Raw genomic sequence first — 144179 nt, 5'->3', positions numbered from 1 at the left:
TCTCCATAGTGGTTGTACCAGTTTACATTCCCACCAACAGTGTAGGAGGTTCCCCTTTTATCCACACCCCCTCCAGCATTTGTTATTTGTGGACTTACTAATGATGGCCATTCTGACTGGTGTGAGCTCGTACCTCATAGTAGTTTTGATTTGCATTTTTCTAATAATCAGTGATGTTGAGCATTTTTCTTATGCTTGTTGGCCATCTGTATATCTTCCTTGGAGAAATGTCTATTCAGGACTTTTGCCCATTTTCAATTGGATTGTTGGCTTTTTTGCTGTTGAGTTGTATAAGTTGTTTGTATATTTTAGAGATTAAGCCTTTAGAAGTTGCATCATATGACATTATTTTTTCCCATGCTCTAAGTTGTCTTTTTGTTTTTTGTATGGTTTCCTTTGCTGTGCAAAAGCTTACCAGTTTGAGTTTGATTAGATCCCATTGGTTTATTTTTGCTCTTATTTCTGTTGCTTTGGAGACTGACCTGAGAAAACATTTGTAAGGTTGATGTCAGAGAATGTTTTGCCTATGTTCTCTTCCTAGAGTTTGATGGTGCCTTGTCTTATATTTAAGTCTTCAAGCCATTTTGAGTTTATTTTCATGCATGTTGTGAGCCTGTGTTCCAGTTTCATTGATTTACGTGCAGCTGTCCAGTTTTCCCAGCACCATTTGCTGAAAAGACTGTCTTTTTCTCATTTTATGTTCTTGCCTCCTTTATCAAAGATGAATTGACCATAGGTGTCTGGGTTTATTTCTGGGTTCTCTATTCTGTTCCATTGATCTGTATGTCTGTTTTTGTGCCAGTACCACACGGTCTTGAGCATTGTGGCTTTGTAATTATTGCCTGAAGTCTGGGAGAGTTATGCCTCCTGTTTAGTTTTTGTTCCTCAGGATTTCTTTGGCAATTCTGGGTCTTTTATGGTTCCATATAAATTTCTGGGTTGTTTGTTCTAGTTCTGTGAAAAATATCATGAGTACTTTGATAAGGATTGCATTGAATCTGTCAATTGCTTTGGGGAATGTGGCCATTTTTACAATATTAATTCTTCCAATCCAGGAGCATGGAATATCTTTCCATTTCATTGAATGCTCTTTAATTTCCTTAATTAATGTTTTATATTTCTCATCAATATAAGTCCTTCACGTCCTTGGTCAGGTGTATTCCCAGGTATTTGATTTTTGGGGGTGCAGTTTTAAAAGGTAAGATATTATATTTTTGTATTCCTTTTCTAATATTTCATTGTTAGTATACAGAAATGAGACTGATTTCGGAATGTTAATCTTGTATCCTGCTACTTTGCTGAATTTGTTGATCAGTTCAAGTAGTTTTTGGGTTGAGTCCTTAGGGTTTTCTATATATAGTATCATGTCATCTGCATACAGTGGCAGTTTTACCTCTTCTTTTCCAAGTTGTATACCTTTTATTTCTTTTTCTTTTTCTTTTTTTTTTTTGGTCCTTTGTCATTTTAGAGCCGTACCCATGGCATATGGAGGTTCCCAGGCTAGGGGTCTAATTGGACCTATGGTTGTGGCCTACTCCAGAGTCACAGCAATGCAGGATCTGACTGGCATGTGCAACCTACACCATAGCGCCCAGAAATGCTGGATCCTTAACCCACTGAGCAGGCCAGGGACCAAACCCTCAACCTCATGGTTCCTAGTCAGATTTGTTCTGCTGTACCATGATGGAAACTCCCATATACCTTTTATTTCTTTTGTTTGTCTGATTGCTATGGTTTGGACTTCCAATACTATGTTGAATAAGAGTGGTGAGAGTGGGCATCCTTGTCTTGTTCCAGATTTTAGTAGGAAGGCTTTCACCTTTTCTCCATTGAGTATTGTATTTGCTGTGGGTTTGTCATAAATGGCTTTTATTATGTTAATGTATGTTCCCTCTGTAAGAAGCTTTAAATGTGCCTTACTGGTTTGGCACTATGTCTGTCTCATTCTTACCCTTTGCCATGAGAGAGGAACATTTTCAGCTAGTGGATGCCTCTGGGTTCCAGAATGAAAAGAAATAAGGAAACCCATTATTCTCGTTACAGAGCAAGGCATTGTGATGATGATGATGATGATTTAAGCCTCTGAGATATAGGAGTTGTTAATTATTACAAAGGTTGACCAATAAAGTAAATGCCAAAGTGACATGAGGCCAGGAAGAGCCCAGATCTAAAACTAGGAAGTATATAGCAAGTACATTGATATAGGAGGCAGGAAAAATAACAATCTATATTATGCATTGGTAAATTTAATGTGCTGAAATAATTTCCTGCAGTAAGGGGGAAGCACAAAATGCATCTAATAAACTTGTGACTTTGGGCAAAGAGATATTGAGCAGAATTTTCATAGCATGATTTGGTTGTTATTAGCTAAATTTGATTAAGTATTATAAGAATGATCTAGATGAATAATTGGCATGTTTCTGAGAATGAAGAAAGAGAAGAAAGATAATTTCAACATTCTAGGACTAGAGGATTGAAAGATACCATCTCTTACTGGTAAAATATTCTCAAATTAAGACAATCTCAAGGCAAAAACTAATCCTTTGTTTTGGCCATCACATCCTTTGTTAAACCTATCATTGGATTAAGATGGATCCTGAAAATCCTTTCAGTTGAATGAAAGATCTCAGAGGAAAGACCTAAATGTGTTGATATCCCAAAGCATAACATTAATCTCAAAAGAAACCAAAATTAATGATAGTCTAGCACTGTCCCATAGAAACATACTGCAAACCACATATATATTTAAAAAATTTTAGTAACCACATTTTAAAAAGTAAAAAGAAATATATGAAAATTAATAGTTTTATTACTCTAAGTATATTCTTACTGAATCTAATATATACAGAACAATGCAATTTCTATATGTAGTAAGTATAAAAATATTGAGACATTTTCCATTTTTTTTGTACTTAGTGTGAAAAGCAAGTGTATGCTTCATATTGTGGCATGTCTCAGTTCAGACTAGTTTCATTGCAGATGTTCAATGGCCATAATTGACTGATGGTTACTGTATTGGACAGTAAAGTTCTGAGTGAGGAATGAAAGAAAAAGGTTTATTGGTGTGGCTCATCGCAAAGATGAAAATAATGAAATGTATCTTTTAAATGCCAACAGAGTTTTTGAGAACTGTATTGCCAGAATAAATTACATGACTCCTCGAGATATAAATTGACCCTTTAGATCTTCTATGGCTTTCTGAGAACAATCTGAGAACTGTAATAACTACTCTGCTGAGAGATTGGAGGTGTTTGTTGCCATCGCAAAAGCTAACTAATGTAAGGAATATTAAAAATATTTTTTAAATCAGATGTTTAATAAGATAGGCTCTTACTACAGCCAAACCATGAATAGCTATTCCTCACAACTTTGGTCTCTGCAACGTTTATTGAAAACATGAAAACCTAATCTCACTACACACTGGCAAAAACTAAGAATGTAGGACATTGGAAGGATCATTATCAGAAAGACCTGGATTTGAATCTTAATTTTACCACTCTTTAAATAGGCGATTCTTACCCTAGATCCTGTTGCAATAAAATATAACAGAGTCTTGAAAAGCCTTTGTGTATTAGAGTTTTCTTTCTTTAATGTGGCCACCATATAAAGAAATTTAAGATAACCTACTGGAGTCATGTGAACTCGCCAGCAGCCCTTCCCAGTGGTCAAATATGAGAGTGAGCTATCTTAGACCATTCAGCCCAGGCAAGCCATCTGATGACTGCAGCCATATGAGTGACCCCGGTCAAGACTAACAGATGACCTGCCCGGCTAAGGGCATCTCAGATGACTAATCAGAGCCCAGGAGCAAGTAAGCCACTAGATTTCGGGGTAAAGTACCCAGTGACTAGGTATCATATATATGACTTAAGGGAAGTTATTTAATCCCCTTGATCTATAAAACCAGGATAATAATATTTACTTCAGTGTTATTATGTGGCAGGGCCAAGCATTATAGCAGGTTCTTAAAAAAAGTAATATAGGACGTTCCCGCCATGGCTCAGCGGTAACAAGCCTGACTAGGATCCATGAGGATGTGGGTTTGATCCCTGACCTCGCTCAGTAGGTTAAGGATCCAGCATTACTATGAGCTGTGGTGTGGGTCACAGATGTGGCTCAGATTCCGAGTTGCTGTGGCTGAGGCATAGGCCAGCAGCTGTAGCTCTGATTCAGCCCCTAGCCTGGGAACTTCCATATGCCACAGGTGCAGTCCTAAAAAGCAAAGAAAATAATTTTTTAAAAAATAAAAAAGAAGTATATTTTCCCCCTTTTCATTTTTCTTCTCTCTTCTTTTTCTGTTTTTCCTTCTTTTATTGCTTCTTCTCTTCTCCCAGTGGTACTGTAAGAACAGTATTGTTGGAATTGATGTGTAGTCTACCAAGATGATTACTTCACAGAGTCCAAATGACTTATTAACTTGGCTGAGTCAGTACTAACATGTTGGTATAAAATTAGTTGCATTACATTATAGACATATTTGATAAACATCTCATTAAATGCAGGGGAAAAGTGTACATCCCTTTTCAAGTACAACTTTTCTCTTGACTATTCCTCTAAATTTTCCTATAAGATCTTCTCCTAAGTGATAATATTTCTCAATTAGTCATGATGTTTCTTATCAGTAGAGTGAAATCTGTATGTTTTTGTATCTAGTCTTATTTCTATGCCAAAAAAAAAAGTTCCTTGGCAAAGCTAGTAGACCAACGAGACATTCTTTATTCATCCAATTTAATCAAAACTTATAATCAGTGAATAAGAATTATTTGCCTAAAAGAAAAAAAAGCTGAGTCTAAGATTGAATGACTCATGCAGGAGCTTTGATTTTGCCCTGTGCCTTATGAAGTAATTTCATAATCATATGTAATTATTTTAAATATTTTATAACCTACAGTGACTTTTTAATAAGAGTTTCTAATTATCCAATACAGTTTCTAGAAAGATTTGCCGAATATGTAGTATACGTGTGATGAGTCATTTGTCATCCAAAAGCTTGTGAAGAAACCCTCATTCCTAAAAATAGGGTTCCCATAGATTTGATACCGGCTGTAATTTTTCACTTGAGACATTTCCTTTTATATCTCTGACTCCGCTTTTGGTAAATCATGATACATAACTATATAAAACATCACATAATCTAAAAAAAGGTGCCAACCATACCACATCACACACACAGTACACAGTGTACCAAAAAAATTAAACTAGCGAGTGAATTCCAGGATAGGGAAGATTAAATTTTTAGTTTTCCTTACTCTTTGACCCACTGTTTCCCACCCTACTCCTGTACACACACTTCTTGGAAATTTATGAGATTTGACATATATGAAAACACAGTCATTAACATAATGAGAACATTTCTTAATTTCTTGGGATAAAGCTTTCACATTAGTACAAGAACTCACCCATTCTTGTGTGTTCAAAGGATAAGAACCTAAAAATATATCTTAACTCTTAAATTTTCCTATAGGAAACAGAATCAGATTAGGAGGACCAGAAAAATCTCTTAGACTAGATGGATGTCTTCTGAATACTTGGTTCCCCAGTAACATGACAAAATGTGGAACATCAATTGATATAAGACTATAACATAAAATCCAAGTAAAAAGCTGCATGGGTTGCAAAATTGTTGTGCCATTCCTGCAAATCTAAAGAATAGCATTGCAAGATAATGAGATTCTTTCATTTTTGGTGTACCCTTGTGAGCATCTGGAAAATTCATGGGTCCATCTTAAATTTTGATTGTTTCCTCATTATGGCATCCATCAAAAATGTTGTGGTCCAATCTGATCAAATCAATATTTAATTTTTTTTTTTTTTTTTTGTCTTTTAGGGCCACACCCATGACATATGGAAGTTCCCAGGCTAAGGGTCACATTGGCGCTGTAGCTGCTGGCCTATACCACAGCCACAGCAACGCAGGATCCGAGCCATACCTGAAACCTACACCATAGCTCATGACAGTGCCAAATCTTTATCTCACTGAGCAAGGCCAGGAATCAAACTCTCATCCTCATGGGTACTAGTCAGGTTTATTACTGCTGAGCCACAACAGGAACTCCTAAAATACTTATTATTTTTTTAAACTTTGTTTTTGTCTTCTTTGAACCAGTTCTTTCAAATAATTATCTTTTTGCAAAACTTGCTGGATAGCAGAACACATGCTTCAGGTTTATTAAGTTTATCTTAACTACTTGTTCCTGCCCAGAAAGTGTTTTTATGTCCCAAGTCAGTCCACAGTCTGACTGTTAGACTATATACATAGATAGCTGTGGTTAGAATGCTTTCAAAATGATCCAAATCCCTCTGGTCCAAATCTCTCATTTACTAAATGGGAAGCTAGTTCCTGAGAGGTTAGTATACTTTTCCAAGATCACACAGCTTTGAGAAAAACAAAAGATAACAAAACACTCAAAGATTCTCTCTTACTGTAGTGATTCATTCGAGGATAGGCACTTGACCAAAACTGGGCCAGTTAAAATAATTTTGCTAGCTGCAGTGATTATTTCAGGAATGTTTCACCGAAACAAGATGATATAGCCCAACTAAATTCCCAAACCCAAAAATTCACAAGAGGTCTCTTTATTTCTTGTGCTGAACTTTAAAGACTGATAGTTCTAGTGCTAAGGGCAGCCATGTGGATACTTCACGGGAGCACGCCTCTTGAGGGAAGCTGGATAGATTGTTTTTGCTCCTCAGTACTTACATGTCTTCTAATGTATCACTAATGATTTCAACTATGTAAACTGTTGACGTGAAACAAATAGACTGGCACGTATATCTTCAACAAAGATGAGTTTATTTGGAATCGGCAGAGAATCATTTTGAGGTCTGCAGCCATTGGTTAGCCACATGCAAGTCCCCACACAGCAGGGGATGGAGAATGCTTTTTTAGAGGGGAAAGGAAGTTGGGAGGGCAAGGTAAGCAGAGAGTCCATGGGTTACTATTGGCTGCGTCCTTGCCAGCAAAGAAGAGAACCTTTCTTCTTCCTGTTGAGCTCTGCTATTGTCTCAGGGTGTGAGAGCTCCCCCTTCTGGTCTAATAACTATTTAATTAAGGTTTCTGTTTATCAGTGTTTTACAAAACCAGTATATTTCATCTCTCTCTCTCTCTCTCTTTTTTTTTTTTTGCTTTTTAGGGCCACATCTGAGGTAAATGGAGGTTCCCAGGATAGGGGTCAAATCAGACCTTCAGCTGCTGGCCTACACCACAGCCACAGCAATGCCAGATCCTTTAACCCAGTGAGCGAGGCCAGAGATTGACCTGCATCCTCATGGATACTAGTCGGGTTCTTTACCCCTGAGCCACAACGGAACTCCTCATTTCTTTTTGATATATACATTTTTTATTAGCTTAAGTAAATTTGAGTTTTGTTTTCTGTCATATTGAAAGTGTCCTGATAGATGAACGTGACATAATTTACTCAATTATTAAAATAATGTGACTTTCAGATCTTTCTAATGCATTGATAATATTAAAAAGAAGTCTTTCTTTGTATTTTAGGATTATTTCCCCAAGAGAGACATAAGACATATTCTTAATAATGGAATTCTTAAATATGAGGGAGATTCTGGAATTAGTGGGCCAAGAAAAATGCATATTTTTAAGACTCTTTATACCTATTTTCCAATATCATTCTAAAAATGATGAAGCTTCATTTCTGTTGAAACTACATAGGCTGATTTTTCTTATACAAATTTTGTTACGCTTGAATGCTATCATTTAAAAAAATGTTGTTTCTAGTTTTAAGGAAAAATGGTATCTTATTTTCCAAAAGTTAGTTTTTTAACTAGTCCTTTAGGTTTGTTTAGGATGAATGGTGTGATAGTCATAGCAAAACCATTCAATTCTAAGGAGTTGCAGGTTGGCAAAATCTCTTAAGTTTGCAATTGAAGTATCCCTAACTGTAAGGAGAGGCAGAATGAGTCCATTTGAGATAGCATTTGGTAGGGTAGAGAGCAGTGAAACCCACCAGAAAATAGGACCTTTCTTGGAAATCAGATTTTATTTTTAAAAGTTATTTGCTTTCTACTTTGTATCATAACTACATGTTTGTAATATGAAAGTAACAACTCCAGTTTTTCTTCCTATACTTTTGCTTCAGATTATTTATATTCAGAAAGTGTAAATAATTCAGTTTGAGAAACTCACAAGGGAATGTGACTAGATCACCCAATATTTTGAAATACAGAAATAATACAAACCACTCCAGATAAAGCAGAAATGATGTCTTTTGGAAATGTTAAGCTCTTCAAAAGAAAATATTACAATTCAATATTATTTTTGTTTTGACCCAAACAAATGAATAACAAATCTCAGTGGGACAGTTAGTAACCAAATTATAGGGCTGTACAGTTGTTTCTATGTGCGTGTTTCCTTTTGTAAATGTAAGTGGATGTTCTGTGTAACTAGGCATGGTTGCCTTGCTAGTTGATAAGAGATTGAGTTAGGGCAGAGATATGTGAGAGATGTGACCACTCATGATTTTAAGTATACATTGTGAGTAGTGCACACATCTGTGGAATGGGTTAAGGCTATTTTCCCCTCAATTTAGAGGAAAGAAGTCTCAAGTTAGGCCTTTATATAACATGCTCAAAATTGCAAAGAAGTATATCAATCAGAACAAGGCTTAGAATGCCCTGGTTTTTATTGGTATTGTTTTAAATTCTGTAGCATATTATATATTTCATTCTGTAAAATTAAATTATTTAACTCTGGAAATCCTATAATCATAATTATAGGAGTGAATTTTTCTTGGTGATGTTGTTTCTATTGAATGTTCTTTTTGTGACACTGTCATAGCAGGTAATTATCATGAACAGAAGACATTGTCCTTCTATGGGGAACAGAGCCTGTGCATCACCTGATCTAAGCTGGTGTTTTGTGACATTTGAATAAATTAGTAATACTTGGCTTTTTGGAAGAAAAAAAATCCATCTTTACTAAAATGTAATTTTTAGAAAAATCACATTTAAGAAAAGCTCAGAATGGTTATATTCTTTTTTTTTCAGATGTACTGACTTATTGAGTAGGATCATTCTCTGACAATTCTGCAATGAATAATCCTCATACTAATATCCTGATCATCCTCAAACAATAACCATTGTCATGGTAACTACATATCATGGGAAAACAAACTGTGCAAATGAGCTTCTTCCATAGCTTTAATTATGCAAATAGAAAATTGAAAGAGTACATTTTAAGGAATCAGTTTCCTATTTAAATATTGACTAAAAGTAAATGACTCAAGCAGTTCTCCACATCTGACTGTTGATATGTTGAAGATGTTAACATGATTACATCTGTCTGGATTTGTGTTGATGTTGAGTACAGGAAACAATTTAAACTTCTGCTTAATACTTTGCTTTAAAGCTCAGTAATGGGGTCCAACTCAGTTCTAATCAGTTATTCTGGTTGCTATTTTCTGGTCTCAGTGAATGTTATTTAGTAAGTGACTGCTAGGAAGCAAACAACTGCTTTTTCAGTTCTAATACAATCGGTTTGATAGTTGGACAGGAAAAGTTAGGGCTGCTATTACAGATTTATATATTCATTTAGTTTATATTTATAAAATACTTGCAATATGCACTGGGTGCTGTTAAGGGTACTCAAGTGAAAATGAGATGCCTAATCCCCTTATAACTTAGACTCAGTAGGAGACATAAAACTACTGAAATGCAAGGTGATATGGGCTATGTGGCTATCACTGGTATGAGTGTTTGTGGTGAATGGAACACATTCAAGGACATGCTATCAACGTGAGACCAGGCAGACTTGATAAAAGGTTCAAAGTGGAGAGAAGTGGGAAATTAAGAAAGAAAAGACAGATTAAGGAAGCTGGTGATAGAGAGGCTCATTAGAAGGCATTGTAAGTCCATATGAATGACTTGGATAATTACGGACAATTACAAATCAATGCAAGGGAGGCTTTTTATTTTTTTTCTTTTCTTCTTCAAATGGAGATTTTCTAGTGTAGTACAGAAAATCAGAAAACCATAAAAAACCCAGAATATTCCTAGCGAAATAAAATGAGGGATAAATCATGGCCAGCAAATTCACATACTGATGTCATAACCCTCTTTGAAAATCAGAGCACTGAAGGGAGTAATATGGGAGATCACACATGCGTGCATGCCACACACACACACACACACACACACACACAAATAAATCAGGATAAAAAGGACACAGAGTTAGCATTGTTAAGAAATTGATTTTTAGCCTGCCTGATCTGATGGGTGCTATGTCCAGGGGTTTTTGAATGAGGATTGCACAGAAGTAAGGGATAGTAAGAATGAAGGATTTAAGTGTATGCCATGTGAATTCCTACTAAAAACAGAGGATTTGATAAATACTTAATTTCTCTTGAAAAAATAACAGAAACATTGAGAAAACAGCTGCTTTGGGGGGTTATTCTGATAACCATGGGGAAAATGTTTATTAATGTAGATGTGAGGTACCTCTTAGTACAAGAGTCATACTGTTGGATAGACATATATATATAGCAAAGAAGAAACTATAGAACATTTTTAGAAAATATTCCCATCTTCCTGAAGATACACTATGAAAATAGAAAGCATAAAGGAATAACTACATTCTGTTAATAGTCTTCCAACCAGGCACCAGAAACATAATATAGAAAACTGAGTTTAAATTTAGCAAATTGTTAAGCAGATGTTGTTAGCTAACTCGGAAGAAAACCCTATATATTAGGTTTTTTTTTTTTTTTTTTTTTTTTTTTTAATGCTTTTTATGGCCACACCTGCAGCATATGGAGGTTCCCTAGGGGTAGGAGTTGAACTGTCCATAGCCACAGCCACAGCAATGTGGGATCCAAGCCATGTCTGCAACCTACACCACAGCTTATGGCAATGCCAGATCCTTAACCCACTGAGCAAAGCCAGGAGTCAAATCTCTGTCCTCATTGATACTAGTCAGGTTCATTCCTGCTGAGCCATGATGGGAACTCCACAGTAGGAATTTTACACTGATACAGCTTTAGCATCAGGTGCTTCCAGAGATAGTAGACTTGTTGGTAAATTTCATATTGACCATAGAAGATTTTTTTCTTCCAAAATATCAATTTTATCTGATAAATCTTAAGGGGAAAATATACTTAAAGTAAAATTAAAGTAAAAATAAAGTAAGAAAAGCAACTATAAAAGCAAACAAGTAGCAAGATCAAGCATTTTCACAGTTGCTAGCCCAGTCTCTGCTGTCAATATTATGTAAGTATTTCATCAAATTATCAACATTCCAAAGAAACAGCATAGGAAGTTAGGTTTTAATAGGAATAAGCCCTGAGATAAGAAATGTTCATTCTGAAGTTACTTATGGAATAAAGAAATCAGGAGCTTTCATTTAGTCTTGTATTTTTGTAGGAGTTTAAACACTTAAGTTTATTTTTCCAACAAAATATTAATTTCAGAATTGGATAATGAATAGCTAAGTTTTACATTATAAATCTCGTAAAAGTCATTTATGCTGCCCAAGCACCAGGAGAGATTCTAGTACCTTTCTACTCAAAGTATGATCTGTGGATTGGCAGCAATAACATTTCCTGGGAACTTGTTAAAAATGGAAACTCTTAGAAGGGACTCCAGATACACTGTATCAAAATGAGCATTTGCCAAGATCCCAGGTTAGTTGAGACCATTGGAGCCTGAAGGGCATTCTTCTGGAATGTCTCCCTTAGTTATGACATCTATTTTCCTTTCTTTCTGCCTGGAAGTTTCTGTATTATATAGGTTTTCTCCACCATTAGCAAGTTTCTCCCCATAGTTTCTAAGTGAGTTCTTTGGCAAAACGGTGTGATTTTGAGTTATACTTAAATTTGGTGGCCTCTAAGGAAGCTCCATTAATGGAACACAGATCTCTTAGCCCTCAGCAGTTCACTGATACACTCTTTCAGATGTCTATTTTGAGATCAGATCTGGGGCTCTGTGCACATGACGCCAACATAAATTGAAAAGTGAAAAAAAATTTTTTTCTTTGGTGTAGTGAATGGTGTTAGGCAATATTATAGATTCCTTTTGTTTTCAGACCGCCAGAGTTAGAATACGACTCAGTGCCATGAGGAGTCAGGTCACTGCTCTGGCAAGAAATATGATCTGTGATATGACTCAGAACTCAGCAGAAAATGTTCCTTCTCACTTTAATTCCTTTGCAGCTCTGAGCTGGCCATGCCATCTGTATCAGTCAAGTGTTACTGTGTAACAAACACAGCAAACTTAATTTATTAGCTCCTGACTCAGTGAGTAAACAGTTTGGACTGGACTCAGTTGAGCTATTCTTTTTATCTTGCCTGGGTTCAGTCAAACCAGTACAATTAGCTTGTGGAATCACCTGAGAGTTGATTGATCCTGGATGGCCTTTTCCATGTCTGACTTTTGGCTAGGGTGGATAAACAATACGTCTTCAGCAGGCTAACCCAAGTTTTTTCACGTGGCACCTGGGTTCAAAAACAGAAAGTCCCAATGTACAAGCACTTTGTATGTTTCTGTTTGAATCATTCTTGCTAAAATTCCATTATAGCTCAAGCAAACCATCCAGCCAAGTCCAGATTTAAGGGGGAAAGATATACATAGATTCTGTCACTTGGAAAAGAGATGCTGTAAAAATGCTGTGGCCGCTATTTTTTTTTTTTCTTTTCTTGTTTACCACCTCTCTACTTCCCAGTAATAGATAGGTGTTATAGACTTATACCTCTTTCTATGTAAGCATTTTTCTGTTATTAGAAGAAAACCCCACACCAGTGGAACTACTATGGGGGCAGAGATGTAAGAGCTTTGAACTTGATCTGGAAAGGGCACATTGTTATTTACAATGAAAGTCCGCTTCTCTACTTTTACTCTGGAAAAATCTGTATTTGTGAGTGGAATTCTATTTTGTCTTATTTATTTCACTTCTCTTGCATCAATAAAATCTGCACCTGTTTATTCTGGCATTGAGAGCAGCTGTCTGCTCTATAGCAGTATTTCCCACCTGGGTAGATGAGCTGTACTCAGTGGCAGACACCTTTTGTCAGTATTGGTGGGGAATGAGCATCTTGGCTAATTTGGGTGCTTCCCTTTGGACTTGGTTAAACAGGACAGAACTGACTCTCAAATCTATACTGTGAGAAGTTTCCTAAGACACACACAGTGGGTAAGAAAAGTGTCAAAAAGGAGGTGGGTGGTACATGATATGAAGAAGCATTAATAATTTATGTGAATTGTGAAGTAGACAGAAGAATATATACCAAAGGACTGTGATTGTGTCATGGTAAACATGAACGCAAAGCTTTCGAGTTTTTTTTTAGTTGAGATATAGTTGATTTACAATATTACATTAGTTTCAGATATATACATATTGATTTAACATTTTTATATATTATGCTCCATTTAAAGTTGTTATAAATATTGTCTATATTTCCTGTCCTGTACAATATATCCTTGAAGCTTATTTATTTTATACATAGTAGTTTGTATCTCTTAATCCCCTACCCTTATCTTGCTCCTACCCTCTTTGCTCTCCCCAGTGGTAACTACTAGACTGTTCTCGGTGTCTGTGGGTCCATTTCTCTTTTGTTATATTCATTTCTTTGTTTTAGTTTTTAGATTCCACATGTAAGTGATAACATGTAATATTTGTCCTCTTTCTGACTTATTTCACTAGGCATAATATGCTTTAAGTCCATTCATGTTGTTTAAATCCTTCATAGTTAATTTTGTGTGAAGGAAAAATACCTGATAAGTGTGAATAAATTAGAATATCATTTTCCTGTGTTAGACTCTGAATACCTGATATATATGTGTGTGTGTATGTGTATAGTGCCAATAATATAAATATATAGTATAGATACATACTATATATCTCGCTGGAGTTTCAGTTTTTTTTAGTTTTATTCATGTTGTTGCATGTATCAGTAGTTTGTTCCTTGTTATTGCTGAGTATATTCTCTTGTATGAATATATCGCAGTTTGTTTTCCATTTACTTATTGATATTTGAACTGTTTCTGGTTCCTGACTATTATCAATAAAATTTCTGTGAATAATTTTGTATGAATCTTAGTGTGGATATGTTTTAATTTCTCATGAGTGAATACCTAGGAGTATGAGTGCTGGGTTATGTGGTAAATGTATAATTAACTTCACAAGAAACTGCTATATTGTATTCCAGTGTGATTGTACCATTTTTCACCTTTCCAGGTAAAAATGAGAGTCTTGTTTCCTCAGTATCATTACTAACATTTGGTATTGCTAACCTTCTTAATTCTAGTCATTCTAGTAAGTAAGATTTAGTATTTCATTTTTAAATTTGCATTTTCCTGGTCACTATGTTGAGGCTCTTTCATTGTAATTAATGGTTATTTTCTATCTTCTTTCAAATATTTTGTGAATTTTTGTTGTCTGTCTTCATATTAAGTTGTAAGGGCTCTTTATATATTTGAATACAAATGCTTTACCACTTGTGTCTAAGTATATGTATATATGTCTTATATATTTGCATATTTGTGGCAAATCCCTTTTTCCAGCCTATGGCTTGCCTTTTTTTCCCCTAGAAGACGTCATTTAAAAGCAGAAAATTTTAACTTTAGTGGAATTTAATGCATTCTTTTTAATACTTATTTTATACCTTCTCTAAGAAGCCATTGTGTAACATTAGGTTGAAAAGATAGTCTATGTTCTTTTCTAAATTTATAAGATTTATAAATTTAACTTTTATGTCTAAGTCTGTATTTCAAATTAATTTCTGTGAGAGTGTGAGGGAAGAGTAAAAGTTCTTTTGTCTTTTCATACAGATATTCAGTTTTGACAGCACTATTTATTGAAAAGTGTACTTTTACCATTGACCATTTCTATGATATATATATATATATATATATATATATATAGTATGTGTGTGTATATATATATTTATTTATGATTTATGCCTAGATTCTCTATTTTTTTCCACTCATCTAGCTTTATATCTATGGAACATTATTTTGAAGTCTTGAAATCAAACAGCTTAAGAACTTCTTACTTTTCCTTTTCTTGTCTTTTTCATAATTGTGTTGGCTATTGTGAAGTCATGAATGACCTTCCTAAATTTGCATATACAGTCTAGAAGTTTTTTTCAGATTCCTCAGAATATTTTACACATTCATTTCATCTGTGAATAGATTATCATGTCTTTCTGTCCTAACTTTATGTCTTCACTGTTTTTTCTTACTTTATTATTATATCTTCAGTGTAATATGTAATAAAAGTGGTGAGAGTGGGCATTTTTGTCTTGTTCTTAGTCGTGTTCTTTGTCTTTGTCTTGTTTTGGGGGAAAGCATTCGGTCCTTAATGATTAAATATGCTATTACCTGTAGTATTTTTCTCTTTTAATGTATTTATCAAATTGAATAAGTTTCTATTCTGAGTTTGCTTCAATTTATTTTTTTTTCCATGAGAGGGTGTTGAATTTGAGATGATCATTTGAATATTCTCTTTAGATATGTTATGGTAATAAATATTACATTGATTGATTTAAAAATGTTGAACCAAGCTTGTATTTCTAAGATTAATTGCTAGGTAATGGTATAATCCTTTTATACATTTTGGATTTAATATTTTAATATTTTATTGGATTCAGTTTGCTAAAATTTTACTGAGAAATCAATTTGCCAACATTATTTTGAGGGTTTTTTTTTTACTTTTATGTCTTATGACTTTTTCTTGTAATATCTTTTTTTTTTTGTCTTTTTGCCTTTTCTGGGGCCACTCCCGCGGAATATGGAGGTTCCCAGGCTAGGGGTTGAATCGGAGCTGTAGCCACCGGCCTACACCAGAGCCACAGCAACTCAGGATCCGAGCCACGTCTGCAACCTACACCACAGGTCACGGCAACGCAGGATCCCCAACCCATTGAGCAAGGCCAGGGATTGAACCTGCAACCTCATGGTTCCTAGTTGGATTCGTTAACCACTGCACCACGACAGGAACTCCCCCTCCTGTACTTTGTAATATTACTGTCACTCAGTTCACTTATACATAAGCATATATATACAGACATATATACATACATATTTGCATACATGTTGTTTAAAGTATTCTTATTTTGAATAAACTGTTATCTCTTAATTAAGAATAAGAAAAAGGGTTCTTTTCACTGTTTTCTGATGCTCTTCTTTATGTATATCTGAATTTCTGACCTATATTCATTTCATTTCTCTCTAAAGAATTTCTTTTAACGTTTATTGCAAGGCAGGTTTACTGGCAACAAATCCCCTCAATTTTTGTTTCTCTGAGAAAGTCTTTATTTCTTCAGTCTTGAAGGATAATTTCAAAGGATACAAAGTTGTTGATTGGTAGTTTTTTCTTTCAACTTTTAAGTATTTCACTTCCCGGTCTTCTTGCTTGCGTCGTTTCTGAGGAGAAGTTGGATTTAATTCTTATCTTTGTCCATCTATAGGTAAGGTAGATTTTCTGTCTGGCTTCTCTGAGGAATTTTTTTTATCTTTGATTTTAGGAATTTAAATATTATATGCCATGGTAAAATTTCTCTGGCATTTCGATGCTTGGCATTTCCTGAGCTTCCTGGATCTGAAATTTTCTATTTGGCTTTAACTTAGAGAAATGTTCAGTCATTATTGTTTCAAATGTTTCTTCTGTTCCTTTTTCTCTTTCTTCTGCGTACAGTATTCCCATTATATGTATGGTATACCTTTTTTATGATTGTCCCGTATTTCTTGGATATTCTCATTTTTCCCCAGTCTTTTTTTTTTTCTTTGCTTTTCAGCTTGGACAGTTTCTATTGAAATATCCTCAAGCTAAGAGAGTCTGTATTTAGCCATGTCCAATCTATTAAGAAGCCCATCAAGGCATTCTTCATTTCTGCTACAGTGTTTTTGATCTCTAAAATTTACTATTGATTCTTTTAGGAATTTTCATTTCTCTGTTTATATTGCCCATCTGTTGTTACTTGCTATCTACTTTATCCATTAATGTAAGTGTCCTTAGTATATTAATCATAGTTATTTTAAATTTCTGGTCCAATAATTTTAACATTTGTGCCATATCTGAGTCTGGTTCTGATGCTTGCTTTTCAGACTGTGTTTTTTGCCTTTCAGTTAACCTTGTAAATTTTTCTTAATGTACTGGGTAAAAGGAACTGCTGGAGATAGGGCTTTGGTAATGTGATGGCAAGGTGTGTGGAGGGGATGCATTCTATAATCCTATGATTAGGTCTCAGTCTTTTGATAAGTCTGTGCATCTAGACTGTGCAGTTCATGAGTTTTGTTTTGTTTTGTTTTTTTCCCCCCTTAGATGGAATAGGAAGGGAAGAGCAGGTTGGAGGTGGTTATTTCCCTTCTCCTATGTTGAAATCTAGTGAGGGCTGGAGTTGGTTATTCTCCTTTCTGCTAGTTAGTCTCTATAATACCCCAGCAGGTTAAGCTCTGGTTAACTAATTTTCCCTTAGGACAGGCCTTGTTAAGAACAGAGTGCTTTGTTTCAAAACAGTTCCTTTTCTCCTTCTCCTACCAGAATCAGAAGGGGATTGTTCTCAGGTATTCACTATGGTAAACCAGTCAAGCCCTGTAAGTAAAATTTACAAGAGTATGGGGCTCCTCTATGAACGGAGCTCCCTGGACTTGTAATCTCTCAGCTTTGTCTATGCTTTTCCTCTAGCAGTTTTTAAAATTACTGTTGAGGTTTTCCTAACCTAGCACTACTTCCTGAAGAGGTTTCTGCTTGTGGATTTCGGCTTTGTCCCAATGAAAATGTAGAATGCTTCATTCATTGTGGTTGAGGTCATTCATCTTGCTCAGAAGTCACAAACCTTCAAAAAGTTCTTATTGTTCAATTCAGTTCTTCTAGGTAAATTACTTTGGCTACTTTGAGAGCAAAGAGTTAGAATATAACCATAATTGTATCTAAGTCTTATCTTAAAATGGAATTTATTAATGTTGTTTTCCTGCCGTGTTTTTTCTGGAGGTTTCATTACACCAACTGAAATTCAGATAAATGTGGATTAATCTACAGATTATAGATTTTGCCACTATTAGACCATATGTGTCATATGTCTGAAAGGGTGAATATATATGTGTGTGTGTATTTTATAAAAGTATTATAATTCAAATGAAGTTTGTTGGTAAAGATACCCAGAGTTTTATCTTTATAAAAGGCTAGTACTTTCTCTCAAAGATGTAGGAATTTATTTTTCCTTTCAAACCTTTCATGGTCATTATAGGATCTGCCTATAAATATATATCATGTACACATGCTTCATATCAGAAATCAGTATTGTAGGTCTTCAGAAGAGTAATCCGTTGTGTAATTAATATAGACAGATAGATGACTAATAAGTAATATATTAAGAAATAGAGGGAGTTCCCGTCGCGGCGCAGTGGTTAACAAATCCGACTAGGAACCATGAGGTTGTGGGTTCGGTCCCTGCCCTTGCTCAGTGGGTTAATGTTCCGGCGTTGCCATGAGCTGTGGTGTAGGTTGCAGATGCGGCTCGGATCCTGCGTTGCTGTGGCTCTGGCATAGGCCGGGGCTACAGCTCCGATTGGACCCCTAGCCTGGGAACCGCCATATGCCGCGAGAGCGGCCCAAAGAAATAGCAAAAAAGATAAAAAAAAAAAAAAAAAAGAAAAGAAATAGAGACAGTTTATTCTATCCCACTCTTGAGAAATAGAAATAGCAGTAAGTTTATAGAATTTAGCATATGAAAGGTTTTTTAAGAGGTTTTTTTAAATTAAGTAATCTTATTTTCATCAAAATCCTATGAGATTGGGAGTTTCCATTGTGGCACAGTGAAAACAAATCCAACTAGTATCCATAAGGATGTGGGTTTGATCCTGGCCCCACTTAGTGGGTTAAGGATCCAGCGTTGCCATGAGCTATGGTGTAGGTCTCAGACTTGGCTTGGATCTGGCATTGCTGTGGCTGTGGCATAGGCCAGCAGCTGCAACTCCAGTTCTGTCCCTAGCCTGGGAACTTCCATATGCTGTGGGTATGGCCCTAAAAAGCAAAAAACATAAAAACAAAAAAAACCTACGAGGCTGATATTAAACTGGATGAGGAAACTGAAGAGTGTCTTTTATAAGGTTACACACATCCTAAATAATCAAGAAAGGATTTATGTTTAGGTCTATTAAGGCTCCACAGCTCCATGTTTCGTAAGTTAAAGCCAATTAGAAGCCATAAAAGATTATAACCTCACGTCTCCACAAACATCTTCCCAATTATCTGCTATAAATATAAAAAAGAATGCACTGGGTGATATCACAGCACTAAGCCAAAATGACTCCTTCCTTTAGACATAACATACACAATTTAGGGAGAGAAGTATGAACCTCATAGTTTAGAAACTTGTAATGGAACTAATTATATGTGGAAGAATCACAACACACTTCCAACCCATATTAATTCTAATAATATTTGGGGTAAAAAATGCATCAGAAAGTAATTTCAAAGATTAGAATTATGTAGTTAATTCAGTGACAAACAGTTTGAGGTGTTGGTTGCCCATCTTTCAGCTTCATCTTCAACAGGTCAAGTGTTATCCTTCACTGAACTTAACTAGGGAATGAAGCAGGCATTTACCTAAGAATCAGCCTCAAGAAAGAAAGATTTACCTATTTGCACTGTCAGTATTATATTTATCTATCTGTCCTGTTTCACCATGGAAAGTAACTAAAATTATACGAGATTGGTAAGGTCCTCAACGAAGAAATTGAAAAGAATGTAGTTGCTGTGTGTTTTTTTCCCCTTTTGGCAAGATATCAGAATATCTTATTTTAGCTTTCAGGATGGCGATTAAATTACTCAAAGTTAATAGTTTGATACACTCACTTTTTTCCATAGTACCTGGAATAAGAGTGAACAAAACAGCCCTTCTTTCCATAATTGCCTTGTAATTATTTTGTAAGCTTTAAGCATTTACGTTTCATCAGCTACAGAAGTAATTACACAATCCTGCATGTCCTTTAAATTCCACTTGTTTTCCTTCTTTTGTTACAATTTAATCTCAAGCCATTGCTCAAGAAAAGATGGGTCAAGACAGTTTTTTACTGTATGGATAATTTTCTCTCTTCATCATTAATAGTAATTTGAATGATTTTCTTTTTCATCAGTTTGTCAGTAAGGTTAGTAATGACAGAATTGGGAGAATATTATCTTTTTGAATTTTTTTGGGGGGGGAGCATTGTGGTATAGTCCAGACATTTATTTTAGCACTTGTTTTAGTATAGTGCTCTTGTTTAGTTTGGTATAGATTACCTTTGTTGCACTGGTCACGATCATCATCATCTCACCCTAAGGCCAGATTCTTGGGCATGATACCTGTGCAGTCTCACAGGGCACCATGCTTGGTTTAATGGTCCGCTGTTGCTGGCTTGAAACTTTTGAACAAGGAGTCTACATTTTCATTTTGCACTGGGTGTCGAAAATTAAGTAGCCAGTCCTCTCTCTTCTCTCTCTCTTTCTTCCCCTCCCCCTCTCTCCCTCCCCACCCCACCCCCAGTCTTACTCAGCATGAACTGCTATAACAAATTACCACAGACCAGGTGGCTTGAACAACAGACATTTGTTTCCCATAGTTCTGGAGATGGGCAAGTCCAAGATAAGTTGCCAGATAATGTGATGTCTTGTGAAAGCCTTCTTTCTAGTTTATACATGACTGCCTTCTTGCTGTATCCTCATGTGGTAGAGAGAGATCATCTCTTTAGTGTTTCTTTTTTATAAGGTCAATAATCTCATTCATGAGATTACCTCCCAATTACTTTCAAATTATCATCACACTGGGGACTAGGGCCTCAACATGTGAATTTTCCCAGAACACAAACATTTTTTTCCATAGTACATAGACACATGGTTAAGTGTTGTATGCTGTTATGTTTATGGCGTGAAGCTCAGCATGTAACTAATAGGCTTTTACACATGGCTTTAACATCCATAATAAGGTACTGGCCTGAGATATCTTTGATTTTTTTTTTTCTTTAAGTCATCCTATAAAAAGCAATCCCATATTAAGAGCCTTCCTTCTATATTCTTATGATAATTCAGTGAATTCCAAAGCTTTATGTATTTTTAATGAGAGTTCCTTGTGCTCTTACAGAGGAACACACACAAGAAATTTATTTACTTTGCATTCCTGTACTCTATTGAGTTACACTGATACTGTTGCATTGTGCTGAGACTGAGGTACTGCACAAGGAAGTTTCTTTCCTTTTGTTTTTATTTTTGTTTTTTTGCTTTTCCCTTGTCTCTTCCACCGTTTTTGACACTTACTCTGCATCTAAAATATTTGACCCAAACTCCTAGGAAATAAACTTCAAAGCATCTGCATAATCATGCTAAATCGTGTATGATGTAAATACTCTGCAGGAAAAATAGGGTGGGATCTGTACAAATACAATAGTACTTGTGCACCATCTTTCCTGCCGAATTTGCAAGTCTCTAATATCTTATGGGTGTGGAATAAGAAGAAAGCTAAGGCTTGTTGTGCTCATAGAATTTTAAGGCATTCTATTGGCCTGATGGTAAGAATAAAAAAAATTATTCTGCTGTATCTTAAGACTGACTCAGAGAATATAAAATTTCCCTGAAGCTTACCTAGGCCAGGCTCTTTTCTCTGCATTGTATTATCTTCTGCAGTGTCTTGCCATTTTTAATCCCATTGTCATAGCAAATAATAATATCTTTTGGGGGAACTTCTAGCATGTAATGCCCTATTTCACTGAAAAAAAAAAAAAAAAAGACTACAGTAATCCCCATGACCACCCCCCCATAACTTTATCATTACATTTTTTCATAAGTTCTGCTTCCATGCAGATAGAGTAATAGGATTTGTATGCCTTTCAAAAGAAAATATACAAAATGTTGATTTATAAGACACTGGAGGTTAGTCAACAAAGAAGAATTTAGGAAGATATAGAAAGGAAATTAGGTAATTGCCCCAGCTTGATCCCAGAGATTGTTTTTAAGCCACAGCATGATGAAGGGTAACTTGAAGAGAATCTTTAAGATTCTTAAGGTGGGAAATGACCTGAGTATCTTTGGAGACAAAGAAAATTAAAATTCTCAGGTCATAGTACTATGAAAAGAAGTGCATGGCGAGGGAACTCCAGAAATACAAAAGGCTTTGCTTGAGTGCACAGCAGAGTACTTATCAGTACATACCTTTAAGGAATCTACCCAAGTCCAGGGACAGAACTGGCTGAACAGATCAGGGAAAAGAGTTCTTAGCATTCACATAGGGCTGGAAATAGTGCCTGTCACCCCCAGCCAGCCTACAAGGCCTCATGATTTATGAAGTATTGGAGAAATTCCTAGAGGGGTCTTGCCTTAGTAGTGGAGAATGTTTTATTTTAGACTAAATGCTGCTCAGATCCAATCTAAAAAATTTTTAAAAGCAAGACCCTTAGGGATCAAAGAGTTTCCAAGAAACTTAATTGCTTATCAAAAGAAAGATGAAAATTGTTATGTAGGAATATAATAATATATAACATCTAACAAGATAAAACTTGTAATATCTAGCATCCAATCAATAATTGGTATGCAAGAAAATATAAATAATAATGTAAATTGAAACAATTCTATATCTGAGTTAGATGTTCTTATTAGCTTATTAAGGACATTAAACAGTTATTATAACTATATTCCACATGTTTAAAAATTAAGCAGAGACAGATACAAAAAAGACCCAATCACACTTTTAGAAATGAAAAATCCAGTGTGTGAGATGAACAATGTGCTAGATGGGATTAACAACATTTTAGACATTACAGAATAAAAGATTAGTGAATTTGAAGACATAGGAGTGGAAATTATCCAAAATTAAACACATGGAGAAGAATTTTAAAAAATGAAAAGGGTATCAGTAAGCTGTGAGACAACTTCACATGATCTAATATACCTGTGACTGGAGTCTCTGAAGGAGTAGGCACAAAAAATATTTGAAGATAAATGCCCAAAGTAGTCCAAATGTCATGAAAGCTATAAACCCAGAGATCGAAGATGCTTAATGAACTGCAAGCACAAGAAACGTGAATATAACTATGCCAGTGTATGTTGTGGTGGTTATTTTAATGTATCACTTGACTAGGCCATTGGGTGCCCAGATATTTGGTTAAACATTATTCTGGATATTTCTGTGAAGGTATTTTTGGGTGATATTAATATTTAAATTGTAGACAATATAAAGCAGATTGCCCTCCTACTGTAGGTGGGTCTCATACCATCAGTTGAAGGCCTGAATAGACCAAAAAGGTTCTCCCTCAAATAAGAGAATTCCTCCTGCTGGACTGCCTTCCAACTGCAATGTTGGCTTTTTCCTGCCTTTGGACATAAACTGAAACACTGGCTCTTCCTGGGACTGTAGCTTGCTGAATCATTCTGCAGGTCTTGGGATTTGTAAGTCTCTGTAATCACACGAGTCAATTCCTTATAATAACTCGCTTTTTACATATATTCCATTGGTTCTGTTTCTTTGGAGAACCCGTGTGTGTGTGTGTCTGTGTGTAATGATCAAATTATTCAAAGCCAGTTACAAAGATAAAAATCATAAAATTACCCAGAGATATAAGACATGTAACATACAGAGGAACAAAAGAAATAAAAAAAGGCAATAATTTAAAGTATTTTTTTGCAGAAATTATAAGCAAGAAGACATATCTTTTACATATTTAAACTCAGAGTTCTATACCTATCGAAAATATGTTTCAAAAGTGAAGGCAAAATAAAGATTGCCTTTATTTCAGCCATATAAAAGTTGAAAAAATTAATCTCCAGAAGATATGTATTACAAGAAATACTAACGGTGGTAATTCAGGCAGAAGGAAAATCATGCCATATGGAAACACAGTCCAGAACAAAGCAATTAAGAGGCCCAGAAATGGTTAAATACATGGGTCAGAAGTATCAAGCTAGAGTCAAGAAAAATGAAAATTAATCTTAGATGTCTGACTATATTCTCCTGGGAGTCTTACCCAGAATGGAAAGTATCTTTCTCATCTTTTAAGTCTCCCTATATAAAAATTGTGGCCTTCACAGTGACATTTATCCTAAATGTCTTGATTTGAAGAGATTCTTGACTTCACAAATCTGTGTATGTCTTGTTTAGCCCTCATTGATTTAGCTCTGATAGACACTTCTGTTTCCAAAATAGGTAATAGCTTCTTCTCTGGAAGGAGAAACTTGGAACATATGGAGTGTGGAACTCAGATCTTTTTTTTTTTTTGCGGCCCTTGAGATGTCCAGGTGTGTCCTTACTCATGTGGCTTACAACCCCAAGGTGATTATCTGCTTTAGGGAACCCAGCCTTCAGGAGTCATCAGATCTTCTGACAACTGGCAGTAGGGTCCGTAAGGTCTTGGATTAGAGGATAACTGTCTTCCTTGGACCATACCATCCACATTTTGCAAAAACGCATCTAATGCCAAGGAAATTCACCACTTAACTCTGTGAGTTCTAAGTTCTTCTAAACCTCTCCTATGAAAATCCCTTTACATATGAGGTGGTCTTGTTGATCACCAATATTATATTCCTGCTCATCCTGCTTGTCCTGATCCTGACCTCTTCCACATGCTTACCTACTTCACTGTCCTGCACACGAGGTCACACAAAGAGAGAAACAAGGCTTAGTCACATACTTCTCTCACCTGAGAGTGAGGCCAGGACACTTCATCTCTGTGACTCCCAACATCCTCTGAACCCAAGAATGCAGAAGTAGTGGAGATTCTGTGTAAGCTCTTGTACAAGTAACCTCTAAAAGTTAAACACTGTAGCTTTCAAGACAAATGTGCTCCAGAACAGAGTGTTTTTCCTACCACTGCAATACAAAAATGATACTTTTGGACATAGCACTGGCAAACTGAGAATTAAGGAAAGTAAGTAGCTATTCATTGATATTGTAATTGTTACAAATATGTGGCCTGAACAAGCCCCTCTTTTTGTATAAGAGAAATGGAGTTAAGCATGTTTTAAAATTCCATGAAGGAGGATATTTGAGAAATATTAGCATATTCCGAGTACGACTTTTTTGTCACCAGGTTTGATTAGGGATAAGAAGACCATATCTAATACTCAGGGACTGAATTGTTTCATAGTCAATAAATCAATTTATTTTGTCTTTAGGCTACAGTTTATCTTGTTAACATAAAGATTAACATTAATCATCCTGTGGTGGATTAAAGATGGATGCAAATTCTTTATCACTCATTCCATAAAGAGATAAGTCTGTTTTTCTCTCCCTTTGAATTGCGCTGGCCTGTAACTGCTTTGACCAATAGGATATGGCACACACATGGTGCTATGTCAGTTTTAGGCTTAGAGGACAGTCAGTTTCCATCTTGGTCTCTGGAAGAATTGCCATAGAACAAATTTGACCCCCATACCCCCTGCAAGAGAAACCACGTGGAAAGGAAACATAGAAAAAGAAAGGAAAGTCCAGCTAATCCAGACTATCCTATGAATAAAGTCACCTTGGACCCTCCAGACATCACAGCTACCAGCTGAATACCCAGTTGGTACCATATGAAATTGAAAAAATCACTAGCCAAACTTTTCTGAGATTATTGGTCCACTATATAATATGTTTTTTTCTATTTTAAGGCAAACATTTTTTAAAAAGGAAGTGAGGGAGAATAGGAAAAAAAAGGGGGGGCCTATCTTCAGCTGAATATTATTTCATCATATCTGGCCTAGACCATTCACTTACTCTGTCCAAATTGAAAAATGTTATCGGGCAGAATTATTCAAAAATGCTATTGCCTGTGATACAATTGTCTAACAAGTTTGTCTTAGAAACATTTGTCTAGAGAGAGGTAGCTTTGACTTTACCTGGTAACCAGGACCCAATCTCTATAAAATTACAGGTTCATTTATAGAAGGCTAATAAATTGCAAACTTATTTTTGCTAATAGAGATTCAAGTGAATTCTGTTCAATAGAAAAAATAATTTCAAAAATTATGACCTTAATGGACCATAGAGCATCAGTTTTGAATTTAATTTAGCGATCTTCTTTCAGCATTCTGTCCTATATTGATTAAATGTGTTGTTTTCCCTCTTCCTCCTTGGAAATAGATTTTCTATTCTCTTTAATATGTTAAACGAATCTTTAAAAAGTAAAAATATTGCAATTTAAAAAATAAATGCTCTTGTCAGTGTTCTAAGACCTGCTCCTGTTCCCCCAACCTACATACACTTCCTTGACTTTCATGCAGAGTATGGATGCCATTATTGGGTTTATTTTATTATTTTCCAAAATAAAAACAGATTTTTTTGTTTATGCATGAATAAATTCAAAGTATAGTAAGTTTCAAAATGTCTCAAATTCTACCGCTCAGTGTAAAATGTAAAGCATTTTAAAAATAGATCTTTCTAGATATCTGTCTACAAAGGCAATATTATAAATGTTGCTGTGAAGTATATTTTATTCACGTAACATTTTGCTGACTTTTTTCTATGTAAGTGAGCATGGATATGCATCATTCATTGTTTTAAAAATCTTCATAGGATGTTATTTGACATTATTACTGTATTAAACTCTTCTTTTGTGGATCAACATTTAGCTTGTGTCCAAGTTTTCGTTTTATAAATATGAAACACACTTGTGATGCATTTTTGTATGTTATATCAATTATCTTCTAGGGATAATTCTTTAGAAGTAGAAATTCTGGATCAAAATTTTGATACATATTGGAAAACTATTATCCAGGCATATTGTACCCCTTGACACATTCTCACCAGTAGAATATGAAAATGCCTCTTTTTTCATGTACTTGCCAACACTGTAGTTACTATAATTGATTTAGTTATTACCAGTCTCGTAGATTTAATGTTTTTTATTTGAGTGTTTCTGAATATCATTGCCTCTATACTTACTTAAAAATATTTATTGGACATTTATTCATATTTCTTCAAAGATTCTATTTAAAATCTTGTATGTGTTTCTCTTTGGATATATGGATATTAAGGGCGCTTCTATATTATGAATATTTACTATGTGTCTGATATATATGTGTACATATACATCTGTATGTCTCTATCTACAACTGTATTAACCTGTGTTAAACTTATCTCTGCTCTCCTCTCCAATTTATAATGTGAATTTTAGCACTGATTCTGCTATTTTTGGCTAAATAGAGTCATCTTATTTGATTTAGTTTGGTTTTTAATATTCATGCTGTCAAATCTGTCACCTTTTCCTTTATGATTTTGAGCATTTATAGCATGTTTAGAAAGGTCACCACAGCTTGAAATTTTTTAAAATACCATTTTATTTTACTATTTGTATATATAATTTTTAATGAGATAAAGTAAAAAATGAAGCATAACTCAGCTTTATATTTTCCAGATATTCATCATGAGTTCATTTTGTGCTCATTTATTTATAATGCCATCATTGTCATATTTTAAATTCCCATATATACTTAACTATACCATGATTTTCCTTTATACTTTTAAAATGAGAGTTATTTATAGATTAATCTAAAATTTTTGTGTAATTTATATATTTTATAGCAAACTATTTTACTAAATTTTAATTTATTTCTAATAGGGAAGCAACTGAAAATTGTAATAAATAATTTGCTTCCTTATTTTCACTATTTACATTAGTTATTTATATTAGTTATTTATCTTTGATTGAGACCAGCATTTAAAGATAAATATTCAGAAATAGTCATGTTAAAGGGCAAACTGTCTTCCTCTTAAAAATAGTAATTTTTTTTAATGTCTTGTTTAGTTCAGCTGTTGGCATTTTCTGTTTTATTCATGGGTGATTGAATGAAATCAATCTTAGAGACCATCTTAAGTAATGAAGTTGTTATTGTTAATCAGTAATATTATTTCAGTAGCCAAATGTAATGTCACCAATATCATATGCTCATGGATTAATGCATTGATGAGCATGGCCTTGTATTATGAACTGCAGTCAGATTGTTAGATAAGAATATGTAGATGAGTATATTTCCTATGTCTAATGTTGTGGGCACTTATGTGTAATACTCAGAGATTTTCTGGAGTTTCAGTAATTTAGAGTTGTTGACAATCTCTGTTGTATACTGAGTCTAGATTTGGTAGGAGTGAAAATTTGTAATAACAAATTAATTTATTCATCTGTTCATTTGCAGAGTGTAATGATACTATATTCCCAACTTGGACACTGTATTGTGGCCAAGAATATATTCTGTTCTGTTCTGAGTTTAATACCTCCAGGATACTGTACTGGTTTCTTGCTCAAATGCATTTGTGCATTCCAACTGGATCAGTGTCACAGCATGGATTGAGGAAGCCTCCAGCTGCATAATAAAATAGCCTTTTGAAAGTCTTTTTTATTTTTGAAAAAGCCCATGTTCTAGTAAAGCAAAAGAAATTTCTTGTATATCTCTGGGATTCATACAGAATCAAATTCAGGCTATGTTAATGCTTTATATATATCTTGGTAATTTGTAAATATAATAGTACTTTAAAACTTGTGTACACAATCAATTGGATCAATCAGGATGAAGTTTTTAAATAACAAAGAATGTGAGTAGTAGCACTGGGGAAATAGTGAAGAAGGCAGTTGTGAACAAAAACTTGGGGCACACAATTCTGTGGATCCATTTGTCTTGTATTCCAATGAAAATATTTATGATCCAGAATACATAGTTTTCCTAAGATGGACTAAGAGACAGATCATATAGATTTGCAAGTGGAATGCCTTTTCTTTATGGAAAAAGGAGCCTACGAATTTTTCTTACAGTCCTACTGTTTTAAATCACAAGACTGGCTTGCCACCATTATAATTACCTAGTTTTAGTGTTATCCCACTTGACTTTCAAATCCCCAAGACTTCGCTCCACATCTGAACATAATAACTCAGACCAAGGCTTTGGAAACTTCCCACAGGAACAGTTCCCTCGATTCCCGTCTTCATCGGATAATATGACAGCTTTATCCCTCACTACATCCACTATTATTTTTCAGTTCTCATTATTATACCTTTAATTCTATCTTACCCATTTATTTCTAGTCCTTTACAATTTCTCTTCCCAGTTACAAACTATTATCTCTCCTTTATTATGATTTTCCCCCTAATCATCTTCTATTATCTCTTATTTTAGTACTTGGCTTTCCCTCTTTGATGTCTTTTAGTTTGAACTTCAGGTAATTTGACCCTTTTTGTTAATTCTTTGACTTATCGTAGATCCATTATCTATTATTTTTTTCCATCTTTCATCTTTTTCTATATATTGAAATTCACACAATTGTATGGTTTAGCTGCAGCCGGCAGGGTGATGAGCTGTGGAGAGCTGTCAGGAGGTGAACAAACAGGCTTTTATGATAAAAGCTTGAAGTAGAGCATACATGAGGTTAAAAAAAGCATTTATTATAGGATTTAGAGAACTGAATGTGCATGACATGATTCTAAAAAGAGGAGAAAAAATACACTGAGTAGGTAATGACATCATGACAAGAGGAAAGCACTATTTATCTCATCAAAGCTTAGTGAACTTAAATTCTAAATCGCATAAAGTATGCGTTTCGAAATAGTTTGTGGAAGGTTAGATCAGAAAATCCACATTTGAAGTCTGTATGCACACGCCAAAAGCACCGGGTGTTGGAAATAGCACCTGACCCGGGAGGCAGGAGATTTCACTACTTGTGTAACCTTTTTCTTTTTGACTTTTATTTTTTCCTTTATAAAATGGAATTAATAGACCTTATTGCAATCGTTACAGATCCTAAAATCTTATACTCTATCATACCTTATGTGTGGCAAGGTCTGGAAGAAACATTAAAAGCTTTCTGTTCGTATTTTTTTTTTTTTAGCTGTTATGATTTTTTAAATTATTTATTTATTTATTTTATAGTCTATTTGTATGTTCTTGAATTGAGGTAGATTCGAATGCAACTCTGCTGCCCTTGACTACTACCCTTAACCACCTGAGTTTTCATGTATTAAAAAAGGATTTTAGTACGTGAAATGCTGCATTTAATCAAAACTCATGGGCTATAAAACAAGTTATTTAAAAAACACCTAAACTCAAAGGTGTTCAATGCAGTATCTCCTTAAAATAAGGACATTTTTGAAATGATGTAAATATCCAGTAGTAAGGAAATGGTTAAATGAACTGCCATGAAGCATGTTTGAGAAGAGCTGTAACATAAAAATATTTTATTTTTTATGTAAAAAGCATGTTTCAACATTTATAAATAACAGCTCTTAATGGTCTTTAAATGCCTAGAAAGAAAACAAATAGAAAGGTATAAATCAAAATATTGTGTTTTGGTAATCTAGATGAATTTGGGTATTTCTATATCTAAATTTTCTGTTTAAGATTGTTAATTTTTAATGGAAGTGTAACATTAAATAAATGTAGTATAACTTTTTTTGGAGATTCTCTACATTCCTTCTATGTGGCATAATTAAGTTTCTGAAAACCAAATGCCATGTCATAAGTGATATTTGAGAGCTGTAAATATGAAACCCAAATTAAATCAAACCAAACCAAATCTAAAAAAGGCATACTTCACCTATCTAAGGGATTATGCGTATTACCCTGAATTTGGCTTTTAGCGTCTTATTGTTTGTTGCATGATATAAGAAACAGTGAAGTAATAGGCTTTTGTTGATCTGCAATTTTATTTGCCTAATTATGTGTTCACTCTGGAGCCTGGTACTTAGCAGTGATGTCTTGCATTTCCCCCTATGTTTCCCATGATATGTTGCTAAATCTACTTCTCAGCCAGAGCAAATTGTTTATTTACTGAAGCGCTTTTGTGAGCAGAGTGTGCTGTCTTTCCTGGACTTGTTGCTTGCTCAGGTTAGACTTGGATGCGTCTTGTTTGTAATGTCTTTTTCTGAAAAACTGATCATTAAATGTAGTAATGTAGGAAAAACTAGTTGGGAGGTGAGGAAGAAAAAGCCTGCACTACTGTTACTCCAAGTGACAGAAACACGGGAAATGAAATTTCAGGGAATTTTTTTTTTTTTTTTTGGTTGCCTTATTTACTCTGATGCTAACCAAAGTTATGGTTACCTTGGCAACCTTCTAAGCTACTGAACATCTAGGTAGGGAACACAGCAGTTATTTCACCCTCTTGTACTCTGCCATGGAGTCAGGGAAAAATGAACTCATGTTAAGTATAGGATCATATGCTCTATGCTTTTTATAGACAGCTTTACAATAGCATAATTTCTGCAGTCACATCATTTTCTCATGTCATTATTTCTTCTTCCTTTTTATTTCCTAAAATGACACAACTCAAAAGAAGCAACACATTAGAAGCAGGAGAAATTTTCTTAAGAGCAAAGTAGAAAGCACAGATTAATTGAAATGATATGAGAAGCATTTCAAACTCTTCTGCAAAGTAAAAATCGGGTTCACTGTATTTAAAAATCCCTAGAAGGAGTTTCCTCATAACATTTCTATTTTCAGCTCATTGACTGCTAGGGATGTGAAAATATACTGGATGAGAGAAACAGCTGAGGTTTTAAAATCGCCCCCACTATGAGTTTGAATATCTATAGAGTTGAGAGCTGTTGCTCAAAGCACCATGCCTTCCTGCCAGCCTCTCCTGATGTGTAAAATGAAGATGCTACCCCATGTCGTAGAGAAGCTTTCTGCTCCAGGTGTGGCCTCAGGCCCGTCTGCATCAGCATTGCATGGGAGCTTATTGAGATCAGCTTTGTGTGCACAGCCCACCCCAAGTTGTCTCATTCCCCAGACCTTCTGAATCAGTCCTCATCATAACAAGGTCCCCAGGTGATTTGAGATGCACAGTATCACTTGAGAGGTGCCGGTGGAGATCCTAACACCACGTCTTGGCTCATGGCAGATGCTTAAAAACTAGCCATCCTGTTCTCCTTCCATGTAGCAGAACTTTACCCTTGCTTCTAAATAGAGAGACTGAATTTTCAAGGCTACACAAAATCCAAATGGGTCCCCTTTAACTCCCTGTCATTGTGGATTTTTCACAGGGTTGATGTTCTGTTCCTCTGTGCAGTTTAACACTTTAATCTAGCATTAAACCCAAGATGTGCTTAATTAGTAAAATTATATGCGTCATTACCTAATCCAAATACTTAGCTTTTGGAGGTATTTATAACACATTAAATTCCAATCTAAACACTAGAAGCCTAAGTTAACATAGGTATGCTGAAATCACAATTAAATATTTGAAAAGTGAGTTGAAAAAGAGGTCTTTAGGTAAATTCTAAATATTCATGCCGTCTGGAATGTTTGAGGGCTTTGAGTCACATTTCATTCCTGTCTTTGATCCTCTCTAACAAGTTACTTGCTTCCATTTATAAAAATGTCATAGAAATAATGTGAACTACCTAACCCAGAGTCAGTGAGTGTAATTACATTTGCCCCGCTGTTATTATGTTTAGAAATTATTTTTAGAAGGACAGGCACCAGCATGGACCCACAATCAAGTCTGTGAAGAGTTCTTCAATACCTAAAAATTATATAATCTATCATTCATCACCATTCACCATGAGAATTAGGAAAAAGTTTGCATTATTGGATAAATAAATACAGTCAGATTACTATTACATCCAGTGATTCAAACAAATCATTTAACAAACTGTTCCCAAGTAGAGATCCTCAGAGACCAACTTTAATGAAAACTGAAGACGCCTCTCTAATTAGCAATCATGTGGCCTAAAATTTTATTTTCATAAACAGTTTAAAGTACTCTTCTGCCAGGCTGGTCTCATCTCAGTGATAGTTGGATCCTCTTGCACCTGGTTAATGCTGCTGACAAGCCATCACCTCCCTCATCTCCATGTCCCACTGTGTGCAGAAGTATCATCCAGACCAGAAGATGTTGGTAGATATTACATATTTTAGGTTCCCACAGAAAAAGATTAGCCAGCCTATGTCAGAGATGTCCTGATCCCAGCAATCTTTTCTTCTTTCTTATAAGATACTCACTAATTGAGAAACGTTTCAAGTGCAAACTTGAACCAACAAAAATTCTCTCACATTCCAGATTAGTAGAGCACATATTAACAAACATTTTTTTGGCCATGCCCTCAACATGCCGAAGTTCCAGGGCCAGGGATGGAACCCACACCTCAGCAGTGACCTCAGCCACAGCAGTGACAGTGTTGGATCCTTAACCCCCTGAACCACCAGGGGACTCCTTGACAAACTTTTAAGTTAGAAAACGTGGCAGTCATTTTCCTCACCAAGAAATGACAAATATATAGTAGAACCCCTCCAGCATTTCTTTCCTTGGAAATCACTGCGTTGAGTTTGGGGATACACATTCTAGCCCTACCCCACTGAGTCTTGTAGACTTGACTGGGTCATTTAGTTGCAGCCTATTTTCTGGGGAGCAGGGATTCTGTCCTATTCACTGATGCATCTCAGTGCCTCAAAGGGTAACACATTGAATAGACAAATCTATTGAACCTGCTCTGTCAGTCTCCTCACAGGGAGGGCTAAGAGCAGAGCTTTCCAGCTGGAGTGCCCTGCCATGTAATAGCCCCAGTTGGTTGTAGGTCTGCTGAAATACTGTTCCCCTCAGCCTGGGGGCAGCAGAGCAGGGCGTGGGGCAGCTGGAGCTCTGGGATTAATCTCCTAGCAACTTCTTCCATTAGTTCAGTCGCTCCACAAAATAAAGTATTGTCATTTTCTATGTGTGCCATGGCACCAAAAATATTGGAAAGCCCTTCTTCAGATCAAGTGTGATAAACACACAGTGTCTACAAGAACCAGGCAGGTAATTTGAATCAGTCAAGCCTGGTATAAGTACCTGCTGGCTGATGGTTTGAGCCCTGGTTTTAGAAGGCAAATATAATGAACATGAAAATGTTATGTCAAATTGAAATTGATCACAGAAACATAAATCCTGAAGGCATCAAGCACAAATGTATGCTATAGAAAGTGAACACCTTCATGGAATTATTAAAAATTTTCTTATTTGAGTTGCACACATATCTGACACTGAACCATACAGCATTAGAATTCCATATTTCTGCCTGTCAGTTTTATCCCATAATCCTTCACCCTTTTTGTTCCTTAGCTTTTTTTCAGTGCTTTCTTCACCTTTTCTAGTACCAATTAGAGTTCATTTCTCCCCCTTCTGTTTCAACCTTGTAGATATAAATGCACATATAGACTTGTGTCATAATTTTTATTTTGTGACCTCATTGTGTGGTTTTAGTTCAAGATACCACAACTCCCATTTCCTGTCTTTTGTGTAAGTGCCTAGAAAGCACCAGGCATTAATTATACTAAAGTCTGGGGAAAAGATCAATATGACGTGATCTGTGTCTTGAGAACCTCCTATTCTAGCAGATGGAATTTATATGATAAATCTTTAATAAAAATAATAATACATTTTTATTGAGCACTATTGTGTACTCAGAAATTATTCTAAGCAATTTGTATTCCCTATCTCATTTAGTCCTGATGAAATGCATGTTTAGGCCCTATTTGCTACTCTAAATTTTCTGAAAGCTGCTGTAGGGATGCTAAGACAGTAAATTCCAAGATGCTGGACAGTCTTACTACATTTTCTTTATATGTCTATACTATATGTACTCAACTACCCTTCTGTTCCTGGTCTTCTTCTTATTCCAAACCCATAGGTACTTTACTTACATAGCCATAACCTGTGATATGTAAGGGTTTATTATGGTCTGGATATGGCATGTTTCCATATTTCAAGGATATCAGAGAATTTCAGGAAATGCATGTGTAGATGTATGTGTTTATGCATATTTATAAACATAAACTGTAATTTATTAAGAGCTATCTATGAACAAAGAATTCTCTGTCAGGCATCTCCACTACTTGCAAAAGTCCTGTGAGGTAAGAATAATAATCTCTATTTAAAAAATGAGGCTAAAAAGGAATAGGCAGTTTGTCCAAGTTCATATAAATAGTACTAGAGCTTGGATTCGTATTCATATTTGACTTTAAAATCTAGATGTAGCCATTGGTTCTCTCTTACTTAAAGTAATTTTGTCCAACCATTCATCATAGACAGTTTCCCTGGCAAGTGGTGAAATAGCTTATGCCTTCAAAGTGGAAATGACAGGGTTCCTGTTTCATCTAAAGATATCTTGGACCTCTCTGGGCTTTGAAAGTTAAAATATAATAACGTTGGCATCTTCTTAAAAATTGAATCTTTGTTCCAATGAGGATAGTTCAAATTCTGTTCCTTGAACTATGTAGACATTGCTTATTTTTTGTTTTTTTCTTTTCTTTTCCTTTTTTTTTTTTTTTAAGCAATCTGTTTGTCTTTTCTGAACTTTGATTTTTTGTAGAGTAACAGCCTCTGGTTCTTCATCTGATTTTCATAGTGCAGAGTTTCAATTCTCTTCTCTTCCCTTGTTCCTCTCAGAACATGTCCAGAGCTAATACATCAAGTATGATGTGCTCAACCAGCTCTTCATCCTCTTTCTTCTAGTAACAGTTTCTGCTTTGCCCCACACCCTCTGCAGCTACTGGCCATGACAGTGATCTTATGATGAAATCATGGCCAATAATATCACTCTATCTCTCTGCCAACAGTGATTGGGACAGAGGTTTCCACATGATTATAGCATGGCCATATAGAATTTTTCTCAGGGATTGGTATCTGAGTAATGGGCCAAAAAAGCTTTCTCTTGCCACTGGAACAGATAAGCCAAGACTCTTGATGGTTATAGTCCCTGCCAGTAGTGAAGGCCTATATGAAATAGGAGAGAATAAGACCAACATGCAAAATGAGGCAGCAATAAGCAGAGATGATAAACTGGCTCTGAGACTCCATTTTCCATTCCTCAAGGCAGGGTTCCAGCAGTTTTTTGTCCAAGTTTGTAGGTTACCTGAGAGTGCTTCTCAGCTCTATAAGCCAAACAATTTCTTTCTTGCATATGGAGTTTCTGACATTAAAAAGGGGAGAAATCCTGATAGAGGCTCCCTGTATTAAGAGTAGAGTTTGGAACTGAAAATACTGAAAATGCAAGCAAGCCCCATCTCGCTTTCTTCAGAGGGTCTTATCCTACAATACGACCTATGAATCTTTTCATGTCTTAGTAGTCACATCAACAGTACTGACAATGAGCTTGTTAACAAAATATCTATGAATTTCACATTAAATTTGATGTACTAATGAGTTTATATTCTTTTAGAGCCTGATTCTGTAATCTAACATTTTTGTTCTTTCTCTAGATTCATGTAATTTGCATATTTGCAAAGCTTGAACTTCCTGACTGTAGCTTGGTGACTTTGGGCAATCTTTGAATTTTAGGTAATGTAAATTTTGAAATATTTAAAAATTTAAAAAATTTTGTAAATATCTATCTCTTTGGTTATTGTGAGGATTAAATTCATGTCAAGTGATAGGCACAATGCCTAAGGTATAATGCTCAAATGTGGTAGCTGTTTTTTTTTTTTAAAGAAAGGAAAAGATCTTTGTAAAATAATGGAAAATTGTGCTCTAATAATTAATCAGTCCAATAACCAGGATCTTTGATATGGTTGTTTAGGAGTTCATGAATCTATTTCACTGTACAATTATCCAGGCTAAGTTTCTCTTATGGCTGTGCCAAATGCCTTGCTTAATCCAGCCGAACATAATCCACTTTTTAGAATTCTTGTCCAAAGGGGATGGAGCCAGTCTGACCTGACTCATCCTTTGTAAACTCATCCTGGCTCCTGCTGATCTCCACTTCTATTTCTGAATATTCCCAAACCATTTCCTTTTCTTTTTTTCTTCTCTCTCTCTCTTTTATTTTTGGCTGTCTACAGTGTTCTTTATTGATGCTGTATGACAGGGTTGGGCTCCCTAATCTCTTCTCCTTTTCTTCAGCAGTCTTGGATGGAAACTGGTGAGAAGGGAAGATGCTTAGTATGTTGGGGGATTGAGTTGGGGCAAGGGCTCCTCAGCAGCTAAGGACCTCTTTTCTTCCTTCTGTCATTTTCACTGAGGCTGATGGTCCAAGGAGCTTCTATTTCTTGGAAGCTCTGTTGGTCATAAGGCCCACCATTGCGTTGCTGTAGCCAAACTCATTGTCACAGCAGGAAATGAACCTGAAAAAGTAGTCACTGAGGGCAATGCCAGCTCCAGCATCAAAAGTGAAAGGGAGAGCATCACTGTTAATGTCATGGGACAGAGTGTGGTCCTCAGGGACACCCAGGATGCCCTTTGGAGGGTCTTCCAATGCCTGCTTCACCACCTTTTCAATGTTACCAAATTGGCAATTTTCTCCAAACCACAGGTCAGATCTTTGACTAACTCTGGAGCTGGGACCTGGGAAGCCATACTAGTGAGCTGCCAATCTAGCTCATAGGTGACCTTGCCCACAGCCTTGGCAGTGTCGTAGAAACAGGGATGAGCTTCTGAGCAGCCCCAAAGCCATTATGCCACAGCTTCCTAGAGGAACCATCTGCGATCTTCTAGGTGGCAGTGATGGCATAGACTGTGGTCCTGAGTACCATGCCAAAGTTGTCATGGATGACCTTGGCCAGAGGGGCCAAGTAGGTGGCAGTGGAAGAAGCATTACTAACAATCTGGAGGGTATTGTCGTACTTCTCATGATTTATGCCCAAACATGGGGGCCTCAGCAGAAGGGGCAGAGATGATGATGACCCTTTCTGCTCCATCTTTCCAGGGAGCCTCAACCTTCTCCAAGTTGGTGAAGACAACAGTGGACTCCAAAACATATTTAGCATCAGCCTCACCTGATTTTATGAGGATGGATATTGCTCCTGGAGCAATGGAGATGGCCCTTACATTGACAATAGGCTACCCATTTCTCAGCCTTGATTGTAGCATAAATTGCTAAGAGTGGAATCATACAGGGACATGTAGACCATGTAGTTGGGGTCAGTGAAGAGATGGGGCCATGGTTGTGACAGTATCCACTTTGCCAGAGTTAAAATCATCCTGGGAGACTGGGCATCTAATATGGCCAAATCCATTTACTGTTACTTTCACAACTGTGTCTCAGAATGTGGCTGGTACAGTACAAGAAGATGCAACTGTCGGTCAAAGAAGGAAAAGCACAAAGCCCCATTTCTTGAATCATTCTTAAATTGTGCTTAAGATTCACTTCAGGTTTCAGGATCTAAAGTTTATACCTACCTAATTACTGTCCACTTTAAGAAATAAAAACCACTACTGTTTTTCTGCAGCCTTGTGGCACCAAACCCATTTCTCTATGATGGTTCAGACCGCTGAAAACAACACAATGATTTCAACCATAAGATTTTAGTAGCCTGAAATATAGCCTCTTTTTACTCAGCAGGCACTTTGCTTTTAACTCATCCAACTACACATAATGGGAAGTTCCTCTTACCAATAGTGTTCATTAGGCTCTTTTTTTAAAGTCTGAAGATCATTCTTAACACATAAAAATTAAGTATATATAAAAATATGTGAATGTAATTTTATTAGTTCACAAAAAATATAATTAGGTGTCAAATTTTCAAGTTTACTTTATTACCCTTTCTCTGGAAATTGGTTTCTGTGCATCTGGGGTTATATATGTTATTCCCTGCTTGTTTCCAATTTGTTTCATGAGTGAATCACTGGGCACTGCCTATACTTTCTTCTCATGTCAGACCTGCAATCCTCCATAATAGCAATCAGTCTCACAGGTTTATCTGTGTATATTTTTTTCTTTCCCTTTCACATCAAATTTAATCATTTGATTATGCCAGATAGAGTTTAGACAAATATATTCTTCTTTGCTCTATAAAATTCACTCTAACTGAGCTTGTTGAATGAGAGGCACTTATATTCATACAAATTAAGATGAAGTCAATTATTATAATAAGTCCCTGTTCACTAACCATTCCTAATTTATTAGTACTTCTTAAAAATCTTGGTTTTAGATTTTTTTCATGTTTTTTATAACTAAATCACAATTTATACCTTATGTAGCTTTAAATCAACAAGCCTATTAAGTAGAGTAGGGGAGAAACTTTGTCCATCTTTCTCTGTCTAGACTAGGTGCTTCAGACATCTGATTAAAGGAAGCATTTCATTGTATAGGTAACTTTATCAAGTTAAATGCATATTAGAGAGATAGCTGGGAAAAAAATAAAATTACAACCCAACAAAACCATTTATTAAAGTTATCATAAGAAAGGATCTTGATGACTTTCTCCTGCATGTTAGACTGGTGCTTGTGCTTTTGTTCTTGTTTTATTTGTTTGTTTGTTTTTCTTTGCCATTGCTTGGAAGTTTAAATTTTCAATGCAGTCAACTAAAGCATTAAATACAAAGTATCAGTATGTCTGTCTACAGTGCATATGCAAATTGGTTAGAAAGGAAAGAAAAAGAGACAAATGTTGTCTAAGTGAACTTACCTTCTAAAGATCTGGGTCTAGTTTTTTGGGTGTAAGTGAATGAAAACATCAACACTGGGAAAGATGGTACTTAATTTATACTTCCCTTTCTTTGCAAATGTTTTTCACTGACTTCGTATTGATTTCTTTCATTTTTACCCTTGATAGTAAACAAATATTTTATTTGGCCCCATTTTCTGATTAAGGCACTCTGATTTCTTCTTAAGAAAGTACCACTTTCTCATTCTTTCAGTCTATGGATCTAGATGAACACTGAAATAGAATGGCTTCCCTCTGCCTAAAGAGATTGGTAGAGCGATATACCCTTAACACTTAGCCCAAGTTTGATTCCTTTGAAGCTAGTACTGGAGGATTCTGAATTAAGAAAAAAAGAAGAAAGAAAAGAAATGTTATTTCTCATGCAATTATCATGAGACTGTAATGCAATTTGGAAGCTTTGACATCTGTTTTGCCAGTAAGAGGAATTATGAAGTCTAAGAAGGAAGCCTACACAGAGCCAAGCATAGCTAAGAGATGAAAAGAACAAGTCTTAGTCTTACCTGGATTCAGCTGTTCCTGAAGCCACTTATTTCTAAAATCTTGAGCTATATAATACATTAAAGTCCTATTTTTGTTTAAACTGATAGGGTCACAATTTCCTTGGTCCTTGTCTTGCTGTAACAAAACGTTGTAACAGCAGATGTTTTACATATTTTTAAAGTGAAAATACACTTTTGAGGGTGAAAGGGGAGAGCATGTGCCTGCATGCCAAAAAAGTGCTCTTTGACACCTGTTTGTCTCCTTTGCCTCTTTTCCTTAGCCTCATTCTCACATCATATTCATTTTTAAAAATTTTATTATTTTATGCCCTGTGTCCTGAAAAATGATTGGCGTGATAGTAAGCAGTCTTCCTCAAGAAAGGAACTTTCTACTCTCCTAGCATTTAGTTCATTACATACCTCCTCAAAGTTATTTACCTGATTTACATGTCCTTTCTTAGATATATGTGAAATCCAGTCATTTTACTCTAACCTTTAAACTTCATGTAAAGACAAAGACCTTGTTATTGAGAAGAATATTAAAATCAACTTCTCTGTTATGAATGAGAAGTTTAGTGTCTTAAATATGGAGAATTGACTTCCTCACCTGCTAAAACTTCAGCATCAGTATTTAAAATTTGTTGTTCATTCAAAATTAAATTTTAGTATACTAAGAGTATTATAATTAATTCATATATTTTTAAAAATTTAAATCTTATTTATCCAATTGTTAATTATCCTTAATAGCGTAAAAGGGTCTCTATTTTTTTTTTTAAAAAATTCACTAATTCTCTTTTTGGAAACAAAAACATCAGGATATATCTTTCTTTTCTGTCTTTTTAGCTATTTCTTGGGCCGCTCCCACGGCATATGGAGGTTCCCAGGCTAGGGGTCAAATCCGAGCTGTAGCCACTGGCCTACGCCAGAGCCACAGCAACGCAGGATCCGAGCCACGTCTGCAACCCACACCACAGCTCACAGCAACTCCAGGATCGTTAACCCACTGAGCAAGGGCAGGGACTGAACCCCTCAACCTCATGGTTCCTAGTCGGATTCGTTAACCACTGCGCCATGACGGGAACTCCAGATATTTCTACTTTTCTTGGCACTTATTCCTTCCCTCTTTCTCCCTTCCTCCTCTTCCTTCTGTGTCTGATTAGGTTCTTTCAAAGAGCCTTCTTTACATTTGAATTGCAGCACATTTCCTTTTAAAAATTGATGGTAAAATAGCAGTATTTTCCCTATTCATTTCTTTTAATTTTCTATAATTCGGATCTCAATGAGCTGTTATCATGTACAAACAGACTGGACCCTTGAGATGTTCTGAAATGAAGATAATTTGTACACATTGTGATTTTTAATAGAGAATTTGGTGTACAACACATTCTTTACAATGCAGCGAAGATGATTATAATTGAGGACACAAAATAAAACCTGTATCAGCTCGGAAATTGTTCAGAGACACATGTTATTTTTACAGGTCTCCTTGGGAAAGGGCAGGCAGACCATGTCAAGAATTTACATTTGAAAATATCAAATTACCAAATGATAACACCTTCAGGGAAACATGCTGAACTACCTATTCAAATTACCTCTTAAACACTTCCCTCCAAATGAGAATGTATCATTTTTAATATCCTGAGGCAGTTTGTAAAGTTGGTTAAAAAAGTGAGAAGATATTTCAAAAAAACACATTTTTGAAAAAGGCATACATAATCTCTGCATCATGGGTAAATTATGGTAGCAAATCAAGTTCAGAAAAACATACACGGAAGGATTAATGAAAAAAATTGTTGAGACAAATTGGGAGGGAAAATGCAGTGAAAACATGACAAAGGGTTTTTTTAAAATTGTGAGAAATGTTGTCCCTCATGAGAAGACTGAATTTGGAGAGGAATCCAAAGAAAAGAGAAACACCAGAATGTGTCTTACTTTTCACCCACCCGAAGGGGTACTTAATGAAAGACACTGATCCCTCTTCAGGACTGAAGGAATTTATGCCCCCAGTTGCTGGAATCTGACTGCTGACAGCTCTTAACTGCAAATCTCCAGAAATGGCCCTAAACCAGAGAGCTGTCTCTGGTAGGAAGAACCTTTATCCAATGATGGGTTGATCCCTGAGGCTAGAGGCCCTTACTCCTTATGCAGAGAGAGCTAACTCTGGAGGGCGTCCTAGCTTCCCTGTGGGGACAGCCTTTGCTGAAAATAAATCGACCTCCCTCTGCCCACTTTGGCCTCCTTCCTGTCCCTTGCCCTCCACAGGTACCCATCCTGAGTGTCTCACATACACTTCCCTATATGTTAATCTCCACTTCAGGGCCTCCTTCTCAGAAGCCCAACCTGTTGCAAGCTGTGGAATTATTTCTCTGGTTGCTAATGTTTATTGAGTAACTATTTTGCCTTATGGACTGTGTTTGCACATTACACATATTGATCCTCATGGATTCCAGGCACTGGAATTAGCCATGTAATGGTAACGGTGGTCTCATGGCACTCACCTTTACTTTAGAATATGCTTGCTCAACAGAGGGGAAATTTGAGTATTATCAACCAAGGAAGCTGTCCTTTCCTTGCTTAAAATCCTTTCGAGGTTTCCTGTCATTGTTAGATTAAAATATAACATCTGGGTTTTTTTTTTTTTTTTTTTTTTCCTCTTAACCACCCTTTCTATCTCCCTTCCTATCACTCCTACCTTGCTGCATATGAGATCCACACACCTACCTTTTTTCATTTCCTGGAACTCTCCAAACCCCTTGCAACACTGTGGTCTTTGAAGATGCCATTCAGTTGCCCAGGAATACCTTTTCCCCAGCGTTTCCACCCCATTTGTCACTTCAACTCCTATTTATCACTCACGGTTCCTCTGAATTGTCATTTTCTCAGAAAATCTCTGAAATACAGATTAGTCAAATTTGACTAATATATAAACTCTCTTAACACCCAGGCCTCCTTTGGAGAACTTGTCGCTGGCTGTAATTGAACAATTCCATGCCAGTTTTCAGTGGATTAGGTACATATTTAAAGGGAAGGTTAATGGAGTAAAGACATGTGCAGTGAGTTACATGAGGTCAAGAACCACATCTCTCCTGTTTACCACTGTGACTTCAGTAACAAGCTGTGGACTTGGCATTTAATAGATATGTGTTAAAATCTCAGAAATTTATTTTGCTGCCTTTTAAAATCTTTGCTTGAGTTTTAAACTGTAGCATTTTTCTTCCCTTTGATTGCTAAGGTGAACACACATACACACACAATTACCTGTGTGTATATAGAGGGATTGTGTGTATGTGAGGCTGTGTGTATTGATATAAAATCTTCAGATTCAGGTTCAAATTAACTTTTTGTCTTGGAATAAACCATCACTTTAAGATGACTTTATTTATTCCTGTTTTGATTTGAAAATAGATACTCTATTCCTAAGATTTTAGATATGCCTCACAGCTTTCTCTAGTTACATGAATACTATTTACAAAATCTTTGGATGATTAGATTCAGTTATTTATTTCTGCTATACGTGATGTTACAATGCTAAGGAGATTATACCTATAAAATAAACTATTTTCTAATTAACTTTATTTTGTAGGGTAAATCAAAGAAATGCTTGTAAGAGATGAGTAAGCCATTTCTGTACTGAAAAATTTTTTAAAAACCTAAAGTCTTGAAAATGGATCTTTAATTTCTTTAAATATTTTGATTTCTCTGAGTTCTCAATTTGTTTCAAAGACTCATGTACAAGTAAAAACATTATCATCCTAGAAAGAGAGAGTGGCTAGCTGGGTTTGGTTTTCTTCAATCTTTCAGGAAATGACAAAATGTTCAACCTTTTGAGAGAACTTAACTTTATGTTCCTGTATTCAATGCTGACACTGCTAAGAATGAATCATTAAATGTGAGCGTAAGGCTAAAAAAGAAAAATGTTTAACCAACTCTCCTCTCCCAATGCTACATTTAGAAAAAAAATTGCGTAAATAGAATATATCTCAATGTCTAGGATATAATAGAACCAAAAAGATATTTGTCAATTGTTGGAACTCATGTATAAAAGCACTTTGCGTTGTTACAGAACCAAATTTTGGGGACTGAAATGGTATGTAGAAGGGATGGGAAGGTGAGTTTCTTTATTAGTTACTAGAATGAACGATTTCTTCTGAGATGAAATAATGGCTCTCATAACAGCTCACGAGATAACCCAAGTTAACCAATAAAGAAAGAATGTCATATATTAACAAATTCCATGTAGAAAATGAACCTAGGTAAGGGCTACAGTGTGTATGTGACAGGTGGTAGTTCTTTAGGGACTCATGGAAAATACTAGTGTACGGAGGTAAACAAGGAGAGTAAACAAGGTTTGAGCAGTAATTGTAAGCACCTCGCATTAGACACTTCATTCTGAAAGGCCAGGTGCTGGAAACTTGGTGTGAATGTAGGAGAGAATGCTAGAGGATGAGACTCTTGGAGTCATAGACAGAATTAGATTTTACAAGCCCTTCTTGGCTGTGGTAAAGTTTGGGTTTTATTCCTATTGAAGAGTTTTGAAGGGCTTATGCAAGAGAAAAGAATTAGTAGGCCCAGCAGTAATTTGGCTCTAAACTGATGGTGACATCAATGACAGTGGCAGTGAGAGAGAGAGAAGTGGTAAGATTTGGGGTGTATTATGGATGGAAACTTAATGATGGCTTGGACTTTGGAGGCCAGGAAAAGAGAGGAATCAATCAGAAGTCGTAGGTTTTAAGCCTGGCCAACTGGGTTAATCATGGAGCCATTACCAGAGTTATACCATATTCAATTAAATCCTCCTGTGTCCTTCACCTTCACACTTGCTCACCCATCCATCCATTCTTTTATTCCAATATTGAGTGTTTACTTTTTTAACCTTGCAAGAAGCACTCTCCTTTGGAGCCTCAGATATTAAAAATACAGTCTAGGTCCCTGCCCTACTGAAACTTCCATTCTAAATAGGAACAGCTAGACTGGGAAAAAAAAAAAAAGTTAACCAAAAGTCCTATGGATTATGATAACTGGAACACAGGAAATAAAACAGCTCCTGAGTTAGTGAGTATATCATGGTACCTAAGTTAACTAGGATGGTCAGGGAAAATTTCTTAGATGGTACCGAAGCCAACATCTATAGGATATAAAGGAATCAGGAATATAAAGAACCGGAGGAAGTTTTTAATTTTTTTTAATTTAGCATTTTTTTTCATCTGTCAAATGAAAAACTTCATGACTCTGACTCTGGTAAGACTAGTTCTTATTAAACATTCTTGAGAACAAAATTACCACCATCATCTTTTTTTCCCTACAGTAGAGAATTAACTTCTTTTGATCTTTCTTTCAAAGTAATTTTCATATTCTTACTGATTAAAAAGGTAACACAAGGCTACGCTGTCACATTACAGAAATAGAAAATATAGAATATTAAATTTCCAATTACTTCACCATTCCCTCTTGAAAATATACATTGTCAACAATTTTTATACTATTTATCTACCTTTAAAACATATGTGTTTATTTATTAATATATTTGCTTTAACAAAATGTTACAATATTAAATATGTTCCTGTAGAGCTTGTGGGTTTATATTTTCGTTTGTTTTTATTTTTCACGTTATAGTAATATCTTGGATAGCTTTCACTGCCAACACATATGGAACTTTTTATTGTTTGTAATAGCCACATTATAATCCATATGTGGATCTAATGATATTATTTAATAGTTTCTCCATTTAAGAATATTTTTACCATTATTGTTATTACTGCTAAGTTCTTAGCAGTTGTGGAGTGTTTCTAAAAAATGTAGCAGACATGTTAGTCAAAAGGATATGCATATTTCAAATTTAATAGGCATTTCTATTTGCATCCTAGAAGTTCATATCATTATCTTTTGTGAACAAAATGTAAGAGTGCTCATTTATAGTTTTCTTTGATAAGATTGCATATTAATATATCATTTTTATTTTCAGTTCTTTGACAGCCAAAGAAGTTCATGGGTTTTGTTTGTGTGCTGGTTTGTTTGTTTTCCTTTTTAGGGCTGCCCCTGCAACATATGGAAGTTTCCAGTCTAGGGGTTGAATCAGAGTTGGAGCTGCCAGCCTGCGCTACAGCCACAGCAATGCAGGATCCCAGCTGTGTCTGAGATCGACAACACAGCTCATGGCAACCCCACTTCCTTAACCCACTGAGCGAAGCCAGGGATCAAACCTGCATCCTCACTGATACTAGTCAGGTTTGTTATTGCTGAGCCATGACTGGGACCTCAAAGTTTATCTTGAAGTTGTCTCCCTTCTGACAGATTCCTCACTTCTACCTTCCTTTACAAATGGTAATACTTTAGGAGTTCCCATTGTAGCTCAGCGGAAATGAACCTTAATAGTATCCATGAGGATGCAGGTTTGATTCCTGGCCTTGCTCAGTGGGTTAAGGATCCAGCATTGCTATGAGCTGTGGTATAGGGTAGGTTGCAGACGTGGCTTAGATCCCACATTGCTGTAGGTGACAGCTGTAGCTCTGATTCAGCCCCTAATCTGGGAACTTCCGTATGCCATAGGTATTACCTAAAAAGCAAAAAAAAAAAAAAAAAAAGTAACACTTTAATGGCCATTTATCTCACATTTGAAATTTCTTCCTGAAAATCATAGATTTTGATTGTCCAACTATCCCTCACATATGCAGTATCTCAAACCAAAATAACTTCGAAATTTAAAGGAGATAGCTGCATTCTCAGCAATGAATGCAGTTTGAAATATGAGAAAAACATTATATGTGCTGGGTTAATATTTGTGCGAGTAAAAGACCAGTAGAAGCTGACATTGTAGTACTCTGCTAATGACAGTGATTTCCGGAAGTCCCCACTGGAAGCCATACCACAGAGATATCAAAAAGCAGAACATTAAACTGACTGTAAGGGTCAGCAGGAAATATATTTCACTTTTATTGGGTAGAGTGCCTACATCTTTGTAGAAGTTACTGAGGTTTCCTTTAAACATGTGATGAGTTTTTTGAGGGTTCTATGAATGCTTAGGAGAGTACATCTCCAGTATTAGGTTGCCACTATTAATCCTACTTTATTAATCATATTTTTCTTATCCTATTTGCATTTTATCTTAAACTGGTGCAGCATGTCCCAATGAAGAATAATAAATCAAAAAATGACATAATATCATTTTTCTGAAGTATTGATATCAATAGAAAATGCTGGGAATCTCTGTTAAAGTTTGGTTTTGAGAAGCGTAACCATTATATATACTTCATATACTTAAGTAATCTTTCTTTCATATACAACAAGTAATAGTTTCATAAATGTCTATTGCCATTATTTCTGTCAAACAGTTTTGTCTTTGCAACTCAAATTGTTTTGTTTTATGTCTTAATAGTTTTTAATTTTGCATATAGATATTTATTGCTCTTGGGTCTTCACTTTGAATGTAGCTTGTATCAATTTAAAATGATCATCATCTTCCCTTTGCATTACATTCTAATTCATCTATCACATTTTTGTTTGCACATTATTCTCTAGTGCACCTTTAGAAATCCTTTTATTTTTTGACCGCCTTTATTTTCTTTTAGAACTGTGTTAGTAAGAAAGCAAGATATAGTATTTTGGTCTACTTTAAGATATTATTCTTTATAATGGTATTTATGTTTATTAGAAATCTGCTTATTTCAGAATTTTCTGCTGTTTCGTGCCTTTCATTTTACGTTGTTTCTATTTTCTTTAATTTCTTAATTTTTAAAGAATACTTTGGAGATTGGGTGGTAAAATTTTTTTTTTTTTTAGATTCTTTTATTTTACTTTGGATTTGTGGAATTTTATTTATTTATTTATTTTTTAAATTTTTAAAATTTTTTTATTTTCCCACTGTACAGCAAGGGGATCAAGTTATCCTTACATGTATACATTACAATTACATTTTTCCCCCACCCTTTGTTCTGTTGCAACATGAGTATCTAGACAAAGTTCTCAATGCTACTCAGCAGGATCTCCTTGTAAAACTATTCTAAGTTGTGTCTGATAAGCCCAAGCTCCCGATCCCTCCCACTCCCTCCCCCTCCCATCAGGCAGCCACAAGTCTCTTCTCCAAGTCCATGATTTTCTTTTCTGGGAGATTTCATTTGTGCTGGATATTAGATTCCAGTTATAAGTGATATCATATGGTATTTGTCTTTGTCTTTCTGGCTCATGTCACTCAGGATGAGATTCTCTAGCTCCATCCATGTTGTTGCAAATGGCATTATGTCATTCTTTTTTATGGCTGAGTAGTATTCCATTGTGTATATATACCACTCTTCCGAATCCAATCATCTGTCAATGGACATTTGGGTTGTTTCCATGTCCTGGCTATTGTGAATAGTGCTACAAGGAACATGCGGGTGCATGTGTCTCTTTTAAGTAGAGTTTTGTCCAGATAGATGCCCAAGTGGGATTGCGGGGTCATATGGAAGTTCTATGTATAGCTTTCTAAGGTATCTCCAAATGTTCTCCACAGTGGCTGTACCAGTTTACATTCCCACCAACAGTTCAGGAGGGTTCAATTGTGGTGGTGGAAACTCTTATGTTATACTTAACATGCTGTTATAATTAAATTCATCTAACTTCAGAGTAGAAACAAAATGGTAACTTTTAACTTTAGTATCTAAAGATGAAAAGTTAGCATTTCTTTTTGAAATACAGTTGATTTACAATATTAGTTTCATATGTATAGCATTTTGCTTCAGTAGTTTACAGATTATAATGCATTAACATTATTACAAGATAATAGCTATAATTCCCTGTTCTATACAATGTATTCTTAAGGCTTATCTGTTTCCTACATAGTATTTTGTATTTCTTAAACCCTTACTCCTCAATTACTCATCCCTTTGTCCCTTAACCCTTTGGAAACCACTACTTTGTTTTCCATGTGTGTCTTTTGTTTTGCATATACATTCATTTGTATGATTTTTTAGATTCCATATGAAAGTGATATTATACAGTACTTCTCTTTATCTGACTTGTTTCACTAAGCATAATATTCTCTAGGTTATTATTATTATTATTATTTTGTCTTTTTGCCATTTCTTGGGCCGCTCCTGCGGCATATGGAGGTTCCCAGGCTAGGGTTCCATCGGAGCTGTAGCCACCAGCCTACGCCAGAGCCACAGCAATGTGGGATCCAGCCGCGTCTGCAACCTACACCACAGCTCATGGCAACGCCAGATCCTTTAACCCACTGAGCAAGGCCAGGGACCGAACCCACAACTTTATGGTTCTTAGTCGGATTCGTTAACCACTGGGCCATGATGGGAACTCCCAGGTTATTTTTTTATTTAGTGCAAGGAAATGTTCTAATCTCATTGTTTTATGATTGGTTCTCCAGTTTGCCCAGCATCACTTGTTAAAGGGACTGTCTTTTCTTCATTGTATATTCTTGCCTTCTTTGTTGTAGATTAATTGACCATATGTGTGTGGGTTTATTTCTGAGCTTTCTATGCTGTTCCATTGATCTATATGTCCGTTTTGTGCCAATACCATGCTCTTTTGATTACTTTAGAATATGGTCTGGAGACTAGAAAGGTTATACCTCCAGCTTTGTTCTTTTTTTCAAGATTGCTGTGGCAATTTGGGGTCTTTTGTAGGTCCGTAAGAATTTTAGAATTATTTATTCTGTTCTGTGAAAGCTGTGATGGGTGTTTTGATCAGGATTGTATTAGATTTATAAATTGCTTTGGGTAATATGGCAGGTTATACAATATTAATACTTCTAATCCAAGAGCACAGACTATGTTTCCATTTCTTTGTATTATCCTCAATTCCCTTTATTAGTATTTTATATTTTTAGAATATAAGTCTTTCACTTCCTTGGTTTAGCTTATTCCTAGGTATTTTATTCTTTTTAATGTGATTTTAAATGGAATTTTTTAAAACTTTCTCTTTCTGATAATTCATTATTAGTATATAGAAGAGCAACAGATTTCTGTATTTTAAACTTATATCCTGAAACTTTGCTGAATTCACTTATTAGAACTAATATTTTTAGAGTGGAGACTTTATATAAAATCTGTACATAGTGATAGTTTTACTTCTTCTCTTACAATTTGTGTGCCTTTTATTTCTTTTTCTTGTTTGATTACTGTGGCTTGGACTTCCAATCTTACGTTAAATAGAAGTGGCGAGAGTGGGCATCTTGTCTTGTTCCTGAATGTATAGGAAATGCTTTTTAGCTTTTCATCATTGAGTATCATGTTAGCTGTGCATTTGCCATAAATGTCCTTTATTATTGTTGAGATGTGTTTCCTCTGTACCCACTTTGAGAGAGTTTTTATCATGAATGGATGTTGAATTTTATCAAATGCTTTTCTTTGTTTATTGAGGTGACTATGCAGTTTTTACTCTTCCTTTTATTAATGTGGTTATATCACATTGATCAATTTCCAGATGTTGAACCATCCTTCCAGTCTGAGTAATGAGAACAGCATCAGAGTTCTCAACAATAGTGGGAAATGGGATGCAATAAAGCAATGTTTAAAATTCTGGAAAAAATTAATTTTGCCAGTTTTCTACCATTTGTTCTTCTAGATATTTCTCTCCCCTAGTCTCTGCCTCAGGAAATTGATTACTATGAAAAATATCAGTGGAATCCCCTTGGCCTTTTTCTTTAATATGTGTGTGTGCTAACACAAAGCCAAGCAGGAACTTGAAGGAAGGAGAGAGTGAGGCAGCCTAGTATTTTTGTCCCTCAACTGAAGAGCACTCCTCTGAGAGTGGCATTCCTTAGACACACTTTACTTAGGAATTTCAGTAGCTACCCTGTTTTTTCCCATTGGGCCTAAAAGTGGTAAAAATCCCACTATGACTATTCTAGGATTCTGTACTATTCATTATAAATATTTTCTTTATTAACATCTCTGATTTATTCTAATTTGATGCCTGTTCCTGCTGGGTCCCTGACTGGGCCAGTGTTAGATAATTAGAAATAAGGGATAACATAACAAAAGGAGACAGTCAGTTTAGGGGATGGAATACTGAATGGAGAACAGTTGCAAAATGAGAAAAGTGAAAATAAGAAGGGAGGATATTAACTCACATTTAAGAAAGCTTTCCCTAAGTGATGAACTTGAGTTCTAAACGTCTCCCAAATTATATAATAGCCTTCTACTTGTTTGCACAAAGGGATGAAAATCTAGAGAGATGATAGTTGGGTAGACAGATAGATGTTCAGACAGATATTTGTTGTGTAACAAACTATAAAAACTTTACGGATTAGTCAGAGTAGTACTGACTCAAGAATTGACATATAGGCCAATGTAATAAAGTAGGTCTTTGTGGGATCAGGTTTTATTTTATTGCATAAGTAGCATTTCAGTACAATGGAGAAACAAATTGTAACATCAAATAGCTATCTTTTGGGGGAGGGGAACCATGGGAAATAAAATTCTATAAAGTTAAAAAATTAATCTAAAAAAGGGCAAATTAGGAGTGAAAAAACATACAAATAAGTAAGATGGTAGATTTAAATATGTATGCATGTGTATATCAGTGACTGATTACATGTTACTGAATTAAACACTCCAACAGAAAAGTTTGTTATAGTAAATCTCTTTCTTTTTTTTTTTTTTTTTTTTTTTTTTTTTTTTTTTGCTTTTTAGGGCTGTACCTGCAGCATATGGAAGTTTCCAGGCTAGGGGTCAAATTGGAGCTGCAGCTACTAGCTTGCCACAGCAATGAGGGATCCAAGCCCCATTTGTGACCTACGCCACAGCCCATGGCAACACCGGATCTCTGACCTACTAAGCAAGGCCAGGAATCAACCCTCATCCTCATGGATACTAGTCACATTCGTTTCCACTCCATGGTAAATTTCTAAACACCTATATACTATTTTTAAAAGAAATTATTAATATGAGTAAATGGAAATTGAAATATAAGTAATAAAGACATAACAATGAGAATGCCAACCAGTATAATACAGGTACAAATGTAGAAATATTAGAGAAAGTCAATGTAACATTTCTAACTTTGTGTGCACCTGAATACAGCTGCAAAGCACATACAGCAAAAGTTTATAGAAGTGAAATCTGTTAAGTATAGAGTGAAACTTTCACAAACATTCATAGTAACTTATTAAATGAAATACAGAGAAAAATTAAGTTTGTAGCGGATTTGAACACAATGAATCTTATTTGACCTTACTGACATATATAGAACATTGAAACCAACATCCACAGAATATACATTGTTTTAAGTGCTTACATAGAATTTACTAAAACTGATCATATTCTGGACCATGAAACAATTCTCAACAGCTTTCTTAGGGCTAAAATCATAGTAAAATCCAAGGACTTCACACAGTGGGACTAAATTATATGTGAATGACAAAATTCATAAATGTTTGGAGATTAAGAAATTCACTTCTAGATAGTGTAATGGAATAACATGTTAGAGAGAATCTTACATTAACCTAAAACAATACGCATCGAATTAAACCAATGGAAGAAGATGGAAAGATTTTATCAAAAATGGAAATTAATGACATAAAAATAAAATGTTTAATAGAGAGAATCCATAAATTAGAAGTTGGTTCTTTGAAAACTGAAAATAAAGTGGTTAACTCTCTGATAAGTCTGATTAAAAATACCTTGTTACAAACATATCAAAAATTACAAAGAAAATAACATTACAGTTTCCACAGAAAATAAAAAGAAAGATATTATAAAGAATTTTATGAACATAATTTTTTTAAATCTATAGGAAGTGAACATGTATCTGGTTGAACAAAATTTACTAAAGCTGATGAAAGAAGGAAGAGAATATCTAGAGTTCCCTCATGGTTCAGTGGATTCAGGATCTGGTGTTGACATTGCTGAGGCTCTGGTTACAGCTGTAGTGTGGATTCGATCCCTGGCCCAGGAACTTCTGCATGCCTCAGGTGCAGCCAAAAAAAAAAAAAAAAAAAAAACGAGAGAGGGAATATATAAATATTACGATTATTTACTAAAGAAATTGAATTTGTAATTAATAAAATCCCAAACTTAGCTTCACAAATATAGAAAAAAAAACATATGCAAACCCTTTATGAAAATAAAATAATTGAGAACAATTACTTAGTCATTTTATGAGGCCATTATACCTTTGGTGTAAAACCTGAAAAATATAAGAAAGAATATCACAGTCCCTTAAAAACACAAGACATAAAAATTTCTAAACAAACAGTTTTCAGGTTCTAGTGAAATATGTTGTATCTAAAAGTTCGGAAGGGCAATATATTATGAGAAAATTGAGTTTATTCCACAAATACAAGGTTGATGTAATATTCGAAAATCAGTATAAGTGACAACACATTGATAGCACCAAGGAAAAATAAGAATCATTTCAAAAGATACAGAAGAAGCACTCAAGCAAAAGAGTCATCAATTTATACTTTAAAAATAGTAAACTAACCATAAAAGGGAGCTTCCCCATCTAATACTGAATGTCTTTTAGCAGACGTCTTTCTTAATGGAGAGATATTGAAAACTTATAACCTAAATTCGAGCAAAAGAAAGGATATGCCCATTATCATCATTCATATTCCACATTATACCGCATAACCTTACTAGTGTCACAAGAAAATAAATAAAAGATAACCAGACTGAAAAGGAATGAATAGCACTACTTATTCATAGGCCTGATTGTATAACATAAAGATATCTCCAAAGAATCTATAAATAAGTGAGTAGAATTAATGATTTTATTAAGGATATATCTTGGGTCGTAGATACATGGTCATGTTCACTTTGTGGTCATTTATTGAGGTGTATACTTAACGATGTATTCAAATTTTTGTCTATATGTTATACTTCTTTAAGAAGTGTTGGCAGAAAATGCAGAGTAATGTACTTATGGAATAAAGGCCTTCCTGAGGACTTGGTACATTATATAAAGAAAGATAATTTTGACTTCACAAATCTGTAATTGTCTATATTATAAAGAAATAATGAAAGATAAGTAGCACACTGGGAAAATACTTCCAAAATAAAACATAGAATCGTTATCCAGATTTTATTAGAAAAATCCCTCAAATCAAATTTTAAAAAGAAGGGGCAGAATTTTCAGTGACATGGATGGACTTGGAGGACATTATGCTAAGTAAGACAGAGAAATAAATCAAAGACAAATACTATATGATATGACTTATGTGTAAACACCCCCCCAAAAAAAATACAACAAACTAATGAATATAAGAAAAAGGAAGTAGACTTGGAGATAGAACAAACAAGCGGTTACCAGTAGGGGGTGCAAGTGGCAATATGGGGATGGGGGAATGAGAGAAACTATTAGGTATAAGATAGGCTCAATGATGTATCCTACCACATGGGGAATACAGCCAATATTTTGTAAGAGTTGAAATGGAAAGTAACTTTTAAAAATTGTATAAAAAATTAAACATTTTAAATAAATAAATAGATGAAACATATTAAAAAGGTTAAAAAAAAAAAACAAAAAAAGAGCAGAAAAATATCTAGATAGTCCCTAAAGCCTATGATCAGGCAACTCACAGAAATATAATTGACTAAAAAAATATGGAAATACTCTCAGCATCAGTATTAGAAAAATGCAAGGTAAAACAAATATTAGATTAAAAACTGATTACTAATACAAATATTGGCTAATAGGAAATAGATGGGAGGATAAATGTGTACAGCCCTTTTGGAAGGTCATTAAAATAGTGCCTCTCCACAATAAAAATGAGTATTGTCTTTGACCCAGCAATGACATTTCAGTGTGGCTCACCTGTAAATTATGCATGTGCTCACAGGGAGTCATGTACATGAATTTTCACTAATAGGAAAAATAGTTAAATTCACCAATTCATGAATAGTGTTGCAGACTCTGATGTATCTATATTGTATACATCCAGGAATATGGTAGATATGTGTGCCGTGATATGAATAAGATCCTAAGTCACATTGGGAAGTAAAAATAGTAAGTTATGGAGTAATATATGTAGTTGGATTCTGTTTCTTTACTAAAGAAAATAAGTTATCAGTATATTTAATATTATATAATGCATTGATGTGTTTGTTTTGTTTTTGTAAAAGTAAAGAAAAGGTCTAGAGAAATATACAATAAAACAATTGCAGTGGCAATTCTGGGGAAGGAATTAAGAGATAAAAGAATTTAGGACCTTTGCATTTGTTTCCTGTTGCTGGAATTTGTTTTAATTCTTTACATAAATGATTTTTTTTTGCTGCATTACTTGAATAATTAAAAGGAGGAAGGAAACAATAAAATGCCCAATACAAATGTGACTTGTTTTTTCTTATAATGTCCATGTTTTGTAATATTGCTCTTTGATGGTATACTGAAGGGGTTAGCATTTGCACAAATACATAGCCATACAGTAGTGCAAGTTATGCAGAGGTGATAAATAAAATTCCCACTTGTAGTGATTGCAAGGGAAAGCCCTAATGACATTACACAGGAAATGCCAAGAATGTCATCCAGGTGTAGAAATCAACGTTTCAGGTGTAGCTGAAATGAACATTTCCATGGTCCTTACACTGTTATGTTTTTCTCTCTCTTAGGGAGACATTAAAAAATGGAAGTCGTTTCTTGCTACAAAGAGACTACTTTAAAAAGTATGCTAGAACGCTAAATTTGGATTTTGATGAGTATCTAAAGAATTCTCAAAGCCAAGGCACATTTGTCTGAGCATACAGTATATGTATTTTAATTACATTAAGTGAGATTTCTAAACATCTGACATCTGTTTACTAGTAAAGATTTAATTAAGTATTTGAACATACAGCCTTAAATAAAATGTTGTAAAGAAGCCGTTAGGACTCTGCGGTTCTAACTGCAGTCCTAACAAACTCATAGGAGAGCAGTAGACTCTGTTCCTTAATCAGGGACGCCAGAGCCCATTTGCTCCGTATTCTGCCTTTATTCCCTGGGTTCCTCGACTCTTTGCCTGCTTTTTCTTACCACCTCTCCCTCAGCCATGATGTATTATTCATGAAGTCCTATGTTTGAGAAGGTTGTAATCAGAGCGGTGGGTCCTAAGCGTTTCATTCAGAGGCCATTGTACATATATACATTTACAAATCATTTGTTCCCCCAGTAAAAGTAAAGACTGAGCCTCATTAATTTTTTTCACTTGGGGCATTGTCTAGCTACTGGAAGTTACAAGGCTGACTTTTATCTGGTGATTAAATATGAATCAAGCATTGCAGCTTTAGCAGATTCCATGTAAACACTGCAGACATAGAAACCCTTTTATCCTGTGCCTTGCTGTTTTTAGGAGAGAATATATGAGGGTAGACCCAGGGGAACAGGCCTCCCAGATGTAGGGCATTTTCGTACAACTGTGGTGACCTCTCTTGGGACAAAGCTACAAAGCAGGTGTCTGTAACCTCTCCTCTTGGACCCCCTATATACAGTCCAGCACCCTTGAAGGCCTAGAGCCCTGCTGTTTCCCAGTTCATACAGTGTCACTTGGGACTTGACCCTGAGAGGCTAGACCTCCAAAACAGCCATTATTTTGCAGGCTTTCCAGATCCTGCTCTACTTATTGAATATCAATATCTACTATTGCTTTTTTCTTTTCCCTTAAGACACATCTATGTGACTACAGTTTAGCTGGGGATGAAGAAATCATATTTTGATCTTAGTAGCTGATAAATGACTTAACCAGGTCCCCCTTTCAAATTACACTAGTATTTGAAAGTAATTTTTTAATATCCTTAGATGGCATGAAATATACGTGCAAGTATCTAGCCTGCTGTGACTGGTAAATACTGAGGTGGCCATCATTACTGTTGTTCTGCTGTCATAAGGAACACAGGGCCAACAAGTGCTATGGGGGTCTCATTTTGATATCTGGTTTCTTTATCTATGACACTTACTTGCTCTGTGGTTTCTATTTGTTCTTTAAATGCTGGCTCGATGTCTAGGTACATTCTGGGCCTATATCCTCAACAACAGCAAAGTATCATGTTCTCAGCATCATGTTTATTCAGATTCTAGAAGGGCTTAAATGTTGTTTTCCTCTAATAGTAATGACGGTGATGGTTCAAATTCATTGATACCTTATGCCATGCCAAGGACTACACTAACCCTTTCTATGGATTGTCTTATTTAATCCTTAGAATTCCATGGGGAAGTTACTATTATTACAGTTTTATAGATGGGGAATTCACAGGTCAGAGACGTGAACTCATTTGTCAAAGGCCATATAGCTGGTAAATAACGGAATTAGAATCCAAACACAAGCTCTAAACTGTCAAGATATTCTGTTTCTATCATTCCTTGAATGGTCTCCTCCTCCCACTTTACAAATTGTCTGCCCTAGCTTGTTGCTAAGCTATGTCTGGTAGAATGTCTCTCTCCCACCCATTAAATGGAAAGCTACTACTTTTGCCTTTTATTTCCGTTTACAACAAAGGCTGCTTCCTCACCTTCCTTTTTAAAAATCATTAACCATAACCAGATGTTTTAAATGGGCAGAACAAAAGCATTCATTCAATAAATGAGCCTCCACTGAGTGCCAGGCACTGTTGTAGGTGATACAGATATAGCAAAGGAAACAAAATATCTGACTTCATGGTGCCTATAGCAAGAATGGGAAGACAGGCAAGTCAGTGTTCCAGATAAATGCTGTAGTGATACTTGCTTAGAGGAAAAGAAACAGAATGATCAAAGCAAGTGACTTACAGAAGGCTACTCCACTTAATAGGATAGCAAAAGACTGGCAGCAACACAGGGACCAGCAGTAGGGATCTTATTGAAGGGACTATGCTTTATCCACACACTGGAGTACTAGTTAGCTATGAAAGTAGCAAGGAGGATCTCTGAATACTGATATGGAATGATTGCCAGAGTAGTTTATTATTTAGTATACTACCTTTTGCATAAGAAAGGGGAAATATGTATACACACATATATACACATATGTATGTGTGTGCATGAATATATATATGTATATACAAAAATACATTTGCTGTATTTTTAAAAAGACCCAGTGTCTGAATGAAACAACAACAAAAAAATGAAAATGGTTACTTACAGGAAAGAAGGGAAAAGAGCAGAATGAAAAGTAATAGGAGTGAGACTTTTGTGAAATTTTTGTTGGCCTTGGTACTAATTTTGCCTACAGAAGGTAAATGCTTTCCACAATTTGAAGAAAGTTGCTGATTCCAAAAAAAGTACAAAAGATTGAAAATAAGATTTAGTGAAAATTTTTATAAGAATTAAATATTAAGTAGATGCTATCTGCTCTGTTTCCTTACTGGTTCTTGAACCCACCAAGCATATTCTGCCTTAGGGCCTTTGCATTTAACATGATGTATTTGAAGCAATATTCTCCTGTATCCCATAGCTTGCTCTCATACTCTGTCAGGTATCTGAGGGTATTTCTTGAGTCATCTGTCTAAGGTTGCACCTTCACAGTTGTACAGCATTTATTACCATTTGTCAAGCCATGAGATACAGGATAAGTGTGGCTAGGACACTAGAAGAAACTGTTAGTATTTAAAATACCTGTATTCTTTCCTTTCTAGGCTTAGTGCTAGGTTATGTTTGCCAGCCTCCCTTTCAATTAGATATATGTAGCCAGTCATGGGGGTAGGCTACGTTCTGGTCAATTGAATATGGGTAGAAATGATGTCTAAAGATGCCTTGGTCCATACAATTACTTCATCTAATCCTCCATCCTTTTTCTGTCTCCCCATATACCACTGAATGGAGGAGACTTCAAAGACATAGGTAAGGGTGGAGTTTCAAGAGCAAAGGAACAGGGTAGGGTCCCTCTAATTGTTTTTCCTAGGACCATAAGTATGACATAAAACTTAATTTTGTTAAGTCCCTGTATCTATCAAATTATAAACAGTAAAACAGAAATCACTTAATGTATTTACAGCAAAAGAACACTAACTCAGGGAATTAGTTGACATAGATGCTGGTGGAGATGAGAGTCAAATAAGAGGAGAGAGAGATCAACTAGAAGTTAGTATCAGCAGGAACTTACTACTATCCGAGCCCGGAGATCCCAGGGCCTGGTGGAAGCCAGGACCATGGAAAGGGTATGCTGTTGGGGGCAGAGCCAAAGAGGAACTATAGCCACTGTGTCTTGGAAATGTCACCAGGGGAGGGAAATATCTTGGACATCTTTTTCCCTGATCTCCAATCTCTTGACAATGCCTTCCATTAGCTGGATTGATCTGGAAATGAGATGAGAGAGAAACATATAGGCATCAGCTCACCTATAAGCAGCTGAGCAGGAAGAGGGTAAGGCCCAGGCCATTACTAATGTTACACTTCTGGTTTTTTAGGTATGTATGCTAGCTTCTATTTCCAGTGCAACAAAAAGCCTCTGGAGGATTGTGAGCAGAATAGTCCTGTAATTTGACTTAAACTATAATAGCATTACTCTGGTAGGAATATGAAGAATATACCATAAACTGTGTAGGAGAAGAATCAGGGAATGTTGCATAAAACTAGGCAGAAGATGTGGGTTGCTTGGACTCGGGTGGAAGTGGTAGAGGGAATGAGAAGCAGCTGGGTATTTAGAAGCTTGAGCTAACAGGGTTTTTGAAAGATTGAGTATAAGGTCTGGGGAAAAGAGAGGAGCCATGAAGCTTCAAGATTTTTGGTGTGAATAACTAGGTGAATGATAGTACAAGTTACTAGACCAGGAAACACCTAGGTTTACAGTTTAGAGGAAGGAACGAGGGGTTACTGGATTTTTCATTGGGGGATATGAATGCCAGTTTTCATTGGGTGCCTTAGACACCTGCTCAACTACTGCATTTCTGACAGTGGGCAGTCTCTACTAGGAGGTTCTGGAAGACCTCATTTCATTGATAGTATGTGCTTAGATCACCACCATCCTTTTGAGAGATAAAAGGAAAAAAACCAAAAAACTACATGTAGTGGCTAGAGGCATATTTTCATAGCATCACCATGTCACCATTTCCCAGTGTCACTATGCCACAATAGTAACTCTGAACTCAATATGAATTCCTTTGGTGGATAGATTATTGTTACCACTTTTTTTCATGAAAAATTATAACCAGATCTGAGCCTGGAATAGAGGGAAAGATCTGAGGAGAGAAGGAAGAAAATCAGGTTTTAGACCAAAGTGGAACTGAATTATAAAATTCGACTACTTGAAGTTCCATTGTGGCTCAGCTGGTTAAAGACCTGATATTGTCTCTGTGAGGAGGCAGATTCAATCCCTGGCTGCACCCAGTGGATTAAGGATCTGGTTTGCCATGGCTATGGTGTAGGCATGCACAGCTGAAGTGACAATTTGACCCCCTAGCCTAGGAACTTCCATATGCCACAGATGTGGCTGTGAAAAAAAAAAAAAGGAACAAAATTACTCAAAGTAATGATTTGAATGAGTTCCCTAAGAACTGAAATTAATCAGTATATTATATAATTATAATCTCACCTAAAATACTAAAATTAAGATAAATATGACTCACCTATAAAATATTTTAAAAGTTATTAATAATGATATTGACCATGATAATGATTTATGCTATATATTTTTTTGTTTTTTTTGTTTGTTTGTTTTTATTTTCCCACTGTACAGCAAGGGGATCAAGTTATCCTTACATGTATTCATTTTTTTAATGATATATTTTTAATACATATTCTCACATCTTTTACTTTGAATTGCCCACACATAGCTTCTTATGTTAGCATGGCTGGAATTAGTATAATAAGAAATGGATTTCAGTCTGCTACTAACCTTGTCTCCTTTTTGAGTGTGTGTATATTAGTCAATGTTCCAGGTAACTAATGGGATGTCTTGAAATGGCAATACTCCTGATGAGGTCTAAGTAAGCATAGAGGCTATATGGCTTCTTTGATTTGGATGCCTCATGGAATCATGGTAATATGACATGGTGACTATACCTAGACTGCTTGGGTGATGTGTTATTTATTTTTCTTTCTTTTTTTTTTTTTTCAATTTTCTTGTTTGAAAAAAAGCATGTCCTAGGAGGTATTGCATCCTAGATATTGGATTATAACTCTCTTCTCTTGTAGGTGAAGAGAGTTACAATCCAATATCTAGGATTGGATCATCATCTTTTCCCGAAGCAAAACAGGAATCTGATAACTCAGGGTAAAAGTGTATAAAAACTGATTGGCCAAATGAATGCAATGATTCATGATGAAAAGCCACCATTATTTATCCCTGGGGCAAAAATCAGATGGGTCATAAGTCATTTTTTGCTACAGTTGTGGGTTGAGGAAGTCCTGTAACTACATTCTCATGCATTACCCATCCTTTCCCTAGTATGAATTATTGATAACCTTTTTGGTAAATTCTTCTTAGACTGACTAAAATTTATAGGTGAAGCGAATATTCACAAAACATTATATCTATTGTGGGGATGGGTCATGTATAGATTGAGTCAGAATGAGGGAAAAAGCTGTTGCTTTAGTAACAACATATATGAGATATTGGCTTCATTAATTTTACTGCATTTGTAAACTTAATTAACAAACATCTGCATCCTGCTATCTATTCCCAAAGATCTGACATTTTCCACAAATTCGCATAGCCTCATTTTTATTGATTATTTCCCAAGCAGCTATTTTGACAGTTACCAGTTGGTGATGTGTCAGGGGTAAAACTATGCTTGTTGAGGCTTTCATTGGTCCAAATACCAGTACAATTGTTGCCTACTAATCATGGGATATGGGAGAAAAACAGGGTACATCACATTTTTCTTTCTTTCTTTCTGTCCGATTCCACAGATGTCAGCAAAAAATTCAAGATGACTTCCATGTCTGTAGTGCATATTTAACTAAGTTTCAGATCAATTCAGTTTCAGTTTTAAAAATAACCAGTGATTCACTATGCAGATCTTAGATGTATTTTTATAGTCCCAGGCATATGCCTCTATCCCTGGTGCCCCTTCAAAAACCACCCAGAGCTTGATCTCCTCAATAAAGGCAGATTTATTGCTGTGATTACAAGGAATGGGGAAATCTGTCTGCTTCTCTTTCCATATGAATGTGGAGGCCTAGATGTGGATTTTGATGGAGCTAGACAAAATTATTTTACCTCCTAAAGACCTCTGGGGAGGGAGTTTGTAGGCAAAAGATACTAACTGTGTCTAAAAGCCCTCTGAACTATGCCCATTTCTCTTAAAGTTATTTCAAAGGACATCTTTGGCAACCAGCTGATAGCTCAGCCTGCATTATCAATGGCCTGTGTGCCACAATTTAAATTGGCTCCCTGGCTTCTCAGGGTGATAGTTAATATTTTTGAGGGATATATCTCCGTGCCAATGGAATACAGTTTGGAAATGGAAAATTACAGACATATAGGTAAAAAAAAAAATAGTCATTTTTATGGAAGGAAATGTGTTCTTTTAATATGCTGCGATTATTTTTAGATGTTAAGATGAGAGCATGACTCACCACCCTTCCATTTCATCCACCACTTGTGCCGGCCCCCACTCATCTTTCCTGACACATTGTGCTGATGAAGGGAGTGACAGCCTGTTCTCCACAGTGTGGTCATCACCACATGTTGCAACTGCTTTGGGAAAATATGGAGTGCTCTATTTCTCAAATACAGATTCCCAGACCGACATCAGTATTCTGCGGGTCAGTCCACTCTGTGACCTAGAGTATATGTCATCACGTAGAGCTGTCACTAGGAACACTTCTTCCTGGTGGTTAGTAATAATATTACTATTATTAGAAATCTTAGAAATCTAGGTTCAAATCTGGCCCTCCCCTCTATTAAGTTACCGACTCTAGGTGAGGTTAATGACCACATTGAACATCTTTTCTCCTAGGGAGTGAATAATACCGACTCAGTGGGGTTATTTGAAGTATTAAATGAGATCATGATTACAAAGAACTTAGCACAGTGCTTTGCACAGAGTATGCAAGCCACCACTTTCATAATAAGGAAAATTGTTGCAATTATGGCGATTTTGACTAGAAATACCCCCCCACACACCCATTTTCTCATTTGCATAACTAAAATATGCCTGTAGCACCCACTAGAATATCATGAAGATAAATTTCTACATCCTCATATGAGCGTGGTGTGCTTTTGGAGAAGGAACTTTAGAAAATCCAACTTGTTACTGCTGTTACTGATATTTAAATCCGGGGGCTATTTGATTTGCGGTTTCAAAACTTTTCCTTTGCTGTTGGATTATTCTTATACTTAAGAGACATTTATTTGTAGTCAATTTTCTTAAGCTTTAGGTATGATTCATCCTGTCCCTGACCAAGATGCCTGCCCACTTGCTCCCCACACTCCCCAGTACTGTCTCACTGCTGGCCCACTGCTCATATTTTATGAATTACCCTTTGTGCCAGTTTTTCCGTTGCTCCTTTGCCCACCTTACTTCTCCCAAAAGTAGTCTGTCCTTAGACTCATTTCACCAACAGACTAGAGGAAATACAATCACTATAAAACACTCTTTAAAAAAAATAAATAATAGAAGAGAATTCAAAATATTGTGTACACTGTTATTCTCATGTGAAACCCCTTCTCAGAATCCTTGATTTTCATTGCTTATGTGATTGATGGGTAGACACATGTTGGAATTTCTTTGTCAAGCCAGTGAAGGACAACCAATTATTATAATGGGATTATATCAAAGTATTATATTTCAGAAGGATTTAAGCCATGATTCACAGTTCTTCTTCCTTAGTCAGACAGCATGCTTCTTAATGTAACTTAAATGTCATAAAATTATAGGGGATGTTTCAGAAGAAAAAAATGCCCATAGTGATTTATCTACTGATCCTTTCTTTTCTCACTTCCTTTTCTTTCTTGGCAAAGAGAAGGAAAGAAAAAAAGATTCTCGAAACCAGCAACATATTGAAAATGAAATTGGCAAACTGCCTTTCTTCTAAGGGGAGGGTGAAAATATCAGTTGACTGTTAGTGATTCAGAAATGTTAAATTTTGGTATATTTAACACCATTTTAGAAGGAGGGATAGAAAGTGTGATGCTAAAAAGAAAAAAAAATAGGAAAAATATTACTCTAGTTCCTACATTGGAATGGATATCTGTGTGGTAAAAGAGAGACATGAACAAATACAGATTTCCTACTGCTGTTCCTTGCACCCCAGATATAATCCCTTCCTAAACAATGCCTTCAAAAGAAAGTCTGTTTTACTTCTAGTTCAGGGCCAGGTATTAAGACACCCTAAACTTCTTGATGTCCTAAATGGAAAAATGTAGTAGTGCCCACTGGATAAGATCTGTGACATAGAATCTAAAGTAAACATAATACTAAACCTTAAAACACAAATAGTAACCTAGCTTCCTTTTATTTATTTATTTTTGTTTGTTTAGGGCTGCAGGTGCAGCATATGGATGTTCCCAGGCTAGGGGTTGAATCAGCTACAGCTGCCAGCCTATGCTACAGTCAGAGTAACGCAAGATCCGAGCCATGTCTGTGACCTACACCAGCTCCATAGCTACACTACACCTACACCACAGCTCATGGCAGTGCCGGATCCTTAACCCACTGAGCTGTGTCAGAGATTGAACCCATGTCCTCATGGATACTAGTCAGGTTCGTTAACTGCTGAGCCATGACAGGAACTCCTTAGCTTCGTTTTAGAGTGTACTTTTCTCATTGTGTTTGTGTCTGTCTTAAAGATATGCTATGTATACTATGTATTGGCTTAGTGTGAAACACCTGCATTGCCTTAAAGTTAAACAGATGAGGAGTGACAGGTTGTAAATAGTTGTAAGTATACAAGTTTAGGATAGTCCTCTGCTTTTTATTGATAAGGGGTGATTTTCCTAAGCTTCTGGTTTTTATAAGGGACACTTAAATAATAGTACATACCACATAGAACTTTTGAGAGAATTAAGTGAGATAATGATCAATAAATACCACTACTATTATCCAAATTACTTGAATTCTAACTTCCCTAATCAAGTAATCATGAATAGGGCCAAATACCTGAGCCATCCATATTGGTCTTATTAAAAAAAGAAAATGAGTGTTAGCAAAATGGAGTAATGAAAGAGTAATAGTGTAGAGAGGTGGAAAAAATAACATATAATTAAAAAAAAAAATCTGTGAGTTCCCGTTGTGGCTCAGTGGTTAGCAAACCCAACTGGTATCATGAGGACATGGGTTTGATCCCTGGTCTTGTCAGTGGGTTAAGGATCTGGCATTGCCATGAGCTGTGGTGTAGGTCGCAGACATAGCTTGGATCTGGCGTTGTTGTGCGACGGCAGCTACAGCTCCAATTTGACTCCTAGCCTGGGAACCTCCATATACCACAGGTGAAGTTCTAAAAAGAAAACCAAAAGAAAAAAAAATGCAAAACAAAAAAATTTAAAAATTAAAAAGTAAAAGTCTGGCAGACAGTAGATGTACAGTAAAACTTGATTCTTTCTTACCAGCATACCTTACCAGTACCAATGCTGACCAGTGGCTTTGTTTATTTTTTTTCTTTGTTTGAAAGTATAGTACAAATTGTATGAAGGTTGCTGAGGCATGGGATGGAGAGAAGGTCGCAGAGATTAGTAAATTCTTCCTCTCCATTTTGCTTCATGTCACCCTGATGATTTAGAGCTGTTTTACCAAAGAGAAAGAAAGCAAACCATTGTAAGTATAAGGTGGGCCCTTACTCTCTTTCATTGGGATTTTACAGAAGTTTAAGTAGAGAAATAATTTCACAATGAATGTTGAACCTGGAATTGGTTGGCAAAATATGAAGATATGAAAGGGACAATTTTCTTCTCAAGTTGAAATTAAACACCTACTCCATCAGCAGTGACACCATGGGGTAGACTGTAGGATATCTGAAAATGTAGTCAAAATAAGGCTTTGCCAGTACAAGTGTATTGCATTAATTGTTTTCTTATTTTCTTGATGGTTGCTTGCTTTTATATTGATTACTAGTAACTTCATGAGTTATTTATAGAAATTTACTATAATCAGAAAAATTTTAAGGTCTGATAAATATTTAAAAGTACTAAAAAATGTTTAATATTCATAAGAAATTCACAAAAAATCTAGCCACAGTAAAAAAAAATTTATTAAAATATAGTTGATTTACAATGTGCCAATTTCTTCTGTACAACTTAGTGACCCAGTCATATATATATATATGACTGTGCTATACAGTAGAACCTTATTGCTTATCCATTCCAAATGTAATAGTTTGCATCTAGTAACCCAAACTCATAGTTCATCCCACTCCTGCCCTCCTCCCCTTTGGCAACCACAAGTCTGTTCTCTATGTCTATGACTCTGTTTCTGTTTTGTAGATAAGTTTGACTTGTGCCATATTTTAGATTCCACATATAAGTGATATCATATGGTATTTGCCTTTCTCTTTCTGACTTACTTCACTTAGTAAGTGAATATGATAATATCTAGTTGCATCCATGTTGCTGCAAATGGCATTATTTTGTTCTTTTTTTTATAGCTGAATAGTATTGCATTGTATATATGTACCACATCTTAATCCATTCATCCATTGATGGACATTTAGGTTGTTTCTGTGTCTTGGCTATTGTGAATAGCACTAGGATGAACATAGGGGTGCATGTATCTTTTTTTTTTTTTTTTTTTTAGGGCTGCACCTGTGGCATATGGAGGTTCCCAGGCTAGGGTCGAATTGGAGCTATAGTTGCCGTCCTACAACAACGCCAGATCCAAGCTATGTCTGCGACCTACACCACAGCTCACGGCAACACCAGACCCTTAACCCACTGAGCAAGGCCAAGGATCGAACCTGCAACCTCATGATATCTAGTCAGATTTGTTTCTGCTGCACCAGATCGGGAACTCTGCATGTATCTTTTTGAATGAATGTTTTATCCGGATGTATGCTCAGGAGTGGGATTGCTGGATCATATGGTAGGTCTATATTTAGTTTTCTTAGGTACCTCCATTAATGTTTTTCCATAATAGTTGCATCAGTTTACATCCCCACCAACAGTAAAGGAGGGTTCCCTTTTCTCCACACCCTTTCCAGCATTTGTTATTTGTTGACTTGTTAATGATGGACATTCTAACTGTTGTGAGGTGGTACCTCATTGTAGTTTTAATTTGCATTTATCTAATAATTAGTGATTGATCCACCTCCTAAAATAATGACAATAAAGATAAAAATAAACCAATGAGATCTAATTAAACTCAGTTTTTGTATAGCAAAGAAACCATTAACAAAATGAAAAGACAACCCACAGAATGGGAGAAAAGCTTTGCAAATAATGCAGCAGACAAGGGCCCAATCTCCAAAATATACTAACAACTCATATAACTCAATAACAAAAAACAACCCAATCAAAAAATAAACATTTTTCCAAAGAAGACGTATGGTTGGCCAACAGACACATAGGTATCTTTCTTTATCTTTCTTTCTTTCTTTTTTATTGTTTCCTTTGCTGTGCAGAATGTTGTAAGTTTGATTAGGTCCCATTGGTTTATTTTTGATTTTATTTCCATTGCCTTGGGAGACTGACCTAAGAAAACATTTGTAAGGTTGATGTCAGAGAATGTTTTTGCTTATGTTTTCTTCTAGGAGTTCTATGGTGTCATGTCTTATGTTCGGTCTTTAAGCCATTTTGGGTTTATTTTTGTGCATGGTGTGAGGGTGTGTTCTAGATGCACTGACTTACATACAGGTGTCCAGTTTTCCCAGCACCACTTGCAGGAGGTATGTATGAATCTGACAGAAGACACACAGTTCATTTCTCCAACCCCATTTGGACCTCAGAGCCAAAAAAAAATTTCTTAATTTGTGGAGGGAAGACATTGGCATCTCCCAGTTCAGATCATAATTATTTAAGCAGTAAAGAAATAGACAAAATATTTGAAATAAAAGTTTTAAAAATACTGACATGAAGGAACTAAAGACAGTGAACCCTGAGTGATAAAAAAGAAATAGGGTGAGCCAAACAAATTCCTTAGTTACTGCTTTGGAAGAGTATCATAGCCATCATACATGGAGGACAAAACTATATGAGATCTAAGAGACTGAACAGAGAGCCCAGGAAAACCAAGCAGCTAGGGTATAAGATAGAGAACCAAAAAGAACATGTGGAAAGAGTACTCCTGAGATCTGTAAAGCCTTTCCCTCTAGTCTTTAGTTGTATCTGCCTGTGAGAAAAATGACTTAAGACTAGGGAAACAACTACCAAAAAGGATTAGGAGTAGCAGTGTCTGGCATTTGCAGAGGACCAGGATCAGTGCCTATTTTCATCAAACAGATTGAAAAATCTCATAATTCACAGGGAAGTAGGCAGATCTTGCTTCAATAGTGGGGAGTAATTATTTCTAGGATGAGTACTGGTCCAGAAGCAACTAATGATCATTAAGCAAGTCAAACTATTTCCAAGGAATTGCATCCTAGAACAAAGTTCAATAATATTTATAGGAATATAATAATACCCAGCATCCAACAAAGTAAAATTTTTAATGTCTGGCATTCAATCAAAGATTACCTGATATGTGAGAAAATATTACCCACAATGAAGGAGAAAGCAGTCAGTTGAAACCATTCCAGATCTAAGCCATATGTTAGAACTTTAAAAACAGATACTATATATATGTATTCTATGTGTTTAAAAAATTAGAGTTATAGCAAATATAAAAAAGGCCTAAGTCAGACGATGAGATGAGAACTACAATGTGTGGGATGAAATATATACAGTTTATGAGTAGATGTGATTAACAGCATATTAGACAGTGTGGAAGAAAATAATGAGTAAATTTGAAGCAATAACAATCTAACCAAAATAAAATAAAGAAATTTTTTTTTTTAAATGAAGAAAGCATTACTGAGTTTTGGGACAACTTCAAATATCTCATGTTTATTTGGAATCCCTAAAGGAATGAGGAGGAGAAAAATATTTGGAAACGTTGGTCTAGAAAATTTTTTCCAAATTTGATGAAAATTACAAACTGAGAGTATGAAGAAGCTTAATAATCCACAAAAAACTTGGAGCAAATTACACCAAGAAACACAATACTAAATTACTCAAAACCAGTGGTAAAGAGAAAAATCTTTAAAGTAAACAGAAAAAAAGCAATAATTACAAAATATAAAAAATAAATATGATGGCAGATATCTCATAAAAAGCAATGCATTCAGGAAGACAGCAAAATGTTTAATGTACTGAGGTACAGAAGCTGTTGTACATGAATTTTTTATTCAATAAAATATGTTTCTTATCTTAAAATGAAGTAAAAAAATTTTTAAACAAAGCTGAAGAATTCATTGCCAGAAGACCTGCACTATAGAAGATGTTAAAGAAAGTTCTTTAGTCAGATGGATAATTAAGCCAGATGGAAATAAGAATCCATAATAAATAATAAAGAGCACTAGAAGTGGTAAGTACATGAATTCTGTTCCTGGACTATTCATCAGTAATCCTTTTACATTCAAACCTCTGAATATCAAGTTATATAACCTACATCAATAATGAGGAAGATGGTAATAATTAAATCCCAATGCTTTTAAATATTAAACACAATTTAAATATTGACAGAATATTTTTTTAAAAAATTAAAACAATGACAAATTAATTGATCAAATAATGTTTACTATCCATTCTTGACTTATGCTATTTGTTTAAGTTTCTCTAAGAAAGAGACTGCATGGACTTGAATTTCACAAATGTGTGCCAGTCATGCAAGTATAATACTTTCTTAACAAAGACCAAGCTCAGATTGCGTTCAGATATTGACTTCTTAGCAAGGTACAGAATCTATGTCAAAAAATTTATTCTTTATGTTAGAAAAGAACTCAAGATTTATTCATGAATTCACTAGTAAATCTTGATTCCTATTTCTGGACTTCCCTCATTTGACCTAAATCATATAGATACAGATATTCCATTATAAGATCACTTGGGCAAAGTAATGTTCTGATTAATAAAATTATATTTGGAATTTTTAAAAAAATGAGCTTGGGGAAATGTATAAATGTTTATAACACACAGAAAGATACTGGAAGGAGGCATTCCACACTGATAACAGGAGTTATTTCAGGAGAGGATATCAGGTAGAACTGGAGTTTGAGACTGATGATGAGGGGCAAGGAAAGAAATTTCAGTTATCTACATTCTCTGTATTACTATTCATTTAAACTGCAATGTATTGTGTCATAACTGAAAAAACGTCATCAAAAGTTGGCAGTGTTAAATCAATTTATCTATAGATATATATAGATATTATATGTAACGTATGTTTTTAAGTTTACATATAACAAATATATATTCCATAAGTTATGTATGATTAAATTATATATACATTATATACATATATGTGCATAGTTAATACACACACATATATATATGTAGTCATATGTAAAACTTCTGATTCCACAGGCACAAACATTCTTGGGGAGAATAAACAAGACACTGTTAATAGTGGTTGTGTTGCTGAAACCTGGTGTCTGTCTACTGGTGCCGAATTGAAATGCAGAGTTTTGGGTAAAGGAGAAAAAGAGCTTTTATTGTTTTGCCAGGCAAAGGAGGCCCCAGTAGGGTAATGCCTTAGAGAATGTGCCTCCATTGGGAAGAGTTGCAGGGAGTGTTTTTTTGTTTTTTGTTTTTTGTTTTTTTTGTCTTTTTGCCATTTCTTGGGCCACTCCCGCGGCATATGGAGGTTCCCAGGTTAGGGTCTAATTGGAGCCAGAGCCACAGTAGCGTGGGATCCGAACCGCGTCTGCGACCTACACCACAGCTCATGGCAACGCCGGATCGTTAACCCACTAAGCAAGGGCAGGGACTGAACCCACAACCTCATGGTTCCTAGTCGGATTCGTTCACCACTGCGCCACGACGGGAACTCCTGCAGGGAGTTTTATAGTGAAAAGGAGAAGAGCAAGTTTCTGGATAAGAATCAGGGTTGAGAGCAAGTATACACTCTTCTTTCTTTGGGGGAATCGTTAGTCGTTGAGATTGGTGTCATGAGATCTCAGAGTGATCCTGGTGATGTTCTGGGTTAATGTGTCCAGATCTTTCCTAGAAATAAAAATACTTGCAAGAGGGCATATTGATTAGTGATTAGGGCAATTTAGGTAGGTTCCTAAAAGAAACATCACATCCTTATTATTTAGGGCTTGCAGGCAGTGGTGCTTAGGATGCCTAATCTGTAGCTTGTGGGTGATTTTGTTTAGAGTGCAGTTAATCCAGGGAGAAGGACAAGGAAGGACTCCAAGCTTTTCAGTTTTAAAGTAGTCATTTCTAAAAGAAGCATAAGGAGTATAACTTTTCTCCTAGGAGTATGAGGTGCCTGCATCAGCTGCATCTGGGAGTGGGCTGTGGGTTCAATACCTTTTGTATCGTTTGAGTTCTGTTAAGCATTTAAAGTATGGTTACTCCAAATTGAGATGGGCTGTAAGTATGCTGGGTTTTGAATACTCTGTATGAAAAAATGAAAGAAGGCAAAAAAGTCTTACCATGATATTATAATGATTACATGTTGAAATAGTATTATTGATATAACTAAGTACAATATACTTATTCAAATTAAAAATTCATAACTGTCACTTATTCTTTATACTTTGTTTAAGGAATAGTATTTTGGTATTCCTGTAAGCAATATTTCTTAGAACATGTCTTGAAAGTATCTTGATGTGAGTTACTTTCTTCATTTTGCAGATGACAAGATAGAGGCAGAAAAGGTTTGGGAGAGTTTTAAAAATTTCATAGTGAATGAAATTTAACTTTATTAATTTTTTCAGTTGGAAAAAATATATGAACAATTACGTTTTCTTGGAAATATAGATGAAACAGAAATACTAAACATTTAATTCAGTTCATTACTCTCATGTTTAAAGGAAGCTTTTTAATGTCACTTCTATATAGAGGTCTTTCTTTATCCCAAACTAGGTTAGGTGACACTGGTATGTGCTTAAAAAAGTCTGGAGGTCTATAATTCTTACCATAGTTTCAGTGTATGTTTTTTTCTTGTTAAACTTAGCATCAAGAGAGCAATGTCTTTCTATCTTGTCTACCATTTTACATCTAGTTATTAGAGAACCAGGAAACTAGTTGGTACTCAACAACCACTTAATGAATGAATGAATAAATCAATTAATCAAGTAAACAGTCCTGGAAATTAGGAATTCTCTTTTTAAAGAAGATATAATAGAGCTCCTTACAGTGCCCCATTGCACTAGTTACTCATTCATTTATTTTACAAGCAATTTATTGATATACCTTCATAGAATTGTGCTGGAAAACATATTCAGTGTACTTGAATTTGTGTACTTGATTAAAACCTAATTCTGATTCATAGATTTTTTTCCCATTGTTTATGAGGGTAGGAAGTAATTGCACTCTTCTCATCTAACACTGAGGGTTAATGCTAACTTCTTTTGTTATTAAACTCTTAACATTTACATTTCAGAAGCTTTCAAATTCTCTTTTTATCATAGTGTCATACTGGCATTAGCAGGGGTATTGGATGCTCTGCATATTTCACTCTCTTTTGTGGGTGGTATGACATTAAAGATGACAAAGTCTTATCATGTGGATGAGGAAATAAATATTTTGTAACTCTGAACAGTGAAGATTGATAGATGGGTAATTCCCCAGTGTGCTGAAAAGGACATTCTACAATCTGCGTAAATCTTGAGGTCGTTAAATTTATGAGGCATCATGAAATAAATCAGTGCCTTAAGGATAACTGGCAATGTTTTGTTATGGAATTGATAATAGCATGATATTTTATAATTTTATAAGAGCGAGCTGAGTTCTGTATCTCATTGGCTGAGCAAGTGAGCAGCTTTGCTTTTGCTTCTTGTGCAGGTATTTAGATCTCATTTAAGATGAGGCAAACGAGTTCTCCCTTTCCCCAGTATGTTGATGAAAATGCGCAAATATGCACATTTTATTAATCCATTTTAATTCTTTGAATAATAAATGAAAGAGATAAATTTAAAAATGTGGCAATTTATCATAGATTTTTAAAAATCAAACAGAAATCATCCCCTGTGGACAGATTTGGAAGACTTTAGGACTAAAAGGATTAGTTACGCAATTCATTGAAAACCTTTTGGAAAGACTGACTCTTGGGGAATAGTTTCTTCAAAATGAAGAGTTTTGCTTTACTTCTATGTCTTCTAGAATGCACACCGACAATATTGATGCAGTGCAGCCCCCAGTCTTGCTACTCAATTCATGAACACACATACACAGATATGTAGGGATAGTAGACATATAAAAACTGGGAAAGAAAACTTGGGAGAGATTTATGTAATAAATTACAGGAGTATGAGAATCATTATTCTTAGTTTTAAATAAGATCTGTATAAAACAGATGAAACCAATGAAAATTTACATTCTGTTAATGAATTTTTTTTCCCATATAATAGCAAGCAGGATTTTCCTTTTTTTTATGAACTGAGTTGATATTTTAATATTTTATTCAAGATGATGAAAACATTAAGGAAGTTGCTATATTTGCCTCTGGAAACTTCTTATTACTCCTGACTTCATGAATTTCTTGAAGTCATAGGACTGTGGCTGAATAGAAAAGCAAGGGACTTGTACTAGGAACTGTGGGTTCAATTATGATTATTTTCATTTATTAGCTCTATGAAATTTGTATGTATAATTTTTAAAATATCTTCAGAGGTGTGATCAAAATCTACTTCTGTAACACCTTGAACTTTCTCAGGAGTGTAAATAATCACACTCTTGAAGTAGTGTGGTATTCTTACAGAGGTTTCCATAAATTTGTGTGCTGTGTGTGTGTGTGCGCACACACGTATGTGTATATATAATGTATATCATGTATGTATATGTGTGTATGTGTATATATATATATATACACATATATAATGACAAAATATTTAGTATTCTTTTCTGAACTTTTTTCCATACATAGTCTTAAATTGTATGGATCATATTACACTTTGTTCTTATTATTTATATCATGCCAACATTTTTCCAATTTAAATTTTTACAGTTTAGCAGTTGTATTTTTATTATAATTTTTATAGCTGTTTGACAGATTTCCAGATCCTTACTCTGCCTTTACTTTGTTAGATGACTGTTTTTCCTCAGCTACAGTAAATGTCTAGGAATTTATTATCTTGAAAGAGTAATGCAGAGCATATTTGACCTGCATATGCCAGGCACAGTTGAGATCAGAAGTCTCAGGGGTCTTCCTGAGAAAGAGGACCAGGTAACAAAATGTATACTGAAGGGTAAAAACAGAAATCATTACATCTGTACCTCCATCTGACCTCCAGAATACTAGGAACCAAATTCTTTCTCCAAAATTAAGGAGACTGGAAAAGTTTTCTAAAGATCGCTGTCTAGCTCCAGAAACAATTGGCACATCCATATTATGCTGTAAGGCACAAAGTTTTTAAGATTGCCAATTCTTTTTTTTAATTTATTTTATTTTTTTATTTTCCCAGTGTACAGCAAGGGGGTCAGGTTATCCTTACATGTATACATTACAATTACATTTTTTTCCCCCACCCTTTGTTCTGTTGCAACATGAGTATCTAGACGAAGTTCTCAATGCTATTCAGCAGGATCTCCTTGTATATCTATTCTAAGTTATATCTGATAAGTCCAAGCTCCCGATCCCTCCTACTCCCTCCCCCTCCCATCAGGCAGCCACAAGTCTTTCCTCCAATCCATGATTTTCTTTTCTGAGGAGATGTTCATTTGTGCTGGATATTAGATTCCAGCTATAAGTGATATCATATGGTATTGCCAATTCTTAATCATTTCTAGAGAGCCAACTATGTTGATGCAAGAGAAGAAAGTTAGAATCAAGGAAGAAATAGACAAAAACAAATTAGGGAAATCAACTTGGTGAGAAAAGATACTAAAAACAAAACTTCTAAAATACTATAATTAATAGTCTCAGAAAAACTGTATGTATTGCATCTATGAAACATTCTTTTAAAAAGGAAATCTGACATATAAATCATAGGTATTATAGAAAAAGAGAACAGAAAGAAGTTATGAAAGTAATAATACAAAGAATTTTCCCAGAATTTCAGTCTAGATATTGTCAAACTGAAAAGATATAATGAATTATATTCATTATTATTAAACACATAAAGACAATGTTCTTGAATATTCTTGTTTTTTAGAATAATTAGTATCATACATGTGTCAAGTCTTTAAACTGGTCTGTAGTTTCAGTGCAGTCACATATACACACAAACACAGATAACGATGAGAGTGTTTTCATGAAACAGTTTTATGACATTTACTACTGCTGAAGATACTTTTTTAAAAAATTATGTTTGCTAATAATTTGTTCCTGTTAAATGAGAGAGCTTTTGTTTTTGTATACTGACCTTATTTTAATGAAACAAATAATTTTAGTTAATTTTTAACTTGTTTTTAATGATATTTGTATAGATTTTTCAAAATCTGTTCTGCAGAAAATTAAACTATCTGTGAGTAAAGACAATTATATTTCTTCATTTGCTAGCCTTAGGGCCGTTAATTGTTTCTTATATAATGCAATGGCTGGACTCTCCAGTGCGGTGTTAACTATGATGTTTTCAATGAATTTTGTGGATTGAATTCAGCAGGTTAAGGAAAACTTTTTTTCATTTTCAGTTTGCTAAGACTTTCCTTTTCATGACTATTAAAATTTGCCTTTCTTCTTTTAATCTGTTAATGTGTCTAATTACATTAATAAGCTTTGGGTCATGCTATGAATTTTTTAAATGCGTATTCCTGAATTTAGTTTTTAATATTTTCATTAGGATTTTGCATATATGTTTTCAAGTGAGATTTGCCTATATTTTTATTTTCTTGCACAGTCATTTTTGGGCTTAGTCACTAAGGTCCTACTTACTAAACTTACAAAGTAAGTTTGGAAATCTTCCCTTTTTTTCTGTTCTCTTGAACATATTTAAAATAGAGATTATGTTTTTGTTCCTTAAAATGTGGAAAAACCTACTGTCATCAGGATATTATGTTTATTCCCTGGATAGATTTTTTAATTATTTATTTATGATAAGCTTATCCAATCACTTCAGAACTAAGTTGGAATTCGGGTTTTAAGTTTTTTAATCATCATCACATGGGAATTATTAGGATTTTCTTTTCTTTTTTAAATATTCACCCTGCTAGGATATTCAAATATTGTAATTCATTTCATTAATTTTTCAAATTAAACTGATTCAGTAGGTGTAACTTCCTCCCATAAAAATCTTTGAAGGGAATGCAACGGTTATTGATTTTCTCACTGCTTGATATTTGTGTATTTTAAGCCAAACTCTTAAATGTCAAAGGATACAGCAATCTAGTTGATATCTGGATTTCATTAGAAAGAGTAAGACACAGCCTTGTTCTTAAAGGATGAAGTTAAAACAAAGAAAATGCAGACATAAAACAGTTAAAATAGGATAACTGTCCTAGGAGAAGCTGAAGCACCTTGTTGCGACCTTTTGTGATCTGATTCCTGCTCCATGATCTCTCCTATTTGACTTACGCTCCTACTTTATGTCTTGATTACTATCCCTCCACCATCCTGAACTTTCTTCTGAACCTCACACTAGAGCGATTTGCATCTTAATCCTTCCTACCTCCTACTCTCTGTGAAGTGTATCTCCCCAGATCTCATATGCCAGCTCCTTTCTTCTTAGCTGAATTTCAACTCAAAGGATTTTTATATCCACCTTGCTTAAAGAAGCCCTTCACACAGTCATTCTCCATTTGCCTGTTTAATTTTCTTCACAACTCTAGTCTGAAATCATATCTTGGCTTATTTGTTCATATACTCACTGCCTGTTTTCTCTCACTAGAATATAAGCTCTGTAAAAGAAGTGTTTCTTTCATCACTGCATTTGTAGCACCTCTGAAGAACCTTGGAGAAATTCTGCTCTTCCACAAATATTTGTCTAACAGAAATTAACTTTGCACTTTCTCTACTTCTGAGCCTTTGCTGGATGCAGAATTCTCTTTTTAAAAAATCTTTAAATGGCGGTTGTCTTTATTTTATTTTTTTTCCAAACAGCTTCTATCCTTAAAAAAATTTTTTTGAAGTATAGTTGGTTTACAATGTGTTATTTTCAGGTATATAGCACAGTGGTATATGTATATTTATTTATATATATATATATAATTACAAAATATTGAGTCTAGTTCCTAGTGCTATGCAATGGGTCCTTGTTAGTTATCTATTTTATATATAGTAGTGTGTACCTGTTAATCCCAACCTCCTAATCTATCCCTCCCCCTTCTCCCTTTGGTACTCATAAGTTTGTTTTCTATGTCTGTGAGTCTGTTTCTGTTTTGTAAATAAGTTCATGTGTATCTTTTTTTTTATATTCCACATATAAGTGATAATCATATAATATTTTTCTTTCTCTGTCTTACTTCACTTAATATGATAACCTCTAGGAGTTCCTGTCGTGGCGCAGTGGTTAACGAATCCGACTAGGAACCATGAGGTTGCGGGTTCGGTCCCTGCCCTTGCTCAGTGGGTTAACGATCCAGCGTTGCCATGAGCTATGGTGTAGGTTGCAGACGCGGCTCGGATCCCGCGTTGCTGTGGCTCTGGTGTAGGCTGGTGGCTACAGCTCCGATTGGACCCCTAGCCTGGGAACCTCCATATGCCGCGGGAGCGGCCCTAGAAAAGACAAAAAAAAAAAAAATGATAACCTCTAGGTCCATCCACACATGGCATTGCTTCATTTCTTTTCTATGGCTGAGTGATATTCCATTGTGTATATCTATATGTATATTTATTGTCTGTATACCCACATCTTCTTTATTCATTCTTCTGTTGATGGACATTTAGGTGCTTCCATGTCTTGACTATTGTAAATAGTGCTGCACTGTTCATAATAGCCAAAACATGGAAACAACCTAAATGTCCATCTACCGATGAATGGATTAAGAAGATGTGGTATGTATACAAAATGGAATAAGCTCAGCCATAAAAAAGAACAAAATAATGCCATTTGCAGCAACATGGATGGAACTAGAGACTCTCATAATAAGTGAAGTAAGTCAGAAAGAGAAAGACAAATACCATATGATATCACTTATATCTGGAATCTAATATAAGGCACAAATGAACCTTTCCACAGAAAAGAAACTCATGGACTTAGAGAACCGACTTGTGGTTGCCAAGGGGAAGGGGTAGGAGTGGAATGGACTGGGAGTCTGAGGTTAATAGATGCAAACTATTGCATTTGGAGTGTATAAACAATGAGATCCTGTTGTATGGCACAGGGAACTATATCTAGTCACTTGTGATGGAGCATGGTGGAGGATAATGTGAAAAAAGAATGTATGTATGTATATGTGTGTGACAGGGTCACTTTGCTGTACAGTAGAAAATTGACAGAACACTGTAAACCAACTATACTGGAAGAAAATCATTAAAAAAAGTAAATTGTGATGCAGTGAACATTGGGGTGCATGTTTCTTTTTGAATTACAGTTTTGTCCAGATATATGCCCGGGAGTGGGATCTCTAGATCATATGGTAACTCTATTTTTAGTTTTTCAAGGAACCTCCGTACTGTTCTTCATAGTGGCCATACCAACTTACATTCCCACCAACAGTGTAGGAGGGTTTCTTTTTCTCCACACCCTCTCCAGTATTATCATCTTTAAAGTAATATTGGAAGATGCACATTCTTCATTTCAGAGACAGGAGTAAAATGAGAATTAGGTATTCAGCAATAATATCCCAAAGAGCCCCAAAGAGCTCACAACTAAAGTATAGTATACAATAATCATTTCATACTAAGAAATAACAAGGAATATTTTGAATTTTAAAATGGAATAAAGGTGAAATTTCTCAATCTTCAAGTTTCATTTAGTCATTCTCCTAATGTGGCAATTTTTCTGCAAAACAAATTGCCTGAAATGTAACCATCAGTTTTGATATGCACTGTGTTCAGAAGGTATACTCTTGAGCTAAAGATAGAGAATGATGTTTTAAGTTATATTTACAGTGAAGCAGCCTCTAAAAGGGAATGTTTCTGATATCAGTACACAGCCACATCTTATATCATTTCAAGTCCTTTATAGTAGTGAGTTCTGTTATCACGTATCACTGATGCCTAATTATCTCCTCTGTAAAGGATATTCATCTAGACCCCACTGTATTTTCCTGTTCCCCATGTAACAAAATTAATTAACTAGGTAGTATCAAGATGGCATTTATCAAATATTATTGACTCATCTCTCATCTGTAGCACCAAAAGTGCTGCACTATATTGAAGCCAACGTGATCTCTTCATTGTTATGGTTCAAACAAACAATACTATTGTGCTTCTGCAGATTTTCAATAAGAGTATATCTAGCTAGACAGGTGAAATTGATATGCTATATGCTATATCATCATCATCATCATCATCATCTATTTTTAAAAACACATATAAGGAGTTTCTCCGTCAAAAAGAACACAGATGGCAGCAATCAGTGAAAATCTAAAATATACATATAAAGAACTCAACTTCTATGCAAAATTAAGTATAAAGTATGATACAGTATTTATACTTGTATTCAGATCCAGGTATTCCCCAGGTCGTGAGAGTGAAGAAATCCGTTTTAATACAATTGAGAACTATCTTCCCACCATGAAGAAGCACTCAGTAAAAAGTAAGCAGTTTTTAGGACTGATTCTGACTGCTCTCCCCCAGCTTTGCGATCCTGTCATCCAGCCACATGTGCTTCTGATCCAAATCACCATGCATATGCATGGCCATATGTTTCCTCCTTGTGGGCCTCCTTAGTCTCATCATTTGGTTCAATATCAACATTCCCATCCCCTCCCTTGCAATTCCACACATTACATTTCACTCATTACACCTCTAACCACACCTCAGGAAAACTGTCGCTATCGAGAGGGAAATGGTATTGCCTGGGACGTGTGAAGGTTGTCATATTCTGACCGTCTATGCTATAACGCTTTTTCTGACTGCCTTCTCCTCTGATCTGTCATCACAGAAAAGTCAGTGTTTTTTCTCTGCTTTGTAAGTTGGAGTGTAGGCTGAAGTTCTTTGCCATCCTCCAGTTCTCAAGTGAATTAAGGTTCTCAGAATAACTCTTGAGGGGAACTGAGTTTTGCATGTGTTTCTAGCAGCTTTGTCTGCAATGGAGGTGATCTAAACTGCTAGGATACCCAAGGGAGCTTTGAGGAGAAATGCCATCTGACTCATCATCACCCATGAAATTTAAGTGTGAAGTGGGGGGAGGGGGGACACATCCAGTGAGAAGGGAACAAAACAAAGTAGAAATACTGAGAAAAAGTAGTGTTTCTTTCCCTGCATGTCAACGGGAAACTAAACAAACATTTAAATAATAAACAACTGTTCTTTTTAATAAGATTCCCTGAAAAACACAATTGCCCAGAAGAGCAAAATGTTGTATAGATTTAGGAAAAAAAAAAACAAAACAACTTCAGAAAAAGATACTAAATGCCATGAAATGGCTCACATTTCCTACATCAAATTTCTTAGTTTATTGATTCTACTCTTAGATCCAGATATGTAATTTGCAAAAGGAAAATGTGTGTTTCTTTATACAAAAGCAGAAAAAATTACATTAAATGTACTAACAATTTTCTATTTCTTATGTAGTCTCATTCTCAAATTGGGATGGTGTTTATTATTGGCTATTTTGTGTGATCCTAAGTAAACAAAAATTTAAAATTTTAGCTCTTAACATGGATTTTACCATTCTATTTTTGCAATGCCAATTTGAAATACAGTTGTAAAAACATGACGCTCATGTAGAATCTCTGAAGTTACATAATTTGCATTTTGTAACTCATATATTCATATGTGTTTTGTCCTTACCAGAACAATAGAAACATTTCACAAAACTAACTCAACTTATAAACCTTATTCCTTGTGGAGTTCCTGTTGTGGTGCAGTGGAAATGAATCCAACTAGGAACCATGAGGTTGTTGGTTCGATCCCTGACCTCGTTCAGTGGGTTAGGGATCTGGCATTGCCATGAGCAGTGGTGTAGGCTGCAGACACAGCTTGGATCTGATGTTGCTGTGGCTGTGGTGTAGACTGGCAGCTGTAGCTGCGATTCAACCCCTAGCCTGGGAAACTCCACGTACTGTGGGTTCAGCCCCCCCCCCAAAAAAAAGAAAAAAAAAGCTAAATCAATCAATCAATCTTATTCCTTGATTTGTGCCCCTCTGGTACTCTTTTTGGGCTTGTTGATGAGTAAGGAAAGACAGAAAGCAACTATGGGTAGCTCTGTATTTCCTTTTCCTTCTATGTTGTCATTTGCAGCTTAAGTGGCTAATACTGCCAAGTAACATGAATAAGAAGGAAATGATAGGGTTCCTTGGTCATTCTTGTTTCTTAGAAAGCCATTTTCTTCTTTCTATATTTCAAGCAAGTTCTGCTTCACATGAAGTGTGGCCTCTTAGGGCTGTCAGCACCCTCACTTACTCTGCTGTAAGCCTAACAGATATACTTTTTATTTGAGTCTCAATGAACTACCACCCATTTTGGGTCTATAGAAATTCTGTCCTCTGGGGCATCATGAATGCTGTATGCAAATGGGGTAACAAGGAGCAGGGGGCACACAGATTGCGTGAATCTTCTCTGCTGTACTGTCCCATTGTACTTCACTTTCAAAATTCAAGTTCAAAGATAAAATCATTAAGAATTGCAAGAAAGCATTTTGATTTCAAGGCCTTGGGTGACTATATAATTGTACTCCCATAAAAGTGGCCCCTTCTATCCTTGCTTGTTGCCTTGGTAACTGGGAATCTCCATTTGAGGATCTAAAGTTGTGTATTATGCACACTTTCATATTCAGTCATGCCTGGATATATCTTGAAACTATGAGTAAGAACTCTCCAATCTATTTACTTGAAAACAAAGGAACCCCTTGAGAAAAAAAATTGCAAATAAATTCATTTGGTTCAGTTTTGCTTAAACAAGTGTTGGAGGTTAAAGATAACTGAATTTAAGGGTGTCCAGTATCAATGGACTTATCTGAAGGCCTAAGGAAAGGATGACATATTGAAGAGGGCACAGAATTCCATAGTCTTCATACAATCTCATGTAATGCTTTAGAAGCAAAGTTTCCATTGTTTGTCACCTGTGTCAGAAAGAGTAGTACCACACTAGTGGAAAGAATACTTGAAGTTCTTAGAGGATTAATATTGGAATACGAAATTCATGCAGCCTCCATCCCAGAGAAGAAACTTGATAGTATTTCAGGCTCTAGATGGCATTAATGGTTTTAGTACCATTTGTCAATAGAAATAATACAGTTTGTCAATAGAAATAATAGTAATGATGATGAATAGTAATTATGACTGATACTAGAAGGACAAAAATTTTGAACTCTGAGCTATATAACGTGCTAAAAGTGTGGATTATCTGATGTAATCCACACACTAAATCTGTAGGAGAGACAGAAAATAAAAGTTATTAAGATCCCATTTAAAATATGATAACTAGTAAGTCCAGAGGGTTAATTATCTTGCCTGAGGTCATACTGAGGATAGGTTTGGAGGCAAGGTGTGAAGGAGGTACCATGGATAACTCAGGGGACTTCTGCACCATCTACAGGTGATGTTTCTCTTCCTTAGGAACTGTACCACACTCCCACCTCAGAGGCGGAATCCCATAGCCAAGTGGTATTAGGCATTTTAGTTCCTTTTTTGAAGAAGGTATATATGGTTTGATTAGGTAGGCATAAACATCTCTAATTGGCATATAAAAGTGGTTATCAAACTTTCTGGTTCAGAGCTGTAGCACATTTTACATGAGCACCAAGTGTGTGTGTGTGTGTGTGTGTGTGTGTGTATGTATCATCTACTGTGTGCCTTACTGTCTGATATTCTCTGTCCTGTTTTTCATTTCTAAAAATGCAAATTATCAAACTCAATATATTGAATAACAAATTCATGGTAAATTGAAAAATATTACTAGCTGATACAAATCTGTCTCCCAGGATTTTGGAATTGTGACTGAGAGACAGCTTAATTGGGATGGCTAATTAAGTTTTATATGACTCTAACAATGCTGTGAACATTTTATTTATTGTTGAAGCACAGCCATATCCTTCCACCTTTTACCTACCAGATGCCAAGATAAATAAATTCATGCACACATACACGGAAGGCTAATCTACGAACAGAAGGAAGGAGAGAGAGAAGGAAAGAGAGAGAGAAGGCAGAGAGAGTTTTCAGAAGGAAATAGATAAGCATTAAAGCAGATGAGACAATTACCCGATTTTTGGTTCCATTTCTTCCTGAAGCCTGGTTGTATTTCTGTCTGAATTTTACTGAGACTCCTCTGATTTAAATGGGTTCTATTTAACTTTTGTTGTAATTACAACAAGTAGAGAATCTCTGGTGGCACAGGCATGGGAAACTCATCAAGATTGTCCAGGAATAGCTGGGAGGAATTTGACAAGGAAAGAAATCTCTCCACCCCCATACTTGCTTGCTTACTCTGTTTGCAAAAGGTAAAGAGGAAGAGAATGAGTTACGGAACTTAATTTTGACCTCAGATCAGTCCAGCCTATTGCCAATTTGCTGTTTTCATTAGAGAGGAGGAAAGACTAGACTCCAAAGAACCAGATGAGATTTGTTCTGTGACTCTGACTGGGTTTTGTTAAGTTATCATCTCTTACTTCCAAAGATAAAACAGGAGAAGTAAATATTGCCCAAACATAGAAAAATTCCATTTACCCATCGGACAAGATTATAGCAATTTTGATAAACTAGAAACAGTAACATATCCCACAGTCAGCAATATGTGAATACTGCAAAAACCAATAATCTAAAGCCTTGAGTAAATGTCATTTTTAATTTTTTTTTACTGTAGATTCTCACAAGAGAGACTAGAAAGAATACATTTGAGAAATCCTTATGAATCTCATAGTATGGTTAGCTCTAGTTGGCTGTAAATTCAGTATTGCAGGAACTGCCAATTCTGTTTTTGTCCCCTCCTCCTCTATAGAAGGGAGAGAACACTGCCATTTTTTCAATGACACTTGTTAACTTCTGTAGTTAACAGGTGACTTATCCTGTGGGATATATGGATGTTTCAACTAATCTTGAGTGACAGAGGCAATTCCAAATGCTACTTACTGTCTTTAACTTCTTCTATTCACCACCCACTCATCCCCCAAAGCAGTGGTCTCTTATATCCATAGAATGAGAATAGAAGAAGCAGAAACAATTAAAAACCAAAGTACATATTGTCCTCAACTCAAATTCTTGGAGATAGAACGGGTTTGAGAAGTTTCCAACCATCTCTGACCCTTTCTCTAGTTCATAGGCTTCAATTACATAAAAGAAAAACTTATTTTCAATAGTGACTGGGTTGTCAGGAATCCATTGAATTGTATGCTGTGTCACAGCTCCTTAGAACAGCTTACAAGTATATGGGAATAAATGAATGGATTATGCATACGTCATTTCGCATTCTAGCCTTCATGATTTGACTTCTTAATTCCACTCATTAATTACTCCTTTCAGTATTTTTTTAATGGGCACTTACAATATACAAGATAAGTAATAGGTCATAAAATTATAATAATGTTTGTGGACAGTTGTATTTTCCAAAGATGAATATGTGTGTGTTTGTGTGTGCATATTCCATTCCACAGTGCGCTTCCCACAATGCAGTCGACATTCTTCCAAGATGTGTGGAAGGTGTCTCTGTACCCCTCTTTTGAACCTGAGAAAACTTGTGTAACTATCTCAATCAATCAAATACAGCATAAGTGACACTACATGGGTTAGCTTATATAAGATGACCTAGCTACACCTGGCTCTCTCTCAGGAAGTTCATTGGTGGAATCAACGTGCCATAAATTCCATGTGCAAAGGTCCAGGAACACTAGAACTGAGAATCCCAGCCAACAGTCTGACTCTGTGATCTGATATGAGACTTAAGATAACTCAAGCCCTCAGAGTTTGATTCTCAGGCTGAGCTCTTTTCTGTCCAAACTCCTAATTCATGGAACAGAGGATAAGAAATGACAACTCTTGTTTAAAAGACTTATGGCTAATGTCACTCAGTTTTAGAATAATTTGTTATATGGCCACAGTAACCATGATAGAGAGGAAGAAGCATCCTTCACTTTCATGGTGATAACAACTTGTTAACAGAGTCAGGTATTAATTCAATAGACTATAAGTGACTGTAACTCTAATTACAGATTACAGAAGCTAGAATGTCAATGCTGTCAGGGCAGAAACAGCATCTCTCTCATTGTCTTATCTGTTAGACCTAGTAGCTCCATAATTGTTGAGTGGATAAACAAATGAATCAAATGTTATGAAAAAAATATCTATAAAGATATGAAAGCATATTGCTAAGGAACCTGAATGAGCCTGGGGGAATTAGGACAGCTTTTCTAGAACATTTCATGAGCCTACAGGAATAACGTGTTAAAGCCTGACTGAGAGTAAGGAACACAGTGCATTCAAGGGCCTAAAATAAGGTCAGTGCAACTAGAATTCTGAGAGTGAGGGTAAAAGTAGTCTGTAATAGGAGAAATTGTTTTATTTTAATACTAAGTGGGAAAAATAGGAGAAATAGAGGAGGGTAAAAGTTAAAAGTAGTCTATAATAGGAGAAATTGTTTTATTCTAAGACTAAGTGAGAAACCATTAACCAGATGGTTACTTTGCTTGCAGTGCCTGATATTACTTAAAGGGACCACTGTCCCTCATGGACAAGAATTGCACCATGGGTGGAAAGTATACAATTATGCCTGCTGAGTCATTTGAGATGGAAAGTGGCCTAGAGTTGACTTCTGCCTATGCTTGGGCTCACCTATAGTTTCATGCTAAACCAGTCTGATTCCTGAATCTGTGGAAATGGTGTATTACCTTTTTATTAATTGCTGATGAAAGAAATGAAAGATAATATAAAGAAATGGAAAGATATACCATGTTCTTAGATTGTAATAATCAATATCATCAAAATGACTATATACCCAAGGCAATGTACAGATTCAGTGCAATACCTGTCAAATTATCATGGCACTTTTCACAGAACTAGAACAAATAAATTAAAATGTGTATGGAAACACAAAAGATCCTGAATAGCACAAAGCAATCTTGAAAAAGAAAAATGGAGCTGGAGGAATCAGGCTCCCTGACTCCAGTCTGTACTACAAAGCTACAGTCATCAAAACAGTATGGTACTGGCACAAAAACAGATATATAGATCAGTGGAACAAGATAGTAAGTCCAGAAATAAACTCATACATATATGGTCAATTAATCTATGACAAGGGAGGTAAGAATATACAATGGAGAAAAGACAGCCTGTTCAATAAGTGGTGCTGGGAAAACTGGACAGCTACATAGAAAAGAATGAAATTAGAACATTCTCTAAAACTATACACACAAATAAACTTAAAATGGATTAAATACCTGAATGTTAAACCAGATACTATAAAACTCCTTGAAGAAAACATAGTAAAAACATGTTTTGAACATAAATTGTAGTAATCTCTTTCTTGATCCACCTCTTATGGTAATGGGACCTAATTAAACTTAAATGCATTCTCACAGCAGAGCAAACCATTAACAAAATGAAAAGACAACCCTCAGAATGGAAAAAAAAATCTTTGCAAATGAAGTGACTTGTAAGGGATTAATTTCCAAAATATACAAACATCTCATAAAGCTTCATATCAAAAAAAGAAGCAACCCAACTTAAAAAATGGTCAGAAGATCTAAACAGACATTTCTCCAAAGAAGACAGACAGATGGCCAAAAAGCACATGAATAGATGCTCAGCACTAATTATTAGAGAAATGCAAATCAAAACTACAATGAGGTATATCACACCAGTAAAAATGGCCATCATCTGGAGTTCCCATTGTGGCTCGGGGGTTAACAAATCCAACTAAGAACCATAAGGTTGTGGGTTCGATCCCTGGCCTTGCTCTGGGTTTAGGATCTCGCGTTGCTGTGAGCTATGGTTTAGGTTGCAGATACAGCTTTGATCCTGCGTTGCTGTGGCTGTGGCGTAGGCTGGCAGCTACAGCTCCGATTCAACCCCTAGCCTGGAAACCTCATATGTGGCAGGCATGGCCCTAGAAAAGACAAAAAAAAAAAAAAAAAAAAAAAAAAGATTGGCCATCATCAAAAAGTCTATAAACAATAAATGCTGGAAAGGATGTGGAGAAAAGGGAACCCTCCTGTACTGGTTGGTGGGAATGTAAGCTGGTGCAACTACTATGGAGAATAGTATGCAGATTCCTTAGAAAACTAAATATAGAACTACCATATGATCCAGCAATCACACTCCTGGGCATCTATCCAGAGAAAAGCATAATTCAAAAAGATACATGTACCCCAATGTTCATTGCAGCACTATTTACAATAGCCAAGACATGGAAGCAACCTGAATGTCCACCAACAGAGGAGTGGATAAAAAAGATATGGCACATATATACCATAGAATATTTGGCCATAAAATGAAAATGAAATAATGTCATTTGCAGCAACATGGGTGGACCTCAAAATTACCATACTAACTGAAGTAAGTCAGACAGAGGAAGACAAATTCATATGAGATTACCAACATGTGGGATTGAATAGAAATTATACAATAGAACCTACAAAATCTTTGAGAAATAGACTCAAAGATTTTGAAACCAAACTTATGTTTACCAAAGGGAAAATGTGGCACAGGGAGGGATATATATAGTATATGGAAGTATGTATATATCAATCTCAACCCCCTAGGGTTGATATATACACAATACTATATAGAGGGTAGAGAAGGAGCAAGGACCTACTGTATAGCACAGGGAAATTTACTGAGTACTGTGTGATAACCTATATGGGAGAAGAATCTGAAAAGGAGTGGATGTATGTATATGTATAATTAATTTACTTTGCTGTATGCCTGAAGTTAACAACTTTTAAGTCAACTATATCCCAATAAAATTATAAAAAATATTTTGGCACAAAAAATAGCATATTCCACCTGAGGAATTTGAGACTAACTCAGTAAAGGTGTGGGCAGAGTAAAGAAAACAATCAAGAACAACTTAGCATGCTGGGTGTGCATGTCCTTATAACAGTAAGCAGCCATTGCACTCAGACTTAAAGCAGCCACGAGGAGAAGCATTTATTGGAACTCACTTAGCGGTGACCTGGCAAGAAGAGACCCAGGAGAATAAACATGCTTGGCTCACTCTTTTTACCTCTGGTCTTCTGCCTTGGCCTTCACTGACCAAACCCAGCCAGAAACAAGAGGGCAAGGGAGCTTGTTGATGTAGTCCATTGAGGTCTGCCTCTCTACACAAGAGCAAGATGGAGAGTACATCTGAAGGGTCAAATTGGAGAATCATCCTAAGTATCCTCTCTAATGAAAGACTGAGCCAGCAGTTCCCTGGTTTTATGTCCAGTTAAATTGAACAAACATTTATTTAGAGCAAAATAGGTACAATAGGTGCATGCTTTGAGATGTAAAAGGATGAATAAATCTTGGATTTTATCCTTGGAGGACCTGACAAGTAGCCATGCTACTATACTCTAAAGTACAGAAAGAGAGAAAGAGGAGCGTAATTAAAAAGAGGGATATATTTCCCTTAACATGTTAGGAGATAAAACCTGCATATGCAAACCCTTCTTCACTGGGGAAAATTGCAAATTTTATTTTGTGATTGGTTGTTCAAATTATATCTTAGTCAGAAGTCCATTTTGCTATTTGGATAAAAGAAGCGTACTGGTTAAAGGAAGGATGGACTGAGAATATGTTTATAAAGGGCATACCAGTGCCACTGTGTTCAGTAAGAAACAACAGGGGGAGTTCCAGTTGTGGCTTAGCAGGTTATGAACCTGACTAGTATCCATGAGGATGATGTATATAAAATTTGAGAAAATAGGACTGGTGTTAGCCTGCTGCTTTCAGGGAGAGGCAAGAAATTGAACATTACTGAAGTGCAAAGGGGAAGATTAAAAGAGCTAAGGTCAGGGAGGTCTATAAAGACGAATTCATGATGACAGCATAAGAGGAGAGAGCTCAGATTTTACCTGAACGACACTGGGAACTCATTGAGGGGTTTTAAGTAAGGAAGTGGCTTAACATATCTGCATTTTAGAAGACTAGTTCAATGAATGTAGTAGACTACAAGAGAGGATGATAAATTAATACATGGTGATCCAGATAAAACCTGATGACCTGAGCTACGGTGGTAGGAAAAAAAATTGTAAGAACTAGAGAATTTCAGATATATTAAAGAGCTGTAATTATCTGGGTTGATGATGGATTCATTAGGGCCATAGTAAAGAGAGAAGTGCCTGCCTCAGTTTCTGACTCAGCAGTGCATTAGTAGAGATAGAAATTATAAGGAAGGAAGCAGGTATGGGAAGAAATGAATTTAATTTTTGATATTTTAGAATGAGGTTCTTGTAAGATATTCAAATGTTATGGATAGCATTTAAAACATGGATCTGTGTTTCCTGTAAAAGTTATTGGCTGAGACTAAATTTAGGAGCTGTCAACACAGGAATGGTAATTAAGCTACTCACCAGGATCAGGCTACTGTGAGAATGTACACAGTGATGAGGGAAAAAAAAAGGATAGTCTTAACCATAACAATTTAAGAATAGCCAGAGAAAGAGGCACCTGCCAAAGACTGAAAACAGGTGGCTCGAGAGGTAGAAAAAAAATCTAGAAGTATGTCATGTCAGAAACTCATAGAAGAGAGTATTTTCAGAAGGATTGGTTTTTGATGGTAGCATGGACCATAATCACTTTTTAGTGACATGAGAGACAGGCTGGTGTTCTTGCTGATAGGACTCTAAGGGGAGAGACACTTTTTTATCCTTTCTTCCAGTTTTCAAATTTTTATTTTCTCAGTGTCTGTGGAGAACAATTTTCCTCGCCTCTCTAATATTTCAGCAGGGCAGTAGACATATAAACCACCCTGATAACAGACTTACTAAAACACTATAAAATGGATAAAACAAGTTCAAGTTCCTATCACAAAGTTATTTTAGTAACTGCATATGGAATTATTACCATTCTGTATGATGCTGTGTTGACTATTCAAATCAGTATTTGTCAGCATCACTTTGTAGGACCCTTTGATTAAAAAGCATTCGTGTGCCAGGGTGTAAAAAAGTAGAAAAGGAGAGGACAGAAATACACTAGAAGGCTATTATTTTACAGTTAATATATTAAGTCATGTATATTCTAAGGGACATACATATATTACATTGTAATAAGCATAGAGTATTAAATCATGTGTATAGTATATTAAATTGTGTGTCTGTGTGAGTATACATATATATAAAATACACATGACTTTTCTTGGTTGAGTACTGCTCATATAAAAACAACCCAGCATATCTGATGGGAAACTTGAGGGTTCTTGGGTTTGCTGAGTCAGAAAATTCAGGTAGAAATTCCTTACCGGACTGAGAGCATTGAAGGACTCTGGCGTTGCATTATCAACCAGATGTTTCTTAAAAGTTGTCAGCTTTCTTCTTTTATTATTTATGAGTAGGGCACAAAATTTCAAAGCTCTCTTTGTAATACAGAGTGTAGATAAGCAAGAAATACAGCTTCTTTTTTGCTGTATACCAGAGTTATTGACTGGTTCCAATCCATCTAAATTAATTAGACCACTTGATACCAAGAATCAAGATTTACTAAGCAGGTAATGTTAATGACTTAGCCCTGAGTGACAAGAGCACTATCCTGTTGGATCCAAAAGATTAAACTTGATTACTGAAATCTTCACAGAGCAATTTCTTTTTAAAGCATTTGCTAGACCTCATAAAGAAATACAGAAATAAAGCAGTTTAAAGTTATCTGTTTTAAAATTTTTAAAAGAAAGCCAATCATAAAACTATAAAAATATAGCTATATTTCTAGAAATAAATTATTTTGGAAAATAAACTCCCTGAGGACAAAGACCATGTCCATTTTGTTTATCACTATATTCTTACCTAATATTGTCTGGCACATACTAGGTGTTCAAAAATATTTAATGAAGAGATATTGCATAATCTCCCAGTTTGATTCAAAAAAGTCTCATAAAAAAATTTGGCTGAAGAATCCCAAAGCCTATTCTAAGTATGGCTTCCATTAGCAAGTTTTTCTCTACCCATCAATCATGATTGATGTCTAACGCATGTTGAATTGGAAGAAATATTCAGAAATTTCTGAGCAACAGCTATGGTGGAACACTAAAGATCTCTGAAACTGCTTTGTGATTTCATGTACATATAGTAGAAATCATCCAAAACAGCATTGATCCTTTAAAATTGTGTAAGACTTTTTATATTACAGAATGTGTTTACAGATTTTCCTTTTTAATTAAGCTTCACAGTTACCCAGTTGGCTAAGAATGCGGCATACCATTTCCAATTACACCTCTCCATATAATTAATTATTCTTTCAGCAGGCATTGATTGTGTTCCAAATAGTGACAGTATCCCTTGGCATGTATACGTATGTGTATGTGTATATGTATTACTAGACATGACTCCTGCCCTTAAGACGCTGGTGTTCTTTTAGAGGAGATATGATAATGACATAAACAACTATAATGAAGTAAAGAGCCCAACATCGAATAAAAGCTATGACCTTGCTGTATAAGGAAGTTAGAGAAGAGCACAAATTTTTGGTTGGGGACTTTTCTTTAAGAAGGAGGTGCATGTCAGTGAGATTCTGAGATATTTGTTTATCAATTTTTGGAGATTTTTAAATAAAGAATTATTAGATACCTACTGTTTTTCAGGCACTGTACCAAGTGTGATAGATACAAAAAAGAGGAAACACTTGTAAGAAAAATCACCTATGATAGAGCCAGTACCACCCTTAGTTCTGAACAAGTGGGGACCCTACCTCAGTCCCTAGTTTATACAGAAAGAAGCCACATAAATATATTCACTGAAAACACAGCCTTGCATACTCTGGAGGAGGCCTGGGTGTAAAAATGGATCAAGACTCTTGGAGGACAGATAGGGAGGAAAAGAAGAATTCCAGAGGCAATAACATTTTAACTGAGATAATTTTATATTAAAAGCACTATATTGCTATTTTTAGCTACTGTGATTATGATCTCAAAAATACATGATTAGTTATTTCTACTCCTTCCAAAATATGTTTTGTGAACAATATCGTTAATAAAGATATAAATGTTGGAGTTCCTGCTGTGGCACAGTGGGTGAAGAATCTGACTGCAGCAGCTCGAGTTGCTTCAGAGGTGTAGGTTTGATCCTTGGCCCAGTGCAATGGGTTAAAAGGATCTGGTGTTGCCTCAGCTGCAGCTCAGATTCAATACCTGGCCTGAGAACTTCCATATGTTGTGGGTACAGCCATTGAAAAAAAATTAAAAGGATATAAATGTTGTACTATGTGCAGCATGGCTAAAATGATATCCAGCTTGAACATAAGTCCTGAATGAATTAGACCGACTATATAAAACATTACCAAGTTCCCAAGAATAATTTATGTTTTACAGAAAAGGGTTTTATTTCATTCATACAAGAGTTAGCTAAGAATAATTTTTTGAGAGTAAAGACTAAAACTGATGTAAAGGAAATAGGCAGTTCTGGAAAAAGCTATATTTGGGTTCTAGCTCTACCAGAAATGATTGAACTATTGGATTGTTGAACATTTCCTTGACTCCTGGTGTTCAGATTTCCATAAAGGGAGGTAGGGGTGTGGATTAGATTAAGTATAATAGCAATGTTATGAGCACACCATAGGTTTTCCCTCCCATGACAATGATAAACATTGCTATGGGATCATTGGTCTCTTTTCCACTAAGGCACAGTTGACATACACCATGAAAACCATTTGCCATTAGATTGGATTAGATGATCTTCACAATTCCTTAGATTAGATGATCTTCAAATTTCCTTCAACCTAGAGTTATAAATCTATGATTTATGTAACTCAACTGACATAATTGAACTTAAAATGAAATTTCCATAGTTTCTTGCCAAGTCATTGACTTACTCATGGGCCTCACATCAAAACATTAGAGGTTGAATGGTAAATCAAAATACCAGGAGTTCCCATTGTGACTCAGTGGTAGTGAACCTGACTAGTATCCATAAGGACGCAGGTTCTATCCCTGGCCTCACTCAGTGGGTTGGGGATCTGGTGTTGCTATGAGCTGTGGTGCAGATTGCAGACGTAGCTTGGATCCCATGTTGCTGTGGTGTGGGCTGGCAGCTGTAGCTCAAATTTGCCCCCTAGCCTGGGAACTTCCACATACCCCAAGTGTGGCCCTAAAAACAAAAACAAAAAAATATACTTGCTTAGCAAATATTATTGGTAGAAATTTTAGCCAGTATCTTCCATCTTCACCTATTTAGATTTTCATGTTTTATATTTTTTTGTTTTTCCAAAACAAAAAGGGGAAGGAAGAAGTCTATTCAGTATTCAGGTTTATTTGACTGATATTCCTCCCAAAGATTATAAATATACTGAAAAATCCATTTAGAACCTTCAATTAATATGGAATAAAAATATTATAAATATAGATAGAAGAAATGATTTGGTTTTTAGAATGCTGATAAATTGATGTATAATGCAGCTGTTAAATGTTGCATATGACCAACCAGCTATCCCCCCAAAATGTTGCACATGATTAGATTATACTGGATTTACTAATTAACATCAGATATTCTTTCTAACTGCAAAGAAGCTGAAAATATGAGAATTCAGTCTCCTTATTTCTTTGTCCAAATATCTTAAAATTCCTCTGAACTAGCCTTCTATAAGATTCAAGTTCTCCATCCAACACCAATATTTATCTTTCCTAAGTTCCCATAATAAACTAAATTACAATAAGAAGCAAACAATTTTAAAAATTTTAGCTTACTTACATTAAGGCCTCATGAGGGGAATAGCAGTAGATTGTCCATTTATTGTTTGTTTTTCTTTTTTCCATTAAAAATTATATTATACTGCTAATTAAATTATACTACTCTTCTGGGGAGAAATGTCTTTTATATTATTTAAAATAACTGTCAACAAACTTGGCACATAAAAATACACTAAAAAATGGTCATATAAAATTTAAGAAGTAGGAATGAGTATTTCCTTTTTAATTTCCTTTTACTGTAAATAGTTCTTATGGAGACTTTTGAATTAATTTTGATAGAATGCATTATTTATGAAACAACAGAAAAAAGGAAACCTATAAAAATACTTCATGTAATATAGATCAAATGCTGGTTTCACAGATGGATAGATTCATTTAAATTTTATACATTAAACAGAAATTTGTTATCATCAATGAGGAAAACAGTCTTCAAGTCACGAAAAATTTCTGGGAATGGGATCCTATAAGTGCAATGACGCAAGTAAAAATTATAATAAAATTGTTTGATTTTTAAAAGCTTATTCTGTTGAGAAAATGTCAAAAATGTAAATTTTCTCATTGGGACATTTTAGTTAGTAGAGGTCTTAGAGACTTTTGGGGGCATCCATTGAAGACATTGATTTTACTTCTTCAAGAACTATAGAATGGGGCCTTAGAGTATGTTTAATAAGTCTAGCATATTATCTGAAACTTTTTGTTACTTAATAATTCACTGTTTTATTTGTTCATTGTAAAAATCCACTATTAGCTCTTGTAAAAGGTGAAACATTGTTTTAATGTGAATAGATCAATTTATAAAAAAATAAAATAAATAGAATCAAACCACAGGTTTGAATCTCATCTTCATAACTAACTGAATGCATGCTTTAAAGGAGTTGAATGTAAACATAAAGTGGTATTTGCTAGTATTAGGTGACTTATGGTAGGTAGCTAGTATTAGTATTCTTTTTCCTAAGAACAGCTGCTCTTTTTCCTAAGGGGGATGAAGCGTCTTTTTGAACAGATAGGAGCTAAGGGTTAATAAACCAAGATATCAGAGATAATGGAGACACAATTAGATGAGCTATGTATTCATAATATTAAAAATTCCCAAATTTTCTTCTCAGGGAATTTGTTGACTTTAATGGTGAGTAGTGGTCTACTTTCTGAATCTGGATATCAGAGTTTCACTGAACAAGTGAAACTAAAATTTGAATTTAGAACTATCAAGACATTCACAATTTGAGGGGTTGATTACAGAGAAAAGAAAACCAGAAAAAGAAGAAGAAAAAAAAGATAAGCCTTGAATTCTGCATGTGATTTCTTCTTGAGGCATTTGTTGGTTCCTAAGTTGAACATCTGAAGGCCAAAATGCTGAAAACATAAAATGCAAAAAGTCACTGATAACTAAAAGGTAAGCAGATATTTCAGCAGTTCTAATGTGCTAGAGATGCAAAAATTGGACGTGAGAGCCCATTGAGAAAGAGAGGCACTGATAAGTACTAAGGGCTTTTAGTTATAAACCCAGAAAAAAATAAATTTAAGATAATGTTAAATCAGAAACAGATTAGTCAAGCTGAGGCTGCCAGTAGTTGATAATGCTGCCAGAAGAAAGACAGTCTACCACATGATCCAGACTCTCTATAAGTTTTCATATCAATTTCCAAAATTCAGTAAGAAATTAAGATTAATAATATAAAATAGGTCCAAAAGAGCAAGACCAAAGAAAGAAGGATTATACACAAAGACATGTAGGGTAACAAACACCTGAATTTTCATTTAAGGACTTTTAAAAGAACCATGATTAACATGTTTAAGAGAATGCATAAGAAATTTCATAAAAAAGTTTACTATATTAAAAAAGAATTTAGAAATAGTGAAACTGAAAAATAGAATATCTAAAATTAAGAATTAAAAAAAAAAAAAAAAGAGGAGTTCCCGTCGTGGTGCAGCAGAAATGAATCTGACTAGGAACCATGAGGTTGTGGTTCGATGCCTGGCCTCGCTCAGTGGATTAAGTATCCTGCGTTGCCGTGAGCTGTGGTGTAGGTCGCAGACACAGTTTGGATCCCGGGTTGTTGTGGCTCTGGCGTAAGCCAGTGGCTACAGCTCCGATTCGACCCCTAGCCTGGGAACCTCCATATGCTGCAGGTGTGGCCCTACAAGGACAAAAGACAATAAATAAATAAATAAAATCAAGAATTCAATAGACTCAGCAAATTAGTAGTATAAAACAGATGATTAGTGAACTGGAAGTTATGTTGGTAAATTCAGCTTGATAAATACGAAATAAAAAGGAACATAAAGTTAGAGGGAAAAAAATAAGAATCATGTAGGGCCCAGTGAAAGTTTTAACATAAATATAATTTGAATCTCAGTATGGGAGTAATAGAAAGTAAGTAGGTCAGGAAAAATATTCAGATATATAATGATAAAGAAAATTTTAAAACTAAAGAGATACCAGCCCGGATACTGAAGGAGCTTTGATAACCCTGAGCAGAGTAAATACAAAGATCAACCACACTTAGCCTCATCATAGCAAAACTAGTTTAAAAAAAGAGAGAGATAAGAAAAAAGGCAATCAGAGATAAAAGATAACACTTAGGAGTTTTGTAGTTCTCAGTGTAAAAGTCTTTCACCCCCTTGGTCAGGTTTATTCTTAAGTTTTGGGGTTTTGTTTTTGTTTTATTTTATTGTTTTTGATGCAATTTTTAAAAAGATTTTAACTTTTTTTCTGATGTCTCATTGTTAGTGCAAAGGAATGCAAACAGATTTTTCTGTGTTAATATTGTATCTTGCTACCCTGCTAAATTCATTTATCAAATACAGTAGTTTTTGTGAGGAATCTTTAGGATTTTCTACATACAGTATCATATCATCTCCATATAATGACAGTTTTCCCCCTACCTTTTGTTGTCTGATGCTTTGGTTATGATTCCAATACTAAACCAAACAGAAGTGATGAGAGTGGGCATCCTTGTCTTATTCTAGATTTTAGTGAGAAGCCTTTTAGATTTTTACCATTGGGTATTTTGTTGGTTGTGGGTTTGTCATAAAGAGCTTTTATTATACTGAGCTATGTTCCCTCTATACCCACTTTGGTGAGAGTTTTTATCATGAATGGATGTTGAGTTTTATCAAATGCCTTTTTTCCTGCATCTGTTTATAATCATGATCATCATGTGGTTTTTGTCTTTTGTTAATGTGGTATATCACATTGATTGATTTGTGTACATTGGACCATCTTTGTGGCATAAGGATGAATCCTTTGGTCATGGTTTATGATCCTTTTTATATGTTTTTGTATTCAGTTTGCCAACATTTTGTTGAGGATTTTTGCATCTATACTCACCAAAGATACTGGCCTATGATTTTCTTTTTTTGGTAGTGTGTTTGTGTGATTTTGGTATCAGGGTGATGGTGCCTTGAAAGAATGCATTTGGGAGTCTTCCCTCCTCTTCAGTCTTTTGGAAGAGTTTGAGAAGGATTGGTATAAGTTTTTCTTGGAATATTTATAGAATTTCCCAGTGAAGCCATCAGTTCTGGATTTTTCTTTGCAGAGAGTATTTTATTTTGTTTTGTTTTTTAAATAGATTCTATTTTACTTCTCGTAATCAGTCTGTTCAAATTTTCCACTTCTTCTTGATTCAGTTCTGGTGAGCTGTATAGTTTCTAGAACCTTGTCTATTTCTTCTAGGTTATCCAATTTGTTAGCATGTAATTGTTCATAGTATTCTCTTATGTTTTTCTGTATGTCTTTGGTATTGGTTGTTTTTCTCCTCTTTTATCTCTTATTTTGTTTATTTAAGTCCTCTTTTATTCAGGAGCCAGGCCAAAGGTTTGTCAATTTTGGCTACCCTTTCAAAAAAACCAGCTCTCAGTTTTATTCATTTTTTAATTATTTATTTAATCTCTATTTTATTTATTTCTACTCTGATATTTATTATTTCTTTCCTTCCACTGACTTTAGGTTTTGTTTGCCCTTCTCTTTCTAATTTTTAAGTGATAGGTTAGGTTGTTTATTTGTATTTTTTCTTGTTTTCCGAGGAGGGTCTGTATTGCTATGATCTTCCCTCTTAGGACTGCTTTTGCTGCACCCCATAGTGTTTTTTTTTTTTTTTCCCATTGTTATTTGTCTCAGGTATTTTTATTTATTTATTTATTTATTTATTTTGATTTTTTAGAACCACCCCACACATACGGAGATTCCAGGCTAGGGGTCTAATTGGAGCTATAGCTGCTGGCCTACACCACAACCACAGCAATGCAGATCTGAGCTGCATCTGTGACATACACCACAACTCATGGCAACGGAGAATCCTTAACCCACTGAGCAAATCCAGGAATAGAACCTGCAACCTCATGGTTCCTAGTCAGATTCATTTCCACTGTGCCATGACAGGAACTCCTATCTCAAGTGTTTTAAAATTTATTCTTTGATTTCATCATTGACCCATTGGTTTTTTAGTAGCATGTTGTTCAGTCTCCATGTAATAATTTTTTTCTCATTTTTCTTTCTGTGGTTTATTTCTAGTTTCCTGCCATTGTGGTCAAAGAAGATGCTTGAAATAATTTCTATCTGCTTGAATTTGTTGAGGCTTTCTTTGTGTCTTAATATGTGTTCTATACTAGAGAATATTCCATGTGTTCTTGAAAAGAATGTGTATTCTGTTATTCTGGTTTTTTTAAAGATGTAATATCCTTAAAATATAAATTAAATATTTGAAGCACCATATATATAATTTATATATAGCAATGTGGCTAGATACAAGGTTAGTGTATATTCTATATTTCTATATCTAACAATAAGTATTATAGGTACCTAGGAATATATCTAAAGAAAGATGAGCAATATCTCTCTAGAAAATGCCACTTGGAGGCAAGATTTCAGCATTTCGATTCCCAGTGTCAGTTGGACGTTAAGTGTGGGCTATTTCTGCTCTTGCCCCCTGATGGAGGTCAGAAGACATAATTTCCCTTGGTGGTCATTTTGAGAGGCAATTCTCTGAAAAGGGGCCGCTCTTAGCCATTAACAGCCAAACTCACAGCTCTCAATGACTAGTGTCTGGGTGTACTGGCTTCTTAAATAGGATCTAGGAGGCATATCAACATAGTCCTTTGAGTTTCTGCTAGTTGTTTCTTGCTATGGGCTGAAATTTTGTGCCCTTCAAATATTCATATTCTGAAAACCTAATGCCCAAGGTGATGGTGTTAAGAAGCTGGGCCTTTGGGAGATGATTAGGTTATAGAGTGGAGCCCTCGTGGGTTTAGTGGTTTATAAAAGAGGTCACAGAGAGGTAAGTTGCCCTTTGAGCTATGTCAGGATACATTAAGAAGTCTGTGATCCAGGAGTTCCTGTTGTGGTGCAGCGGAAACAAATCCGACTAGAAACAATAAGGTTGCAGGTTCGATCCCTGGCCCTGCTGAGTGCGTTAAGGATTTGGTGTTGCACTGAATGTGGCGTAGGTTGCAGATGCAGCTTGGATCTGATGTTTCTGTGGCTGTGGCGTAGGCCAGCAGCTGTAGCTCTGGTTGGACCCCTAGCTGAAAACTCCATATGCCGCGAGTTGGCCCTAAAAAGCAAAAAAATAAAAAAGAAAAAGAAAACTCTGTGACCCAGAAGAGGGCACTCTCCCAAATATTCTGGCACTCTGATCTTGGACTTGCAGCCTCCAGAACTTTGAAATATAAATTTCTGTTGTTTTTAAGCTATCTAGTCTGCAGTATTTTGTTATAGTGGCCTGAATGGACTAAGACATTCCTCCACCAAAAAAAGAAATGATTTTTGGCCGCTCAGTGGGTTAATGATCCGGCGTTGCCGTGAGCTGTGGTGTAGGTTGCAGACGCGGCTCGGATCCTGCATTGCTGAGGCTCTGGCGTAGGCCGGCGGCTACAGCTCCAATTCAACCCCTAGCCTGGGAACCTCCATATGCCGCGGGAGTGGCCCAAGAAATAGCAACAACAACAACAAGAACAAAAAAGACAAAAGACAAAGACAAAAAAAAAAAAAAGAAGACTAATATTTTTTGAAAATAATTTATTCTATATCAGTCAGTATTTAATTTTAGAAGGTTTCGTGAAATATTTAATACAGAAGAAAACTTGACATGGTGTTTAAAAAGGAAGATGAGAGTGACTATTGGATGAAATATAGAGAAAATAGTATAATATCCCAAACCCAAAATTACTGAATATAATACCAAAATTTTAAAAATTACTGTAATAAAAAAATAATGCAATATTGAGAATTACAAAAGCTTTTCTATATGGCCCTTTTAGTGTAAAATGGCATTGACTAGCAGAATACATTCTACCAAATAGAAACTAAAATCTTATTTTTAAACTAAAATATACAACCATGAAAACAAAATCAAAGGAAAATGTTCACTAATTATGATTTTAAGATTTTGAAATGAAAACCACCACCAGTGACTGAAGCTGAAACACAGTTTTGTCCCAAAGGGACATAATATTTGGGGAAGGGCATGACAAGACATTCTTTCTCTGTCTCAGAGATCAGGATCTTTACAAAGAAGAAAAATAATTGTGCTTCTGCCCCCTTAATCTAGTAATATACACTCATGCATTTTGACATTATGTTTCTTATAGTAAATATATTATTAGCTAGATATTAGTATTCTTATTTTGGAGTTTGAAATCAGACTGGTAATATTTTGTGATAGAAAATCACGGGAGTTATACTCCCTTAAACATTGCAATTTTTATTCAGGCTTTTTGGCAAGAGTAAACCAAGTATTAGTTAATATTACTGAAGAATAAATTTTAATTTTCTTAATTCCAGTTAGGGCTAGCAGATTTTCCCTTTCCTCAATTCTGCAGCCACATTTGAAAAATTATTGCTTAGATACAAAAATTTTGTCTAGAGTCTTTGTACATCTGTGGTCCTCAAGCTTAGGTCCTGAGAGGAAACTTATAACCAGGAAACAGGGATTGAAACCAAGGGAAATACCTGTTTTTAGCAAAGTGCTAGGAATGACTGCATCTCTTTTCATTCAAGGTCGTGTGAACAGAAATACAAAACTAAAAAACATGACTGTGAAAGTCACAGATGAAAAGAATAGAGTACTCAAGAAGCAGAAGAACCTCCTTAATTTAAAAAAAAAATGTAAAAGTAAGAATCAGTCAGCTTTCTAATCTACTGTATTCACATTAACTTTATGAATTATAGTAAATTATATGAATGCATTTTATTTCATCTATTGAAGCAAAAGATGCAAAACACAGAATGAAGATGTATTGACAGCATAATGATGGCCAAAATTTTCTAGCCTCTAAGTCTCTATGATTACAAACAAAATAAAACAGAAATATTCTATTGCTGCTGAACATTTCCATATTTCAGAGGTTGTATGAAACATTGACAGATATATAACTTTTAGTCTTTACAAATGGCTATTAGGACTTTTAATCTTTTATGATAGCTATGTGAATTAGGCATTATTTATAACTTACAGCTTATAAAATTGAGTCTTTGGGTATATGTGTTGCCCAAAATTTCTTACCTAGCAAGTGCCAGAAGGAAGACACAACCCAAGGTATATCTAACACTCATTTTTTTAGCCACTACTGTGAACTCTCAGGGGTATTATTTTAACCCTTACATTTCTAGGAGTCATTAGCATGCGGAGTTGTTTGTTTACTGCCTGTATCTACTTCATTACATTTCAAACAATCTATTTAGGACATTTTAATGACCACCTTGTACACTTGGAATCCTAGAATCCAGGAAGACTTTGGACATCATGTCTAACTTTATGAGTTAATACCCAAATCCCATTTTGATGTGTATTTGCTATAGCAGGCATTCCCCTTGCTCTAAGTTATAGTACCTTTGGGTAACCTCTCTTGTTAGCAGTTTCCTGACTCTACTTCGTATTCAAATGGAACTGTTCCCACAGCATTTTCAAAGATCATTCTATAGTTTCAAAGCGTCCTTCTAAGTTTGGCAAATTTAATACGAGCTTAGTCTCAGATATCTTTGCCTTTGGAAAGAACAGCAGTAGCCTTAGTAGCAGAAGTAGTTTAGTCATTAAGTACAATGTGTTCAAATGCCTAGGCCTCTAGACATTCAACATCTGGATGCCTGCACCACACATACACCCACATGCATACTTTCTCTTACTCACTCAGTAGCAAGTATTTATTGAGCACCTATCATGTTCCAGGCAATGTCCTAAATGCTAATGATACACAAGTAAACAAAATGAATAACATTCCCCACCTTCAGACGTCAGGGAAGATACGTAGCAGAGGTAGTCAAAGAAATTTTTGGAATGGAGAAGATGGAGTTTACACAAGTGCTAATAAGCCTAGAGCCAAAGTAATTGTTTGAAACTATTAATTTAACTTCATTAATTTAAGTGACACTAATTTTATTGCAAGGCTGGCCGAAGCCTGGGAAATATGCATTATGTTATTTTATAAAATTTTGGAGTCTAAAAGAACAGTAAACATGACATATACTCCACCTCCTCACTGATGTACAGAATTCCTTTATTTCATTTCTCCCAGTTTATCTGAGTTCTAACTACTAGAGCAAATAAGAGCAACAACTAAAGACATAAGAAAGGAGTTTTAATCATTACAGTACTCTGCAATACATGTCAATATTCCTGTTTTACAGATTAAAAATAATCGATGATTAAAGAGATTGGAGGTCTCCTGTGGCACAGCAGGTTAAAGGTCTGGCGTTGTCACTACATTGGCCTGGGTCACTGCTGTGTGTGGGTTCGATCCATGGCCCAGGAACTTCAACATGCTGTGGCTGCAGCCAGAAAAAGAAAAAAAAAAGAGAGAGATAAATTTCGTGCCTAAAATATACAGTTATTAAGTGCAGGATCTGGGGTTAGACCACAGGACTGTTTGTCTTAAAACCTAGATTTCTAACCATTATGCTCCCTACTGTGTCACATCCTTCTAACTCAACAAGTTCAGTATTTCATTCAGAAATTATGCTAGATGACTTGGGAGATAAAGTACTGTGTACTGTTCCACAGTCCCTGACACTAAGATACTCACAGTGTGAGCAGCAGATACTCCACTAGACTGACCTGTTAAAACAATTTTTTTTTTTTTTTTTTTTTTTTTTTGCTTTTGAGGGCCACACCTGTAGTGTATGGAAGTCCCCAGGCTAGGGGTCAAATCGGAGCTACGGCCGCTGGCTAAGGTACAGCCACAGCAACTCGGGATCCAAGCTGTGTCTATGACCTACACCACAGTTCATGGCAATGCCAGATCCTTTACCCACTGAGAGAGGCCAGGGATTGAACCCACATCCTCATGGATCCTAGCTGGGTTTGTTAACTGATGAGCCATGAAGGGAACTCCTGTTAAAACAATTTTTAAGGGAAGTGCTAAGGAAGTAAAGTTACAGGCATAATTGGTGCCAAACAGAGAACATTAGGGAAGATTTCACAAAGATTATTTGAGGTAGGTGTTGAAGATAAGCAGAATGTTGTCAGGTAGTAGAGTAAAGCCATATCCTCTCTGGCTTTTCCGTGACAGTAAAACAATAGCTGACTCCAGACTACCCAAGAGCTTTCTGTTATAGCGTATCCACTCTTCCCCAGCTCAGAGTAGGCCAAATATGACAAAACAAAAACAGAAAAATGATATTTTTCAGAAGCCGCTTTCAACAGATGGCAAGCAGAAGTTGGTATACAAATATTTCAGTTCCTTTATTCCTTAGGCAAGTTAACTTTGAGATGCAACTTGCACGTGGACTCTGGAGTTTTCGACAGAATTAACCCATAGGGATAGCATAGGTTTAGTGCACTTTGTATTTTTCCTCTCCTTTCCCTGTTTTCTCCCCCCCCCCCCTTTTTTTTTTTTTTTTGTCTTTTGAGGGCCTCACCTGCTGCACATGGAGGTTCCCAGGCTAGGGGTCTAATTGGAGCTGTAGCCACTGGCCTACACCAGAGCCATGGCAATGCCAGATCTGAGCCATTTCTGCGACCTACACCATAGCTCATGATAACACCTGATCCTTAACCCACTGAGCGAAGTGAGGGATCAAACCTGCAACCTCATGGTTCCTAGTTGGATTCGTTGCCGCTTTGCTGTCGGAGACATGTTTCCACGATATTTTCTTAGCCTCTTTGCTTCTATTTTCTATGCTGAAAACTCCGTCTGTCCTGCTTTACCTTTACCCTATATTCCTGCTTGAAAAACAGTCGCAGTGCTGGTAAATAACTTAAGAACAAAGACCAAAAGGCATAAATTATTCATGTGGTCAGCTGAATGAGGACATAAGTCATTGGTCTAGGCATGCTGGACCTGTGCAGATGGGCATGCCATTTGCACAGCATGATATGTCCTATTAAAATAAGAGAAAGGAACCTCATGGCCCCAGGGGTTTATGAGTGGTCGTTAGCAGAATATGCATCAGTAAGGAGAACGAGGTGCAAACCTAGGCACACTGGGTTGCTGCAGAGAGGCAAGCCCTTTGCGGAAGCACAATGATGATCTCTAGATGCTATGCATAGACAGCTAATGCCAAGCTTCCTCAAATGCTAATGATTGTTAAATGCCTAAAGGTCAGAATTAAAGCTTAACCATCTACCAGCTATGTGACTTTTAAAATAAATTAAAAAAAAACTATATCCTGCACCTGTAGCGCCCTCCTCACTTGATGTAATCCTACAGAGCACAATAAAAGCAGTGGTGCTCTTAGTCCCTGAGACCTTGAGTCTCCTGGTTCCCACCTTTAATTAAGATAAGTGTCTCTGTGTCTTGTTTTATGTTAAGTTTTTCTTAAGTTTCACAGCACCCGTTCTTCAGCCCTCACCTGCTGAGCTGGTCTCTTTCCCTGTTTTCTAAATGTCTGTATTGGTTTTTGCTGGGATTACTACTCTACTAACTATTTGCATTTGAATCTTTGACTCAGGATCAGTTTCTGAGGAAACCCTAAGACTCCTCCTCCACCAATGTCAGCCTGAACACCAGAGTAGGAGTTGTCAAGAGTTTATAGAGGCCATTGTGACTGTCAAGTTCACCTAGGACATTCACAAAGCCTAAGAGGGTAGTTATCAAGCGTTTGCCCTGAAGCTACCTGTGAATCTTAACATTTGCCCATGTTCCCAAAATTGATAGACTCTCCATGTCTTCTACCTTCCAAATGTCATATTCATGCCTTTATTGACACCTAACCCCAAACCTCTGAGATCAGTGATGATGATGTAGAATTAAAAACAGGAAATTCAACATAATTTTAACCTAAATGTTATTTCATCATTTTTCTGAACAGGGATTCCCTACTTGTCTCTGTTTTCTGATCATATTAACACTAACCAGAGTGCGATTTCTCACTTTGTCTCTTTCTCTCTGCCATAAAAATCCTACCCAGTCTTCCAAGTTGCAGCTTTTGTCATTCCCTTGCAGTGATATTGGGTGGCTGGAAATGATCTGGATGAAAGTAGCTGCTCTTACTGAGAACTAACAGAGGAAAGTGCTAAACTTGAGGAAAATTTAGTGACTTAAAGAATAAAAAGCTGAAAAGGATTAGGGCATTTATTCAAGTCTGTGTGGTAACTACTGACTTTCCAAATTAATTTGGAAACCTTCCAGCAAGTATTAACGAATTAGTTATTCTGACAGGATTACCAGCATTTTGCATTTCCAGTATATCTGACCCCTTGGGAGAGTTGCCATTTCCAAACTATTATCCTGTAACCTTCATCAATAAAACAAGAGCAGACAGTACTGCTAGAAAAGTTTTAACCTAACAGGATGGGAGCTGAATGTTGGTTTGATGACTTGCGAACAAAACCAAACTTCTCAAATAGTGATATTTCCCTTTTCCAGTTTTGCTTGATTATGTTCATAACCAAGGCCACCTGACCAATTTTTTTTTTCCCTCCAAATTTTGTTGAGGTAAGCAAATTCAATCTTTAGATATATGTGTGCGTGTGTTTGGGGGGGGTGTGTTGTGTGCCCCTCTAGATGCCAAAGGAAGAAAAGACAGAACATTATTTCCTGAATTATGTCCTTCTAATCACTTGTGAATAATAAACTAAAAACCAAACTAAAATAGCTAAATAAAATAAATAACATTTTAATACATAAAACTGTATGTCAAACTTGTGTGTGATATTCTCATTTAATCCTGACAGTAAACCTACGGCATAGTCACTTTTATCATCTCCACTCTTATAAAAAGTTAAATGCTAAATATCTTGTCTAAGAGCACAAACTTTTAAGAACTAGAGTCAGAATTTGGATTGAAGACTATTACATTTCTGCTTTTAACCAGTAAAATATTCTGCCTCTAGAAGATGCTTTTTAGGTTGTTGAGGGCTTTTATAGTACAATGTAGGAGTCCTGCAACATTGCAGGCACAGCTTCCTTGGTCCAGGAGCTGCAAGGGACCAGTATGCTTGCAATTTTCTCTCCATTGCCAAATGTGACTTTGTACATCAGCCTTCTAGGCAGTGAACATCAGGCTTCAGTCAAACTCAAAAGATTTTCTGTATGGAGTTTAGACCTCATTTTTAAAGAAAAATACCTCGAAATTTATGGATATAATTGGGGTCAGCATTTCATAGTTTTTTGTCTTCAGCAGTCACCATATCACCAGTTAACTCTCTTTCCTCTTTGAAGTGATTTGAGGACTGTCATAAACTAAGTAGAGCCCAGGCAAAAATCACAGCTTTAAAGTTTCCTTTTCAAATAGACAAGTGACTGGAAATAAATAGCAGCTCTGCAGAATCCTTCAGTTTGTAGTCCTGACACACTATGACTTCTTCATAAGGACTTCCAGTGAGCAAGAATAAAGTAACCCAGTAAGAACACAGTCAATAAGGACATCCTTTGTGTTGCTGGATTTGATAACTATATACATGAGAATGTCTTAAGGCTATAACATGTGATCTTTAAAGTTTTAGAGCAAGGTAGAGAAAGAAATTGGAAGCCAAAAGCTTGGAAAGATATTACCTCGGCAATGATCATATGATGATGAATCAGAATTGCACAGAGCCTCTGTCCCAACTATCATCTGTCCTCTATAAATAGGTGATATTTTTCAGAGACCTCATAGATCAAGTCTCTTTCTGCTCTTTCTGTCTATAATAGGTTCTATATAAGTACACTTCTGCCTTATATGCGAGTCTAGATGGTATGGTTTACAAAAAGAAATGTTCTTTATGATATATGTAGACAAATCATGGGGTGACTAAACCTTGGTTACAGGGACTAGAAGTAATATATAAGTGAATGAAATGGAATTGCTCTACTTACAGTGGAAGAAAAATGCTGAATCTGAAGTCAACCAAGGGTTGTTAACATCAGTGACTATTCTAAGTAAGAGGCAATTGAATTATTTGAATGGGGCAATAACTGAGACTAAGTTTCATTTAACTCTCAGTGAAGATATGATAGGGGCAGACTGTCATAAGAAGGTTTTTCAGTGTTCATTTCTGGAAAATGTCTAAGCACTTCCGAGTTTAATGGAATTGGGAAGAGAATACCTGTTGAGAAAACGAGTCTTAGTTTAGAATAATTTGCTTTACATCCTTGATTAGAAATAGGTACCAGAGTAAATGCATACTGACTGTTTAGGAGGGGAAACAGTAGCAAAATTGAATGATTCATTATCCATATTGAACTTTTAAGAATTGAAAACATTTTGATAAACCAGAGTTTTTTTTAAAGTTGCCTAGATTCTGTTTTTCTTCAATTTTCTAGTCCTTTAAGCGGATAATATCTGATGGGATCATCTCATCTTTGCTTCAACAACTCTCTGAATTGCTTTAGTACACTTGAGTTTTATTTACATAAACCAAAAATGTAATAACATGGAGGAGAGATCTTGTCACAAATTCTTGTCTTCTAAAGAGAAAACATAGTCTCCTTTTGCTGAAATATCTTGCCTCACATTGAATTATTGGAAATTTCCCAAACATTTTGTGGTGTTTCTTATGTTCATACATGCCTTGAATACCTTGCTCTTTTCAACAGAGTGTAAGGAACCACAAGGAGGTGCTCTAAAGTCACCCCACCACCCCAACCTGGTTTCAAATCCCTGTTCTACCATTTCCTCATTGTATGGTATTTAGCAAATTGCCCAACTCTAAATTGTAATGTTGGAGTTCCCATCATGGCGCAGTGGTTAATGAATCCGACTAGGAAACATGTGGTTGCGAGTTCGATCCCTGGCCCTGCTCAGTGGGTTGAGGATCTGCTGTGGCCGTGAGCTGTGGTATAGGTTGCAGACGCGGCTCAGATCCCACGTTGCTGTGGTTATGGTGTAGGCCGGCAGCAACAGCTCCAATTAGACCCCTAGCCTAGGAACCTCCATATGCCACGGGAGCGGCTTTAGAAAAGGCAAAAAGACAAAATAAATAAATAAATAAATAAAAAATAAATTGTGATGTCCTCATCTGTAAACTTGGAGTATTGCTAGTAGCTACTCAGAGCTGTTGAAAGATTAAATAAGATAAACTATGTAGAGGATTTATTTAAATGCTTAGCTATAGCATACAAAGAATGATGGTAATTCTTACCATAATTATTGTCATTATCCATAAAAAAATTATATCCAGGCTCTTTGAGTAATATAACCACTTCAAAATCTTGGTCACAGGCTCTCATTATACTTTGAAGACTAATGAAGACTAAAGTCAAAAGCAGAATAAAGCGTCAAATTAATTCCTTAAGGTCGCCCAAAAATTCAATGTGGAAAGATTCTAGAAACATAAAGGAGCACAGTGATGCTTCATCTTGGTGATTTAGCTGAAACTAGTAGTTCTTAGCCACACCCATGGGCATATCTAAATGTAGTGACAACATCGTTTTGTTTTGTTACTTCATTATGGAAGAATGCGATTTTAGTCTTTGACTCTCAGAAGCAAAGTAACATTGTTTATTTTTACATTAGGCTCCTTAGAATTTATTCCCTAGAGTGCTCTTGCCATTAAAAGTATTCCCTGACTGTATTTAATAACTATGGGCACTTATGTCCAGAGATAACTACTTATTAGCCACTGGTAGTACTCCAGACAACTTACCTAGCTTCTCTGAATCTGTTTCTTCACATACAAAATATATGCAGTCATCTTAATAATATCTCTCTAGCCTGGTATCTATGATAGTTTAAGATATATATCATGGCTTGTACATAAAACATGCACATCTTATGTAAGAAATATATAGCATAATGGGTAGTTAAGGATGTTAGCCTCCAGTGGATAAATATAAATATGAATATCTGTATCAAGATATCAACATCATAATGTCTATATCAAGATACCTGTTTTTTTTTTGTCATATTCCCCCAAATCACCATAGAAGCCTTATCCTGAATAAAATTAAACCTATTCTAGTTGAAATGTAAATGTTTACTTAGGAAATATGGATTGTGTGCGAGGCCATAGACAAGATTTTATGCAGGATACAAAGAAACAATCATTGTTCCAGTTCTCAAAAATTTACCCCCAAATTGAAAACATGAGGCTTAGACATCTGAAAGATTATATGATAAAATGGCAATAATAACAAGTGCTTCCACAGCATTATTTGCCTAATAAATGTTATTATCAATGGATGCAAAATTTTCACCTGGGAATGTCTCTACCATCCCCTGAGAAGCCACACTGTTCATTATGGTTTAACCCTTTGGGGACTTCTCATAATTTTAAGGGTAAAGTCTATACTTCCATTCAACACTTAAGCAGAAGCAAGGTCTACAAACTCCTCTAGGTTTCTCTTCTTCATCAACCTGCTCTACTCCAGTGAGTAAAGTGTCTCTTCTTTTCACACCAGTCATATCCTGTGTGTACGCAATTCACCCTGTAGCCTGCATTCAGCCTCTCTTTGCCAGTGGGATATGAACTTGAAAGCAGAGGTCTTTCTCTTCTCCAGATCTGTGGACAGAACATAGTCCTTGGCATATAGTACGAGTGTTATTCGTGGGTGTTTGATAGTGTTTTTGTTTTTTTTTTCTTCTCAGAAAAGGTGGTGTTTTGACTGGGCTTCGTATGTTACAAAGGAATGGCTCATGCCTATTAACTCCAGATGAAAAAGGCTCTGATTTAACAAGGAGGATCCCATAGAGAAGAAGCATAGGACCAAAGAAGTTTTAATCACATTGGCTATAAAGTAGAGATTCTCAAATCCTATTTCAGTGAGGTCAGCAGGTATACATACATATTTTAAACTGTAACATCTTGCACAGTCAGCACTGAAATTCAATTTTAGAAAGTTTTCAAGAGAATTGATTGTTATATTTTGGTAACAGAAATTTTTTTTTGCAAATAATGATGGTAGCCCTAGATCTCCAATTACTGAAACAAAAATCTTCACATGATCAGAATGCTCATGGAGTGGAATGTTATGGGCAATTCTATTTCTTGGTTGAACAGTAATTATGATAATTATCTCTTATTTTTTCACTACTCTGTCATAAATAAAGTTCCTTTAATATTGACAAGTATGTTTAGAAATAGATATAATTCTTATTTTTCACAGAGGAAAACTGGAGGTACTCTAAGTGTGAATGGTCATATTAATATAATTACATGTTTTTGTTTTTATTGTGTAGAGTATCTTTGTAAAATGGGAAAGTTATAACAATTTAGAGTTGGAAGATTACTTTGAAATCTTTTTCCATTCTAATGTCAAGCTAATTTGTTGCCTTATGAAGAAAAAAATCTTGGTATTTGAAATAAGTAATCCTATTGTCCTTTCACAAATACTCAGATTCATAAATACCAGCAAACTTCTTTTGAAACAAAGAGTTTAAAATCACTCTCTGATAGTCTCTGAATAGCAATTAGTGTGAATGACAAAAACAGATATGGAGGAGCAGAGGTAGGCAGCAACTTTATCCTGTTCCATCCTCTTAGTACGATGATTCAAATTTGTGACTTCAAAATTACAGATGGCTAGAAGTCATGGACCTTTGGAGTGTTTTATTTTTTCCATTATAGCTGGTTTACAGTGTTCTGTCAATTTTCTACTCTACAGCAAGTTGACCCAGTCACACATACATGTATACATTCTTTTTCTCACATTATCCTCCATCATGCTCCATCATAAGTGACTAGATTTTGAGGTGGTTTTTGAATTGTCCAAACCATTGAAGATGTATTACCCTTTGCTTAACATTAAAGGCTTTCCAGAGCACTAGGGTCTTGAATATGAGTTTGACTTCTAGTTATGTGGAGGCATAGCAGATCAAGTTAAAGGTATGTGGAAAGTCCTAAATTTATAAACAAGTAGTTAGGAATCCAAGAGCAATATCTTTATTTTTTTAAAAGCCCACTTTACTAGCTTATTTTCTTGATTGCTGTTTTTCTGTCCTAAAAGCAAAGTACAACAAATAAAAATTTCTCAATATTTCTACCACATTTTCTCTAACATTCTTACAGGGTTCCTTAGAGTAAAGTATTAAAGACTGAGACTGGTCTGGCTAAGGGAATCCTATTTATCTAAATACCCAGTTCCCTGCATATAAAGAACATGTATACACTTTTTATTAAAAAAATAAATTACATTTCTGAGTTGTTAAAATTTAGACAATTTCAATACCATCACAAGTGTTTTTACTGTTTTTATATTGGCGTCTTCTCATCTCTTCTTCATAATAGAGGCTGGGTATATTTTGGAATGGTGGACAAGATCATCTCACACCCTTACTTAAAATAATAGAATGCCTTTTTTGTGGGCTTTCTTAGGATAAAGATACAGATGTCTCTTAAGAGGCCCCGTTTATTTCTCCAGGTTAATCTCCGTGGAGTTATTCCATTCTAAACAGTGACCTCCCTAATCTTTGAATTTCTCCAAATTAGGGTGCTGCTTTTGCCCTGGAGCTGGCTTTTGTTCAGCCTCTACCCAGCTCTCTTTTCTCTAGCCCTCCTCTCTACTGCCTTTTTTGTAACTAGCCCACCTTTTCTTTTCTCCCATCAAAACTCACTCTCAGTTTCCTCAGAAAGAAATGTATTTCCTCTTCATAGCATTCATCAATTATTACTTTGTGTAATTATTGATTTTTCCATACTCAGTACAGGAGAGTAAGCTATGTGATGAGAGAGAATATCTGCTTTACTGATGTATCCCAGCACCTAGCAGTAAGTTAGGAACAAAGTAAGTGCTTAATAAATCTCAGTGGGCTGTTATAGGGATTTGTAGAAGCTGAAAATGTATATGCCTCATATTATGTAATTCAGCCATGGCTTGCAAAGATAACTAAATATGAACTCAAAAGGCTGAACGGCAGTTAATGAAGAAAACTGAAAGTCTGGGAATCTTCACAAAAGTGGTTTGAGCTCTTAATTGATAGGAAATTGATAGGTAAGAAGAAATTTCAAAAATGCTTATTACATGCTAGAAATCAGAAAACATAATTTAATTTTCTCACCGTATAATTAATAGATTTTTGTCTAAGTTCCTTGGATTTATAACTTTAAGGATAGATACTGTCATAGTGAATTTGAGCTGCCATAGATGGCGCTTAAATAGCAAACATTTATTTCTCCCAATTCTGGAAGGTGCAAGTCCAAGATCTAGGTACCAGCAGGTCGGGTGTCTGCTGAGAGCACTTATTTGGTTTGCAACTGGCTTGTCTGCTCATTGCATCCTCATGTAGGGGGAAAGAAAAAGAGCTAGAGAGAAACCATCTCCTGTTCCCTCATATAAGGACACTAATCCCAGTCACGAGGGCTTCACCCTTATAGCCTGATTACCTCCCAAAGGCCCCACTTCCAAATACCATCACGTTGATGATTCAGGTTTCAAAGTATGGATTTTGGAGGGATAAAAACATTCAGTACATAAAAGATACAGTTATGTTTGTTAATGGGAAATGACATTTGTTATAATGTTTGTTGATAAAGTGCTGCCTGTTTACTTTCATTTATTAGCCATATCTGTCAAAGGGGGATGATTTTTCAGTAATAATTAATTTAGCCAGCATCACTAATCTAGCTTTAATTGACTGATGTGGGACTCTGAACTCCTTAAATCATTAAAATAGGAAAATAACTAGAGAAATATTTAGTTCTTATAAAATATATTTACAAATACAGTCATTTTAAAAATAAACCACAAAACCCAAATATTGTCAAGACAGTGATTTGTAATAAAAATGGTCTGTTAACAAATAATTTTCTGAAGTTCTGGGTTAATCCAAGTCAAATTAGTTTCTCTATTGCAGAGTGTCTCAGAATGTTTAATGTAGTAATCTTCATTGTGTGAATCTTAAGGTGGGGATAGTGTAAACCACATTTAATAAATTCGTTTGAACACACAATTCTTTTTCACAAGCGTCTCCCAAAGAATATACTTGAGAATACGGATAGTGGGGTACTTTCCACCTTTGTAATGCAATACTTCGAGTCTTAGATGTATGCCATATGAATATGCCTAGAGAAGGACAAGGAAGAGAGATAAACCCTTTAAAAAACAAAGTGAGGCCATTGCACTGAGGTAAGTGGGAAAAGTCTTTCAGAGTTAGAACTAGTTGGAAAATGGCACTGAGCACTTTCAGTTCCACTCACTCAACTCTGAATTGGAGCTGTTACTCCTTTATGTAACATGTACACATCCACGTATAAAAACCAACCCTAACTTTTGTTATTTGAATAAGGATGGCACAGGTGCCAATAATATTCTTGCAGCTGTGAGGGGAATCTAATTGCTTCCTACACACTTGAACACTGAATGGCTAGTTTCAACAAATATTTTTTTTTAACTTAAATTCTAAGGTTTTTAAGTAGAACTCTTTTCAAGGCCCCCTAGCTCTAGCATTAAATTGTATTCATTATATAAGATGCTTTGTCGAGAAATGTGGCCAGTTTTAGTTCATATTGCCAAATAAATTTGAAAGAACACATTCATTAAATTCTCCCATTATGTTCTTGTCACTGCTATTGGTATGAATGTTCTGACCTTTGAAAATGATGAACAATTCAGAAATTAAACATTTTAAAAAGCAGTATTAAACTGTGATTGAGGATACTGAGCATTGTTTTGATATTATCCACTTTTGGAATTTGTTACCAGTCATTATCAAGTTCATCTAGCCTTTCTCTCAATAAAAATAAATAAATAAACTCCAGAGTAGCTGTAAGGCAGACCTTTGAGTATTTTTATTGGAGTTTCACTTGTGGAATCTTAGGAGTTTTTCTAGGCATTATGGTATAATAGCAAAATAGGTTCTGAATTGCAAATCATAAAATATAGTCAGATGTCAAATGTCAGGTTTTTTAATCCACTATGTTCTATTGCCTCTGATTTCTATTTACCAAGTACCTATATGCAGGAGGAAAATGTTCAATTACCTGTGGGACTCCCAGTACTTTGAGGTATACTAAAAGACAAATAACATGCAAATAATGTTAATGTTTAAACACAATATTCAACTAGTGATGGCATCACTGAAGAAATGTTGTATGTGACTTTTAGGAAAGATCCTAAGCATGTTATTTTAGTTGGTCTTAAAACACAAGTAGGGCTTTACAAGAGTGAAAAGGTGGTGGGATTGGAGTAGCAGTAGGTGAACCATAGGATTGACAGATTTTGCAGGTAAGAAATAAGATGCCTTTGGAATCGTTTAGTTTATTTGGTATTCCAAATTGAAGGAAAGCAGTATGCACATAGGATTATTTGACATTAATTTTCATATTTGAGGGGTGATCCTGGGTGAGCACGACCTTGAGTTAATCAATGATGTGAAATATCTACCCGCCTATATAGATAAATGGCAATCAGTGGGGTTCAGTATCTGGATTAAAAAATTTAAAAGTTGAGAACAACCATCATGGAGAATGGCAACAATTACTGACTGATACCTACCTAGAATTTCCTCATGGCATTGAATTTTCAGCAAATTAAAAACTTTTTCTCTATATTATTTCAAATATTCATGTACTTGATAACAGTGGTATAATATACCCATAGGTGTATAGTTTAACTACATAGATGCTTCTTAGATATTTTATTATATTTTACATATATACCTAATTTTATTTTATTATAATAGCAATACATATACAATGCAGGAAAACTTAAAGCACATAATACACGAATATAAAAGATAATCACATCAATGCAAAGAAATAATACTTTGTTGTTACATATTGTATATAACTATATAGATCTATAAGTAAATGTTATATACGTGTATAGCTAAAAAAATGATAATCAGTTAAGGTCCTGTACACTGCTTCTTGCTCTTAGTATCACAGGGAGAACATTTTATTTCATTGAAGTAATCTGGAAATATCATTTTCAATGACTACATAATATAATATTGTTTGTATTGATCATTACTTATTAAGTAATTCCCTATTGTTTAAGGTTTAGAATGCTATTCAACTGTGTACTGTTATAAATAACACTTCAGTAAAATTCTTTAGCATAGAATTATTGTTTACATTTTTGATATAGTCTTAGGATGAATTCAGAAAAGTATAATTAGTTGGTTAAAGCTTATGCGTCTTTCAGGTCTTGGGATGTATTTAGCCAAATTGCTCAAAGGCAGGGCTCTGTGACTGTTCATGGGTATATCTAAACACCTGGAAAATTATATGCTTGACACAAAATAGTTGCTCGACAAATTAGTTTTCACAAATTCGTAAAACAGTAATGCCATTCAATAAACTATATACTCATTGTTTCTGCTTTTCAGATGAGGAGGACAAATCACAGCAAGGTAAAGTGACCCAAGGATACTTAGGGGCAATTGTCAGAGTCAGGATTTGAACCCAGACCCTGTTTCTGGAGTCTGCATTTTTAATCTCTGGATTGGGTATTGCAGTGAAATACTATATCTTTTTAGTTAGATGGTGGCTAGTATTGCACCACCTTACCCTTTTGAAATTAGACATTCTATCTGCCTTGCTTTGGCCAATTAAACATAAGCAGAAGTGGTACAGGACTCTGCTGAAAAAATTTCATCTTCCTTCCTTTTTCCCATGCCATGGGTCTCTGAATGAACACTTTATGAAGAGAGTGCCCTTCCAGCTGACTAAGGACATGAAAAATGACTGAGAAACAAACTGAGGTTATTTAGAGCAATTACTCATAAACACAATATAACTGATCTGGAATAACACAGCATTTATAATTTTCTTCATATAGATTCACACAGTGATATTCCTAGGCAGTGGTTGTGTGTATATAAAGTGTATATTATTTAGTGCTTTCAGGGTGGTGTAATTTTGGCCTTAGAATATTCAGTTGAAATATTTTTTAACATATTTCAAGTACTATATTTTAAGTGCAGTGGAGCACAATCTGATTTTTAAATATTAATCTAAAACATAACTACTGTTCTTAAGATAAATCCAATCTAAGACATTATACCTCAGTTCTCTTCTGTTTCCACATACACATTTCTGCCACCAGCAAGTAATGCTAATTTTGTTTCATTTCCAACCGTAATATCTCTTATTTCTGTCTCATGCTTTATTACTTTGGACAGAATCTCCAGATAATGTTAAAAAATAATAATGTCTTTGTCTTGTTCCCGATTTTAATGGGAATGACTGTAGTATTTCACTTTTAATTGTGATACTGGGATTTGGTTTAAAAAATTCTTTATCATTTCAAGGAGGTTAATTTTCTATTCTGATGTTTCTACATGTTTCTTTTCTTCTATCCAGGAGTGATTCTGCCTTTTTTTGTTACTTACTGAAATAACTACAGGGTATTTACTTTAACTAGTAGGATCAATACTAATACATTAATTGATTCCCAAATGTAATGATGGTATTTTTGAATTATTATCTTGCTAAATGACCCCTTCTCAGCATTTTTTTTCCTGACGACCTTCCACCCTTAAGATGAGGATTATAGCCTTAGAGAAGAATTTGAATACTGCCTCTGGAAGGAGAAGATATTAAAGTAGTTGCTTCCAGACTCAAGGGAAAACGAAAGCCCCTTCTGTTAGAAAGATGGGGTTCTGGGAAGAGTGATGAAAAGGGTAGTTTCTGGGAGATTAGAGAGCACACGGTGCCAAACACGTAATTCTTACTGTGCTATATACACAGATGAAACTAGGTGTGGTGAATAGAAACATTTTCTAATTTTTCAAAGCTTAATATGTTGTTAGAATTAAAATACACACACACACATTTTTACTCCTAAGTAAAGGCATAAGTTTAAAGCTTCTGAAGGGTGACTTCTGAATACTTGTGGTGTAGAGGCTGGAAATTTTTAGAGATTTTTGACATTTACTATTTCGATGACAGATATTTTTAGTGAAGTAATCAGAACTCTGGATGCAAGTAACAGAAATTCTACCTAAAGTAATTTCTGAAAAAGTAATATGCATTGGTTGAACGCTTATCCTGTTTGTGGTTTGATTTGGGGAGCTAATAAATCTATACATCTATAAATAATAATCTATAAATCATGCAGATTTTTTTTTTGCCTTTTTTTTTTTTTAGGGCATGTGGAAGTTCCCAGGCTAGGGGTCAAATCGGAGCTACAGCTGCTAGCCTACACCACAGCCACAGCAGCACAGGATCCAAGCCATATCTGCAACCCACACCACAGCTCACAGCAAAGTCTGATTCCTGACCCATTGAGTGAGGCCAGGGATCAAACCTGCATCCTCATGGATACTAGTCGGATTCATTTCTGCTGCACCAAATGGGAACACCAATCATACTGATTTTAATAATCTATGTTGTTAGTATTTTTAACAATATTAATACTATGATCTATTGTAATATTAACTTATTATAATATAATCTAAAAATCAATAAATTTAGTTCTAAGTAGAATCAAAGATGGCTCAAATCTCATTCCCTTTCCATTCTGTCACATCTTTAATTTTCTCTGCATGTTATCTTGTGTCTTTCAGGTCTCTTGTTACCAAGAAAGTGAAGTCCTGGGAAATGGTAATTCCAGTGAGAAGATGGGGCAGGTAAGGCCCAGAATGATTTTTCTTGAGTCATATGCCTATTGCTGGTTGCAGTATTTTGTTCTGGAGACAGTGCAAGATGTCATATGTCTGCCCTTAGGCCATGAGAGTGGAACACTATGATTGTTAGCTCCTGTGTGAAATAAGTGAGTTGGGAGAGGGTGAAGTATTTCACCAAAGTAATGGGTATGTGGTTACCAGGGGAATGGAGGAAGAGTTTTTTGATAGCCCAAACCAGCAGATGTTCTGTGCAACTGGGAAATGAAAAGCAATGACCAAAAATATATGGATAACATAAAAAGACAAAACTAAGATGCAGAGTTAATGAACAGTAAATACAGGCTGAATTAACAGTTCAAGAAAGAGGATGTAATCAATTGACAGTTGACAGTTTTTAGGTGAAAAGGACCAAGTGAAAGATCGGTGAAGTGTTGATAGGGCACATATAACTGGGATTTGCCAACAAATGGAAATAATGAAATAAGGGTTTAAGAAACTGAAATCTGTACAGCCTAGCAAATACTTAAATTTTTGGTTTTGGTACATGTCAAATTACGGAGTAGAGTTTAAAATTAATTATTATTTCTACCACAAAAATTTGTTGCAATGAAGATGCTAATCTATAAACATTTGAAGATATCAGTGTGCTTACCTAGGAAGAATTCGAATGAGGTGAGATTTCAAGTCAAGACAGAGGATGTATGTGCCGGATGACTTATCCGTCCCCATAGTCTCTCAGTCTTCTCTTCACTCCAGTCTTCACTGTGGAGCACAGATGTGCCCAGTTATAAACCAAAAGCATCTCACCGTAGCTACTCACTTTCTGATTCTAGGCTTCTGCTCAGCCCTCTTGATGCATTTCCCAGCAAATTGTTATGGTGGTTACAGGTCAACCCTTTACCGGTGAGATACAGAATTCAGTGGATTCATACCTGTCTCTTTCAATTCGTAAGCAGACAATGGTGAAGTACATTGTACGTGAATCCTCAGAGAATTCTAGCAGAATTGGACCCTAGTTGCCCACAGTAGGATCAGCTTGTAACTCATTGCTTAGTTCAACTTTCCTTGCTTTCTTGTCACACCTCTTTTGGCCCTCTACTCTTACTCTTTGGGATCACCTCTCAAAACAAACCACATACACAAAAGCCCCTCTTTCCAGCTCTGCTTTTAAGGAAAGCCTGAAATAAACAATTGGATAAAGATGAAGCAGGTGTGGATGGTCACAAGTGAATTCAGGAAGGCTAAGGTCCAGAACAGATGAAGTTTGCATATTAAAGGGAAAAACTGATAAAAATGCTGGCTTTGTGAGTTACGATCTGGCCAGTGAAGTGATAATTCCACTGCTTGATGACTGTGGTGTAATATGAAAAGATTATGGTGGAAAGGTAAATTTATTTAGTTTTAACTTTATTATAAGAAACTCTACAACAGTGAATCAATACATACTCTGAAAAGAGACAAAGATTCTTCTAACCAAAATAAAATCAATAACTCAAGTTAATTTTAAGGGATCACTCCAATGTCCTACAATTTCTTAGGATACCCTTGTGCTGTTACTATAGCTGTATTACTTCTACTTTATCAATACTAGTACAAATCGTATATCCTTCTGGGTTTATTTATCATCTTAATAAATAAACTACTTTTGGTATCTAGCTAGTCCCTGACCAAAGTACTCACTATTTGTTGACTGTGTAAATAAACAATCACTACCTGTGAGGAGTATAATAATTATAAGGCAAAAATTGACAGTGACAGTAGTTTGGAAAATCTCCCAGCAGATATGGCCTCCCTGGTGGCACCAGTTAACTCTAATGAAGAGAAAGATTAATGTGATATGAGATCACAAGGTGTGTGTACATCACAGGAGGAGACAACAGGATATCTTAAGCTGGACTGGAAGGAGTAAGCTTATTTGATTTCCATACATTAGTATGTTAAAGCATAGATCTATACCACCAAGTTTATGTTTATCATACCCAGCATGTTTCAAGAAGATAAGGAATTTAAACTCTGACACTAAGATCACAATCTGAAATTCTAACATGAAAGAAACTGGAACGCAGCATCTCACAAAATAACACTTAGCCAAAAATGTAGCATATACAGGTCTCTACTGCAGTCTTTATTACATGACACAGAAACAAAAGGCAGTCTCTAGGACAGGGCTAGGAAAGTCAAGCCACTGAGGCAGAACTAAAAATTCCAAAGAACACTGTTGGGTTTTAAGCCTCTAGACTACATAGCCTATTCTCTTTCCATTTGTACACCCTTATTTTTAATTCTCTTCAATAAAATCCAGTGTAAATGAGAATCTATTAAGAGAGTCATGTAGCCACTCAAGTTTAAAGATCCAGATATTTTCTGTTAAAGAGGGAAGAACAAACTTTCCATTAAGATCTCGATATCAGTGATGCTTAATTTTGGAGAAATGAAATGAAGAACTGCACATGACTGTAGACAGGCTGACATCTCAACTGATCAAAGGCAGAACGAAAGAAAATGGTGAAATGTGTAACTGGTGAAGCTGATGTTAAATAGCAACATGACTTTGGAGTGGATTGTTAAACACAGGCATGATAAGCATTAAGAACAGAAGGTGTCAACATGGGTTTGCTAGCAAAAGTAATGTCAGACTAATCAGACTTTTTAAACTACTCTGTTCATAATATGCTATAAATTCAAAGTGCTTTAATTTCATCAAGGAGTTCCTGTTGTGACTCAGGAGGTTAAGAACCCTATGCTGTCTCTGAGAGGATGTGGGTTTGATCCCTGGCCTCTCTCAGAGGGTTATGTGTCTGGCATTGCGCAAGCTGTGGTATAGGTCATAGATGTGGCTTGGATCCACTGTTGCCATGGCTATGGCATAGGCCTGCAGCTGCAGCTCCAATTCGACCCCTAGCCTGGGAACTTCCATATCTGTAAGTATGGCCCTAAAAAGAAAAAAAATAATTTTTATAAATTGAGAGGACTTTGGAGCTGGAGAGTGCAGGGTAAGCTGAAGCCTGAGTGAGTGCACCATATGAAGATCTGATGAAAAGATATCATTGGGTGAGGAAACAGCAAGCACACAAGGGTCCTAAGGAGAGAAATGTTGACTGTGTTAAGAGAACGAGGAAGTCAGTATGAATGGTGTGGTATGAGCAGGGGAGAGAATAGTAAGGGATGCAGTTAGAAATAAGAAGGACAGATCGTGCAGTGGTGTGATCACAGTAAGGCATCTGTTTTTATTTTGATTATGATAATATGCTGTTGGAATGTTATAAGCAGAATTACATGATATGATCTGATCTTTTAAAAATCACTCTGTGGAGTTCCCATCATGGCTAAGCTGAAACGAATGTGACTAGCATCCATGAGGATGCAGGTTAAACCCCTGGCCTTGCTCAGTGGGTTAAGGATCTGGCGTGGCTGTGAGCTGTGGTGTAGGTGCAGACCCAGCTCGGATCTGACGTGGCTGTGGCTATGGTATAGGCCGGCAGCTGTAGCTCTGACCCCTAGCCCAGGAAGTTTGTGACCTGCAGGTGTGGCCCTAAAAAACCAAAAAACAAACAAACAAAAACAAGCCCATATATTTAACAATTAATAGCATCAACTTGTATGAGAAGTATGAGATGCTAGAAAATAAACAAGTCTCCTTGTTTTTATCTCTACAATTTTTTTTTTTTTTCCTGGTGGGTCTAGAGGCTAAACCTAGTCTGCTAAGGTCAGATCAGTAGAATTATTGATTGTCACAAATCAGGGCTACAGATTAGAGTGGGCCTTAGAATGATCAAAAGGATATATTATTTTTATGAAGGAAATATTTATTCTCTCAAAATTCGGAATGCTTAATTTATTTAAACATTTGATGAAAGGCATGTTATATTAGTTTCTAATTGCTATTACATTTATCACAAAATTAGCAACTTAAAAAACCTCAAATTTATTATCTTACAATTCAGTATTATCTTATAAGTCATATTCCTTCAAATATGAGCTATAATATTTGAGAAAAAATTCTACATCTAGCTTCTGATTTTTAAACATTTTAAACTACATTTCTCTACCACTACTTACAGACTTTCTGCGATGGATGTTTAAGACATATTCATATCATGACATGACATGTGACCCTGTACCTTATGCCATAGCCTTGGATGATTTGGCACAGGACATGTTCGAAGTATTTCTAGAAGTCATTCCTATATGAGGAGAACCAGCAATAACCTAACTCTGAGCAGAAATGACTGAGACCCCCATGACTAGACTTCTGATCTCCCTCCAGAGCTGGGCTAAATGGTTAGGGCCAATAGACTGAGCTAAAATTGGTGTCATTAGGGCTGTTGTTCTTTCTCTAATTGAGAAGTCAGTTTCTCATCTTTTCTGCCTCTAGAGGCTATTGCCACTCCTTGGCTCACGATCCACTCCCACCTTCAAATCCATCCATGGAGACCAAGTCATTCTTAAAAAACATCCCTCTGAGACTGTCTGGCACTTCTGTCTTTCTCTTCCATATTGGGCCCACCTAGATAGCCCAGGAATATCTCCCAGTATTAAATCAGTTGATTTGGAAATTTAATTCCATATGCAACTTCAAGCCTCCTATCCCTTGGCCTTTGCCATGTGACATAACGTATTCATAGATTCCAGGGATTAGGATGTGAGCATCTTGGAGGGACCACTGTTTGGCTTATTACATACCTATAAAATAAGTTTTAAATGTCAATATTCTGCAAGAGCAGGAAGCTCATTTTAGGCAGTTATTAGCTCCATTGGTTATTCCTGTGTATTTTATCACATCGGGGAAAACAAGGTCAGGAAAACCATAATGGGATTTACCACATTTTGGGATATTTCCATCAGAACATAGCTATTGATTACTTGGTTAAATGTGTGGCTCAGAATGATCTAAAGAGATATGTGTTTAGAACATACCTATCAATGGCACTTCCGGAGTCAGACTTAATAGAAATGGCCTCTCTCTTAATTAGAAACATAATTTCCAGTTAAATTTAAAAAATACATGTCTGCCCTTGGCAACTCCTCCTTCCCATTCTCTTCCTCTAATTTGTGTATAAATGACTTGGTAACACTTTTGATGGGCAAGATACGTGATCTTTTTTTTTTTCTATGCCACGTGCAGATGAAAAAAATAAATGTTTTCTATAGAATTCTGTCAGGCACTTCCAATCACTATTTCAGTAAATGTCTCTGCAATTCTAACTAGCCAGCAATGGCTTTGATAGATATATTTTGCTCACAAAAGACTTCTTCATTACTCCCACTTTAATGCTGTCTATGCTGTTTCTTCGTACTACTTTGCACTTTTTCCTCATACTTATTACAGTTGTAAAGAATTAATTGTTGGAGTGATTATTTCCTTGATATTTGTCATCACTATGCACAAATACTGCCCTGGCTTTCTCATTAGCTACTCTGCTTAATTGATACTCAGTAATTATTTGATGAGTAAATGAAATCAACAGATTTAATGTGAAGATACATTTTGCTGCTTATTTTTCTTGAAGTATTGGTAGTGAAGTTTAAAACTTTAAAATTTAGCTATCCTGTGGGTACCTCTTCATTTGATTTTGAATGACTTCTTGAGCACTTGGTAATATTTGCTTTAAAAAATTTTCAGGCTAAAAACATCATGGTCTTGTGCATTATTGTGCACCTAAACTAGATAATTGCCCATATATTAAAAAGTAAGTCTTAAACTATTGAGAAAAAAGATCTTGACCCTTTGGTCATATATACTCTTGGCTCACCTCTGTGTGGACCTTCGGTTTAGAACATTCTTCTCATTAAAACATCAAAACTGTCATAGCTCACCACCAGACACAACAATAATTAGCATTTATTGAATTACTGAGGGCCAGGCACTGTTCTAAATGCTTTTCTTTCTCATTTAATCCTCAAAACAACCATGTGGTATACATATTATTCATTGACTTAATTTTACATGCACTGCAACTGAGATACAGAGAAGAGAAATACTTCCTCAAGGTTGTATAGCTGAGGAAGGTAGGCAGGATTCAGCCCCAGGTTGATTTTGCTCCAGGGCCCATGCTTTAAATCAGTTTGACTTACTAACTCTACAATAACTGCTAGATTAGTTGAAAATGTCTTTATTTCAGATATTGCTAAACTAACATAAACTAAGGAGTTCCCATTGTGGCTCAACAGAAATGAATCTGACTAGCATCCATAAGGATGCAGGTTTGATCCTTGGCCTTGGTCAGTGTGTTAAGGATCCTGCATTGCTGTGGCTGTGGTGTAGGATGCAGATGTGGCTTGGTTCCCTCATTGCTGTGGCTATGGTGTAGGCCAGCAGCTACAGCTCCGATTTGACCCCTAACCTGGGAACCTCCAATATGCCATGGGTTTGGGTTTGGCCCTAAAAAGACAAAAAAAAAAAAAAAGAATATAAACTATGGTGCACAACTACCAAAATAGCTTTCCAAAGCTCAAAAATAGGGAGTGATATCAAAGAGAGATTTTTTGAAGAATATGTTGTCTGAACATTTGTCTACAGTAGTGATTCTCAAAATGCAGTCTTTAGAACAGCAACATGAATGTCACATGGGAATGTATTAGATCTGCAAATCCTCTGTTAGTCCAATCTTCTGAGTCAGAAACTATGGGGTGGGAGATGCCCCACAGCAGTCTGGGTTTTCACAAGCCCTCTCTATGATTCTGATGCATGTCAAAGTCCAGGAACTTCTGCTCTCTTGCATGGTTGGGAAAACTGTGGCTTTTAGGCCAAAATCTGGCATGCAAACATTTTTTTGATATCTCATTAGCTAAGAATTGTTTTTACATTTTTTAAGGTGAAAAAAATCAAATGAAGAATAATAATTTGTGACATGAGAAAATTACATGAAAGTCAAAGGTTTATTGGACCACATTCATATGTATATATTTATGGAACACCGATGGCTGCTTTCTCTCGTACATAATAGAGTTGAATAGTTGCAACACAGACTGTATGACATGCAAAAGCAGAATTATTTACTTCCTGGCCCTCTGCTGAAAAAATTGGCTGATGCCTGATCTGATAGAACCGTGGTATTCATCTGAGGAAATGGAAATGGAGCCATGGAGATGAACATCACCTACAAGGCTTCACACCTGCAGATGCTGAGACCCAGCCCAGAGGTACTGAATAAGAATCACCAAAGATGGAGCTTAGGCAGATGCATCACAACAGAAGCACCATATCATGAGGTGGATTTGAGATGCAGCCAAGATTGGAAACCCCTCTTTTAGATAAATTATTTTATGTCAGGTTTTCTTCACAGTAATTCTGAGAGATAAATAATATTTATTGCCAAGTTACTGATGGGAAGACTGAGGTTCCGAGGTATTGTGCCTGGCTCACATAGGATTTGAGCCCTGAATTTGAACTCAGGCCGGAAAAATCACAAAACCGATGTTTCTTAACTCCCTCTTCTGTACTACTTGGTGCTTTCTTTTGTCTGAGAGTGTCTTCTCTGGACCTCCCCCAGTGTCTTCCTTTCCATGCTTTTTCATACTTATTTATTTATTTATTTATTTTTCACATTCTTTTAATGTCACTTCTTTTTATGTGCCTGGTTCCTAGGGTGTTGTTTTTTTTTTTTTTTTTTTTTTAAGGTTTCCACTCTGCCTGTAAATTTCCTTCTGGCTCTAAAGTTGTATTTCACTTCCCAATCTCTGATGTTAATTTTTTTTTTTTGGCTTGCGTCTCATTTTCATTTGCCTGCTAAATACTGTAGGTCCACCTTGACCTTGTTCCTGTGACGAGGTAAAAACCCATTGCTCTAACGTTTAGCTTCTGGAAGCATATGAGCTGTTTTCACATGGCACTGGATTTGTACCTTATGGGTCATGCCCTCAGCTGATCTCTTAAACAGCATTTTCTTGACATGTTCTAATGTCAGGAGACCTATGTTTCCCTTCAAAAGGAAGGTTATTTTCAATTAGGACCAATCTTGCTGCAGAGGTATAAAGCCCTGCTGACAAGGTCATGGGAGAATGAGGCCTGAGGAGAAAGGGCACAGGTCAGAGAACAGCAGGGCACAAAGGCCTTCATCAGTAGAGTACCACTTTACAAAGCCTGCTTCTGGGCTTCAGACCCCCTGTACTTAGGACTGGTGGCGGAGATTCCTGGAACTCTCCAGTATTGGAACTCTCCTTTTCTTGGGCATGGCTAGACTCATTTCTCAGGCTATTTTTGAGTGAGGTGTGGCCATATGATTGAGTTTTGTACAAAGAAATGAGAGCAAAAGCAATATGTTCAACTTGCAGTCTTGAACCTTAGAAATTCCCATGCTTGATCCCCATGGTTCCCTCATCTGCCAGAAGGAAAGAAAGCTGAGCACCTAGAAGAGGGTGGAGACATGGCATGATAGGACTGTCTCAAAATATCTGATCTGTATGGAGTATACACCAACAAGACACACACATGTGCGCATACACACACCCCTTTGGTCTCAAAATATCTGATCTGTATGGAGTATACACCAAGACAGACACACAGACACACACACACACACAGACAGACACACACACACACAACACACACACACACACACACACACACACACACACACACACACACACCCGATTACCTGCATTGGAATATGCTATGACCTGGAAGTTTGTGTTAAGCAACTAAGACTTGGGGATTTATCTGTAAAGCATTTAGTGTTATAAAGTCAATTCTGAGTAATCACATTAATTAAGGTGAAAATAGGCATCATACCCTGAAACAAAGAAGTAACCAGGTCAGACAGTGAGACAGTCCATTTCATGCACTAACCCAATTAATCTTCAAAGCATCCATTTAATGGGTGAGGAGACTGAGGCATAGGGTGGTTAAGAAACTTGTTCTAAGTTTCTTGAACACAATTTCAGGTGGCAGAACTTTACTCTTGACTGCTGCAGAGTCAACATACTGTTAATACTTTTGTAATCTGCAGACCATCCTGAGTTGCAGATTCCTGACATGGAGTTCTTGTTGTTACTCAGGGGGTTAAGGACCAGGTATTGTCTCTGTGGGTTCAGTCCCTGGCCTCACTTAATGTGTTAAGGATTTGGCGTTGCTGCAAGCCGCAGTGTAGGTCGAAGATGCAACTTGGATCTAGTGTTGCCCTTTCTGTGGCCTGCACCACAGCTGTGATTCGACTCCTGGTGCAGGAATTTCCATATGCCATGGCGTGGACGTAAAAAGAAAAAGAAAGACAAAAATAAAAAGAATCTGATTACAGCAGCTTGGGTTACTGCAGAGGTGTGGATTTGGTCCCCAGCCCAGCACAGTGGGTTAAAGAATCTGCCATTGCCACAAGCTGCAGCATAGGTTGCAGATGTGGCCAGATTCAGTGTTGCTATGGCTGGATCTATGGCATAGGCAGCAGCTGTGGCATAGATAGCAGCTGCAGCTCCACTTGGACCCCTAGCTTGGGAACTTCCATATGCCACAGGTACAGCTGAAAAAAAAAAGATTCCTCACACAGTTATTAGGAGTCTTTTGACTATGGTGAGATAGGTATTGGGATCAGCAATTATAGGTCTTTTTTTTTTTTTAAATATACATTTTAACAATGCTGTTATCCCCCCAGTATGGACGAGAACACAGTACAAGGTTTAAGATTCCAAACTGGTCTGAGTCAGTATTCTTACCTGGATCTACAGTTTCCAGAACCTGTGCTTTCTTAGCATGCTCTACTGTCTCAACCCTTTAGAGACATCTCTTTTGAGCACCTTTTTCCTCCTGGCTGGGTATTTACTGGGATGCTTTGTGGGTAGAATGACATAATATATGAGACAGTGCTGGGTAAACCAGGAAACACTACACAAACATAAGATCTGGTTATTACCATTATTACTTAAGACAGAGAACAAACCATGACAAGCCAATTGCATGTACTTCCTTGTTATTCAGAAAGGGAGCTCACAGGAAAAGGCTTGCCTGGGGAATTCACTACCATTTGAATTCTGAATGTATGTTCTGCAGTTCATTCAGAAAACTGTGATTTGGCAGTTCCTTCCCTAATTCTGCTTCGCTGTAATGTAATTGGGTGATAGTCACTTAGATGCAGTGCAGTAGGATCACCTCTGCCTCATGCACCCGTGCCTCATTTCCTCACTGAATGCCTTCTTAGTTCCGTTATTTATTTTCTTTAATATTACAGCAGTACAGCAGGATGAGTCACAGTCCCGGCCATTCCCAGTAGCACCCTCAAAGGCCCACAAAACAGTAAGGTGATTTATGAGGCCATTTCCACCCAAATGCTGCAGAGCCTTTAGACTCATTTTCATGGCTTGGTCTCCAGATCAGGAACCCATTTTGGCGATCAGATCAGGGAAGAAGCTCTAGATCCCTCGACCGAGCCCCTGAACTGGAACCATTCTAAAACAGGGAGATATGCATGGCTGGATGGCTGGATGGCTGGACAGGGCGCAGAGTGTAGAGATGAGGGTCTGGGCACAAGGAGAAGAAGTCTCCCAAAAAAGGGTCACAAGCACAGACCTCAAGTTGTAATCTGATTTTTAGAGTGGGAACGCCATACATCTAAACCTATGGTTCTCAACCAGAGAGTGTTTTGTTCTTTAAGAATCACTTGGCAAAGTTTGGACATTTCTACCTGTCACAGTGGGGCATGGGGGTGGTGGGTGGGTTGGGGTGGTGCCACTTGCATTAATAGGGAGAGGCCAGGGATGCTTTTAAGCATTCTGTGATGCCCTGGAGAGTCCACTCCCCAGCCCCAACAAAGAATTAGCTGGCTCAATATCAGTCATGCTGAGGTTGAGAAACCCTCCTCAAACACCAGAGAAGGAGCCCTGTTCCATTCAGTATTCAAGTTTGAACTTTGGGTTCGTGGTGGAGGAATGGAGGCATAGGTATGATTGAGGTCTCAAAACCCTTGGTAACATCTGTGTTTTCTTCTACACAGCAGCATTCATTTTGAAAGTTAATTATATCACTTCCTTTTAAAAATATTTTTCCAGTTTTATTGAGATAGAGTTGACATATAACACTGCATAAGTTTAAGGTGCACAACATAATGACTTTGCACACACACACACACACACACACACACATGAAGTCATTATGCTGTGCACCTTAAACACACATATATAATATATATATATATATATATATATACATACATACACTTACCCCAATAAGTTTAGGTAATATCTATCACCTTGTGTAGTTATGAATTTTTCCCTTGTGATGAGAAATTTTAACATCTATTCTCTTAGCAACTTTCAAATATGTAATGCAGTATTTTTGACTCTAGTCATCATGTGTACCTTACATCCTTAGAACGTACTTATTGTAAAACTGGAATTTTGTACCTTTTCCACCATCTTCACCCAATTTTCCCACCCCCACCCTCACCTCTAAGTCTGACTTCCACCAATCTGTTTTCTGTTTTCTATAGTTTGTTCTTTTTAATTTCCGCATATACATGTGACCATATAGTATTTGCCTTTCTCTGTGTGACTTATTTTACTTAGCATAATGCCCTTAAGATCCAACCATGTTGTTGCAAATGTCAGGATTTCCTCCCTTTTTATGGCTGTATAGTATTCGTGTGTGTGTGTGTGTGTGTGTGTGTGTGTGTGTATATCATGTTTTCTTCATTCATCCATTGATAGACACTAAGGTTGTTTCTGTGTCTTGACTAGTTTAAATATAGGTTCCAGACCACTGCAACAAAATGAATTTTACAGTAAAGCTTGTCATGAATTTTTTGTTTTCCCAGTGCATATTATAAAATTTATGTTTACATTATGCTGTGGTCTATTAAGTACTCAATAGCATAATGTTTAAAAAACAATGTATATATCTTAATTTTAGTAACTCAATTACTAAAAAAATTCTAACCGTCATCTGAGCCTTCTGTGAGTAATAATCTTTTTGCTGGTGGAGGGTTTGAAATATTGCAAGCACTAGCAAAATGTGACAGGGAGACACAAGTGAGAAAATGTTGAAAAAATGGTGCCAGTAGACTTGCTTGAAGCAGGGTACCACAAACCTTCAATCTGTAAAAAACACAATATCTGCAAAGCACAATAAAACGAGGTATACCTGCAGTGCTGCAATGAGCTTGGGGTACAGCTATATCTCTGAGACATCGCTCTTTCTTAAAGGCGATGTATGAGAAATGAGGAAGGAGTAATGACTTCGGTGCCAAACAGACCTGAATTCAAATGCAAGGTTGACCACTTATGAGCTCTGAGACCTTAAAAAGGTTCTTAGCCTCTCTGTATTAAAATTTCAACACCTGTACAATGAAAAAGTAATAATTAGCTTGCGAAGTAGTGCTAACATTTAATACATTGCTGAAGTTTCCAATTTTCTTCCCTGCTAAAATTGAAGTTCCCTGCTCTCAGAGCTGTAGTTTGATATCTGGGGCATGGGGGAGAACACTGTACCGTTTTTGAATGTCTACACATGTTGATGACTTCATACCCATCATTTCACCTAATCAATATGGCTTGAATTAGAAACACTGCAGTGGTAAGAGGAGGGATACCATATTGCCTCCCTTGGAACAGAATTAGTTAAGGTTTTCCCAGCAGGGATCCTAAGCAAGCTTCTGCAATGAGGCTTTTTTTTTTTTCTTTTCTTTTCTTTTCTTTTCTTTTCTTTTCTTTTCTTTTCTTTTCTTTTCTGTGCAAAGCAGAGCTGACTCCTTAGCAGGAATGTTCACAAATTCTCCCTTTGCATCTTCACATCTGCGATACCATCTACTTCTTGCCGTCCTTTCCCACTTCTTTGCCTGCTTTATGGTCAACCTCCCTGAAGGCCTCATCTTAAATCTTAGTGTTTTCCTGGGACTCAGCCTTCAATGCTTTTGCCTCTGTTTTTTCTTACTCATTCCTAATTAGCACACTGCATAAAGGATTTCATATCCATCCAAGATCTCAGTTGCCACTTATACGAACAGGAGCTCCAGAATTGTATTTCTAGCTCAGATGTGTATTTTAATTCTTCCTAAGCATCAGCTTTATAAAGAGAGGCAGTCTTGCGTAGTGGTTAACAAGTATATACTTGAGGATATACCCAGAATTGTTGTAACATTTTGGCTTTGGCACTTAACACTATTAAATGGATCAAGTTAGTGTCATTGAGTCTTTATTTTTAAAATATAAATATCTACATCACAGGACTTTTGTGATGATTAATATATGAAGGGTCCAGTAAAGTTTCTGATAGTGAGTTAGCTCACAACATTCTTTACACAACATAAAGGTATCTTAAAATTGTCTCTGTCCAGGTATAAATTGCTCTACCTATACTCTCATTCCATCAGGGAGAAATCCCCCCCTCTCTTTTTAATTACTCAATGAATTTATTACATTTATAGTTGTACAATGATCATCACAGTCCAGTTTTATAGTATTTCCATCCTACACCCCCAGTGCATCCCTCCACCCTCCAAACTGTCTCCTTTGGAAACCATAAATTTTCAAAGTCTATCAATCAGTATCTGTTCTGCAAAGAAGTTCATTCTGTCCTTTTTTCAGATTCCACATGTAAGTGATAGCATAGGATGTTGGTGTCTCATTGTCAGACTGACTTCGCTTAGTGTAATAATCTCTAGGCCCATCCATGTTGCTAAAAATGCCAGTATTTTTTCTTTTTAATGGCTGAGTGATATACCATTGTGTATATGTACCACATCTTCTGGATCCACTCCTCTGTTGATTGACATTTAGGTTGTTTCCATGCTTTGGCTATTGCAAATAGTGCTGCAGGGAACATTGGAGTACATGTGTCTTTTTGAGTCATGGTTTTCTCTGGATAGATGCCCAGGAGTGGAATTGCTGGATCCAATGGTAGTTCTATGTTTAGTTTTCTGAGGCATCTCCATCCTGTTTTCCACAGTGGTTGCACCAATTTATAATCCCACCAACAGTGTACTAGGGTTTCTTTTTCTCCACACCCTCTCCAGCACTTATTGTTTGTAGACTTTTTGATGATCGCCATGCTGGCTGGTGTAAGGTGGTACCTCATCGTGGTTTTGATTTGCATTTGTCTAATAATCAGTAACGTTGAATGTCTTTTCATGTGTTTTTTGGCCATCTGTATGTCTTCTCTGGAGAATTATCTGTTTAGATCTTCTGCCCATTTTTTGATGGGGTAGTTTGTTTTTTTGGTATGGAGCTGCAGAAGGTATTTATAAATTTTGGAGATGACTCCCTTGTCAGTTGATTCATTTGCAAATATTTCCTCCCACTCTGTGGGTTGTCTTTTCATTTTGTTTAAGGTTTCCTGTTCTGTGCAGAAACTTTTAAGTTTAATTAGGTCTCATTCGTTTATTTTTGTTTTAACTGTCATTACTCTAAGAGGCGAATCTGAGATGTTGCTGTGGTTTATGTCAGAGTGTTTGGCCTGTGTTTTCCTCTGTGAGTTTTACAGTGTCTGGTCTTATATCTAGGTCTTTAATCCATTTGGAGTTTATTTTTGTGTATGGTGTTAGGAAGTGTTCTAATATCATTCTTTTCCATGTGGCTGTCCAGTTTTCCCAGCACCGCTTATTGAACAGGCTGTCTTTTCTCCATTGTATATTCTTGCCTCCTTTGTCATAGATTGTTGGCTGTAGGTGCATGGGTTTAATTCTGGGCTTTCTATCCTTTTCCACTGATCTATATTTCTGTCTGTGTACCAGTACCATACAGTTTTGATGACTGTTGCTCTTAAATCAATAAGATTAGAAATGAAAAGGTAGAAATAACAATGGACATCACAGAAATGCTCCTTTTCTCTTAATTTTTACATCCAAGACCTGTAAGTTCTACTACAGTTCTATTTTGATTCTGGCCTTTCCTTTCCTTTCTCTCAGATCATGCCTCAGTTCAGGCTGTTTATCTTTTTAACCTAGGCTACTATAACAGACTCACAACCTGTCTTCCTAACTCCATATTAACAATCTAATAATCTTTCTCACATATAAATCTGATTAGTTGTTTTCATTGTATAACCTCTATTGGTTTCAATTAACGTTCAAAATAAACTTCGAAATTCTTGCTCCACAAGATTCTTAGTCTAGCTCTTGTTTTTGCCTTTACCCCGTCATTATTCCACCTAATGAATTCCAACTCTATATTGAACTCACTGTATATATGATCCTTTTTGGGAGACCTCCATTGTCTCCAAGGAGATTTAAGTGACTCTTCTTCTATGTCATCACACTACCATGCTCTTGCCTCTGTTTTAATACTGAATTTGTTATTATAAATATTTCTTGCAATTATTGTAATTATTTGCTATGTTATAATTATTCACTATATATCTGGCTGGATGTACTGAGTTTATACCAAGAATTTAATAAACATTTGTTTGCCAAGTGAACACCTGATGAATAGATTAGTCTTCCACTGTGAAAGTCAGTGGCTACTGGTATCATAGGCCTTGGTACGTTAACTTTAGTTTTGTGTATTGCTATTTATTTATTTATTTTTGTCTTTTCTAGGGCTGCACTGGTGGCATATGGAAGGTCCCAGGCTAGGGATCTAATTGGAGCTGTAGCCACTGGCCTATGCCACAGCCACAGCAACACAGGATCCAAGTTGCATCTGCGATCTACACCACAGCTCATGGCAACGCTGGATCCTTAATCCACTGAGAGAGGCCAGGGATTGAACCTGCAACCTCATGGTTCGTCGGGTTTGTTAACCACTGCACCATGACAGGAACTCCTAGTTTTGTGTATTGTATCACTCATCTTTCTCCACTATATTGGGCAAGCTAAGGTGGGGTTCATGGTTTAGTCATGTAGGTATTTTGGAGAGGAAAGGTAGAGGAACAAATAATACACATATGTATACATACATACATACATACATACATACTGATGCCCAGTATATATATAACCAGAGCAGGCACATGTTACTGGATTAAGTGAAATTATCTTTTGTAGCCTACATACTCTATGGAGCTCTCATTGGCTTAGTCTTCATAATTCAGTTCCAGAGAGGTGCCTTCCTATTTTTATGAAATGGACCTCTTTTTAAAAAATGTTATTGGAATGTTGTTGACTCATAATTGTGTTAATTTCAGGTGTGTATGGCAAAGTAAATCAGTTATTCATATACATATATCCATTCCTTTTCAGATTCATTTCCCATTAAAGTTACCATACAGTACCAAGTACATTTCTCCGTGCTATACAGTAGGTTCCCATTACCTGTCTGTTCTGTAGACAGTAGTGTGTCTATATCTATCCCAACCCCCTAATCTAGACCTCCCCCCACCACATTTCCCCTTTGGGGGAAATATAAGTTTGGTTTCAAACTCTTTGAGTCTGTTTCTGTGAAATGAACTTCTTAAAAAAGGGACTGCTGTACACAGAAAAAGGCAATTACCTTCAGAGATCAGCCTTTCAGAGTCCTAGTTTTCTTGATCACAAAGGCTTGTCCAGCAAGCATGGTGCAGAAGGGACCAGCTTTGGCAGCCAGAACAGTCTGGGTTCAGTTCCTGCTACTTGTTAACTTTGTGAGCATAAGCAAGTCATTCAGTAGCTTCTAGTGGCCTCATCTATAAATTGAGAGTATTATACTCATCACATAACACTTTGTGAGAACCAGGTTCAAGGTTTTTTGACATTAGTAGTATTGGGAGTTTAGACTGCATAATTCTTGGTTGCAGGGAAATTATTCTATGCATTGCAGGATGTTCGGTAGCATTAGTCTCTACCCATTAGATGCAGGCAGCACCTACCTCCGCCCCCTGACTCCACCCTGTGTGATAGGTAACAGTATCTCCAGACGTTGTCAGATTTCCTCAGGAAAGAGGAACGGGGGTTACAGCTAATTGAGAATCAACTTATGTGTGATGATGTGTGCAATGTGTCCAAAATAGCATAAATGTTTTGTGAATCTCCTTTCTATCCTTAAAGGGGCTAATGAAATTCTGCATCAAGTACTTACATTGCTTCTTTATGTATACTAATGGCCACATCTTAGTGAATGTTTACTCTGAGTTGGATGGTATTTTTTTAAGCCCTACCTGGCTATCCACAACAGTTTACTCAAAAAAACCTTAATGATCAGTGCAAAGAGATCATAGTCTGAATTTTCCAGTGATGAAGCTTGGGCTCTATTAAGTGTTGTCTGTGAAGAAAGAAGAAAAAAAAAAAAGGAAAAGAAAAAGACCTTCTCTGGGTAGGAGAGGAAAAGAGAAAGAAAAGAAAAAGAGATAAATTGGAGGCTGTAGGCGTCATGGCAATGTGAGCTGAGGGATGATCGATTCTCCTAGATTCTGAGTGGCACATTCTGTGCACGGAGCGCTGGCTGACGTCAATCGGATTAAGTGGCCTCAATGGGAGCGCTGCATGCACGATGAGTGAAATGCAGGCCCCAGGATTTGTCCTTGCCTTCAAACACAGCTTCCTACTTCATAGTGAGAGGGAGGAGAGTCTATGAATGAGGAATGAGAAGAGAAATGTTCTTGCTTTAGGAAACGCTCTCTTGGTTAGTACAATCGCTGCAGGACAAGTGAAGTCTGAAAACACCTTTTCAGACATGCATTTATTGAGTAATAGCTCTAGCCAAATGGCATTCATTCCTTTTGGATAGGGGTGTGTAAACTTCCTTTGCTCCGTTTGGAGAAATGGTGACAGGCGCACAAGACAATTTTTACCTTAAGTTATGAATTTAGAGAAAGCAGAGGCTTAGAGTTCACTAATAGATTTTGCCCATCATCCTCAATTAATACTTTAAATGAATTAATGTATTCAGAGGGCTCAGGATAGTATCTGGCATTGTAATTCTGTATAATTGTTAACTATTTTCACTATAGTTGCTGCTGTTGCTGCTACCACTACTTTCACTTTTTGCCAAATACTGTCCTTTGGGGGTTATCATAGGAAACATTTTCCTAAATCTCCAGGATGGATTAAGCTCTTGTATTCTGTGAGTTCACAGGTGTGAGTTATCCCATTCATAACTTACTCCATTCTATTAAAATTGTCTGCTTACTGTTTTTCTTTTACTGAAATGATCTCTTTGGTTGCATAGTCTTATTTTATTTATTTGAATCTTTAACATTAGCAAATTACTTGCTGCATGCATGTTTGTGTAATTCAGTTATTGAAAACCATGGCTTCCACTGTCCAAAGGTGGCCACTATTGCAAATCATTTGGAACTGCGATTACCTTAGATGCATCGCTAGAGGACAGACCTAATTTTCCAGACCTGGGTCCAGAATCTGATCAGGCAACTCTACAGGATAGTTTGTTAGGAGGAATCACTACCCCCATTTTTGGGCAAGTTTTTTTTTTTTTTTTTTTTTTCCCTACTACCAATCCTGGGTCTTCTACCTTCCATCCCAGGACCTGTAATTACACATATTCTTGGACTAGAACAGTAAGTTTGTAAAGTCACCAATCAGAGAAGAACCTCAATTCTCAAATGCAGTTGTACACCTATCTGACTTTCTTATAATTTAACAGAGTTTCTATTTTAGGCCCTCACACATCGAGGGTTGGAGGAATTTTAAATCTGAGATGTATTGTGATTTCCAGGAGTGTATATGTAGTTCCAGGGTTTTGTTGGACATTAGAGAATATATATTCCTTAGCTCTATCTAGATACACAAGCAATCACTGAAATGTCAGTTTGGTGGCTACTTTGTGGCTCTGCTTCTGTACCACTTTGGCCCTTGAAACTCTTTCTGTGTGTTTCTTATCATCACATCTGCCTCAGCTGACCAGTTTCCTCTCCCAGATATTACTACTTTCCAGGAAGGTACTGGGAAGTCAATACTGTTCTTCTCATTCCTGCCTTCCCTTATCTCTCAAACTGGAAGAGAATATCATTCATCTATTTTTGGCCAAAGTTCTCCCTTTTTCACACCCCTCTTCTAAATTGTCTTAAGGAAGTCAGCTTTTGGAACACAAAACCCAGAAAGACTCTAACATTATGTTTCTCTACCCTCTGAGGCAATGGACAAAGACCTGTTTCCTTGATGGAGGAAAGGAAAGAAAGAAATTCAGGGAGGGAAAGAGAAGAGATAATAGATTCTAAATCATCTCATTAAAACTTTGACCTCAAGTCACAGTGTAAGATACGTATTTAACATCATGACCAATTATCACATGGGCATACTACCTCATGTATATATAAACATATATCGACATGATCCATTCCCACATTTTTAAATACACATACACACATACAGTGTCATGTGCGTACATACCCACATATAAATACATGAATATATGCTTGTGTGTATATATGTGTAAATATATGAGAGAAAAACAAATTTTTAAGAAAATGCTTACTTCTATACAGTATGTATTTCTTAAAAACATTTTTTTGCTCTATTCTACTTTGTTATTGATGATGGCTATCCACTAGATTGATTTTCTGAACACTGATGCATCACAATTCAGTATTTGAAAAGCACCAACTCAGTTATGAGAGAACTCTGTTTTCACTGCTGAAATGGACTTTTGAGGGAAGTGGTTTAATTCTTTTCAGTGTTCAGGTCAGAGTCAGTGATCCATCAAACCATGCAATTGGAAGGATTTTGTTGCAGAGGATTATATTAAAGAAACTCCAGTTCCTATTAAGTCCTATGATTCTAACAGCACAAGTTTGGAAAACTATAATTAAGACTTTAATAATGAATTTTGAATACGTTATCCTAAGCCTGTATCATTACTCTGGTATAGATACTATCGTCCCTATTTTATTGACGAGAGAGAGAGAGAGAGAAAGAAAGAAAGAAAGAAAAAGAGAGGAAGGAAGGAAAGATTTCAGAAGGGAGAAAAGAAGAAGAAGAGAAAAGAAAGGGAAAGAAGGAAGGAAAGAGGGAGAGAAAAAAATTCTGAGAGATTTAATACTCTCAGTGTCACAGAACTGGTGATTGCAGATATGGATCCAAATCCAGATCATTAAATTGATAACCTCATTCACATTATGCTATACACCACTTTGCTTTTTTCAATACTTTAAGCTTAAATCTATAAAGTGCTTGCCAGGCACCATTTTAACACTATTGCATGTAGTGACTCATTTAATCCTTGCCGTGAACGTATAAGGTGTTGTTTTTCCCATTTTATGGAAAAGGAAACTAAGGGAAAATAGGTTAAGTCACTTTTCAGTATGCTACAATTTATTAGATATAGAGGCAGAATTCAAGCTGCGATGTTTGACTCAAGAGATCAGTGAAGATGTCTGTAGGAAAGTCATGTTAGCTCACTGGTCTGAAATAATATGAAATTTAGTGGCAACTTATGGCCATAAATATATATGTTCTTATGCTTTTAATTACTTATATCATGCCTCATTAAAATACATAGTAATAATCATATTGTAATACTATATAAATATATTTTTAAATGACAATTTATATAAATATATAATATGTGATTTACATATTAATATGATAGAATAATTTTAGTATATTGTGACTGGGAAGTTTAATAAAATCTGTATGGTTAAAAGGTAAATTTTAAGTGGAATAATTAAAAAGATAATTTTTTTCCAAATCCCCCAGTGGTGGGAGAAATAGTATATAGTCATTACAAGTGTCATGATGAAAGGTCTTGACCTTGTCTACTCGGGACACAGAGAAATGATTGAGTGCTGATGTTCCTAGAAGGCTATACAAAGAGGTACCGACCATTTTTGATTATTCGCAGGATTTGTTAAGTAATATATACTTTGATTGTAATCTAACATGGACAGGTGGAGTTCCCGTCATGGTGCAGTGGTTAACGAATCCGACTAGGAACCATGAGGTTGCGGGTTCAATCCCTGCTCTTGCTCAGTGGGTTGAGGATCCGGCGTTGCCGTGAGCTGTGGTGTAGGTCGCAGACACGGCTTGGATCCTGCGTTGCTGTGGCTCTGGCGTAGGCTAACAGCTACAGCTCCGATTTGACCCCTAGCCTGGGAACCTCCATATGCCGTGGGAGCGGCCCAAGAAATGGCAAAAAGGCAAAAAAAAAAAAAAAAAAAAGAAAGAAAAAATAAGTCGAAGTGGAAATGGCTTGAATCTGATTGTTGGCAAGATCACAGTGGTTTAGCAGAACTGAATGAGAAATTGATCAAATTACTTAGATTTGGGTGGAGAGTGAAATCTGTAGCACACGCATGCAATCTAGTACAGTGGGTCTTGAACCTTCTTTGTCTTTTTTGCTCACCAAGTCACACATTTTAATGATCCATTATTTCTAGATTTTGATGAAATAACAGGTTTTCTTTTTCTTTTCTTTTCTTTTTTGGTCTTTTTAGGGCTGCACCAGTGGCTTATGGAAGTTCCTAGGCTAGGGGTTGAATTGGATCTGTAGCCCCTGGCCTACACCACAGCCACAGTAATGCCAGATCTGAGCCTCTTCTGTGACTTACACCATAGCTCACAGCAATGCTGGATCCTTAACCCACTAAGCGAGGCCAAGGATTGAACCTGCATCCTCATGGATACTAAGCAGATTTGTTTCTGCTGAGCCGCAGTGGGAACTCTAATTGCAGGTTTTCAAAGAAGTAAATTATAGCAATACTTTATAAGCCAAACTGGGGAAATTGAAAAGTTGTTAGTAATTACACTGTGACAATAGGCATAAAACAGGACTGTCCTAGGCAAATTGAGATGTGGAGTCACAGGGAGAACACTCAGCCTGTATGGTTGCTAAAATGTAGAAGTTCTTTATCTCTACCAGTGTGGAAATGACCAGTGCTCCAAGTTCCCTCAGATCTTTTAAAGCCTCTGAACCATTTCCTTCCCTCTCCTAGGACCAGCCCCCTCTCCTAGGACCAGCCAGACCAACCAACCAATGATCCAGCAAATGAAGGCACGTCCACACTGGAGCCCTCATATCCATAGTTGGGTTACCATATTCCTGTTTTGTATTCTCGATATCATTATTAATAGTGCTCCTTTTCAATAAAAAAATGCCCTCAATTGAGTAATAAATTTTAAGACTACCGCATTCTGAACAAATGTGGCAATCCTGGTTGGAGTAGGAAGACAGAATATAAACTTTTTCCCGTTCCAGATCTAGTTAAATAATGTAATAGGTACTCAAGTTCTGAAATATGGCATATAATAATAGCCTCCCAGTGTGGCCAGTATCCTAGAGTGGGTCTTGCAGCTTTACTGTAGCACACAAAGTGATTTGCCTTGAAGCTGTGGACTCCTTTGAATGAAGATGAGTCAGACAGTCCTTGGGGCCGGAGAAGAGGATGTATATTATTGCACTGGAATTGATTCCATTTCCTGTGAATATTCGCTTCCACAGAAATAGCCCTTGGTCCCCAATAATTATTTTAAAATTCTAAGTTGACACTGTATTGGCATCTTGGCACTTAAAATTATGTTTATCTTAATATATAAAGATGTCCCAAACTACCTACCTATACATATCTTGTCAGTACCACACAGAATGGTATTCTTCCGGAAGCTGGAAGTGATCAGAAAAGACTAAATTTGCACATTCACAGATTCATTCAACAATTAAATATTTATGAGTACCTAGTATATGCCAGGAACTGTCCTAAGTACTTAGAACCCAGCAGAGAACAAAAACAAACAAAAAATTATTTGGGACACTCGGCACTTTCGAGTAAGGTGGTCAAGGTAGTCCTTGTTCAAAGAGGAAATGAACAAAGACTTGAGGAAGTGAGAGATTTAACTTTAATGACTATTCTGGAGAGGAGGATTCTGAGAAATGAGAGTAAGCAGTATAAAGATCTGAGGGGAGATTTTGTTTAACCATTCAAAGGACAGTATGGAGGTCAGCATGCTGAAACAGAGAGAAGTAGAGATGGGGCCAGGCAGCAGAGAAGCATGTCTCAGACAAGGCAGTCATGCTGGCCACTGTAATTATTTTGACTTTAATATGAGAGAAATGGGAAACCACTGGGTGACTTTGTGTATCTCTGTGACATGATATGACTTACATGCTTTGGCCATACCTTGGCATGTGGAAGTTCCCGGGTCAGGGATAGAACCTGAGCCACAGTGAGAACGCCAAATCCTTAACTGCTAGGGCAGCAGGGAACTCTTATGATTTACATTTATAAGGCGTACTTGGCTATTGTGGGTTGAAAAATAGACTGAAACGATGCTGTTTGGAGCCTCCAAAATAAAAAAAAATCTAGGAGCAAGATGATGTCAGTCAGAGCAGATAGTCAAATAGAGGTGGGAAAATTCTCCTTATATTTTGCATGTACAGAAGCAGTAGCTCCTGAGAGATGTGAAGCATGGGAGAAAGATGGGAAAAACTAGTGAAAACTTCAGTGCATTTGTTTGCGTTACTGAGCAGTGTTGCCATCGTTTGATATAAAGAAGATGGTGGGTTGAGGGGATTGGGGGTAGAATATAAATTGGTTAAACTTAAGATATTTTTGGACATAAAAGGAATATGTTATGTTGATAATTAAGTATATGAGACAGAAATTAACATATTATTTAGTTTTTATTATATACAAAGCTGCATTGTGTACCAGAGCATGTAAAATTTTGGAGGGTGCCATCCCTGCCCTTTCTTGATCCTGTGACCTCCTCAGCTACAGATCTATTTCTCCCCATCATAGCCACATTCTTCAAGAGCATAGTTCATACTTACTTCCATTTTTTCACCATAGATCCTACTCCTCAACTGGCTACAATCAGGCTTTTTTCTTTTACCAGTTCCCTAAGATAAATCATCCTAAGTTAAAATGTAATATGCATGTTGACACTCTAAAAGTTCTTCATTCTTATGTTGTTTGACCTCTTGGGACATGGGACAGTGTGAACACTTTCTCCTTCTTGAAATTATCTTTCCTTGACTCATGAGAAAGCTCTCCTTGTATATCTTTCTTATCTCACTCTTATTTTCCCATTTCTCTAAGTGGGTAGTTTCTTCTGTTGACGTGTAAAATGTTATGTTATCTCAAGTCCCATTGTTACCCTTCAGATTATCTAAGTCGACACGCTCTCTCTGAAAAATCTCCTTTACTTCCAGAGCTTCAACAATTACCAGATATGCTGGTGACACTAAACTGTGTAACTCTGATACAGACCTTCTATCCAAACTTACTCAGTCATCTGTTTGGTGACTATCTCCAGTGGTGTACCCTGTAGATGCCTCAGGGTCAACATGATGCTACTTCTAGTCCCCTTGGAGACACACACACACACCACACACACACACACACAGTTTCCCTTCTTACTTAACCATGTTTCCTTCCTAAGCAATCTCTTAGGCTAGAAATCTTAAATTTGTCCCAGCTCTTTTTCTACCCCACCTAATTAATTCTACCAATTTCAGGTTTTTAATATATTCCAAATCTCTCCTCTTTTTTTTTTTCCCCCATTCTCATCTCCAGATTTCCTGTCTCTTCTCTTAATCTAGCTTCACATGCATACCCACCAGGTATTTCTGGAATTGTCACTTTAAATTTTGGTACTAATATGCTAATATTAAATTATGTCGGTTGGCTTAAACCCATGACTGTACTGATTTTGACCATTATACATGAGCCCTCTCTTGTCCAAGAGGAAAAGACCAGAGCAGAATCAAAGATCCAAACCCTTTATCTTCAGTGTTGAAAAGCAGAAGTCCTGTCATAAAGAGGTACATAAAGAGGTAACAATACTTCATGAGGGTTTTTTTTTTGCCCTTTTTAAAAAGAAGGGATAAATCCTCTCTGAGCTGGAAGAGAAAGAGGGATTTAGAGAAGAGAGCAAAAGAGTAGACTTGTTATATTGTCTATAATTTACTTTAAAATACTTCTGGAAAAAGGAGTAGTTTCAAAACCTTTTTATTACTTCAATCCATAGTTTGAAGTATGCTACACGTTGAAATTTAGTGTGCACACACACACACACACGTGCATGTGTGAACACAAATACATATAACTAATATAAGCATGTTAAAGGAAATATTCACCCTTCCTTTTCATATCCTTATATTCTGATATTTTACTATTACATATCATTTTTCACAAATACTTTTGATGTACAAAATTGTTTTCATTACTTATTAATGGATCACTGAGACCTGCAGTTTGGAAAACACTGATAGAGTGACCAAGATACATGTGTAGGTAAGTTAATTTTAACTTATAATCAAAAGGCAGTTAGTTAACATTTACATCACCCTAGTCATAAAGCTGTACTTCAAGGGTTGTTGGTTAGCACCAAAGAAGCCTGATCAAGGGTCTGTATTCCCTAAGACTTTGTAGCAAGTACTTCAAAAGCTTTCTAAAAATATACTAGCAAATTGGCTAAGAGATATTAGAAGCAGCTTCTTATTGAAGTAAATAGTATTCTAAATATGAGATATTTACAAATATTGTACAGGCATGTCTGTTCTTTCACGAATGGAATTGGAACAATTATAAAAACCTCAAAGGTCCAGTAGTGAATTTGGAATTGTACATTTGATTGAAAAGTCAATACTGCCCAGGTTTCTACCCCTCCTCCTCTCTGGAGCAGAATTATCCTGTGTGATCTAACTGTAAGCATATTCGATCCAGCCATAGAATCATTTCTGCATTTGTCTTACAATAAACTTTTCATTCAAGGTGACTGTTGGCAACTTAACAGGTCAAAAATCAGAAAGTATTAAGCATGCACGATGGGTTGTTTGGCTACCTTTGAACCTATGCTAAGAAATGTTCATACTTGCAGCAAATATCATTCTAGGCTTGTTAACATTGTAAGAAAATACTTGGTAGTGGGAAAGGGCAAGGAAGAAGAGCCTTTTCTAACTCAACTATCAGAGTAAGCTGATATTACCAAAAGAGAACAACATGAAAATTGTGACTGGTCAAGCCAGCCTGTAGCAGTTTTGCTCTATAGATGCTAGTGGATTTTTGAGAATTGCTCCAACTTGCCCATTTTTACAACCCAAGTGTCCTCCAGGTAGATAGGGGGCCAACAAATGGGCCAACAAATACTCCAAATGGATGGAAGGTTGTAAGTAAAAGAGATCTGTTTTCCACTTCTTTCTGGAGCCCTGAAAGGTGATAGCTTCACAGAATTTCCAGGATCATCATCCCATGACAGGCAGCCTAGATGCAGAGCAGAGAAGATGTGAAGTCACACCAAGCTTCCTGAGGTCTCAGACTCCATGGGAGAGCAGCCAAATTCACAATCAACCTGAAAGAGTAAGAATGGTTAGCTAAAGATATCTCAAGGTCAGGTTAGGGGACTCAATATCAGAATTTCTGGAGCATGCCTTCAAATCTTTAGCGCTTCCTAGGTGTGCATAAACAGCTGTTTAATCCTCTCTGAAGCATGGTTTCCTGACCTATATAACAAGAAGGATGTAAAACTTTTGAGTATTTCCATGAATATTCATTGGATAATATTATGTAGAGGGCATTTGCACATAGTTTGTGATTATACATATATAAAGTCTAATTCGGATTGATGTCAGAGACATTACTTTTGTCTTTTCTAAGATATACACTGAAGGCTTAATTATGAATTGAAGAAAAAAGAGAATTACTCTTTACTGAATGTCTATATGCCACATACTGAGGTAGACACTTAGTAAATGAATATATCTTTAACCAGCTCAGTAGCCCAGATCAATGGATACACTTCTTATACCCACTTTATAGATGAGAAAATAAAACACTAAGCAATTTACCTAGTAACCAAGCACAGACATAGTTAGGTTTATATTGAAATTAAAGGCTGACTTTTGAGAAAGATAACTGCTGTAAATCTCATTTACACATGAGATCTGAAGAAAAAAAACTCATGGAACAGAGATCAGATTAGGGGTTTCCAGAGGTGGGGACATGACGGGATTGGGTGGAGGTAGCCAAAAGGTACAGACTTTCAGTTAGAAGATAA

The 144179-nt window shown here is 36.1% G+C and overlaps 1 pseudogene; it reads right to left on the bottom strand.

Annotated features, from left to right (window-relative positions):
• On the bottom strand, positions 36901-118366 carry LOC100519183 (annotated as a pseudogene).

This window comes from Sus scrofa, chromosome 2, assembly GCF_000003025.6.
Source record: "Sus scrofa isolate TJ Tabasco breed Duroc chromosome 2, Sscrofa11.1, whole genome shotgun sequence".
NCBI lineage: Eukaryota > Metazoa > Chordata > Mammalia > Artiodactyla > Suidae > Sus > Sus scrofa.
This window is presented reverse-complemented; position numbering and strand designations above follow the sequence as displayed.